The sequence below is a fragment of the Tenrec ecaudatus genome, chromosome 12, assembly GCF_050624435.1.
Source record: "Tenrec ecaudatus isolate mTenEca1 chromosome 12, mTenEca1.hap1, whole genome shotgun sequence".
Taxonomy (NCBI): domain Eukaryota; kingdom Metazoa; phylum Chordata; class Mammalia; order Afrosoricida; family Tenrecidae; genus Tenrec; species Tenrec ecaudatus.
Window position 1 is genome coordinate 17,401,208 of NC_134541.1, and position 140,848 is coordinate 17,542,055.

Sequence of the window (140,848 nt, forward strand, 5' to 3'; positions counted from 1 at the left end):
CAGACACCTGCCCCAGCCGCGCGGGGGGGGGGACGCTGGGGGGCAGTGGGGGGGCGGCCGCGTCCTCCGCTCCCGCCGGCGCGCCCCCTCCCCCGGCGGCGCCCATTGGCTGCGGCGCGGCTCCGAGCCCGCCCCGCGCTGCCGGGGGCGGAGGGGGTGCCGCCGGGGGCCCAGAGCGCGCTGCGCCGCCACCACCGCCACCGCCACCGCCGCTGCCCGGAGCTCCGCGCGCCTCGGGCTCCGCGCGCCGCCCGCCGCCCGCCGCCCGCCAGCCCCCAGCCCGCCGCGGACCCGGCCCGGGCCGCCGCCGCCACCACGCCGCGCGCCGTACTCCGCGTCAAGAATGGGGCGGCCAAGCTGCCCAAGCCGCCCGCCGCCGCCGCCGCCGCCGCGGCCGAGGCGCCCGGCGCGGGCGCGGGCATGGAGCGCTCGCAGAGCCGCCTCAGCCTGTCCGCCTCCTTCGAGGCGCTCGCCATCTACTTCCCGTGCATGAACTCCTTCGACGACGAGGACGCGGGTGAGCGCCGGCCCGACCCCCGTCCCCGGGGGTGGGCGGTGGGGATCCGGAGGCATCGGGAGCCCGAAGGCCCCCTCCACGCTCGGAGCGCGCCGGAGCTGGCCGCACCCCCCCATCTCCCAACTCCGCTCGGGTGCGCCCCCAGGGTCTCCTTGCCAGGCCACGGCACCCCAGGGTGTCAAGTGCGGTCTCCTGTGGCCCTCCCCCCCACCAGGGACCCCCTACCTAGCTCATTGGCATTTCTCCCTTGCCTGCAGGTGGGCTCCTAGGGTCCCTGGACCCAGGGTCTCCCCACCTGCACCGACAGGACACCCCTGCCCAGTCCTGTCTCTGGAGCCGCCTTTCCAGCGGCTTCTGTCAGTGCTCACTGCCCTCCCAAACCTTCAGGGGTCCAGCTGCTGCACCCGTGGGGCTACGACGCACCCCTCGCTATTGGGGGTGGCGTGCAAACCTCATCTCTCCATCTTTGTCTGGGCGGCATCCGAGACTCCCTGCCCAAGACTCCCATCTCCTTCGCCCAAGGCCTTGAGTGTCCCCATTAGTACCCCCTTCCTTTACCCCACGGGTTGGGGCTCCGGACTCAGGGTTTTTAATCAGACTGGGGCGGCCCATGGGGAACTGGCCTGATGAGAGTCTGGGTTCCTACCTGCTCCTCTTTCTGGAGGGAGGCACCAGCGCTGCACTTCTAGCACCCTTCAGGCTTGGCCCCTGGGTGGTCTGAACCTGCCGCTCCCAGGTTTGCACACAACCTCTGCCGGGCTGGAGGGGAGAGGGAAACCTGTTATTGGGAGCCCTGGGACCAGCTGAAAGAGGGGGCCTGAGCAGTCCCTGGTCTGATGGTGGTGTGAGGGGGCCAATCCTCTGATAGGTGGGGAAGCTAGAGGGCTCAGTGAGAGGTCTCCCAAGACTGCCAGGTTTGGAGTCTGGCCAGATGTGATTGGAGTGTGTGTCTTGTTTTTATTAGTTCCCACCTTCCTCGAGTCATGCCACACTGCCCAGCCTCAGTTTCCTCGTCTGTAAAATGGGGACGGCAGGGTTTCGCACACAACAGACTATGTAGTATGAAGTTAACATTTGGGAATCCGAGAGTGTGTGAGTTCAATAGGGACCAAACAAGAGAGAGTTGTCTAGAGGGGAGGAGCGACGTGGTGTCATGGACTTGCTTCAGAGTCTCATGAAAATTGGGATTTTTGTTCCAAACAGTTCACTACTCGCAAAATGCTGCCTATTGTCTCGGGGAGTTTACTGAGCCTGGGTTGTGACTCCCTGCCTACAGGGAGGGACACTGGTGTGATTGGCCCAGCTACCCAGATGACCCCCAGGGGAGGAGGCAGTCGGTGACAGGTGGGCAAAGAGGAAGACTCTTCAGGAGAATGTGGTGGTCAGGTGAATGACCGAGGCCAGTAGCAGTGCTGTACACTTGGAGAAGGAAGTGGCCTAAGGACGGTCACTGCAGAGCCAGTCTTGGTTCCCATTGTACAGGAAAGACAAGTGAGGCCCAGAGGCTTAACTTCCCCTGAGGTGGAGCTTAAGTTGCATTCTTCGTTTGGACAAGGCAAGATGGGGGCCGAAAGGGGGTGGCTTCCTTGGAGCACAATGTCAGAGCGGCAATGAGGCAGGCCTGCGGTCCGGGCAGAGAGCAGCTGCTGGGGGACAGGAGGGGAGAAATCCCCAGTCAGGGTGAGCTGACTCCCATTCTTCAGCTGATGGCCCGGAGAACTTCCTGAATCCCACAGGCCCCGTCCATGTCCAGAGCTTGGCTGGGCAGAGCATGGGCTTGTGGGAGTATTGGAGACAGGCACCACCTGACTCTTCCCTAAAGTTGTGCTCCCTATCAAACACGAGACTGGTGTGAGGATGGCGCAAGACCAGGTGGTGTTTCCTTCTGGGGAACATCGGGTCCCGGTGAGTCAGGACTGACTGGTTGGGCTCCAGGTCAAGGGCCAGATGTCTGTGTTATTGACCAGGCTGCAGGTGAGCTGTTCTGATTTCAGTTAGTTCAGAACAGATAGATTTATGTAATAGTGAAGGTATTTTTAACAGCCCACCTGATCCCCCACCCTCCCAAAGGATTTCTTCAAATTCTTGAGTGTGTCCCTTGGAAGAGCCTAGAAATCATCATCATCGTCTTGTGCCCCACCCCACCCCCAATGAATGGGAAATTGAGGCCCTGGTGTGTGTGTGTGTGTGTGTGTGTGTGTGTGTGTGTGTCCATCCATGTCCCAGAGCCACTCGGTGTGGCAGGCAGGCACAGGGTTGAGACTAAAATCTGGTTTCTTTCCAGCAAACCAGTGGAAAAGGGTTAAAAAAAAAAAAAAGCCCAAATCTTCCTGTGTAGAAAATGGTTCCCAGGTGAGGAGGCCTAGGGAGCTTCTGGCCACCAAGAGTTTGTTGTGGGCATCTCGTGCTGGCTGGACCTGCTCGTTTTGAGGGAGGTGTAGAGTTGGAAAAGGGGTGTTCTGGCAGAATAATGAGTGTCTGGTGAACCTCGGAAATCAGGAATGCCACCCCAGTGCTTAGCGTAATTCTCTTGCTCACCCCAAAGTCATGAATTTTCCCCTCGGCCTTTTGGATTTGTTCTTGTAGAGCTCAGTGAGTTCCTGAGACAAGTTTGAATGATCTCTCAGATCCTGGACAGGACACAGCCTCCTGAAAGGGCTGTCATATATAGCTGGGCTGGGTCTCCCTTCCTCCCCTCCAAGTCCCTCCACACTGATGGTTCCATCTCAGGAAGATGTCCCTGCTGAGGCTTGTCCAGGAGCCTCCTCTGGGCTGCTGTTCCCCACTCGGGCCCAGGCAGTGTTCTCATCACTCAGATCGAGCCCGACGCATCTTCAGGGTCTACACACCACCCTTCCATTGTTTTCCTGAGAAAGGAGGTGAGGAGGGGACCTTCCTTACCTGTAACGGGCCAGAGGACTCTTTCGCCTTGAGCCTGGCACCCTCTGAACCGTTCCTCCCATCTCTTTCCAGACACCTGGGGTTAGCCTTTCCCAGAATGCCCCTTAAAGAGCACCTTTCCTTGTCCGTGCTGAACTTCATTTCTTCCGTGCCCTTTGCCCCTTTCCACAAGGATGCTGGGACCCTAGAGAGCCGTGTAATCAGAGACAGGCTGTGTCCACGTCTTTCTTTCTCAGCCTGCCTGGGATCAAGCCGATCACTGGCACCTTGCATACGTCCCTTGTCTCATCTATACAAGAAAGAATGTAATCGCACGGACCACCTAAGGTCAACATTTAGAAGATCTTGTCTGGCACCAGACACTCGCCTAGACAGTTAAAATCCAGTAATCCATTCTTCCCAGCAACCCCATACAATGCCCATGCTGTTGGCATCTACATGTTTTCTATGGGAAATGGAGGCACGAAGTACAAGTAATTCTCTCAAGGTCACTTAGCCGGGAAGCAAGGGAGTTAGGATTTGAACTTGGGAAATCTGACGGAAGCATTTAAATTCCTAACGATGCTATTGGTGCCCTGACTGGTGCTGAGTGAGCACGTGCCTGGCACAAGGTAGGCTCTCCGTTCATGCTAGCTGTTATCCATCTTTTTACCAAGTAAGAGATGTTTCTGAACATGGCTATAAGAAGAACCTGTGGGTTTGGGGAGAGGTTGGAAGCTTGATCTCAAAATATTATAATATTTTTGTAGATGACATTGTTACATTAAGGCAGAGTGGAAGTGGTTTCATGATGGGGGCCTTGGGGAACTTGCATGCTGGACAAGAGAGAAGGAACATTCCAGGTACCCCTTCCCTGCTCTTCCTTCACAGATCTAGTCCGAGGCTTTAAAGTCCCAGCTCTGCCGCTTGACTTTCGGGGCACATCTGGGGAGGAGGGGTACCTCCAGTTTCCAACAAATGCCAAAGAGGGGTGTTTCACCGGGGTCTGGAATTAAGGGTGGTGTTCTGGTGCCTGACCGGCCGACTTTGGCATCCATTTCCCCCCCACCCAAGAGAAGGGCGGAGAAGCTGGAGCAGCCAGCTCCGATTTGCCCATAGGATGCTTGGAGCCAGAGCAGGGAGGAGGTTGCCATGGCAACACGGGCCGGCTACGGGTCCCTCTCCTAGTGGTGCGGGCCACCTCTCAGGGTTGGAAAGCCCTTCGTGGCACCGCCCCCTTCTGCTCAAACCAAGTCTGAGGGGTGAGGGTGGGGGCGCGTGGTGGATGGGGTTTGCCATTTAGTACTATCGTCCCCCATCCCCTAATTTTTGGACAGAGGGGGAATGGAGGAGGTTATCTGAGTTACTTCTAGGTTTTAGGGTGGAGATGCCCAGATCCTGCCAGACAGATCCTGGCAGGGGGGAAGAGAGCACCAGTGCCCGCAACCCCCTCCGGCTCCAGACACCCAGAATGACCACACTGGAATTTGTTCCTTTTCCCTGCCCCCCAGCCCCCCTTCACTCCTTTTGGCAAAGAGTTTTCTTTCCCAGAACAAGTGCTAACTTTTGTCCTTGAGATTTGACCTGAGCTTTTCCTGGGAAACAAAATGTCCTACTGTCCCACCCCTTCCCACAGAGTTGGTGGGAAGCCGCCCATCAGCCCAGGATGGGGACTGGGGCTCGGGGGTGGTGATGAGCTTACCTTAGAATGTCCTTCTAGATCAAAGCTACTAGAGGACCAAAGGTGGAGGGTTTGAAACCCACCCTCACGCCCAGGGCCTCCCTCCACGCCTGCTCCGCCCTGCTTCCTCACGGGAGCTGTGGTCTCCTTTCTGACTCGGGAGCTGGGCAGAGCTCTCTCTCTGGCTTTCCATGGCTGAAGCAGGAGGGGGAATGGAACCTCATTTATTCCCATCATTTAAGATTGGGGGTTGAATGCGATGGTGGACCCAAATCGCTTTGTTTTCATTAAATTATTCTGAGAGGATTTTCTCAGCAAAATCAGGGGCTGGGGGATCTGCCCCGAATTCATTAATAGCCAGAACCTTGGCCCAGCAACAGCTCTTGAAGCTGTGCACACTCCTTCCTGAAACTACCCCTCCTTCACGCATCCCTCTCCCTGACGGCGGTCTCTGATCTCCCCCGGGTGTCTGCAGCTGCCAGGGGCCCTCCCTGTTCTGTTGGGGAATTGGGAGGAGGGCGCCTTCCGATGAGGTTCCACTTCTTCACCCTAGCCACCCAGCCCCGTGGGGGAGTGAAGGGGGTGGGGTGGCCATTTGGAGGTGCGTAATAGAAAAGCCTCCGCCATCTGGCTGGCCTTCTCCAAGGGCCATTCTTTGACTGTGCTTACTCCAACGTCTTTTGGTTATGGTTGTAGCCACCGGCATATCAGCTTGCCTTTTAAAAACTTTTAGAAAGACTGTACTTTGGGAAAGCATGCTTGGAAAGGTACCACATCTCCACCCACTGGTATCGTAACCCCATCTACCCTCCCTCCGCCCCCACCCCCTCCCCCGCCATTTCCGCTGCTGCCCCCCCTGCCAGGCCTACACCTCAGCCCCGCTGCTTTGGGGGAGTGGAAAGGTCACTGGCTTTGGATTTGACCCCACTTGAACTCTTCCTGGTGAACCGCAGTGTACCCGGGAGCCTCTCTCAGGGTGCTACAAACACATGAAAGACTCGGTGACCTCCGTGCACAGTGAGATCCTGATCTGTGGCAGATGCACCCACTGTGCAGATGAGGGCAGCCGAGCAACACAGAGTGGTGTGTGGCGTTCTCAGCTTGCCTGGCTGTGACTCTGAAGCAGGCGCATGGGACTCCAGAGGCCCCCTCGGCTTCCAGGCACTTGATGAGGTCCCAGGTGGGCAAGGGCTGTGGATGTGACAGGGGCTGTGTGTGTATGGTCACACCCAGCAAGGGCTAAGGGCCCCGGGGGGCTGTTCCTATTCTGATGTGCCCATTCAGGGTCCTCCGCCGCTCCTCCCAGCCCCTTGAGTCCCCTCTCCTGGCCATCAGTTCCTGGATGGCCCCCATCTAGCTCCCTAGTGGCTGCAGCTGCCTGGCCTCCTTGAGGAAACCAGTTGTCTGCACTGGCCCCAGGGGCCAAGCCATCACCTGCCTCTCCAGTCCGATGTAGGCCAGGCCTGGATTATATTTAACGCTGTGCTATTTCCACTTGACAGCTCCGGAGCACCACCGCCCCTCCTTTCGTCTTCCTCACCCCTCCCCTTCTGATTCACTCGGAAACTGACGAGGCTGATGTCAGCGCCTTATTCTTAGCCCCCGTCATTGTAACTGCATTTAGCAGTGCGCACTTCATTAACAGTTTCTGCGTCGGGGGAGTGAGATGGCTGGGTGGCTGGGCAGGGACCCGGGTGGGGGTGTGGCGAGGGCAGGTGCTTCAGAACCTTGGCCAGCTCCCTCCTCAGCCACCAGCTGGGTGGGTTCCAGGCGTGGCTTTCCAAGACTGTCCATTTGGGAAGGACCCTTGGAGAGCCTGCTCGTCCATTCGTCTCATGAGGCAGGGAGGGAAACAGGCTCAGAGAGGCAGAGCATCTTGCCAAAGTCACACAGGGCTCCGGCCTCTGAGTTCACGGTTTCTTCTTGTGTATTTATTTACTCATTAAATGACGTCTTGGCTGCCCCGTGCTAAACAGCATTCTAGGGGCTGGGAGTCTATCAGGGACCAGACACACAGTGTCTGCCCTCTTGGAATGGTTGTGTTCTGGGGTGGAGGAGCTGGGCAATAAATAGGGAGACAATTAAGCGTTCAGTAGTGTAAGGTTGTGTTGAAATAAAACAGGGTGATGAGTTAAGCAGGCTCACTGAGGAGGTGACAAGGAGCCAGGAACCCGAGGGGCAGAGTGTTCCAGGCAGAGAACGCAGCTAGTGCAAAGGCCCCGAGGTGAGTGTGAGCTTGGGTATTTAGGGAGCAGAATTGAGAAGAGTGTGGTTAGCAAGAATGTATGGGTGAGGGGAAATCAGGTCAAAGGATTAAGCAGGGGAAGATGCAGTGTCAGGCTGGGAAACTGAGGCCCAGAGAGGGAAAAACCAAAGCTTTCCGTAGAATCCAGGCTGGACTCTGCCCGGCGCCCCTCCCTGCATCTCACTTGTCCTTGCTTTGAAGCTTCTCAGGCAGTTGTTGCCAGGAGGCATTCTGGGAACCCAGAAAGACCATACAGCTCTGGAATCAGACAAACCCACATTTCGCCTCTGCCACTGCTGAATTGTGTGACCTTAGACAAGGGGTCTCTCTTTTCTGATGCTCCAAGAACTCACCTGTAAGATGGGGATCTAAAACCAAGAGTACTAGTGAGGGATGAATGACACGACTCTCACCTAGCTCATAGGGCTGGGCACCGAGCAGGTATGGAGTTAAGGTGTCCTCAGCTATGAGGACTAATGAGGTTGTGTATGTGGAGCTTGACTCCCGTTGTTGTTGTTGCTGTCAACATGGTTCTAACTCATGGTGACCGTGAACAACAGAAGGAAACACTGCCCTGTCCTGGACCCTCCTCACGTCTGTTACTATGCCTGAGTTCACTGATACAGCCCTTGTGTTCATCCGTCTCTCTCAGAGTCTTCCTCTTTGGGGCTGACCTTGTACGTTACCAAGCATGATATCCTTCTCCTGCGACTGGTTCTTCCCCGTGACAGACCCAAAGTATATGAGACCAAGTCTTGCCGCTCTTGCTTCTAAGGAGCATGCTGGCTGTCCTTCTTCAGGGCAGAGTTTCTCATGCCTCTGGCAATCCACGGTAGAGTTGGTATTCATTGCCAGCACCCTAATTCAAGGGCATCAGTTCTCATTGGGTCTTCCTAGTTCATCATCCAGCTCTCACACATGTAACAGGCGATTGGAGATACAATGACTCGGGGCAGGTGCACCTTAGTCTTCACAGAGACATCTTTGCTTTTTTGACTCTTTAAAGAGCTCTTACATAGCATATTTGCTCAATGAAACATGTTTGATTTCTTGACTGCAGCGCCCATGGGCATATGAATCCAAGTGAAATTATCTTTGATGAATTCAATATTTCCTTCACTTTATCATGATGTTGCTTATTGGCTCAGTTGTGAGCACTTTTGTTTCCTATATTTTGAGGTACTCCATGCGGAAGGTGATAGTCTTTGATCTTCGTCAGTTAGTGCCTCAAGTCCTCTTCACTTGCAGTAAGCAAAGTGCATTCAGTAAACAAAGTAAGTTGTGTACCTGCACATCACGGGTTGTTAATGAGTCTCCCTCTAATCTTGGTGCCATGTTCTTCATATAGTGCATCTTTTCAGATTACTTTCTCAGTAGAAAAGGAGCCCTGCTGGCGCTCTTGGGTGAGCCATGGACTGTTAACCGCAAGGTGGGTGGTTTAAGCCCACCAGCCACTCTGCAGGAGGAAGATGAGGCTGTCAGCTCCTATAAAATACTATAGCCTCACAAATCCTATTGAGGGTCACTGTGAGCTGAAAGCAGCTCAATGTCAATGGATTTTTGAGTTTTCACTGATTGATAAATATGGGGAATGGTACAACCTGGTTACATGCCTTTCCTGTGGGATCCTGTGGTTACATACCTTTCCTGTGGGATCCTCTTGTCCTGCGTGAACAACTGCCTCTTGGTCTAGGTACGGTTTCCATGTGACCACAGGTGTTGTGAAGTTTCCGTTTTCATAAGATCATTCGTAATTTGCCATGATTCTCACAGGTGGATGCCTTTGCATAGTCAAAGCACAGGTAAGTATCTTTCTTTCTTTCTTTTTTTGCATTCCCTACTTTTTGTCAAAATCTGGCTTCTGAGTCTGGCTTTCTGGCAGTTCCCTGTTGATGTACTGATGCGACCTTTTTTTCTTCCTCTGAATCTTCAGCAAAAGTTTGCCTGCGTGTGATGTTCACGATATTGCTCAGGAAGTTTTGCATTCTCTTGGATTGCTTTCTTTGGAATGGACACAAATCTGGGTCTCTTTGGGTCGGTTGGCCACAGGGCTGTCTCCTAAACTTCTTGGCACAGATGAGTGAGTGCCCCAGTGCATCACCAGCTTGTTGCACATTTCAGTTGGTGTCTGTCAACTCCTGGGGCCTGGTTTGTGGCGAATGTCTTCAGTGTAGCTTGGACTTCTTCCTTCAGTACCAGTGGTCCTACCTCGTATCGCACCTGTTGAAGTGGTTGAATGTCCACGAATTCTTTCTGGTTCAGTACTGTGTCCTTTCCATCTTCTCTTGCTGCTCTCTGCATCGTTCGGCAGGTTGCCCATAGAATCAGTATCACAACTCGAGACTTGTTTTTGTTTTGTTTTTTTCCCCGTCAGTTCTCCTCAGCTCGAGAAATGTCAAGTGTGGCTTCCCTTTTGGTTTTCTACCACCCGAGTCTTTGCATATTTCATTATAATGCTTTGCTTAGTCTTCTCAACGTGCCCTTTAAAATCTTCTGTTCAAGTCTTTTCTAATCCCTTCCATTTGCTTCAGCTGGTCTACGTTCAAGAGCAAGTTTCAGAGTCTCTTCTGACACTAGTTTTTCTCTTTCTTTATTTTCCTGTCTTTCTAATGACCTTTTGATTTCTCGATGATGCTCTTGATGGCACCCCACAACTTATCCGGTCTCTGTCATCCGGTTCTCTGTGTGAAACCTATGCTTGAGATGGTCTCTGAATTCACGCGGGATACATGCGAGGTCATACTTTGGCTTTTGTGGACTTGTTTTAATTTTCATCAGCTTCCACTTGATCTTGCAGATGACCAATTGATGGTACGTTCCAGTCAGCCCTGGGCCTTGTCTGAATGATGATATTGAGCTTCTCAAGTGTCTCTTTCCCTGGAGGCATTTGATTTTATTTCTGTGTGTTTCATCTGACGAAGCCCATGGGTATAGTTGCTGTTTATGTTGTTGGAAATATATAATTGCAATGAAGAACTCATCGGTTTTACAGAATTCTATCACGTGATCTCAGGTGTAGTTTCTATCACCAAGGCCATATCTTGTCAGTGCACCCTGACTACATGTCTGATCAATTTCAGCCTGAAGACGTTAGTAAAGATCTTCAGTTTCCTCATCTTTGGCACTCGGGGTTGGTGTGTAAATTTGAATAACATTTGTATGACTTGGTCTTGTGGGTGTTTGGATATTAACTGATCACGGACAGCTTGATGCTTCAGGATAGATTTTGAAATGTTCTTCATGTCCATGAAGGTGACGCCATTCCCCTTTGATGTGCCTTTCCTGGCAAGGACACGTGTGGGTCTCCTGATTCAAGATGGCCAGCACCAGTCCATTCTGCTCTCCAAGGTGAAGGATACCAGTCATGATGCACTCCCTTTCATCGTGGCTGACGCCCAATTTTCTTCGCGTCATCCTGTATCCATTCCGTTTTGATTATTATTAGCGTTGAGATAAATACGTTTTGATTATTGGTAGGTGTTTATAGCTGTGTTTAGTCCTGCCACATCAGCAGGGAAGGTCCCCAAAGCTTTCTTCCATCCCAGTCATAAAGGCTGAGTGTTCTTTGAAGAGGCAACCTTTCCCAGTTGTATTGCAAGATCTTCCGACTTGGGCGTCATCTGTGGGCGCTCTACCAGACAGCATTCCTCTGCTAGTAATGTGGTTTTCACAGGCCTCGTTTTCTAGAAGGTTCTTCTTCCTAGTCTGTCTTTGTCTGGAAGTGCTGCTGAAATCTGCTCCCAAGGCTGATCCTGCTGGTATTTGAAATACCAATGGCATAGCTTCCCGCATCCTTGCAACCTGCAAGCCACCACAGGATGACATGCTGTTAGGTAAGTAGTGGGCTTAGCACACCGGAAAACTCTCTGCCATTGAGTTGATTCTGACTCATAGTGACCCTACAGGACAGAGCAAAACGTCCCTGGTGGGCTTCCGAGGCTAGATATCTTTATGGGAGCAGAAAGCCCAATTTTCCTCAGGCAGAGCGGCTAGTGTATTCAAACCTCTGATCTTGTGGTAAGCAGCTCAACCCCCAACCCTCTTCCCCACCAGAGCTCCTTGCTTGGCACACAGTGGGTGCTAATTCAGCAGTAGCTGCTGCAACAGCGGTTGTGGCTGTTGTGATGGTCAGACTTACTGGACTAGAGCCACACTCCTCAAACCGGAAGAGCATCAGAATCCTCTGGGGGGCTTCGTAAACACAATTGGTGCCCCCCAACCAGTGCTCCTCCCTGAGTATGTGTGGGGTGGGACCTGAGAAGTTCATCTTACCAGGATCTCAGGTGATGCTGATGCTGCAGGTTCAGGGACTCTTGTCTTAGAACCACTGGAATTGAGGAGAGGAAAAAAAAAGCGGAGGGTAACCAGGTGCTTCTCATACTACCTGTATACCTGTGTCATAGGTGCTGGGACAGCGGGTATCACAATCAGTACCTGGAAAGAGGCTTCAGGTGCTCTTGCTTCTATCACATGGCATCTGATCCAGACCCTGCTTTGCACAGAGGTGAACACGGAGGGCCCCATCAATCCTTTTGGAAGTCGTCTGTACAGATGACAAATGAGTTGATATGAATAACCCACTAGGTCATAATATCCTTTCTTATTTTTAATATCCTTTCTTCGGACACTGGACTCAGATGACTCAGGATTCAGAGGGGCCCAGGAGTCCAGGTCCAGCACCTTCTCCTAAAGGGAACGGGACGCCACTCTATTCCTGACTGGGGAAAGGCAGGGCTTTGCGTTAAAACCAGGACGCTCCTTTGAGGACAATCCTGGACTGAGAGGTAAATCCAAAGAGCCATCCATGTGTCGGAGCGACATTTTGGGAATGCCACGAGGGAGCTTCCTCCTACAGGTCCTCTAGATGTTTCTAAGACAGTGCGCCCCTGGGAATTTTCAAGGGAAGGGTTGAGCTCTGGCTCTGGAGGGAGGCAGGGAGCCAAACCTTATCATTGGATGAGACGTCCATCCAGCCTTATAAAACAAAACCGTTTAAAGACAGAAGCATTTAAAAATCCCTCTTACGTGGAGCTGGTCTTAACAGAGGGGAAATGGACTGCCCGCCAGGGAGAGAGGGAACAAAGTGTGGAAGCTTGGCTCCGGGTCTGGCTGCTGCTGCTTCCCAGAGGTGTGTCTTGACCAGATGTCAGTCTGTCTGTGCCTCAGCATCAGCCTTTGCAAAGTGGGGTGAATGATGCCCACCCTGGGAAATTCGAGGGGTTGCAGGGACAGCCCATAGACAGCCTCCGAGAAGCGGTAGCTGTTGCTTTTACTATCAGCCCCGGAAACCCCTATGAAGTGCAGCTCAGTTCTGATGTGCACGGGGTGCCAGGAGGCTGTGTGCTGGAGGTCGCCAGTGACTGGTGCCTTTGTTGTCCTCTTGGTGAAAATGATGCGATGTGCACCCCTGGGAGGAGGCCTGGTCTGGATGCCCCGTGGTCCCTGTGTCCATGGTGGGGCTGTAGGGGAAGCTGTCCTGGGAGTCAAGAAAGCAACCTTCAGCCCCGGAGCCCAGTGTGCCTCGTCCCTTCTGTGTGTAGAGTATGTAAATGTGACAGCCTAGAAGACCCTAGGGGACAGTTTTACTTTGTCACCTGGGGTTGCTATAAGTTGACAGTCTGCTGGACAGCACACAGCACCAACAACATCACCATCTGCAGAGGGGAGGGTGTGTGTGTGTGTCTAGTGGGCTTGGTTTAAGAACAACCTGAATCTCCCAGAAAAGGGGAGATGTCAGCCCTGTACCCATCAAAGGATTTCTGCTCTGCTAGAGCCCCCACTGGGTTACTTTTCAGCCTCAGAGCCCCCCTCTTCCTCAGTTTCCTCTCTATCCAGTTTTTGGCCAACTGGCCACTGATAATTGTTTTCCTAAGCATTTTGGGGGGTTAGGTAATGTCTGCGGATGGTACTCAATTTTAAAGGCACCAGTGAAAGTATACGGGGCACCCCTGTCTTCTGACCCCCCTGGCCCTTCGAGGCGCAAGCGTTGCCAGTAGCTCCTGCAGCCTTCCATAGTGATGGGGTCGTCAGTCATGCGTTGGGCTACTAGCCATGAGATCAGCAATTCAAACCCACCAGCTGTTCTGGGGGAAAGAGATTCCGCTTTCTACTCCCCTGAGGATTTATGGTCTTTATAACCTTTGGGGCAGTTTTCTGTCTTCTAAGGTTGCTGTGCATCGGAATTCATAGTCTATAGCAGTTTGGTGTTTGGTTTGGTTTTAGTTTGGGGGCTTATGGCACTCCTGGACACACGTGTCGCAAAGCTAAACTGTCCCCAAGGACGTCCAAGTAAAGCCAGTCTGCGCCCCACCTCAGTCCCCACTCCCAGGCCCACGCGGCACACACTTCACCGCCGCAGTCTGTTAGGCCATGGTGCGTTCTGACTTTTCAGTTCTCTCTCTCTCTCACTCTCTGTATCTCTCTCTCTCTCTCTCTCTCTCTCTCTCTCTCTCTCTCTCTCTCTGTCTCTGTCTCTGTCTCTGTCTCTCGCTCTCTCCATTGTGAATTGGGTGAACGTTCACGGAGAGGATCATCTGTTTTGCATTCAACGCCCGACACAGATTCTGTGTCATCGCGGTCAGCGCAGTCTCCTGGGGACACCGCCGCTAACCGCGCCTCCTCCTGCGTGGCCTTCCTCCTGGCTCCTTCCTCAGACTGCCCTATCACACTCCTGTCATTGTCCCTCTGATAGGTCCGTCTACTGTTTGGTTGAAATTGGATCCCCAGGGGTGAGCTCAGATCCAGATCTGAAGGGTGACAAGTCATTGTTTGTGGGGGGTGGGGTGGTCTATTTTATGATTTTAAGTTTTCCTCCCACTCTGTGCATCAGGTATTACATTTGGATTGAGCACTGTGAGGGTTGACAAGAAGTCCAGTTGTGCTAGGGCAGCAGTTCTCAACCTTCCTCAGGCCGCGACCCATCCATACAGTTCCGCATGTGGTGGTGACCCCCCGAACCATAAAATTATTTCCGTTGCTACTTCATCACTGTCATTTTGCTACTGTGATGAATCGGGCAACCCCTGTGAAAGGGTCGTTCAACCCCCAAAGGGGTCACGGCCCACAGGTTGAGAACCGTTGTTCTAGGCCATAAGGGAGGGGGCTTCACACAGTTCATGGGAAAAAATGAAGAGGTAAAGCCCCCCCTCCTGGCATGGTGGTTTGCAGACGAAGTCAGACAGCCTGAGTTTGAATCCCAACTCTGCTACTTCCGAGCTGTGTGTTCTTGAACAAGTTACTCAACCTTTCTGAGCCTCAGCTTCCTCATCTGTCAGACAGCTACTAAGGGGAAGCTAATAATAGGCCCTCCTGGTCTCCAAAGGGTATCAAGAGGATGAGCTGAGTAAATATTTGTCAGGCCCTTCGGGAGAGCCTGGTGAAAGAGAGAAGTGTTAGCTGTTATTACTGTAGAACCTTCCAGCTGGGAATTGCTCTGAGGTTGTCACTGACTACCTCCATGGAGTTGTGGTGAAACGATGGTGACTCACGGCAACCGTAGGTGGGACAGCCGGAGGTCGCCTGGTCCTGCGCCAGGTTCACGGTCTTCGCTGTGTTGCAGCCCCAGTGACAATCCAGCCCACGGGGGGCCCCCTCTGCTTCACGGACCCTGCGCTTTACCAAAGGTGGCGTCTTTCTCCAGCCACCGGTCTCCTCTGACGGCACACCGAGGGAAGCAAGACAGAGCCTCTCCATCCTTGCTTTAAGGAGCAGTCTGGCGGTACTCCTGCCCCCCCCCCAACAGATTGGTTGGTTCTTTTGGCAGTCAGTCCTCAGCATATTTCACTCCTCGCCAGCACCACGATCTGAGCACATCCGTTGCTCTTCGAAGATCCAGAGCGGGCTGGTGATGTGTCCACGGCATCACGGCAGGTCTGTGGCAAAGCCAGGAATGGCACTGCCCATTCTGGACTCCCAGCCCCGGGCCCTTTCTCTCCCCCAAGACCCCGGGCCTGGACCTGTCGGCCCCTCAGGCTCCAGGCACGCCGTGTACCTGGTAAACGCTGCCTGGAGTCACCCTGGGAGTGGGTGGGAGGATGTGTCACTAATTGGGACCGGTACTGCAAATTAATTAGTTCCTTAGCAAATGTCTTCTTTTTTGTTTCCTACGAAGGAGAGGGATTTCTTTATTCATTAGAAAAATACTATGAACAACTTTGGCCACTTCGTTTTTATAACACGAGCAAAGGGAAATTGCTTAGGGAAACTGTCTAAAAAAATGGAAAAGTCGGTATTTAGGTCTTGATGTCGAGTCCCCTTGGCCTCCTGGTGACCCTCTGTGTGTCAGAGAAGATGGTGCTCCCCGCTCTAGGGGGGCCTGATCCCACCCGCCGCATTTCATGATCCTTTCAGTGAAAGTTTACAGAGCGCATTGGGCTTCCACCCCACCGTTCACACTCGTGTTGTTCCGCAGCATTGGTTGTATCTGCCTGTGCATTATTGGCACGCTTCTGCTTCCCCCCTGCGTCCCCACTCTCCGCTGGGCCTTCTTCCCTCCCCCGCCTGCCTTCTGAAGGTGGTTTTGGGATGCATGCTGCCCCCGGTCTCTGCCCGCCTGGTGTTCTTAGTCACGTTTTAGCTGCGTCTCCCGTGTGGATGAACATTGATCTCTGGGGCTGGGCTCATCTCCAGACTTGAAGGGTCCAAGGACCGCTGTCTTGGGTCTTCCACTAGTCTCTGTGAAACCACAAAGTCTGGTCTTGTGTATGATTTTGAAATTCATTGTTGTTTGTTTGCTCTTGCTCTGTCCAGGACCTTCTGGTGCATCCTGACCAGAGTGGTTGGGAGGGCAGCGGGTCACCCTCTAGTTCTTCTGGTCTCAGGGTAGTGGAGGCTGCGGCTCGTGTGGTCCTGGTGCTTCGCACTAAGGATTTCATGAGTGAGTCTGTTTTCCTTTGCTCTTGTTGGCTCCAGATGGAGAGAGACCAATCGTTGCATCTCAGATGACGGCTCACGAGGTTTCTAAAGAGCCCAGTTGCTATTCACTAAAGGAGGGAGCGGAACCTTGTCTTTGTGGACGGTGTTATTCCACTTGACCTATATGTCCCCCGAGCTGTGGCCCTCCATCTCCGCGGCCAGGGGCTCCTTCCCTCTAGGTGTTAGGCTATGGCCAGAAGTTTTCATAACTCAGCTCCTTGTGATTCGCCATATCCTCGAATGTGTTCGCAGCACATGAAATACATATGTAGAAACATCCCCTGCCAAACCCACATATCCTCGTGGGCGTACTTACATGCCAATTCACCACCATAGCTTCTCGTGTTGGGCGATGTCCACCCCATATTTCAGGTCCCCGGCCCTATCGTCTCACAAGACAGAAGAAAGTCTTCTTCTTAGGCAGGATGGAGAAGTCCCGGAACAGGACTGCTGATGACCAAGGTCACACAGCTTGGGAGGGATGGAAGGGCGGGGTGTCGGCCGCCAGCACTGCATTCCACTTTTCTCCTGGGTGTGTTTTTCATGCTTCCTAAGCGCCTTCCTCCTAAGCAGCTCTTTGAAGTGTACCTGGCTTGGATTCCTGCTTTGCACCTGGCCAGCCCCAAACTGTTGGCATTCTTGTGTACCTGTTGGATCCCACCTGACCCTCATGAAAAATTGGCCTGGTATCTGGAGAGGTAGGTAGGCCGTGGCCCACAGGCTCTTAAAGTGAAAGGTGAAGAGACAGCTGATGTGCCCTGGAATGAGCCCTCAGTTTAGTAGCAGGAAACTTGGATTGGAGAGCTCGTCTACCCATTTCACAGCCTGGTGACCTTGGGCAAGTCTTTGTCCTTGAGCCTTGCTTTCTTCTTCAGCTGGCCAAGCCCATGGCCAAGAGTAGCAGAAATGGTTTTGCCTGGCTGACGCCCTAACCACACCATGCATGGCAAGGGCTTGGTAGCCTCTGGTTGGGAGAAAAGTGTCCCAAACCAGAGCTGGCCGGGTTTGGACTGAGGCGGTGATGTGGGTGCAGGAGCCAGCCCCACCTTCGGGCTTGCCTGTAAAATGGGATCGGTGACAGCTGTGCTGCTGCCTGAAGCGACCCTATAGGACAAGGTCCAGCTGCTCCCTGGGGTTTTTGAGCTGGTCCGTCTTTATGGATGCAGCTGGCCTCATCCTTCTCCGCCGGGAACAGCGGGTGCACAACCCACTGACGCTCAAGCTGGAAGCCCACGGGGGTCCCCGCCCCCCACCACTTGCCCAAAGCAGACCCCGAATCAAGGATTTGAGTATAAGGGTCAGTGGCGCCGTGGTGAAACTCTTGGCTGCTAGTGGAAAGGTCGGTGGTTTGGACGCACCAGGGGCTCCACCGGAGAAAGACGTGGCGTCTGCTTCCATCAACATGTCCATCCCCGGAACCCCCACGGGGCAGGTCTGCTCCGTCCTATAGGCTGCTGGGACTTGGGATCAAGTGGGTGACCGTGGGGTTATTTGGTTGTACTATGTGACAGTGTTGTCATTTTTCTAAGTCGGAACCAGTCAAATCGTTGTTCTGGGGGGGTTCCCTGGGTCCAGTGGTCCGGGAAGCCCCAGAGGGAGAGGGAGAAAGTGAGCCAGGGAAAGAAGCCAGTGAACAGCTGCTTATCAGGCAAGTGACTCCCGAGGGCAATTGGTTTATTCTTGCTAAGGAATGCTGGGAAATCGTGTGGAACTAAAACCAAAACACCTGCTTGCTGCCATTGGGCTGATTCCTACTCGTCGTGCGTGACCCAATAGGACAGGGAAGAACTGCCCTATGGGTTTCTGAGCCCATAGCTCGTTATGGGAGCCTAAAGTCCCCTCTTTCTCCTTGGAGCGGCTTCTGGTTTCGAACTGCTGACCCTATAGGCTAGCAGCCCAATGCATAACCACTATGCCACCAGGTCTCTCTAGTGTAGAGCAGACGTCTGTCAAGGGCCAGCCAGGCAGTGCTTGAGCCTTTGTGGTCCATACAGTCTCTCTGCAAGGGCTCAGTGACGCTGTTATGCAGGTGTACCTCAGAGATGCTGGGGGTTCCGGAGCACTGCAGCAAAGCCAGGATCGAGTCATGCACACTGTTCTGTTTCTAATTGTATCTAAAGGGCGTGTTTACACTAGACTGTAGCCTTCTAGTGAGCATGGCATTGTGGGAGAGTTTGAAATGGGACACAGAGACACAGAGTGAGCACATGTTCCTGAGGAAACAGCACCAACAGACCGGTGGTGTGACGCAGGGTTGCTGCAAACCCCCAGTCTGTGAGCAAGCAGACAAATGCAGAGCGTGCCCGTCCTTGGAAAGCCGCTGCAGACACTGTGTGACTGAAGCAGCGAACCCGGGTTCTGGTGAAACTTTGCAAGGCAGGGCTGATCCTGTGGGAGGGAGTCCGTGCCCCCCCACAATGACCCCACCCTGAGGAGCCCTTGGTGGAGGCTGCTGGGAGGCAGGGAGAGGGTGCTGCCGGCCACAGGTGCAGCTTTCGGGCAAAGATTCCCAGGTGCCGGCAGAGGTAGGTTGGTCAGGCGGTGCAGCAGTGGAAACTCGGACCTCCTGTGGAGAGGGCGAGGTCTAGAGGGTGGTGGGAAGAACATGGAAGACAAGGTTTGGGCAGGGCCAGATGGTTGACTGTGTTTCCAGACTTCCCAGCAAAAGCTGACTTCTCCATGCGCAGTGGCCTTTCTGCCTCTGCTCTGCTTGGGCAACGTCCAAGCACAGATATACCCCTGTCTTCCTCTGGGAAGGGGAAGGCCACCTTTCTTCCCTTGGGTGGAGTTGATGCTTCCTCCTGATGGGCCTACAGGTGCTTAGCTTTTCTCTCCAGCACCTCACCATCTGGCTTCTACCTGTTTATTCTGCCACCCTGAGCCCCTCCCTGCAGTCAGGAACTGTGTGATTTCCGTCTGCACCCTCCACAGAGGGTGCTGGCTCAACAAAGATGGAGCTAAATCGGAAGCTGCTTCTTCCCCTCCTCCTTTCCTTCCCCTAGGGAGCCTTGCTGCCAGCCAGGCCTCACCCTCAGGAGGGGGGGGGGGAGTGTGTGTGTGTGTGTGTGTGTGTGTGTGTGTGTGTGTGATCACCCAAAAGAATAGTGAACACCTTGATTATGACTGTGATATGTGGAAGGGGCCCTGGTGGCATAGTGGTTACAAGCTGGCTGCAAACCATAAGGCCAGCAGTTCAAAACCACCAGCTGCTCCAAGGGAGAAAGATGAGGCTTTGCACTCCTATAAAGAGTTAGGCAGCGATTCCCAACCTTCCTAATGCTGTGACCCTTTCAAAAAGCTCCTCATGTGGTGGTGACCCCCAACCATGAAATTATTTTCATTGCTACTTCATCACTGTCATTTTGCTACTGTTATGAATCAGGAGGCCCCTGTGAAAGGGCTGTTCCACCCTTGAGAACCGCTGAATTATAGTCTTGGAAACCCACAGGGGCAGCTCTACCCTGCCCTTTCGGGCCACCATGAGGCAGACTTGATAGCTATGAGTTGGGTTGGGTTGGGTTTGGTGATAACATGATATCAGGATAAGTCAGTATGGGGTACCAGGAAAGCCCACAGCAGGGCGCGTGGACCTGTGGCAGGGAGTAGGGGCATCGAGGGCAGGAGAAGAGCAGAGGCAGTGTGTTAGAATGCTGAGAGCAGGACTTGGGAATCAGTTGCTGGGGCAGCGAGCCAACGCCTGGATTCTCCATCTCTGTCTGGCTCTCATGCACACATGGGTGGACACCTTCTCATACTTTCTTCTGCCTGGCAGAGCTGTGGGGAGTCTTTGCTTGCTGGTGGCACTTTATTTCAAAATTGTCCACGATGACTGGGCCGCTGGAAAAGCCTGGGCCTCGGACCGCACTCGCGCTGTGTGGTGTGACTTCGACCAACCTATTTCATCACTTGGTGCTTCTGTTTCTGCAAAACGAGGCGGGGTGGCAGGGACCTGACAAATGCTTCCCGGGTACCTGTCCTGTGCTGACACCTCACACCTGCCCTGAAAGGTTGGTACAGTTTTACAGGTGAAGAAATGGAGGGGTAGGGAAGCGAAGAAAGGTACCCAAGATGCCACAGCTAGGAAGGGGCTCAGACAGGATGCAAAGCCAGCTTCCGGAGCCTGCACTTACCACTGGATGGTCCTGCCTGCTTTCCAGGGTGGGGGTGAGAATTATGGAAGGTCATCGGTATGACCCCAAACCCCCTGCTGTGGAGCTCATTCAGGCTCCTGGCAGTGAGCTCAGCGGTCGGTCGGAGTTGGCCTGCCCCAGAGGGTTCCCAAAGTTAAAGACCTTCACAGCCACAGACGGCCCCATCTTCCCGCGAGACTCCCAGCCCTTCCCACGGCAGCCCCTCGGCTCTCTGAGTGTTGTTGGTCGCTGCCCGGTATGTGCAGCGTAGAGCCAGCTGCTCCATCCAGGCTTTCAAGGCAATGACCTTTTGGAACGGGGTCCTGAGGGTGGGACAGGCTGAGCCTAGGGCCGTTCCCCTCAAGGTTGCCGCCAGACCCGGTGGTCACTGCTGGCGAGAGAAAGAGAGGTGGCCTCTGCTCTCGCTAAGGTGACAGCCTCTGAGACCCTCCGTGGGGTTGATGCGTTAGAACTGCGTGATGGCCACGGACCAGCCTCTCAGGAACACATGGTGGGATCTTCTGGTGCTTCTGGGGCATTCAGAGCATCACCGTTCGGCCACCTCCTGGAGCCTTTGACTGCTGGCACTGCCCGGTGGCCCTTCTAGAAACAGTGCTGCGGCTGCCAGGTGCTTTCAAGACCCCCTGACTGAAGAACGGTCCCATGGGGGTTTCTCAGCTGGGCTCTTTGGGAGCAGCATGCCAGACCTTCATCCCATGGTGGGCTCTGGTCGCCACCTGTTCAGCTGGTAGTCACATGCTGAGTGTTGCCTCCCCCTCCCTCAGAGAGAGCGTCCTCGGTCACTATTCACTCTGGTTATTCCAGGCAGCTGTGCAAAGGCCCTGAGGCAGGGCAGGGCACGGCCCGTGGAAAGCCCAGGGAGAAGGCCACGGCAGCCGAGGGAGCAGATGAGGTCCGAGGGGTTCACACCTCAAGGATCTTGGACTGGATCTTAGAGACAGTTGGTACCCCGCGTGGGTTAGTAGCTGGGAAGTGACAGATTGGGACTTAGGATTTGGGAAGACCTCTCTGGCTGCCAGGGAGAGCGACGCCAAGAGGCCCAGCCCACTGGCTGCAACACGGACACCACCCGTGGCTAGCTTTGAGAGAAACACAGGGCTATCGTGGTGACACGGCGGGCTGCTTTCTGCAGGGTCAGCAGCTCGAAACCACGAGCCGCTCCTCCTTGGTGGTGTTGAGGGCATCCCTCCTCATCTTTTGTGAGCTCAAAGGAGAAGGGGACCACACCCCAGGGAAGCTGGCCTTCATGGGATGGGGGTTGTGACCCCAGTGTGAGGGGGTTGCATCCGCCTACATCCCCTTAACAGCGGATTGGCTGACCACACAACAGGGGTGATCGCATTGCTGCATGATCTCCAAATGGCATCACTGCCCCACCAGGAATGCCATGGCCCAGCCATGTTAGCACCTATTCTGGGGGTGGGGTGGGGGGACAGGAGTCAATCTTTGCACTGACCATCCCAGTATGAGACCCTCAGGCCAGGGTGGTGACGCGCTACAGATGTCGGAGCCCAGCGCTGGAGAGGCGGGGAAGCGGGTCGGGTGTCACCGGGCTGGTCTGGTGATGCGAGGAGGCTGGAAGTGCCGGGTGGAAGGCAGGAACAAATTATTCTCCTGGAGACAAGGCCGGGCCAATTCCTGCCGCGTTACATTATTAAATTTGTAATCTTCATTCTAATGCTTTCCAGCGGTGAATAAGAACCAAATTTAAAACGCCGGCTTTACATTTCTGGAACGGAGCTCTTTGTCAAGAACTCTTGAAACCCGTAATTTCTCTCCGGAGGTGAATGTCTTAAGTCTTTACGAGGAATTAAAAATTAAAATAATAATAATACAGGGAAAGCCATCGTTTAGTTCAAGCCTGGGTCTGACGGGTTGCCTGCGACCCCGGCCCTGGTCTGTTAGGTCCCCTGTCCCCTGAAATGACTGGGAATAGAGCAGCGTCTCTAGGTGCCCGGAGGCTGCCCAGGAAACGGAGTCCCTCAGTATGGCCTTTCCAGGGCTTGGGGCAGATTGAGAAGATGGGCGGACCCTCATACCCACCTCACCTCCAAGGGTGGGCAGACCTGTTGGTTTGTCAAAGAGTTGGAGCCAACTTGGGCCCCAGCCCCCAACGAGTCAGTGGTGCCAGCCTCTCTGAGCTTCCTCGTTGGCTGCTTGGGGAGCTGCACCCTTTGCCCCATTATCCCCTTTATGAGAAGGACCCCAGTCTGGGGACGCAAGCTCGACTGGGCCCAGTGGAGGAGGAGGAGGCGAGGAGACCATGAAAGGGGACATGACCTCTGGAGTGCAGCCTCCAGTCCCTGTCCAGGCGGGCTGAAGTACGCTTCCTGGCTCTGCCCAGACCTGTTTGCCTGACACGACCTCCCTCCATCTGTGTGTGGAGTTCAGGGCAGAACTCGGCTGCGGTGCAGGCGTGGGCTGTGAAGAGGACGCCTCTCTCCTTACTGCCGCCTTCATCCACGGGACACTTGAGGGCTCTCAGTTTGGACCTGGCCTGGGCTTCAAGGTCATTGCAAAGGGCAGGGTAGAAGTGGCCCTGTGGGTTTCCCAGACTTGAACTCTTGTCGGGAGTAGAAAGCCCTGTCTTTCTCCTGAGGAGCGGCTGGTGGCTTAAAACTACTGCCAGAGTGGAACGATAGGGCGTGTTGTATATCACACCCTGGTTTGTAACTTCTCATACTTAGGGCATCCATGTGTCCTCTTTCCCTGCTCCCCACAAATATGAGGGCCCTCATGGGGCAGGCTTGGGTGAGATGAGAATGCGCTCAGCCCTGGCTGGCCCGTCCCCTTGGTTGTCCCCTGCCCTGGGCTGGCACATAGCCCCTGGCATCTGTGGCGTTGCCTCCCTGCCCCAGGTGGTCAGGGTGGAGAGAACCCTTGTCTTTGTGGTTGTGGTTGTTTGACAGTGAGTCTATGTCAATGCAGACCGACCCTGTGTGACCAGGAAGAACTGCCCTCTGAGGTTTCTCTAGGTCACGGCACAGTGAATCCCAAGGTCAGCCATCTGGAACCACCAGCCCCTCCGAGGAATAAAGATGAGATGCTCTACTCCCATAAAGAGATAACAGTCTTACCACAGGGGCAGACCGACTCTGTCTTATAGGGTCTCGATGGGTCAAATTCAGCTCCATGGTGGTGAGTTTGGTGTTTCAGAGATTGTGTGTGGTCAGCAGCTGGGGGGTTGTGGGGTCAGGGCTGAATAGGATGGGCAAAAGCCGAGCAGAGTAAAGCCCTGGGTGGGGGGCACAGGGAGCCGGGGGTCAGGCCAGTCTTAGGGGGTAAGGTGTTGTTCACCAACCTGGACGGGGGCAGGTGCTCCCAGGCATGGGCAATCTGAGTGGACACCAGGCGGAGCTTCCTCCAGTCTGTTTGCCCACGGGGGCAGCCTCAGTGTGTCGAAGAGGGGGTGCAGGTTGACAGTGGGGCCTGGAAGGAGGTTGGAGAGATGGAGAAAGCCCTAATGCTGTGCCCAAGGTGAGGGAAGACCAGAGCTGTCTGACCACCATGCCCCGGAGTACCAGAGTTTCCGCCCGGCACCGTGCTTCCTACGGTCACAGTGTGCGCACACCCACGGAGTCCTGGTGGCACAAAGGATTAAGCGCTTTGCTGAAAACCTAAGGACTGGGGGCTCAACCCCACCCCAAGAAGAAAGGGCTGCCTGCCAGCTTGCCAGACCTATGGCACACGGAGAGGGCTGGGGCCACCTGGCTATGTTGCTCCCGGGAGTGGCCAAGGGAAGAGACACTGGGCTGTGCCCAGGTGGGCGGGTGGGCAGGCCCTGTGTGGAGGTGCCACCGGGTGGGGCACCTCCTGCCACCAGCCACGGCGCTTTACGGAGACTCGATGGCCTGCTACCTCACCTGCGCTCCGGCCTGTGGCTGTTCCTGTGTCACAGATGAGGACATCAAGTGATTCCCTCAAGGTCACAGGGGATGGATGTCAGAGCCCAGTCCCTGAGTCTGTGCCGGGGCACCCATGGTGCAGGCCTGGGGAAAGGCAGAGAAAGCACCCTGAAAGAAGCACCCCTCAGCCCAGCACCTGGAAGTGGAGTGCCTGTGGCCATTGCGGCAGTTTCTTTCCCTGGCGGGGGGGGGGGGGGGGGGTGAGGATGGTGTGTGTGCCTGTCTCTCTGTCCGTCCCAGCCAGAGTCATGCGTGAGGAGCTTTAGTAAACCGAAGCCACCATTTAAAAATCACCTTGCAAAGACCCTTCACAGGCCGGGCTCAGGCTGGGCTCCCGAGGTCCCTGGTTTCTAGGATTAGGTCTGGATCTGTGTAGGCCACAGCCCACAGCCCCCGGGGCCTTGTCACCCACAGCCCCCGGGGCCTCCCAAACAGCTCCCTGCTAATTGTCCCACCCGTGCTTTTCTGGTCCTGTTCTACACGTGTGTGCGTGTGTGTGTTTAAAGAAAAAGAACGATCAATCTTAAAACGGACAGGCCTCCCTAAGTTTGATGCTTGGCCCTGCATTTAAATGCAAGGAGCAGAAGGCGTGTGAGCTGTAAATATCCCAGCTGCTTCTGAACAGCGGCGGGCGGGAGAATTTGTAGGTTCTGTCCCCTCCCAACCTGGTGACCTGGATTACTTCCTGCTTTCCTCGATGCCGCCTCTGCCCGCCCTGCGTGGAGCTGGCAGGTCCCTCTGCACAGCAGGCTGGCCCTTGGTGCTGGGGACGTTGTCCTGAGCGTCGCACCCCTCGATGCACGCGAGTGTGCGCACGCATGCACGTGTGAGAGAGAATAGACACCGACTCAGACAGGCACGGGGTGACCTTGCCTGCCATGGAAACCCAAAGGGGGCTGGCTCCCTGGCACTGGAGGAGGCTAAGAGGAGAGCTGAAAACAGGAGGAGGATGGGAAGGCAGGAGTCTGCAGAACCATGGGGCAGTGCTCGGCTCAAGGCACACCTTTGTCGCAATTAGGCTATCTCAATCTTAGGGCTCCGGTAGCATCTTGAAAAAGGCCTGGTGGTGTAACAGTTAAGCACTTGGCGACTCACCAAGAGGTTAGCAGAGGCCACGGTTGACTGCGGAAGAAAGGACTGGCCATCTGTTTCTGTGAAAGTACCGCCTAGGAAACTGTACGGGGCAGCAGGACCGTGCCACACACGGAGACTGTGAGTGGATGGCACCAAGCAACAACAAGTGGCATCTAGAAGCAGTTTCAGGTAAGGTGGGGTGGCCAGTGCCCCCTCTCCTTGTGACAGTTGGTGATTCTCAGCCCACTGTGCTGGGCTTTTTCTGTCTGGTACCCTGAGCGCACATCTCAGGAGCAGTCTGGACATTTTAACCCCAAACTCAGCCACATCTGGGATTCACGGGGCTGATCCTGACATCGTTTGCCACCTGCATACTGTTCCCATCGCCCTGAGCAGTGTGATCTTGGCTCTCTGGGAAGCCTCCAGGGACCAGGAAGGGAGCCCATGCCAGGACCCATCCTCCCTCGACCAGCGTCTGTCCCTGGGGCCCAGACGCCCTTCCCCAGCAGCATCACTGGTGGCCCTCAGGTGTGCGGCCCTGTGTCGCTCACACAGTGCTCAGTACCACAGAAACTAGGAAATAGCCAAGAGCTACTGCCGGCAGGGCAATGCCGACTCCGGGTGACCCTGTCCGACAGAGGAGAATTGCCCCTTCGGGGTTCCAAAACGATAAATCTATGCAGGAGCAGCCAGCCTCATCGTTCTCCCCGGCAGCCGCTGCTGAGTTGGAATCGACAATCTTGTGTTTGGGAGCCCAATGCTTAGCCCCCCGTGCCACCAGGTAGGCGAGGCAAAACCTGCGCAGGTTTAAAGGGAAGAATGATGAATATTCCGATCTGCACCTGGGAGATTAAAAACAAGACACAGCTGTCATCAAAGACGTCGCAGCACGGGCAGATAGGAACTGTGTCGTATTTCCAGGGAAGAAGCTCAATACGTTCTACAAGGAACACAGGATTGAGTGAGGGCGTAAGGACGGACAAATGAAGCCAGTCGCGTACAGGAGGCTCTGATGCCCATGAGGGCCCACCAGCTGGAGAGGAGGGGGAGCCCAATGGGAGCTGTGGTTGTTTGTCCGCTTGTCTGTCCAACATGGCGATGGCCAAGTGTGTAAGGTAAATATTTGTGGGGAGTGCTTAGAAACCACTAGAAAGAACAGACGAGGGAAGAAATCAAAATGGCTCATCACCCAAACACCACGAGACACAAAAAAGAGCCGAGAGACGACCCAAGAAGATCCAAGACTCTCAAAAAGCAATTAGCAAGTGGATAAAAGACGGCACCTCATATTCAATACGTTAAGTGTTAGTGATCTAAACCCTCCAGGCAAAAGACCGTGTCACAGAATGGACTGATTAAAGAAAACAGCAGCAGCAAAACAATAAATAAAACAAAGCACAGTCCATCCTTCGGCTGCTTATAAGAAACCTGCTTAGTCATAAGGACACAAGTGGACTGAAAATAACGGGGGGAGAAAGACATTGGTTTTAAGTTCACCCAGGAGGAGGCTTAAATCCCTGTCCATTCCCTACCCTACTAGCTGTGCCCGTGAATAAATGCCAGCCTACCTCGTCAGTGAAGTGTCAGGGGCCCAGTCCAGTGGTGATGCCCTTACTGCCTAACCTGCTGCTGTTATCGCCATCGGGGAAAGCCTCTGTGTGGAACTCAGCATCTCCCTGGCCCCGTGCTGTAGATGGAGATGCTCTTCGGGAATGACTGTTGTTATTGTTAGTACTCTGGCTTCGATTTGATTCTTACAGTACAGGTGGGGCAGGTAGTGAACTCGCCCACATTTTACTGATAGCAAGACGACGCTCAGAGAGGCGGCAACGGTGGGTGCTGTCCAGTGGATTCTGACTCAGTGGCCCCCTGGGACAGGGTCGAACTTCCCAGGGAGCACACTGCCAGGTCTTTTCCCCCAGAGAGCCCCCCTAGTGGGCTCGAACCTCCGACCTTTGGGTTAGCAGCCAGGTGACTAACCACTGTGTAACCCATCTGTTGGAGGTGGGAAAGGACTGTCGTGGGTTCCCCATGTTCTGCTCCTCTCTGCACGTCCCCTTCACAGCAGTCCACGTATCCAAGAAGTGAGGGTGCGGTGGGGGGAGGAACCAACCGTTATCCGCAGTGAAGGGGCTTCCCCAGCCCACCATGGTTCCCTCTGTGCCAGGCAGTTAAGGGACAGCAGTGTGGCTCTCTGCCCTTTCCGCTCTCGCCCTGCTCCCTCTCTTGTCCAGTTCCAGCCACCTGGTGTTCTCAATCATCGACTAGCCTGGTCACAATCCTGCTCCACGTGTGCCCCTCCCTGTCCTGGGAGTGCTTTACCCCAGGCTGCCCCATCGCTTGTTCCTTGGCCCTTTTGCCGTGGGTGCCCTATCTGGGCTGCCCTGACCATTCTCCTCAAAGAGAAGCCCCCTTCCTTCTCTGGTCACCTCCCTGTCTGCTGATTGCAATGTCTGCCTCTCCTGCCCAGAATGGAGCTCCAGGGGGGCGGTTTGTCTCTCCTTAGTTTGCCCTCTGTTCTACATCCAGAGCCTAGACTGGCACCTGGCACGTCGAACTCAACTCCCTGCCAGAGTCTTAACCTGTAGGACAGGGCAGAGCTGCCTCTGTGGCTTTCCAAGACTAACTCTTTACAGGAGGAGAAAAGCTGCATCTTTCTCCCAAGGAGTGGAGGGTCCTGGGAAAGTGCTCACATGGGAGACAGGTCAGGCTAGGGCCTCCAGATGTGCCCGCGGCTTGTTTCCAACCAGCACAGAGTCTGGGCCAGGCTCAGCCCTCAGCTCTGGGCTCTAGGATTCACAAGATGAAGAACCTCCCAGCTCCTGAGGAACTCCCAGGCCGGCGTGAGGAACAGCCGGACTAGATCTTGCTGGGCTGCCCCCTGGTCTTCTGCCCTCAGGTGCAAGGGCTCCAAGAGCACAGGCTCCCACTGCGTTTGCTCACTCCTGTGCCCCCAGCCCCAGTGCACCCCTGACTCATAGACATGCATGGGGTGAATGTGAACACACCTAGGATACCAAAAGACTGGGGGTGGGCAGAGGGGTCTGCATTCTACTCAGGAGCAAGGACCCTGCCTGGGGAAGAACAGGAAGGAGCAATGGAAGAGACCAACAGGCTAGAGCAACCTCCTGCCCTTGGCAGCCAGCCTCGACTCTCACTTGGCCAACATTTGAGCCACGTGAGACCCGTGGGAGGGTGGTGGCTTCCTCTCCCCCCCCCCCCGACCACCACCCCCAATCAGGAATCTGCATGGCCCACAGCCCTTCTATATCTCAGCTTCAGCCCGAGTCTCTGTCCTTGGAGATAAAAATAACCAAGGATGGAAGCACAAGGACACGCTGTCCTTCTCTGCCACGGAACAGGAATTTTGCTCCTTCGTCTTAAAGGGGGCTGTAGGTTTGAGAAGACAGCAGCCTAAAGAATGATCCCTTCCTGCCCCCTTGAGGACAAGCGCGGGCTTCTGTCTCCCTGGTCTGGCACGGTTCAAAATGAGCTGTAGCGTGTCACAGCTGGAAGGGCTCTCCAGGGTAGGCTGCTATCTGGCAGCAAGCTCATGGCCCTCCAAGCCTGGGACCTTGGCAGACATCTCTAATCAATCAAGGCCCTATTTCCTAGGACCACGAATCCTTCACAGCAGGCATCACTAATCCATCACAGCACCCATCTCTGCCGAGTCCAGACACAGTCTAAAAATTCTTAACTTGGGGATATTTTGAGCCACAGCTACCAGATTTGGCCCAAAAAGAGAAATCTAATTTATCATCCCTAATTTAGCCCAGTCCACTCATGTGGGGGCGGGGGTGGGGGTGGTTGATGCTCAGAGAGGGCAGAGACTTGTTTGGTATCACCCAGGAAGTTGGCAGCAGGGCTGAGAGCAGACTGAGCAGTCTGAACGCATAACTAGGAGCCTCATCTCCTTTTCTGCTGGAACTAAGATTTGTAGCTCCAAAAGAAGAGTCCAACCCATGAACTACAGGTCCCAGCATTTTATACAACATACTGTGTTGGAAACATGTTAGCAGGCATTTCTCTAGGGAAAGAGCTTTCAACGGCTTCCCAAAGTGGCTCCCTGTATGGCCATGCCAGGCAAGGAACAGAGCAAGTGAGGTGACCCATGTCCTTGCTGCTCAAAGTGTGGTCCGGAGACCAGAAGCGGCAGCCCCACCTGGGAGTGGTTGAAATGTGTGCGCGCAGACCCAGGCCCGGACCATCAGCTCCAGCTTAAGATCCCCAGGTGATAGCTGTCACGTTAGAAGTTGAGATGCTCAGGGCTGCAACTCATCCAGCCTTTGCTCCCACATATGCATGGAGCACCCGCTGAGTGCCCGGCCCCTCTGCTAGTCAACCGGGTAGACACGGCCCCTGCCCTCATCCGAGGGAATGGGGGCAGGGTGCCACAGGCAAGGTGGAGGCCCTGTAGCCCTGCTAAGGCCAAAGCCAGCGAAGTACTTGTTTTGGAAGAAACAGCTGGATTAGATGAAGGGCAGAGCTTCCTGTCCAAAGACTGGGACCCCGGCATGCACCCAAGGATGTGTGGATCAGCCCGTGTCTGGAACTGCCCCTCAGGGATGGGGAGAGGGATGGTGGTGGTCAGAGGAGCAGGGATTGGGATGACCTGAGTGGGAGCAGTGAGACCTGCTGCTTGTGGTGGGTTTTCTCGGCAGCCTCAGGAGCAGCTCTTCTCCAGCAGGATTTGCTCTGGTGCATTGACTGCGACCAGATGGCCCCAGGTGACTGGTCCCAGCTGGAATGGAGGGACCTGCCCTGGGTCCATTGAGGAAGGAGGTGGTGGGGGCCCGAGGCCCAGACAGCTTGGTGGAGACCCGGACAGAAGGCTTGTCCGGTCCCCTGCGAGTGAGAAGTTCCCTGTGCCCATTGCCCATTTCATCCATGTGCTTTTACGCACGTGTAGTTCCATGGCCTAGTCGCCGTGTTGTACAACCATTCCCAGAACCCTTTAGAACATTTTCATCCTCAGAAGGAAACCTGCTTCCCACCCTCCCCACCTCCAGCCCCTTGGCAACCTCGAATCCTCTTTCTGTCTAGATCTGCCTGTTCTGGACATGCCATACAAACGGCTTCTTTCACTCAGCATTGTGTTCTCGGAGTCCGTCCATATTGGGGCGTAGATCAGCCATTCATTCTTTGTGATCGCTGAGTACCGTTCGATTGCACGGCCCTCCCACCTCTGTTCATCTGCCCACCAGTCGGTCCACCTCGGGGGCTGTTTGGGGTAACAAGCAAACACCAAACTCACTGACATCAAGTAGATGCCAACTCCTAACGACCCGCTAGGACAGGGTAGAACTTTCCCTGTGGGTTTCCAGACTGTAACTCTAGGGGAATAGAAATCCCCATCTTTCTCCTAAGGAGCGGCTGGTGGTTTCAAACTGCAGACCTTGCAACCAGTAGCCCAACGCCTGAGCACTCTCCCACCAGGGCTGCTCACAACCCCTGGCCACACTTCTTGTGTGGAGGAGAGGGCTCTTTTGGATTCTGCCTCACGACCACCTCCTTGCTGGGTGGGCTTGGCAGACTGCTTCCGTCCTCACCACCTCTGGTTCCCAAGGGTTTCTGGGGATAAGGGACACGACTGTCAGTCTGAGGCATGACTGGTAACTGTGGCTATAAGTTACTGGGTGCCTTCATTTTTTGACAGTCTGTGTTTATGGCCCTGAATTCCAACCCACAAGGCACTTGGAGAGAATATATTTCCCATCGTGGACAGGGGCTGCCTTGTCATATCCAGTCACTTGGTGGCTTGATGAGCTCATTACGGCGGCATGTGTGCAGCGAGGTGGGGAGGGGGCATGGGAGGACCCCCCTTGCCTCCCCTACGTTTGGGGCCTCTTCCCATTTTTAACCAGTTGTTGCCAAGTTAGCTCTGTGTCATTGCGATCCCACATGGTCAGAGGAGAACCACACTACACAGGGCTTTCAGGGCTGATGTTTGGGTACAGCTCAGTCCACTCAGGCCTCACGGCCTCCCAGGAAGCGGCCAGCATGGTAACTGCTGGCTGGCTCATGGACTTCTTTCTCACAATGAAGGAGTATTTCCTTTGTCTTCTGTGGTTGGTTTGTTGTTATTGTTGGGGTTTTTTTTGGGGGGGGGAGCAGTGTTGAACTATGACAGGCATGGAGGGAAGAGCAGGGGCTGGAAGGCTTTGGGGGCTCCACATCCCTTTTTCTCGCACCCCAAAAGCAGCCTGTCCCAGGTGGGCTTGCTGCTGTCTTGGGGTGAAGGCATGAAGGCGCCGTCCCCTCACTGAGAAGCAAGAAGTGAGCCCCACACCAAACCCCAGTGCCAGCCTCTGGACGGGGTGGGGGGGGGTTGTGACCCCAGCGAGGACGGACTGACTCCCCCTCACACGGCATGGGCCGTGGGGTCTTCTCCCATTCCCACTTCTCAAGGGCAAGCTTTGCACCTAGTGCATTTCTGAGGGGCCTGGTGCCTTTTCCAAGTTCGCTCAGAGTGGCTGCTTCGATCCCACTCCTCTGGCTGCAGCGCCTGCGAGGTTCGGGCCGGAAACGGAAGTGCGTGGGCTGTGTTTGGTGAGTGATGAGTAATTCCGAGTGGATGGAGCACCTGGAATGAGCGTGACATCAGACTGGTAGTAGAGGGCTGGGCCGCATCCCGGCACCGGGAGCGCGGTGTGGCTTGTGGAGCTTCCCGGGGCCTGTGGGCCCAGCACGCTGTCCAGTGCCCAGCTTGTCCCGGGAAAAGGCAGCCACCTGGCAGGGCTCTATGTGCCTTCCTTCCACGAGTTCTTAAATATCCCCTCTCTGGAAAGTCATCCCCACCTGGCTGGCACAGAATGCAAGGCTTTCCTCTGACCACCCCTGTCGTTGAACTGCTGATCACAAGGTCAGCAGTACAAACCCACCCACTACTCTATGGGTCAAAGACGAGGCTTTCTGCCCCGGTAAAGATGTATGGCTTCAAAAACCCACCGGCACAGTTGTGTTCTATCCCACAGGGTCACTAGGGGTCGGAATCCTCTCGGTGGCAGTGAGTCTTTGTGACCCCTCCCCAGGTACATGGACTCCAGACCCAGGAGCCACCTTCCAGTTACACTTGGGTCTCACCTTGTGCCATCGCCCGATAGGTTTTCGGTTTCACACCTGCAGTTGTAAGTTCATTGAACGTTGCTGAGCCCTGCCTTGAAATCTAACCTTTCATTTGCAACCACATAATATAAGGGGACTTCCAAAGTTCATGGACAAAAAGTCTATTGTAGTTTTCATTCCACCTCCCCCACGACCCTTCTGCAGCTCCTTTGTCATTCAGGGAGTCCACTGCATTCTTACAAGCCAGACCCTGCCGCTATCTCCGGTGCATTTCTAACAACTCTTTCCAGGCACCTAGAATACCCTGGGTGCCTCTCTGCCTTCAGCTGGGCGATGCTGTAACCATAACCCCCAGCATTACAATTGCACCCTTCCCTCCTTGGAGTTTGGGCAAGATCTGGAGCTCATTCACCGCCATGTCCTGAGTCCTGGCACTGAGTGAGTGGTTAGGCATGTTGGATGAATGGTGATTACTTACCTGGGTCCTCTCCCCTGCCCACGACTCTTGAGTTCCTGGAGGCTAAGGACAGTGTCTTTGCGTCCCCGAGTCCAAGGAGAGCAGGGCACATGAAGTGAGCTCAGGATCGATACGTTTTTATTTCCTTCTCTTAAATGTGAACATAGCATTCCTGGAACACATTTATGCACATTGCCCAGCCGGTCCAAATCTCCACGGCCCCTGTCTGCTCCGCTCTCGGCCTTCGCATACCCCTCCCCTGCCTCCATTTGTCTCTGTGCTCTTGCTCTCTCCCACTGCTCTTTCCAATCTTTTGGCAGAATTCAGACCCCTTGGAACAAAGTAGTTGCAAGGGACAAGTGTGTTCTAGTTTGCCTTTGAACTAAGATCAGGCCCCCGCTTAACATCTGGGCCACTTACGGCAGATTACTTCACCTCCCTGAGCTTCAGCTCGCTCGTGGAAGGGGAGAGGATCCTGCCTTCGGGTGCTTGGGAGGAGTCAGGGAGGTCATGTACAGGGAGTATCTGCCTCGGCTCAGTACCTGCAAGGCTGGTTCTCTAAAGATGGAATTTCAGGCAGCAGCAAGCTGGCGGGAAGTGTGTGTGTGTGTGTGTGTGTGTGTGTGTGTGTGTGTGTTCACATGGGGTGCAGTTGCCTGGGTTATCTGAGAGCAACCCCTCCCACCTCTGCCCAACTCAGGACCAGTAAGAGGACCCGGTCAGCACCACGGACAATTCCTGCTGCACCAGGTAGCTCCCCTCCAAAAAAACACCCCAAATTCACATCAATTCTACCTCAGAGCAACACTGTAGTCTTCATGGGGGAAGAAAACCTTATCTTTCTGCCGTGCAGGGGTAGTGGTTTTGAACAGCTGACTTGGCAGTTTAACCACCTGACTCATAACTGCCGTGTCCCCTGGGCTTCCTCCCAGGCAGCGGGCTGCTGTCAATAATGGCTTGGGACCTTGGTAGTCCAACTTGTAAGCACTTGGCTATGAACCAAAAAGCCGGTGATTCAAACCCACCGGCCGCCACTCTGTGCGAGAAAGACGCAGCAGCCCGCTCTTATAAAGACTGCACCTTTTGAAACCCGGCAGAGCAGTTCCACGGTGTCCCGTGGGATCCCTGCAAGTCGGAAGATACTCGATGGCAGTGGGGTTTCAGAGACTTTCGACTGTGAGTCGCCACGTAGCTATACGTGGCTCCAAGAGGGATCAAAGGCACCCTCCATGACCATTCACATCGTCATTTCAGAGGTGCTGAAATGGAGGGGGTATCTCAGCATTGACGGGACACTGGCAGGTGATGAGATGCAGTCTTGATGGATAGCTGGTTGCTGACTCTGGAAGATCTTACAGACAATCACCAGCCTTTATTGAATGCCAACTGTATGCCGGGTCTTTTTCAGCCCCTTCCTGTTCTGAGTACTGTCTGCCCTGATAGGCTCATTCAGCAGACGTGTGGTTTGGAGAAAATGGAAGTGAGCCAGACAGACATTGAATCAAGTCTTCCTGGCGTCCCTTCCCCCCTCCATATTCCCGTAGGGAGCCCATTTCTTCCGAGCACACCTTCCAAAGGCCATACACTTCACCCAGTCTAAACGGCATCTCAAAAGCGTTATCTTCTGATCCCGCACATTCACTCGTAATGATATGCTCAACAGACGCACACACAAATGGTCACAGAAAGACACAACCAGACATGTGTTTCGCAGAACTATTTGTAATAGCTCCAAACTGGAAACTGCCCACAGATTCTTTAACAATAGAATGGTTGAAAATAAGTCGGATGCGTGCACACGATACAATAAAGCAACACGAATGAATGAGCTGCCGTGGAACTCTCAACGTAGGTGAACCTCCTGGGCAGAGTGGTGTGTGAAATGGGCCGGGCCTGAAGGCCCACGTGGACACTGGCTGGTTCTGTGTCTACAGAAATACAAAAGCCGGTGGCACAACGGTGGAGCGTCCGGCTGCAGACTGTACATGGGAGGCTGGCACATGCCCAGCGGCTTCACTGGAGAAAGACTGCGGGTCTGCTTCCATAAAGATAGCCCCACTGAGAGCCCACTCGAGCAATTCTGCTCCGTCCAGTGGGATTGCTGTGGATCAGAACTGGCGTGATGGCCCCAGAGACAATAGCAGCAAATATGCAGAATAAGCCACGGGAAACCATGTGGCCAGCAGTCTGGGAGATGCTTCCTCATGGAGGGGGCAGGAGGGGCCGTTGGTGGATGCTGGTTCTGTAGCTGAGGGGTCCCTGCCATCTCTGTGGATGGAGCTGTGGACTGTGATGTCACCACTCTTCCTGTCTGGAAGCTACTTCAACTAACAGGTGTTGTTGAAGGACCTTTTTCCAAAAGGCTGAGAAAGGCCTGTACAGGGTGATAGGTAAGCCCTTGAGGGAGTAGCTGATCACATGGAGTATTTGAAACTGCCGGAGTGATTCAGCGTGAATAGAGTTTTAGAGCCCCACGGGGGACCTTTTTTTTTTTTGGTTGTTGTTAAAGGCATTGTGTGCTCGGCTTAGTCTTTGTGTTGATTCATGAGTAGCGGGGTGCCAGTGAAGGCTTTTCGTCAGAGAGATGACATGTTCAAGATTGAGGTTCAGAAAGCCCATGCTGGCCGTGGGATGGAAGCTGGTAGGCGAGAATGCTCTGGTGGTGGGTACACCAGTGGGAGGGTCGGCTTCCATCTAACCAAACAGCCAAACCACCTGGGGATCTTTGAGAACTTCCGATTCCCCAGATTCTGAAGCAACATCCCTGGGCAAGGAGCCCAAGGGAGCCATGGCTTACCCAATCTGTGTTCAGGGCATCCCGAGCTGCCACCCAGCATGGACCTCTGAGTAGCTTGCCTGTCTTGAGCCAGGCAAAGCAAGATGGGTGTGAGCTGAGATTGCCGCTGTGGTGAAGGGTAGCAAGTCCAGCGTTGAGTCACCACAAGGAGACAGGGAGACTCATTTGGTTTCATTACTCAACGAGCACATGTCACGTCTCAGAGAGTGATTGTTGTGTGCCAGACCCTGTTCTAAACGCTGTTGATAAAGATGTGCTCACTTAATCTTCATGGCAAAAGTAAGAAGTAAGTTCTATTACTCCGCCCCCCCGCCCCCCCCCCCCCCCCGTCTCAAGGAGGCAGAATCTGAGAGGCTGCTGTGTAACTTCCTGAGTTCACACAGCTAATAAAGTGACTTTGGGGCAGGTTTCCAATCCAGGCCATCAAGTGTAAAGTCCATCCTTTTAAACCCCCAGTCATGGAAATAGAGGTGCATGGTGGCCGATGGTGAGCAGAAACAAAGATGGCGATGATTGATCAGGAGACCTGGGTTTTTGCACACAAGGTTAGTGTCCCTCTTTGGACCCATTGGCCTCTCTGCACAGTGATGGCTTTGTTCCGGATGACCCTTGGCATTCTCTCAGAATGGGGTGTTCTTGGCTGTTAAGAGGAAGCAGATTCTGACAGCTCCAGTGGGGAGAAGGGATCCTCAATCCAGTAATCAGAGCTTGTGTTTCCTGGATCTGCCCTTAGAGACCCAGCCAGAAGCAAGGTCAGGGTTACAGAGGTCTGGGTGCCTATAGATCAGCTCAGCCCTCCACATGAAGATGGGCCTCTGAGACCTTGGGCAGTGGAGGCATATGAGGCTGAAGGCACAAGGAGAGGTTGGTCATGGGGGAAGATGAGGCCACAGCTTCCAGAGAGTTTGTTTATCCCAGAGACACAAGAAGGAGAATGGCTGTAGGAAGCAGGGAGCTGTGTCTTTAACATAACCCATGTACCCAGAGCTCTTGTTTCAGAGGGAACGCCACAGGCTGAAAAGTGGACCCCTGTGGAGCACTCCCAGAAGTGGGATTAGCACGGGCCAGGGACAGGCTTAGCGACTCTAGAGCCCAAGGTTCTGGATCAAGCCAGTTAGTCCTTCAGCCGTGGGCTCCTCATCCACATCCGGAAATCATGGAGATGTCTGAGTTGGAGGAGGCGGAGTTATCCCCCCTCCTCTCCCTCCCACCACCACGTTCCTGGGACCATGAGTGGTTTCTAGTAGGAAACCTGGGCTCACAACCTAACTGTCGTGCAAGTGTGAATCTTGGTCAGGACTCCACACAGCTTTGGACCTGTTTCCTTTTATGCTAAAACCAAGATAAAATAGCTGTCCCTTAGGGTTCTATGGTGAGGTTGAATTAGAATGAATGAAGAATGTAAATGCTAAAAACGATGGTACTGGTCATATTTCATCATCATTTTATTATTGCCTTATTCTTCATGCACCCTGGCTTTGGGGAGAAGGTCCATTAGACACGTTATTCATATTCATGTATAAACAACGGAGTAAGGCTTAGCTGTTTTCTTTGCCGGAGAATTTGTATTTTCCTTGGGGACACATCATAAAACCGATTCAATGAAGCACAAGTTCAGCAGAAAGGCGTGGAGCTGTCCTCGGTGCTGAAGGAAGCCGATGCTTCCACTGTACGCATAGACCTCAAACAGGTGTGCTGAGAACGTGTTCCAAGAGGCGGTGGGACACATAAATGCTTAGTGGGGTGGAGGTAAGGTGCCTGTGACTTAAGGAAAGCACAGATCCTACTGAGGATGCTGATGAGGGAAGGCCAGGTCCCTAGGTGGCAACAGTTTGGTCTCAGCTCTTCAAGGCCTGTGGTTTGAATCCACCCAGCAGAACCACCTAAGAAAAGCCTGCTGATCTGTTCCTTTGACGACTGCAGCCAAGAAAACCCTGTGGAGCTCAGGCGCGTAATTCGTGGGGCCACCCTGAGTCAGAATGGATTCTATGGGAGCGGATTTGGGGGTTCTTTTGGAGAGACTGTGTTTGGGTTCAGTCTATCACAGGATTCACCCACTGACCTTTTAGCTAACACCACCTTAGGACAGTTATTCAACTTTCCTGACCCCATTCTCCCTGCTCTGTGTATTACCCTCGCTTAGTTCAGCACGAGAGTGAGTCATGATGATGCCTATGTAAGACATTTGGTACAGTATCTGGCCCCGTGTTAATGATACCCATCATCACTACATGCCTTGAGTGCTGACTAGGCCACAACCCATCCGTGATGCATGTCCTACCCGGGATTCAATGTTGTTCTATCATTTCTGGTCCCTCAGGTTACAGTTACCCTCACAACAACTCGAGGAGTTTGGTGTATTCGCCCCATGACACAGCTAAGCACACAGAGGGCTAGAGTGCCTGGTCAGTGATGTGGTCGCCCGGTGCCCTGGTGTCAGTCCAGCTAATAGTGGCCCCATGTGCAAAAGAAAGAAGCACTGCCAGGTCCTGCTTCAACCACACACTGATTGTGTGGGTTGTCGCCACTGTGGCCATCCATCTCCTGGAGGGCATTCCTCCTTTTTGCTGACCGTTTGGCTTACCAAGTATGAAAACTTTCTCTAGGGACTGGTCCCAAGTAGGTGAGCCAGAGTCTCACCACCCTCACTTCTACGGAGAGTTCTGGTTGGATTGCAAACACAATTCCAAGGCATTGATTCTTCTTCAGTCTTCCTTATTGATTGTCTAGATTTTGTATTTTTGTAGGAAGTGATTGAAAATGCTGTGACTTAGGTTAGACTTGTGTGTGTTCATTTGTACATGCAGGATCCCTCAGTACATGGCAGTCAAGAGAGATGACCCCCTCAGAGACAGTAACAGGAGTAAAGGTTGCCTGAGGGTACGGGAAGGAGAGGGGGAAAGAAGTGGGGGAGAGGAGCTGATAGCATTGATGATGGTTGTATAACCCCACCCAGTGGGGCTGAAGAACAGAACTGTATGGGAAAGGAAGGGATATATTGGAATGAATACGATCTGTCAATAAAAATATTATTCAGGAAGGAAAAAAAAGAAAATACTGTGACTTAGGTCAGAGGCATGTGACCCTTCAAACTCCCACCTTTTCTCTTTAATATATCAAAGAAGACTTTCACAGAAGAGTAGCTTAATGCAATGCCTCATTTGATTTCTTGACCACTGCTTCCATGGGCATTTGATTGTGGAGCTCAGTGAAATCAGTCCATGGCAACTTCAGCATTTTCTCCATCGAACATGCTGGTACTTATTGGCCGAGTTGGGAGGGTTTGTTAAGTTGAGGTGTAATCCATCCTGGAGGCTGTGGTCTTTGATCTTCATTAGGAAGCGTGTGGAGTCATCTTTGCATTTGTGTCACCTGCATATTGCAGATAACGGAAGGCTCCGCTCTTCATGCCATCTTCTCCTACATGGAGCCGAGCTTCTTGGCTCATACGGTCAGCATCCTGAAAGAACAGCTGTGGGGAAAGGCTGCAATCTTGATATATACCTTCTGATAAATTCTAGGTACAATGATCTCAAAGTTCAGCTCTGGACAATGGTTAGACTTTTGGATAGGACAGGCGCATAGAGGGGAGGGGACTGGGATGAGGATGCTACTGAGGATGCACTGGGAGCCATGAGCCACCCAGCCAGGCTAGAGTGTCAAGACGACAATGAGGGAGGCGAGCAGGACATGGGAAGGGAATCATATCATGAAGAGTCTTGAGGGTTCGGGTACAAAGTTTGTACTTCATTTGACAGGGAATAGAGAACTATTCCAAGGATTGTAATAGGAGGATAGCATGAGTGCTGGGGCTTGCTTATTACTTTACTTGTATCTTATTATATAGAACGAATACATTTAACTGTAAAACTGCAAGGAACAGGGAAGCATACACAACAGAACTAGAACCCTGTTGTCCCTGCCGTGTGCTGGTTAAAGCAGAACCCGGTGCAACCACTTTGGAAGACCGTTTGCCTGTACAGATGTCTACCCTACCATGCAGCAGCCTTTCTGTTCCTAGGTAGAAGCCCAAGAGCCGGGAGTGCAGGTGTTTCCAGAGGCCATGCACGGAGAGAATCGTTTCCAAACTGGAAATAACAAGCAAAGCCCCACAAATAGATTGCAGTATATTTGCACAGTGGGCTGTCACAGAGCAGTGATGAGAAACAGTCTACAGCTGCACCCGACAGTGTGGGTGTGTCTCAGACAATCAGCACAAGACGGAGCAGACCGATCCAGGGCTACAACGTGCATGCAGTACAATCCCATTTGTATGAAGTTCAACACCAGGCCAGACCACTGTCTGTGTTGGAATTCAGGAGGGTGGGCATCCTTTTGGAGAGACACTGGGGGGAGGTACAGAGGGGACTTTGGGGCCTTGTGTCTTCATCCTGGCACTGGCTAGGTGAATGTATTCTGTTTGTGGAAACCCACCAAGCTACACACTTAAGATTTGGATACTTTTCTGTCTATATGTTGACCTGAGGTTAAATGTTTTAAAAATGACCACCACCACCCCCAACCCCCTGGCTCAACTCAGTCTCACTCCTGACAATGGCTCACCATGTAATACTCTGGTTTACAACATTCCTGTTTTCTCTGTGCAGATGCATACATATCAGGCTACATTTCTGTGTATACACACACTCACACACAGCTGTGGGCAGGTTTACAAAGATGCATGATGGTTTATAGCCTGCTCGGCACCATGCATCTTAAACTGCACAGTGTGGTGGAGCAGACTTCCCGTGTACTTTGCATGGGGAGCTGTGCCCAGAGGGGCTTCCCAGGGCAGAGGGTCCTCCAGCCTTGGAAGAACCCTGTGATTATCCTGGTTTTCGTTGAGGAAATGGTGGTGGCACAGAGAGATGGAGACATTTGCCCAGAGAACCACAGCCAGTGAGCAAAGGAACCCGGATTTGAACTTGGGCAACCTGGCATTAGGGCCAGTGGTTAAAATCAGGGGTCCTCAATTAGGGTGATATTTAGCTCCCCAGGGGACTTTGACCCTGTGTGGAGACAGCTTGGGTTGCCCCAATCTGAGGTGGAGAATGACTACTGTCTCCCTGCCCCCCTGCACTCCTCCCAGAAGAGACCAGGGAGGTGTACCATTCCCCCCGCCCCCAGTCCCACCACCCAAGTGTCATTGTGCCCAGGCAGGGACACCTGGTCTAAACTCCTTAAAGTACTCGGTGGGGAGTGTGACACACAGTCACTCACCAGTGGTCCTGGAGTCACCTCTGGCGGCTGGTGACCCCAGGAGGGTCTGAGGAAGGTGTTCTGTTAGGTTTGTCGCCCTTCAGAAGGAGGGTGCCCACCTGCCTGCCCAGGCCTCTCAGAGTGGATCACACCACCAGCCTTTCAGGGAGGAGCTGAGTTTTAACTGGTGCCATCAGGGACACCTGATACCTAGTGGGTGTTCATGAAGTGCTAGCTACAGAGGAGTAGGGAACGAATCCAACGGAAGAAAGTAAGCACGTATGTAGATGGATTCAGGTGTTTACAAAGCTCAGGTCATGACCAGTGGATGGGTACAGAAGCAGGGCAGAGGCCTGCGAAGGGATGCCCTGGGCTGGGGTGGGGGGAGGCAGAGGGGGTAGGTAGGGGGAGGGGGAGGTTGAAGGGCTGAGCATGGGAGCTGGAGCTGGGTGTCCACTAGCCACTGAGATACTAACCAGAATTTGGCCTCTCTGCCCTCACCCACCCCGTCTCTCCCACTCCCTCCTGCCCCTTGGTCCAGAAGCAGATAGTCGGAGGCTGAAGGGGGCCATCCAGAGGAGCACAGAGACAGGCCTGGCGGTGGAGATGCCCAGCCGGACACTGCGCCAGGCCAGCCATGAGTCCATCGAGGACAGCATGAACAGCTATGGCTCGGAGAGCAAGTGAGTACAGGGCCTGTCACTAGTGTGAGGCGGGTGGATCTGAGCAGTGCCTGCCGGAGTTCAGGACTTGGGCTCAGTGTCCCTGCCCCCCACCCCATCCTGTCAGGAAAGTGAGGGAAGAGCAAGGGAAGCCCATGCTCAGGAGCCTCTGGATTGGAGCCCTGATTCACCATTGCTGAGCTCCGCACCTTCACTTTCCCCATCTGTAAAATGGGCTCAGCAGTCCCCCCGCCCACCTAGAAGTGAGCCTACAGGCCAGAGTAGAACTGCCCCTGTGGGAGCAGAAAGCCTCCTTTTTCTCCCGAGGAACGGCTGGTGGTTTCAAACTGCTGACCTTGTGGTTAGCAGCCCAATGAGTAACCCCTTAGGCCACCAGAGCCCCTGGGCCCCCTGCTCTGTAGGTGTTCTGGGGGTGCTGTGAGCCGGAATCAACTCGATTACAGTGAGAGTGAGTGAGTGTGAGAGTGAGTGAGAGTGAGTGTGAGAATGATAGTGTTAGAGCAAGAGCGAGTAAGAGTGAGAATAAGTGAGCAAGAGTGAGGGTGTGAGTCGGTGGGAGTGAGTGTGAGAGCAAAAGTGAGTGAGAGTGTGAGAGTGAGTGAGAGTGAGAGTATGAGAGTGTGAGAGACTGAGAGTGAGAGAGAGTGAGCGAGTGTGAGAGCAAGAGTGAGAGATTGAGATTGAGAGAGAGTGAGCGAGTGTGAGAGCAAGAGTGAGAGATTGAGAGTGTGAGAGCAAGAGTGAATGAGCGAGAGTGAGTGAGAGTGAGAGTGAGATCCCACTTTACAGGAGGATGAATTGGGTTCATGTTTACAAAGAGCCTAGGACGAGGCCTGGCCTCACAGAATTGCTGCCCACAGTGCTGACCAGGAGGGGCACTTGCCCAGAGCCACAGCCAAGGACAGGGGTCTTATCACCCAAACTGCTTTCTCTTTCCTCTATGATTGTGTCAGTCCTTAGTCACACACACACACACACACACACACACACACACACACACACACACACACAGTGTGGGCAGCAGTAGCTTCGAGCACAATTCATCACCGAGCCCCATGCTGACCGGCTCCCCGCAGCCTCTCTCTTTGGGCCACAGGGATTTCAGTGGGGTTATTCTGGTCCGCCCCCTTGCTGAGAATGTGCCGTCCATTGGAAACCGACTGAATCTGAAGCTGCATTTTAGCAGCCACCCCCCGCCCCCAGTCAGGGGTCTCTTCTTTAGCCCCTTTCTGTTTCTCGATCTATAGTAATCACCTGGAGAGTGCGATGCTGACCCAGAATCCCTGGGAGCAGGGACCCTGTTAGTACAAAGCTCCCTGGTGGGGGCGTCACCTGCACTGGGGGTTCACACTGCAGCAACGCTGGACCCTCTTGAGAATGTTTTGGGCCTCCTCCCTCCCCCAAAGCACACACGCTTTCTCACGCAGTCATACAAACACACACTCTTCTCACCTAATGCGTACATAGTCCCCAAACCCCTCTAAACCTGACCGTGGGTCCTTGGCAAAGACACCTTGATTCAAAACAACTCCTTATTGCATGGGTCCCCGGGGCCATCTGAGAGGTTAAGGCCCTGGCCTCAGGCCACACGGCAGCGAAGTCTAGAACCCAGGGTCCTGACTCCCAGCTGGGCATGTGCCACGTCCCGAGCACAGGCATCTCCGAGGCAGACGTGGGGCGTCGTCACCTCCATTGGGTACAGGAGGAGCCGAGGCCCTTCAGTAAAGCAGCCACATGTGGCTTGTAAAATGAGAATTAAAACGTAAATAGAGTTGTAAATTCCATTCCTGAGTCACACTGGCCACATTCTAGTGCCCAGCATAAGCGGCACTAGGAAGGACAGTCCTGCCATTGCAGAAAGTTCTGCTGGGGTCCTGGGTGGCGAAGCTGTCAGGGGACTCAGCTGCTGACCCAAAGGTTGGAAATGCACCTCTGAAGAAAAGCCTGGCAATCTACTCCCAAGGTAGCAGCCGTTGCGAACCTTACCCCTGTGCTCTCACCTACGTGGGGGGTTGTGAGTCGGACCGACCTGACCGTGCTGTTGCATTGGGGCTGGGCACAGTGTTGGTGAAGGGGCTGCTGAAGGACCACGGGGGCAGTAGGAGTGGTGGGGAACGCTGGGCGGGGACCACACTTCTCAGTCCAGTCCTCTGCTAGTTGCGTCTGGCAGAAAGCCTCCCCCACCCAGACAGGTGTCTTCATTTCTTTGGCCTCCGGGAACGGCCTGGCCTTGGCAACAGCTGCTGCTCCGACCTCCCAGGGAGGCTTTCTGGTGGGCGACGGGAGGAGGTGGACAGGCGGGAGGGAGAGGAGGAGCAAGTGAACTAAAATGAAAGGTTTTCTTTAACCTGGTTCCTGGCAAAGGCAGCAAACTGTGGGGAGCTATTCTGGGCACCCTGAGGGGCAGGGGTCCATGGGTGTGTCAGCCCAGGTGGAATAGAGAAACAAATCCAGGGAGACTCATGTGTATAAGAAAGAGCTTTATATACAAGGGCAGCTGATTATTGGGAAAACATCCCAGCCCAGTCCAGATCAAATCCCTAAGTCTGATATTAGCCCATATGTCTGATAACAATCTATAAAGCCCTCTTCAGACTCACGAAATACATGTGATGACGCTGAATGCAGGAAGATCACAGGCCAGTGGGTGGGAAGTTTTGTGGATCCAGTGACGTTGTAAGCATCTCAGCACTGGCACGGGTCTCCACATGGCTTCTCCGCCTCCAGAGATCTGGCTCCATCAGCCTCTCTCCATGTGCTTTCTCCACACATGGAGGGATGTCTCACAGGGAGTGAGCTGAGAGAATATCTCCCGCCTCAAGGAAGAAGACAGGAGTTCCCAGAATCCTCAGGAGAAGGCCATACCCACACAGAGGTCTCATTGGCTGTATCCTGATTGACAGGCTAGACTCCACCCTACACTCTTAATCCTCAAATTGACACCAAATTATGTAACTACCACAATGCAGACAGGGTGAGGTGCCAGGGACACATTCTGCTCCAGGGGCCCAAACTAGAGGGTCCGAGGCCTGCATCTGCCGCTGGCCTCTTGGTGGTTGGCCTTGGCCCAGGCCCCTCTAAACTTCAGGGAGGCTGGTAGTAAACATCTCACAGGAAGGCTGAGGGCCAGGTTATGGGAAGCCAACGTGACTCAGTGGAGGCAAAACCCCAAACCCACCACCACCAACGAGTTGATTCTGACTGGAAGCGGCCCTGGATGGGGTTCTGAGGCTTTGCAAATCCCTACTGGAGCAGCCAGCCTCATTGGCTGATGGGTACAAACTGCCACCTTATGGTTAGAGTTCAGCATTCCCTGACATCACCATCGGGATTCCCAGAGGACAGCAGGAAGGGCGTCACCCCACCCTCCCCACTGACAGAAGAGCAGAGGGGACCTGAGAGATGCAAGGCTTGTTCAGGGCCTTCCCAACCAGGAGGGAACGAGACCGTGCCTGCCGGCATCAGCTGTTAGGAAGTGGGTCCCGATGGCTCTTGCTGTCACGAGCTTCCGTCACAGAGAAATGCAAATCCAGGACTCAGACTCGGGAGTCCGGCAGTTCCTGTTTGTGCCTCATTCCTGCTGCTGAGGGGCTGTGAGACCTTGGGGGGGTTCCTTCACCTCTCTGAGCCCCGCTCTTCATCCGTAGGAAGGCGGCACCCATAGGACAGAGCACAAACAGAGGTGTTGTGAGAACAGAGTGAGCTCACATCCATGAGAGCGCTTGGAGCGGTGTCTGCCCATCGCTAACTGCTATTTGCTGCTTTGCGTTAATGGAGCCCCTGGCTCACTGGCTGCCTCTTTGGGCTGCTTGGGGCCCATGTACCTTCTGATGGAGCCAACAAGTCACGCCCCCATGAAATTGTGTCTGTGTGGAGTTTAGCTCTGCATGTGTGGCCTGTTGGCTGTGCTGCGTGCAATCACCAGAAGGCCTGGAGGAGGGAATTGTGAGCGTCATGGGAAGGGACAGGTGAGCCCAGGGAGGCTAGCCAGCAGGAAGGAGGGTCTTGGTGGAGTCTAGCCAGATGCCAACACTCCACTCAACACCTGGGCGAGGAAGGGACAGGTGTGGGCCATTGACTGGTGGCCAGTCAGTCTCCCCTTTCTGTTCTGGAGGTATTTTGGGCACTGGGTGGGCCCAGCTGCCAGGCTCTAAAGCAGGAAGGGGTGTGACCCTCCTCCTCTCGCCCTTCCTCCTGGGCTTCTGCCAGCCCAGCTGAGGCTGCAGGGAGCCAGCCTCACTGAGCAGCCCGGGCTGCAGGCCGAGGAGCTGCCTGACCCGGCAGTGAGTCACCAGGCGCGTGGGCGCCTGCAGGTGCATTCGCAAGTCAGCTGATGTGATGTCCCACTGGACCAGGCACCCCGAGGTCCTGCCCTGCTGGCTCCAGCTTCAACTCTTAGGCAGACAATTGACATTCCAGTCCTCCGCCCTCTCCGACTCCTACCTCACACGGACCGGGCCTTGAGGGGCCTCCTTGTCATCCCGCAGGCTCCCACAGCCGGCTCAGCACCCTGCCCACCGCCCTCCTTGTTCTCCTAAGGTGTCTTGGCATCCGAGTGTGTCTGGGTCACTGTGATCCCATCCCCGGAGGCAGAGTGTGAGTGCAGGGCGGTGTCTCTGTCCCCCAGAGACTTAGGAGGTGGGTCAAAGACGGGACCTGGGCAGGTGTGGCCAGGCAACGGCAGACTTTGATGGTCTGTCCCAGAATCGCTGGTGTTTGGTGGGGGTTTTCACCTGACTCGATTCTGAGAAATGTGTGTCATTTAACCCAACAGCACTGAGGGTTACCCTAATGTCATTCATCCCCAGTTTTCCTAAAGGCCACTGAGGCTCCGAGGAGTGCCGAATGCATCTCCTATCACAACTTGGGGTGGGGGTGGCCAGGGGAGTCAGATACATATCCAGGCCTGTCGGACCCGAAATCAGGATGCACAGCCCTGCGCTCTGCTCCGGGCCGGGCTGAAAGACCCTCAGGAACACATCACAGCCTTGTGGTTAAGCACTTTCTCTGTAGAGCCACACTCCGAGAGGTCGAATCCTGGGTCTACAATCTGCGAGCAGAATGATCTTGGTTGGATTATTTCACACTCCTCGGCCTCAGCTTCCACTACTGTGAAATGGATTTCATAGAAATGCCTGGACGGTGCGAACAGTTTGGCACTAGACTGCTAACCGCAAGGTTGGTGGTTCAAATCCCTTCAGAGGTGCCTGGGAGGTCACAGCCCTGAGCAGCCTGGGTTTGCACTCGGCACCTCCACCCTGCACATAGGGGTGGAGACGAGGGAGAGCGGACTCAGCAGGAGAAACAAGTACGGCCTGATCTCGGGGTCAATCAGAGGATGAAATGTGTTCGTAGTAATCAAGTAACTAGCTCATGGCAAAGCCCACCCCAAAATCTCCTGCCACCTGGTCCTACTAACTCCCAGCGACCCTGCAGGACAGTGCCAGCGGCCATTGGGCCTTCCCTGGCTGTCATCTGGCAGGAAGCCGACGCCCTCCCCTTTCTCCCGTGGGGAGGTTGGTGACCTTGCATAGGTAGGGAGTGCTTTCACCCGCATGCCACCAGGGGTCTGACTCAGTGGTCTGAGAAATCAGTGAAATCCTGGACGAGGCTCTCGGAGAAAGGGAAGCCCCTGACTTCTCCTGAATGCTGGAGAATGGAGAGTCGGGGTGGCTGCAGCCAGTTCTTGGAGGGCACAAGTTCAGAAGACCACAGTCTGAAGGGTTAGTGTGAAGACAACACGAATCGTGTCTTTGCATGCGCTCGTGTGTGTGTGTGTGTGTGCATGTGTGTGGTTTCCCCCACGAGAAACCCACAGTGAACGGAGCAGACTGTCCTCACACAGGGACTCGAAGGGGCTTCCCAGAGTTCACGGCACCACGAGATGAAAGACAACGGGAGTTTCCCACAAACGGTGTGAAGTCCCTGGTACGGAAAGCACGCAGCCCACACTCAAATGTCCACCTGCGCCCTCAGCCCACCTGTGGAACCGGCCACCACCCCCCCCCCGGAGTTCCAGCTTTCACCACCACCCCTTTCAGCGTCAGACTCGCCTGCTTCTACCGCTGCCCAGAAACTCACAGTCTGCCACTCTGCCGAGACCCGCTCCTGCAGTCGACTGTGGGTCTCTCTCAAGGTCAAGTGCCAGCTGGAATGTTGATGCACTTGTTAACCACTGACCACGTGTCAAAACGAGCTGCCGTTATTACTAGGTCCCTATCTTTTCTTTTTCAAATGGATCGCTGACCACATTTTAGAATCTTGTGCCCCTGAGCCCCGTTTTCCCAATATGTTCTGGGATTTTTACCGGGAGTTGATGCCTCGCATGCTGACCATTTGGAAGGCACATCTTTTGGGATAGCTGACTCTAGTGTAGGCTCGGCAGACCATGGGGCGGGCCTGGCAGGGTGGGCTTGCAATGCCGGGAGGGACAAGTGGAGAGCCTTTCAGAGCCGCACCGTCCGCGTCACCCAGAAGACGGTGCGACCTTTACATTTCCAGCTGCAATGGAGACGGGCAATCCATCTGGAAACTAAAATGAGTCCAACCCCCAAATAACCCAATTACGTCTGTAACCACCGAGAACACACAGAATCCGGGGGCAAACCAAGCTCAAAGGTTAATAGAAGATAAATGGGTTTCAGCTCCACAAACAAAACTAACAGGATTTTCCAGGCAGGAAATCTCATTTCACCATGGACACAAAGTAAAAGGCCTGCAGAACACAGTGTATCATCCTGTTTCGGGTCCCTGCCCCCACCTGGGAGGAACAGGCTGCTGTGGCCCCCACCCCACAGCCCTGGTGGCCTGGGCTCCGTCTCAGGCATACACTTACTGCATATCCTACCGGGTCTAACATCAGAAATGTCGCGACAAGAACCAAGAGCAGGGGAAGGAGGCTCTCCCGAGCCAGGAAGTAGGCCCAGTAGGCCAAGGCATTTAATCCATTTACCCGCTCACCCACCCACCCTCTTACCATCCACTCATCCACCCATCCGTCCACTCTTCTACCCACCGATCATCCATCCATCTGGCTGCCCAACTATCACGTACTCATAAAACATCCATTCATCCATCTGCCCATCCTTCCATCCACCTATCATCCTTCTAGCCACCCACCTTCCTTTTCAGCAACTACCTGCCCATCACTCCACCTACCCGTCCATTCATCTACCCACCCATCATCTATCTATCCATAATCATCTACTTATTCATCCATCCATCTACATATCCATCCATCCACCTACCCCTCTACCCATCCATCCACTCATCCATCCATCCATCCATCCACCCTCATCCATCCATCCACTCATCCATCATCCATCCATCCATCTATCCATCCATCCACCTACCCCTCTACCCATCCATCCATACATCCATCCATCCACCTACCCCTCTACCCATCCATCCATACATCCATCCATATCCATCCACTCATCTATCCATCCACCCACTCATCCATCCATCCACATACCCCTCTGTCCATCCATCCATCCATCCACTCATCCATCATCCATCCATCCATCCATCCATCCACTTACCCCTCTACCCATCCATCCATCTACCCACTCATCCATCGTCCACTCACCATCACCTACTCTTCCACCCATCCATCTGACAGATACTTGCATGCCAGACTCTGTGTTCGGCACTTGGCTTGTGTTATCTCACTGGGTGTTATCCAACCACTTGGCAAAAGTCATGGCTGTCTCCCCATTCTACACACGAGGAAAGCAGCAGCTTGGAGAGCTGACACAATTTGCCTCAGGCTGCACCGCACTGGACTCGGGGCCTGTGTGGTGCAGGCTCCAGGCCTCACCACTGTGCATTGCTGCCTCCGGGGAACAGCCGAAAACGAAGGGCACACGGCATCCCAGGGATGCCACTGGGCCGATTCTGAGCAGTGTCCTGAATGGGTGTTTAATAATCCTGCAAGCTCCTTCTTACCCTTTCCTAAGGGGTCTTGTGAGCAGAGGAGGTTTGCACAATATTTTAAACTGGCTCGGCCAGTGAAAGGGTGTGAGGTAGGCGTGAGCTCGTTTGCAGAGCAGAAACGGATTGAGTGCAGAGCAGCTGAGCAGGAAGATTAGGCCCAGTCCCACTTTGCAGCCCTTGCCTGTTTTCCCACCACAGGGACCACCCCAGGTGGGGAGGGGTCTCTGCCAGGTTAGACCTACCTCCCGCCCCACCATGGGGCTTCCATAACCGAGTTCAGCAGCCTGGTTTCTTGGCAGCCTGGGAGGCACCCTGGGATGGGGAATCCGCCAGCCACCCAGAGATTATAAACAATTACTGCTAATTACCAGGCCTGCCGGTTACCCCATTGTCTCCTGCAATCCCACCAGGAAGCAGGGAGAGACAGTCACATCGTTGTTGGAGGAAACTTTCCATTTCAGACTGCAGAGGCCTTGGCAGGCCTAACCTCTCAGACACTACTATTTTTTGAGCTACTGAATCCCAGCCCCGCAGGTAGCCAGGGCTGTGGGGAGCAGACAGAAGTGGGCAGTGTGGAGGACCGGCTCTCATCACCAGCAGGGAAGGAGCCTTGGGACTGCGTTTGCCTTGATGCTGTGAATGAAACATCTTGGCAAAAAAAAATCAAAAGAAACATCTTGGCGTTTGCAGGAAGAGTGGACACACATCTCAGGCCCAGATATGCCCCTTTGTCTGTGGCTTTCACAGTTGGTGATTTGGGAGCCATGGCTCAGATTGTGGTTCCGAAACCCTGCTACTTGGACTCAGACGGCCCTGCCGCGCTCTCCAGAGACTGCTTTGGACACTCGGCTGAGTTCCTCCCAGTGAGCCCAACACGGGACAGTCATGGCTGGGCTCCTTTGGGGCCACAACCCCTTGGGGTGCTTGTGCTCAGAGCGAGATTACAGGCCCTAGGCTATCAGGGGTAGGAGGAGCTAGAGTGGCAGCCTCCACAGGTGCCAGGGGATGGGTACCAGGAGCACTTGCTTCAGTGGGTAGAGTGGCAAGGAGGGGGCTGGAGCCACCTGCTCCTTGTAGGCTTGGGCAGGGTGCTTAACCTCGGAGCTGTCCGTTACCTAGCGCTGCTCTAATGGGCACACACAAGTAGCGGGCTTGGACCAACAAGTTTCTTCACTCACTGCCGAGAAGGCTAGAAGTCCGAATTCAGGATGCAGACTCTTGGGAAGGCTTTCTCTCTGTTGGCGCTTGAGGAAATTCCTTCCCTGTGACGAGGCATCTACATTCCTCGGTTTCTGCTTGAGGAGCCACGGTTTGTAGTGGGTCCCACGCCAGGCTGATAACCACAAGGTCGGAGTTCTAAACCACCAGCCGCTCCGCGGGAGAAAGGCGAGGCTTTCCAATCCCTCCCCCCCGCCCCCCGTAAGCGTTACCATCTCGGAAACTCACCGATGCCATTTTACCCTGCCCGACAGGGTCCCTACGAGAGTCCATGGCAGTGATTTAAAAAATAATAGTTATTAATGCTGGCTTCACCTCCTATTACCAATCCTGCCCCACGAACGTAACAAAGACTCATTTCCAATGCGATTGTGCCCACAGGTGTAGGCATTTGGATTTGTAAATGAGGATTTGCAACTTGTGCTTGTTGAGGGGAAGGAGCCTTGGGGGCGGGGGTGGGGGGGGGAGTTGCGCATTGGGCTGCAATCCACAAGGTCAGCAGTTTGAAACCACTAGCCCCACCTTGGAAGAGACACAGGGCTTTCTACTCCCCCCAAAGAGTTACTCTCTCGGGAACTCACAGGGGACCCTGCCTTATAGGGTCAACCTGAGTTGGGGTCGACTCGATGGCAGTGCATTTGGTTTGGGTTTACTTTAAGGGTGGGGGAGGGGTGGCACAGCCAACCCATAGCTATCAAACTGCCCAACTCGCTGCTACCGAGGAGGCAGTGCCAACTCAGAAGAACCCTGTTGGACAGGGCAGAACTGCCCCTGTGGGTTTCCGAGGCTGCAGATCTAAATGGGAGCAATCAGTCTCATCCTTCCCTCCTGGAGTGACTGGTGGGTTCAAACCGCCGACCTTGGGATTCACAGCTCAGTGAGTAGCCCACGACATCCCCAGGACTCCTTCCATCCATAACTGGGAGGGAAGATAGTGTCAGCCACCTCAGGTGATTGTGAGGACCGGGGAGTGTGCCTATGTGGACCGCTCACTGGAGCCCCCATATTCCAAAAACACAACAAACTCTGTCATCGAGTCGATGCTGACTCCTGGTGAGTGGCCCTATAGGACAGGGCCTATAGAAATGCCCCTGTGAGTTTCCGAGATTGTAACTGTTGATGGGAGTAGAAAGTCCCATCTTTCCCCTATGGAGCAGCTGGTGGTTTCAAACTGCTGACCTTGTGGTTAGCACCCCAACGTGTAACCATGGTGCCGCTACTTGAATAGCAAGTCCTCGTTCTCTCTCTCTCTCTCTCTCTCTCTCTCTCTCTCTCTCTCTCTCTCTCTCTCTCTCTCTCTCTCTCTCATTTTCTCTCTCTGTTGGTTATCCCACACGTCTTAAGTTTCCTGTTTCCATCCCCCCTCTCTCAACCCCGTGAACATTGACCTAGTGTAAACGCTGCCCCTTGCCTCTGCAGTGGCTGATTATTCTAGCACAGGGGTGAGTTGAGTTTGAGACCTGAGGGTGACTAAGGGCCTTCATCTTGGGGGTCCCTCCAGTCTCCATCTGATGGGTAAGCCTAGCTTTTGTAGGCAGTTCTTTAGGAACACATTTACCGAGAAAAGGGGAAGTGCTTTCTACAGAGGGTCTCTGTGAGTCTCCCCTGGCGGCTTGCTGGGGCTCATGCACCATCTTGGTCTTTTGGCTAAGCTCAAGTACATGCAGCCTTCAATTGGCAGTAGCCTGGTATGGCGCCTGATGCCCAAGGGGGCGCTTCAGAAATCCATGGAAAAATTCCATGATCTTTGAAGTCTAGTCCCCGTCTATGTTGGAGTAGAACTGTAGTCAGGGGCATTTTTATTGAATCTTTCTGGTAGTTTGGGTGGAAACAGACACAGCAAGGCCCACTCCCGTCAGCCCGGTGTCCGATCACAGTGCTCTGTGACACGGGTGAATCTCCGTTCCCATGGTCTCCCTCTGCTCTCTCATTTCCATGGACTTACTCTCCCTGCCCCCGAACTTCTCATCCATGATTTCAAATAGCTGTGGACTCTCTGGCCTTTCATGTGGATGGGGGTCTCCAGTCCACTCCTCAAAGTGACCCTGAAGGGCAGAGCAGAACGGTCCCACAGGTGTTCCAAGGCTGTAACCTCTCCGGGGCAGAGTGCTTGTCTTTCTTGCACTGAGTGGCTGGTGGATTCACATCCCCAATCTTTAGCTCAGCACTAGACCAGTGCTCACCAGGACCCCTTGGGGGTTCTCTGGGGGTGTATTTTTTTACACCCGCATACTCAAGGGTAACCATTTGTATTCTTTGGACTAAATTGCTTAATTGAAAGATGACTTGCAGGGGCAGTTTCAGTTCAAGGTTTGAGGAGCAGCTCACGGACCATGGGTTTCCAGAGGTGAATGTGTTTAAAGTAGACCAGCAGGCCTTTCTCCCAAGGTGCCCTTGGGTGACACAGAACCTCCCACTTTTCAGTTTGCAGCCAGGAGCCCTGCGTTATGATGGACATGCGTGAAATTACAATGACATGCAAATGAGACAGCACATGGTCTTGCTCTTGACATGTTGCTAGGGAGGTGTCATCAAATCTGTCCCAACTCCCAGCCGCCCTGTGTGTAACGGAACCGAACACCGCATGATCCTGAGCCAGCCTCTCAATTGGTGTCATGTTTGAGCCCATCGCTGCAGCCACTGAATCAATCTGTGGTGGTCAAGGGCATTCCTCTCCATCACTGACCCTCCACTCTACCATGCAAGCTGTCTCCTTTCCCAGGGGCTGACCTCCCGCCAGAACATGTCCAAGGTACACCAGATGAGGCCTCCCTATCCTCACATCTAAGGAGAATCCTGCCTCTGCTACTTTGGACTCCGACTCACAGGGAATATCCTCCAGGGCTTCGGAGACTGGCAAGGACGCTGAGCAACCCTCGTATCCGTCTTGGGGGATCGAAGGCTTATTGAGGGCAGCACACAAAAATGAAGCCTCCGAGTTTGGGAATGGGAGCTGAGATGTTAAGGTGCTTCCGACCAGGGGAAGTTCAGACAGCAGTCCCCTGGGGCTCAGTGGTCACTGTGAGCTGGAATCCCACCCAGCAGGGCTCTTCTGGAGCCCCCCGTCCCCCAGGAACACGAGCTTTATCTCCTCATTTCTTACAGCCTCAACTATGGGGGAGTCTGCCTGGCATCGGACGCCCAGTTCAGTGACTTCCTGGGCAGCATGGGGCCAGCACAGTTCGTGGGCCGCCAGACGCTGGCCACCACGCCAATGGGTGAGTGTTGAAAGGCCTATTCCCAGCCAGGGGGCCTGGCCTACACCTGCCAAGTCCCCCGCAGGGTCCAGGTGCTTCCAGTTTTGTTTGGGTCCAGGAACAGGGGGAGAGGGTTCCTTCTCCAAGCAGAAGAGGGGCTGAGACCTCCCTGAGCAGCTAGGTCACCTCCCAGTCTCACCTCTTATAGGGGACGTGGAGATCGGCCTGCAGGAACGGAATGGCCAGCTCGAAGTGGACATCATCCAGGCTCGAGGCCTGACAGCCAAGCCGGGCTCGAAGACACTGCCAGGTGTGGGAGTTCCCCGCCCCTCTGGAAAGCTGGGGGTGGGAGTCTGGATGGGAGACCCAGAGGGGACCCTGGGTGCTAGAAGGGAGAAAATGGGCCTGGTGAGGTAGGACCCTTCTGTCCCTACCCGCATGACTGGTGTGGTGGTTTAGGACTCACTCTGGGAGCCTCTTGAGATTGTTGACCTGGTCAGCCTCCCCTCACCAGGACATCTCTGCTTATACCCCAGTGCCCAGTAGGGTTCTTGGCACACAGTAGGAGTGGATCAGCAGGTGACAGGGCAGTCAGGAAGGGCATGGGTGTCAGGGCCTACCAGGTGGATGTAGGAATAATGGGTGGGGGAGTGGGGACTACCAGGGAGAGTGGAGTAGGTCCTCTCCAGGCCCCATGGGGGCTCTTCAGTCCCCTGAAGTGAGTGGGTGGGTGGCCTATCCTTACTGCACCCTCCACCCTCCCTATGCAAGGCCAGAACTAATCCTGACACTACCACCCCCGGTCTCTGTCCCCAGCGGCCTACATCAAGGCCTACCTGCTAGAGAATGGCATCTGCATTGCCAAGAAGAAGACCAAAGTGGCTCGAAAGTCGCTGGACCCACTGTATAACCAGGTGCTGCTGTTTCCCGAGAGCCCCCAGGGCAAAGTCCTGCAGGTGAGGGGCTTTCTACTCCTGTAGACGGTTAGAGTCTTGAAAACCCACAGGGGCGGTTCTACCCCATCCTGTAGGGTCGCTCTGAGTCCAAATCAACTCAATGCAGTGAGGTTGGTTGGTTTTGTTTGTTTTTGGGTATCACAGCTCTTATTGGCAGCCCTTCCCCCTGCACATGGGGTGAGATGATGGAGTGGGGGGGAGGCAGTGAAGGAAGGTCCAGATCCACAGAGCCTGCCCAGGCTGATGCAAGAAAGGAAGGAAGCCGGCAGTGGACCATCCACTAGGGGCTCTCAGAGGCTCATGGGAGAAGCAGTCAGGGGGCCCCTGAGACAGGGGCAGCCCTCCAGGCCTGGACTCAGAAATGAGCAGTGGGGGCCATCCTGGAGTAGGAAGTCTGTCATCCTGGCCAGCAGAAATGGGGACAATGGGAAAACATAGACAGACTTGAGCAGTTTGGGGGGTACGCCCCATTCTAGTCATTTATTTTAATTGTTGAGAAGTGCCCAGCAGAATGTACCCCCAAGTAAACACATGCACGCTGATTCTAGGCTTCAAGTTGGGCAACCCATTCTCACCTGTTTTTCCAGGTGGTTCCTCCTCAATTCATATAAACTCCTCCCAAACCCTTCACTGTCCGGGTGACTCTTCTGAGTTGCTGGGGTCACCGGCATCTCCTGCACCTAGTTTTTCAAAGCCCTCCGCGCCCATGGCAGGCAGTCTTCACTCCTGAAGGGAAATGATTGTTTGGTTTCCAGAAGACATCCGGGGATGATTTGGGCTTACGGTTGAAAGGTGAACTTGAGGTTCATCCAGCCTCCATGGCTCCGGAAAGTCTGGATTCCAGGAGACTTTGCAAGTCAGCTAAGCATTTCCCCACTCTTGATCAGGATTATTCTGTAGAGCCTTCTATTCAAATGTTCAGGAAAGGTAGCCAGGGCTGGACAGGAGCAATCGTGAGGAGGTGGACTTTGCAGGACTTGGAGATGAATGGGGTGCGGTGGTGGTGTGTTGTGGGCTCGGGCTTGGGAGGCAGAACGTGAACCCCTGTGTCTCTTGCCCTGCAGGTGATCGTGTGGGGGAACTACGGGCGGATGGAGCGGAAGCAGTTCATGGGCGTGGCCCGTGTGCTGCTGGAGGAGCTGGACTTGAGCACCCTGGCCGTGGGCTGGTACAAGCTCTTCCCCACCTCCTCCATGGTGGACCCAGCCACGGGCCCCCTGCTCCGGCAGGCATCCCAGTTGTCCCTTGAGAGCACCGTGGGGCCCTGCGGGGAGCGATCTTAGTTTTGGGCGTGGGGAGGGGCTCCCCAAAGATGGCCTGGAGACCTCCTGGCCCTGACCTGGAACCCCAGGCCCTGGGGCACACTGAACAGAGGGTGCCAGGGCTCTCGCCCACAGGGGGGAATAGAAAGGAGAGAACTGCCCCATCGGGCCCCTCCTCATCCCTCTTGGCCTCCTACTCCCTGAGATCTTCCCTCTCCCAACGGGATTGGCTGCACTTTTGACTGGGCCGGTTCTTGAACTGGTGGATGTGGCTGAAGGTGGAGCAAGGAAAGACCGAGGTGGCAGAGCAAACCACTCTTCTGTCCCCAGCACTGTCCCCTTCCCTCTGCCCCTCCTCCTTTCCCCTCCTTGGGAGCTCGCTGCCCGGAGCCGTGTCCAGAATCCAGCCGGCTATCTCCATGGTGCCAATTACCAGCAAGTGTCTTTCCTGCGGCACAGGGTTCAGGCAGCTACTCCTGCCCCTGAGCCGATGGGGCAGCTTTGCAAGGATCCGGAGCCAGCTCCCAGGGGCCCAGGCCCCACCTTGAAGAGGAGTTCAGGCCTTCCTCCGCCTGCCTGTGGAAGGAGCTTTGCCGCAGCCTGTCTGAGTCCATCTGTCCGTCCCCTCCTGCCTGCCTCTCTACGAGGGACTCTGGGAACTGGAAGCCAGCCGAGATCCAGGGAAAGGAGGTGTCTGGGGCCTGGCAGCGACTGCAGCCCCCCAGGGCGCCTTGCTCCATGGGACTGCCACAGCCAGCTCCGAACAGAAGGCGGGTGGACCGGAGAGAACTTGGGCATCTCGATCTGGGTGGACGAGCGGTGGGATGCTGCTTGCTCAGAACCCGAGCCCTGGGAGCTCACCGGCTCTGCATTTTCGGGGGACTTGAGTTGGAGGGAAGACGAGGGAAGCTGGTTGGGAATTGGGAGTCAGGGGTGGCGGTGGGAGATGCCAAGGCGGGGGTTCCGAAATAGAATCCCTCTTTGTTGGGTGAGGTCCCGGGTCCTCTCAGTTCACCCTCTGCCTCTAGACTGGAGTCCCTGGCCCAGGGGAGGGAAGGAGTACCCTTTTCCAACAAACCATCATGAGGACCCGTGGCCCCAGCCTCCGTGGCTGAAGGAAAGATGGTGGGGGAGAGAGAGAGAGAGAGAGACACCACCAGGAGGTGGGAGTGCAGAGAGCGGGGGCTGGCTCTCCGGCAGAGTCTCTCGGGAGCTGCCTCCCCTGCCTGGCCCTCCCTAGGGTCTGGGGGAGCCCTTTTGCATGCTGGGGAGGATGTGTCTGGCCCCTCTTTTAGAAGCACACTCCTGCCACCCCCCTGGGCGGCCCCCAGCAGCCCATCCCCCTGCGCACCCAGTCCCTGCTGTGTAGGGCTTAGTCCAGATTAGCTGGGTAGTTAGTGTCCCAAGCTCAACATAGGCCTCAAGTCGTCCCAGGGCAAGTGGGCAGGGAGGAGACCCTGAAGACATTCTAGATTATGGCCTCCTTGCTGGCTGGCCCCTTGGGCCCCAGGGGCTGCCTGGCTCTGGGAGACCAGCCCCCTCCTCCCTCTCCCCACTCCCAATCCCTCTGTAGGGTCGTAGCTGGGCTGCCCATTATACTCAACCATTCTGATGTATTCTCTTTGATACTGATTTTATTTATGAAGCATTCCTAGGGATGGCTGGGCCTTGGTGGAAGGCAGAGTTTCTGTGGGGACCCGGGCTGTGTTTGGTTCCCACTGAGGGCTATGGACCGGCTGTCTCTTCCACTTGGATCCTATCGGTTCCCCTTGGCCAGGGCCTGGATGCCCCGGGAATTCGTGTGGAGCTTGAAAGCCCCTCAGAGCTTCTCACAGGCAGGCCTGGTTACGGAGATGGGTGTCCCATGAGCCCCGGAGCTTGAATCCCAAGGCTGGGCCTTGAATCTGTCCGGAGGTTGGGACAAGGGGGACAGACCACAGGAGAGAGTCGCCCCTGTGGCCCAGGGCTGCCTCGCCCCCACTTTGTAAACCAGTGTGACTTCTCTGCTGTTTGTGTATTACTCAACGTTTAGAATACGTGAGCCAGGAGCGCCCCTCTCTCTCTCTGGCCCAGGCTACTCCACTCGTTAGGGGCAGACTGTCAAAGATGGCCAGAGCTAGGCTGTCCCTACTGGGGGAGAGGGCTTGGCACTGACCTGGCCCCTGTTCCAGCCTCCCCCACTCCCACCTCCACCTCATGTCCACATCGCCTTTACAGAGAGAGAGAGAGAGAGAGAGAGTGAGAGAGAGAGAGAGAGATTGCCAAAGCAATAACAACCCTTGGGGGTCTCCAGGGCCCCCTCAGTGGTTTTCTTGTTTGTTCTGTGCTATCTCCATCCACCTCCGGGCGTGGGGGGCTGGAGTGGGGACTGCAGCCCCATTTCTTTGTGTCATCGTTGTGAGCACGTGCCCCGTGGAAGGAGCTCTGACCATTGAGCATGGGAACCCCTGTCTGCTCTCCCCAAGGGAGGGGTCTCCGGGGCCTGGCAGTGACTCTTTATTATTAGCCTCGGGGATGCTTCAAACCCCGCCTGTCCCTTCTGTTGCCCACATACCACCATGGAGGAAGAGCAGAGTATGAGGCCTTTGGGGGCAGCGGGGAGGGCTGGGGGCATCTAGGGGGTGGTGGAGGTGGTTTTCAGGCTCGGCAGGAGATCACAGGCAAGGGGCCCTCAGGAGGGAGCCATCTCTACTTTCAGTCCCCAGGAATTTCTTCCTCCTAAAGCAGAAGGGCTTTGGGGACGATTTAGTGACATCCACTTTCATTCTGCACATAGGCAGGGGCCCAGTGCCTGGGTGCCCTTCAGGGTCACCTGTGAGCGCAGTGTCAGCCTCACTTGGGTGTCTCCTGGGTTTCTTCCCAATGGCAGCCTGGCGGTACTTCCTCTACTTTTAGGAGCCTCCTGGTGGCCAAAGATGGGCAGGACAACGTGGGGCAATCTGAGAACTTGGCTCAGAACCAGGAAGTGACCTGTCCAGGAGCCATTGGCCCGTTAGGGCTGCGTAGGGCCTCTGCTGGGTTGTACGTCCCCTCTTCCCTGGAGACAAGTCTTTCTTTCAGGTGGTCACAGCAGACCAGTGAGCGCCGGCCACACCACAGCGTGGTTCCATCCCTTCTGGCCTGGCCTTGGGGGAGAGGGTTGCCAGAAAGACAGCTCACCTGGGAGTCTCATCTCACTGCTGGAGGGGCCGCAGGGGCTGGTCTAGGCCTTGCTGTCCGGGTTGGGGCATGGGGTAGAGGTTTCTGGAGGGACCATAGCCCCTCCAGAGCCAATAGTGTTCACCAGACTTTGAGGGAGCAGGGTGGCTGGGGAACCTCTCATCTGAAGGAGATCCTAGCAGAAACCTTCAGAGGTAGGAAGGCCTGGCTTTCCTATAGTGCTTCCCAGGTGTTTTATTTTCAACGCGCTTCGAGCACCAGTGGACCCTTTTGACATCCCCACCCACCCCCCAAGGGCCCCTAGGCTACAGGAGGGGCCTGCGACACCACCTCCATGGTGGAGTCCAAGGGAGTGACTAAGTAGGCTCTTTTATTGGGGCGGATAGTTTGTAGGCGGGTGCTGTGGAAGCCACCCTGACTCACAGGGACCCCCGGGGACAGCGTAGATCAGGCCCAGGATTGTATTCTCGGCTCTCACCTGGATGGGAGCAGATGGCCACTGGGTGAGCCCCACCTCCTGGCCTTTCTGTAACAACCGAGCAAGCACTTAGCTGTTGCTCCACCAGGGATCCTAAGGGGGATGGTGTAGGGCAGCGGTTCTCAACCTGTGGGTCTCGACCCCTTTGGGGATGGAACGACCCTTTCACAGGGGTCATACAGTAGCAAAATGACAGAACATAGCAATGAAAATAATTTCATAGTTGGAGGTCACCAGAACACGAGGAACTGTATGAAAGGGTCACGACATGAGGAAGGTTGAGAACCACTGGTGTAGGATTGGTTATGCACGTCACAAATGGATTCACCCAGTTCCTTCGCCCTGGGCGCTCCTGGGCCCATCCCAGTGTTCCCAAACACCAGAGGCCCGTGCCTGATGGAGACACAGCTGCTGCGTCAGGCAAAGTCACCTGCATTTATTTATTGAGCAGCAGCTCTGGGCCAGGCCCAGGAGACCCAGCCCGCCGCCCTGTCCAGAGGGGCTCCTCTGGGAGGGCCCTGTCTGCAGAGCAGTACCTCGGGGTGTGGGACCGCATCTGAGGCAGGCAGACGGTGCCGCCCTGTTGTACTCATCGTTTCTGTGAAGGAAGCGGGGAGCTGAGCCCAGGGCCGTAGGCATCACATCTGGCACCATTTCAGGAAGACTGGCTCCCGGGGTGGGCCGGAGGGCGGGCCAGGGTCTGGTCCCTCTCCAACTCTCCATCCTTCCACGGTCCCCTCATTCCCTCTCTGGGAGCAGGGGAGCCTGGGCCTTTGGGGAGGGCGGGTTTCTGGGCCCCAGGGTGGGATTGGGGCACGTACCATTATGTTCATGACCACGTAGCTCATGTTGATAATTAAAGTTTTTGGCTTTTCTAAGTGGGTTTGCCCTGGCTTTGTGTTGACCTGGCTTTGCGAGGGGCGGTTGGTGTCTCGGGAATGGAGTGCTAGAACGCCAGGGGCTGGTCTGAGTCCTGGTGGCACAGAGGTTCCCCATGGGAACTGAAGTGGACCTGTGCTTCCTTGTGGCCAGCACCAATGTCCCCAAGCACAGGGCCCCCCTAAAGCACCAGCCTGCCCTGCCTGGGGACGCCAGAGAGCTGAGACCCCTCCCTGGCCTGAAGGTCTGAAGTCTATACCAGCTGATCCGAGCGCAGAGGAACCAGGTTTTCTACTCCTATAGGAGTTAGTCTTGGAAACTCACAGAGGCAGTTTTTCTGTCCTGTAGAATCATGAGTCAGAGTGGACTCAGTGGCAGTGAGTGAGCCTGAGTTGAGTCCTTGGGGGACAGAGCTGTGCCAGGCAGCAAGCCTCTGGATGAACCCACAGACCCTGTCATTACACAGACATGGGCACTGTCGCCCCGGGGGACTTGGGGTGATTCGCATTGGGAATAGACTCCTGATCTCACAGCTGTCAGTAGAAGGCTTGTCCCATAAACTTAGGCTGTGCCCAGCTGGCGCCGGTCCCCTGAAGGTGGGCGTCAGCAAGACACCCCACCTCCTCACCCCCAGTCGGGCTGAGATGAACTTTAAAGAGGTGGGGGTGGGGCCGGGTTGTACATTACGGTGACAAGCAAGGGGACCTTTTTCGACAGTGGGGAGACTCGTCCACCTGGACTGTAGTCGGCCCCCTGCCATCTCCTGCCCCTGAGCAGCTGGCCTCATTGAGAGGACTCCGGTTGAGTAAAGTTGTACATTTTCCCTGCAACGTGGAAACCAGCAATCCTCCCACAACAAAACAACCATCTGCTTCCGGGGAGGGCCAGCGCCAGCGCCGCGCGGGGGCGGCCTCTCAATGCAGCTCATACGCAATCACCACCCCCCACCCCCCATCGGGACTACTGGGACTGGTACCTACAGGGTGACTTTCGAATCCTGTGTGTGATGATGCGACTTTAATAGCTCTTTGGAGAGGAGGGAGGGGCTCGCCACAGAAGGGAACTTGCTCTGGCGGCTGTGGCCCCGCGCCCCGCGCCCAGCTGAGAGGGGCGCCCAGATCTCCCTTTCTGGGTTGGAGCCCCACCGTCAGATAGACTTCCGCCTGACTAGGGGCCTGCCTACCCTGCCGCCCACGGCGCAGGGGCTCGAGGGAGGCGAGAAGCCCAGATTGTCGCGGGCCCACATCTCCAGCTGGTGGATGCCACGCGAGATGGAGGTGGGGACCCTGGGGCGGGCTGGGCGGCGGGCCAGGGAGGGGCCGTGGCTCCCGGGCGTCCCCAGGCGGGGTGGGCTGGCGCTGCGGGGGGCCGCGCGCTCGGGGGCGTCGGTGCTGGCCGCGAGGAAGCGCAGGACCACGAGGTTGAGGAAGGCGCCGATGACCGTGAGCCCCAGGAGGATGTAGAGGAAGCTGAAGACCACGTAGGGCGGCTTCCTCTGCAGCGCCTCGTTGCTCTGCAGCGCCACGAAGTCGCCGAAGCCGATGGTGGTGAGCGTGATGAAGCAGTAGTAGTAGGCGTGGAAGAAGGTCCAGCCCTCGAAGTGCGCAAAGGTGGCGGCCCCGAGGGCCAGCGTGGCCGCGCACACCAGCAGCCCGGCCACCACCATGTTCTCGGTGGACACGCGCGGACGCCGCAGGCCCAGGCAGCGCTTGGCGGCCAGCAGGAGACGCCGCACCAGCGCGTTCAGCCGCTCGCCCAGACTCTGGAAGGTGACCAGCGTCAGCGGGATGCCCAGCAGCGCATAGAACATGCAGAAGACCTTGCCCGAGTCGGTGCCCGGCGCGGCGTGGCCATAACCTGTGCAGAAAGGGTGGGGGTGGGATGGGGTGGGAGAGGGAAGGTTGGCAAGAACCCAGTTCCATCCAGTCTCCCTCTCCCTTCGGCAGAACCCTGGAGGCAGGCTGCCCAGTCGAGCTTTAGCAAGGCCATCCCTTACCTGGTCACCCCAAACAACTGGGGGAAGAATAAGCAACCGGTGGCATATCCACACGTGGCTGCCAGCCAAAGGATGGGGTCGAAAGGGCATTAGACCCAGTGAAGAAAGCCCACTCACAAATCCACATTCCACATTGCCTGGCTCCCTTTAGCTGGTCTTCAGGAAGATGCGATACGAAACAGGTCTGTGCGTGCCACTTCTTGGGGTTGGCCCTACCAGGGGCCAGAATTTGGACAAGGGTAGAAACATTCTCAGTCTGGATGGAGGAGTTGGTCACCCAAAGGCAATGGGAGGAGGACATGTGTTAAAACTGGCACGGGTCCCTCCTGATAAGGAAGAGCCCTGGTGTTGGCGTGGTGATGCAGTGGTTGCCGACAAAGTCAGCGGTCAGAAACCACCAGCTGCTCCTTGGGAGACAAGCGAGGCTCTCTACTCCTGTAAGGCGTTACAGTATCAGCAACTCACAGGGGCAGTCCTACCCTGTCCTATAGGGTCACTATGAGTCGGCATCGAGTTTGGTTTGGGTTTTGGATTTTAATTTTCTGTAAAGTATATCTGGAGTCCTGGGTGGTGCACACGGTTCGTGCCTGTACTGCTAGCTGAGAGGCTGGCAGGTTCAAGTCCACATTGAGGCACTGTAGAAGAAAGGCCTGTCCATCGAATTCTCCAAAATCAGACTTAGAAAATTCCATCGAGCGCAGTCAGCCTCTGACATACAGAGTCTCTATAAGTCAGAATCCACTTGACGCCAGCTCCCTATTGCCCCACAGGGCCACTCGCAGCCACGCAAAGTTCAAGCTCTCCGGTTCTGGCCCCTGGTTCTGGGCAAGGCAGCTTCAGTCCGCTGAGAAGAGTAAGAAAAGGCTCCCTCAGGTGGCCAGAAAGGGCACAACTCCTCTTGCATCCACTTTTCCTCTCTTTCCCATGGCTCCCAGAAGCAGGTCCCAAGGGAACAGCAGGCCAAAGGCAGCACAGGAAGTCTCCACAGAATGTAGGGCGTGTCAGATGGGTGGGCGGGGTCTTACACCCCTAGGTACAGCCCCAGGGAGGAGCTCAGGCTTGAGGGAGCAGCTGAGTTCTGCTGAGCCAAGATAGGGAAACAGGGGTGCTCCCATGGAAGTCAGATGGAGGGGAGAACTGCATAGAAGCTGGGGCCCCAATGGCAAATAATGAATCCTCATCAGTATTAGTTAATCATAATAGCTCCTGTTCAGCCTGGGACACTGTGTCCAACCTTTCCATGCAGGACCCCTTTAAACCTGGCAACCCCCATTAAGGTAGGCATTTTAAAGCACTGTGCTCAGAAAGGTGCCCTCAGGGACCTGGGGAGGGAGGGATGGAGAGAGGGAGGAGGGGGTAGAAGGGAAGACAGAAGTCAAATCTGTAATGACTGAACAGACCTACAGGCTCCACCACTAAACCTGAAGTTCACAGCCACTCCAAGAAACTTTCTTTGAGGCACCAACCCCTGGGGTGGAGATGCTGACCAAGGCCCACCCTGTGCACCTGGGCATCAGGAGAGGCTGGCACCCAGGCTGGCACCCTTCCTGCGTCCCAGGTTTAGGTTCCCAGGTACTAGCCAGATGGTAGTTACAGCAATGGTGGTGGTCCAGATATGGCAGAGGAATGCCTGGCTTCCAGAAGGCGAGGTCCAGAGTGGGTAAGAGTCAGCCATTACCCCAGCCGATACACATGGAGCATCAACTGTGCACTGGGTGTGGGCCCAGCAGCAGTGGCTGAGACAGGCTGCTTGCACAGAGTTTACCACAACCATGATTCCATTGATTTTCAAGAAAGGCTTTCTACATGTCAAGCCCAAAACAAACTCACTGCCCTGAACGGCTTCCAACTCAGCGGCCGGTACTAAACCTGCGACATGCTTTACCTTCCTGCTCCTCACCATCACCCTGGGAGAGGGCCTATTTAAAAAACCCACTGCCAGCGAGTTGATTCCGACTTCTCCCGACCCCACTGGCCAAAGCAGAACTTCTCCATGGAGCTCCAGGGACTAAACCTGTAATAGAACTGAGAACTTCATCTTTCTCCCACTGTGAGGCTAGTGGGTTCAAACCTCGGACCTTGAGGTTAGCAGCCCAACGCTTAACCCCACTGCACTGCCAGGATGCGTTGGTCCCTGTGAGGTCCCCCTATTTTACAGAGGGAAGAACAAGACTCCCCGGAGGGGAGAAGCTGCGTGTCTAAGATGACACAGAGAGGGGAATGCAACGGGACAGAAAGTCACTTCAGCCACTTGGGCCCCCCCAGCCTCACCCCCTGTCTCCCAGCCCCTGGGGGTGTTTTCTGAGCCCCTGCCCAGAGCCAACCTTTTCACAAGCAGGCTGACTGCGCTCTCTGCCGGCGTGGAATGAGCTGCCCGGTGGGCAGAGGGAGACCAGAGGCGCAGTACGCTGAAACGACTTGTCCAAGGTCACTCAACTGGCCGGGAGGGTGGGGAGAGGGGAGGGTGACCCCGCGGCACGCGGCCAGCTCGGCTGGGCGCGGCAGCGCGGGGCGGGGCGGGGAGCAGGGCAGGGGCCACTCACCGATGGTGGTGATGACGGTGATGGCGAAGTAGAAGGAGCCGGCGAACTTCCACTGGCGGCCGGCGCGGTGCGGCTCGGCCTGGCGCGCCAGGCGCTCGAGCTCGCGGTAGTCCTCGGCCGAGAAGCCGTACTTCTTGCGGAACTCGGCCCGCTTCTGGGCCAGCAGCCGCTGGCGGCCGCTCTCCGCCTCGGACTCGAGCGCGTCGAAGACTGCGGCGCCCACCAGCAGGTAGGACAGGATGCACGCGATCAGCGCGGCCGTGCGCACGCTCTGCTTCCGCATGACGCCGCCGCCCTCCACGCTCCCCGGCTCCCGGCCGCGGGGGTCCCCCGGCCGCCAGCCCCGTCCATGCGCCCCGACGGCCGGACGGCGGCTGCCGAGAGCCGCCCGCGCCCTCTGCACTCCTCCGGTCGGCTCCCGAGCCCGCCAAGGGGGGAGGGCGGCGTCGGGGACCCAGAGGCGGGGCCTCGGGGGGGCGGGGACCAGCTCTGGGTGGCTGGAGGAGAGTGGAGGGGGCTCCCCAGGGCTGTTGCCCTGCTCCCCCTCCGCCCCCCACACAGCTTCTCCCACATCTGTCTGTGTGTACCCAGTGGCGCTGTGGGGCTAAGGTGTCTGCAAACAGCGACATCTGGGGCGCACACCGCCCAAGCCCAAGTCGGCAGGAGTCCTGTCTCCGCCACTAGCCAGGGCTGGTGACATTGGATAAGTCATTCTTTCATTCACTCATTCATTCATTTGATCCATCGGTTTCTCAGTCAGTCAGTCATCCAGCAAACCCTGGGGTTTGGCCAGCATCTGTTGGGGTGGTTGCCCATGGCATCACTGTGTTGCTAGCCTGCTAAAGGAGACTGGCTGGGGACTGCGGAGCAAACGAAGCCCACACCATCTAAAGCCAGTGTGGAGAAGAAGGAGAAGAAACTCTTTAGGGGGGAAGGCAGTCCTTGCTAAAAGGACCAGGAAACCTAAGGAGTGACTTTTCGGAGAGAGCAGACATCCAGGCATGCAGGTGCAAAACCCTGGAAGCAGAAGAATTGGAGCGGGGAGGAAGGAGGCAGCGTTAGGCAGTGTCTTCTAGCCCAGGGGAGTTTGTAAACAAAACAAATAGACAAACCAACCCCAAACACAGGCCTGGTTCACCTTTTTCAAAACCTCATGTGGAAAAAGGCTCGGAGTGGAGGGGGGAGGTCAGCTCAGAGCACCGTCCTCTGAGTGGATTCTGGGGGTGGTCTTGGAGAGCAGTGGGTGGACCTGAGATGCCCTGGGGAGGGAAGCTAGGCACACCGCAGGACCACACATCCCAGCGTCCTCTGCACGCAGGATGCCCATATGAGGCGCTCGAGCCAATGGGATATGGACAGAAAGGGTCCATGCCCCCTCCAGGTCTGGTCCAGAAACACTTGTGAAAACCCTCCCCCACATCTCTACCCTCCACCTCCAGGCTGAAGGCCTTCAAGAGCCGAGTCAAGGTTACCTGGGGCATGAGGGATGCATGCAAGACCACCCCTGGAGTTTCTGTTGACTCAAGCCACTGAGATCCAGCCAACCCTGAGCTATGGAGGGACCAGCCCAGTGGGGGCATTGGATGTGGGGGCTGAGGAGGAGACTTGTGGCTGACTCCTGGCTTAGGAGTGTCTTTCCTGAGCTCACTCCCAGGGGAGTCTACTCCTGCTCCTGGGCATGATGGTCTTTCCAGTGTCTACATGGGTCTGCATGGAGCAGAGCAACAAGCAGCCTCCCTTTAGGGTCACCCCTCCGTCTGCAGCTGCTGGAGCCCCCAACCTCCTACGTCTGTGCTGTACCGTCGAGTTCTCATCCCCCAGGGACTCTTCCAGCCTCATGCCCCATTGATTTTTTGGTTTTGTTTGCTTCAGGGACACAAAACATTCAGTTCCTGGCATGCATTCTTGCTTCGTTGAGCATTCCTTTACCACCACCCCCTCAATGCCACTGCTTGCTAGTCACTGTCCAATTGACACCGGCTCGAGGGTAGACCCCGGGTGTGCCAGAGAAGAATGGTGCTGCAGAGGGTTTTCCATGGCTGATTTATTGGGAAAGGTATCGCCAGGCCTTTCTTCCGAGGCTCCTCTGGGCAGACTCAAAACTCTGATCTTTTAGTTAGCAGCTGAGCTCACTAATGGTCCCTTCTCGGAAAATTAGCAACCGTATTGCCCCTGAGTGGTACACATGGTTAAGTTCTTGACTACTGAGGAGAAGGTTGATGGTTCAACCCCAACTAGAAATGCCTCAGAAGACAAGCCTGGCCAATTGTTCCCTAAAGGCCACAGCTTGCAAACCCCTCGGAGTAGCTCTCTGCACACAGAGGAGGGGGATCAGGGATGGAGGGGCGGGGCTGAGTCCAGGAAAGTGAATGGCCGGCCTGCCCGGAATCTGGGAAAGGAGAGAGCGCAGAGCCTCCACAGGGCCTTTAGAGGCAGGCTCTCATTCTGCTGGTCCGTGATTCCAGCCTGTGAAGTCGGGTCAGACTTCTACCCCACCGAGCCAGAACTGGTCCATGTGGGGTCTCCATCTGCGAGCATGTGTTACAGCTGCGGGCCCAGGGGGTGTGATGAAAGCGGAATCGACCAGAAGGGTTGTAGGATGAAATGTGTCAAGAGATGTGTTACAGGTGAGCAATGCCTGGCCCTGGGGACTTGGTCTCGAAGTGGTGGCCACTATTCTAGAAGTCACGTGGAGTGAGTGCCCAGGTCTGTAGGGGCCTGCCCTGGCGGTGGAGTCAGTGGCAGGGGCTCTCCTGGCTGGAGAGCCAGAGGCAGCTCTGTGGCCCAGAAGCAGGCGGGGGACCAGGGTGCACATTCTAGCAACTGCATCAGCAAGTTTGACCTTCTGATTCCTGCTCAGACGTGTGGGGAGCAGAGCCTGGGATAAAGCTTCAGAGCTGGTCCTTCCAGGGGACACTCCCAGGCTGTAGAAGGGACAGATTGGTGGGACAGAGGGAGGAGTGGAGGTGTGTGGGGGGGAAGTTTGTCCTCAGGGGAGGGGTGAGGCCTTACTGGGAACAAGAATGAGGTCCTTGTTTTAAAGGGCAAGCGTCTGATAGCTCCGGAGTGAGATCTGGCTTCAAATCCCTGCTCCCCTACTCTGTAGCTGTGTGACCTAGGACAGACTTCTGTACTGCTGCATCTGTGTCTGTTTTTCCATCTGAGAAACGGGGATGACAGCGGTGCCTACCCCCTTGGGACCCTGGTAAGGATCACAGAAGATGTAACGTTGCCTAGGAGTCCGTGTCTCCCCCCACCTTTTTTTTTTTTTTTTTTTTTGCAGGTGGTCTCCGGCCTGCCCGTGTCAAGACTTCTTGTTCAGGAGCAGTGGGACAGTTGGAGAGACTGGGCGGCCGGCCGGCTGTGCTGGGCGCTCCTCCCCTGCTAGTTCAGGAAACAGGCTCAGGGAAGCCCAGTCACTTCAGCCCAGGGGAGCTGGAAAGAGCTTGTTAGGGCAGTGAGAGGACGAGGGCCTTGTTCTCAGGGAAGGGGGACACTCAAGGAAACCGTGTATTCCCAGCCAGGAAGTGGCTGAGGCAGGACCCAAACTAGGAGCTGCCTGCTCCTCAGGTCATGCTCCTAGTTCACCAGGGGAGGGGCTGCCATGCCAAGCTCCCCGGCTCCCCGGTTCTCACTTGGATCTCTAGGATGGCCCCAGAGCCCTGGCCGGCTGCATCCAGCACGCCCTGCAGATCCTGGGGCACGCAGCTGAGAGCGGCTTTGTCAGATGTGTCCAGTGGGGCTGGGAGTTATTTGGGCCACAGGGGAGTTGTCTGGCCCTGCCAGCAGGTGACTCTGCCCCGTGCCTGGCATTGTTGGTTCTGCAGCTCTATTTTAAGCCCGAGGAGGTTAGAGTTTGTGTATGTGTGCTTCTCAGTTTGCAAAGCTGTCAGCTGAGCAGTCGCCGAAAACAGCAACACCCCATGGCACCCCAGCAGCTCCCCCTCCCTCCCCTCCTCTTTCCTTTGAGGGCATGAAGGGAGGGACCTGGTGATTTTCCTAGGTCCCGCTGTTTCCTGAGTGACCTGGGACACCTTTGGTGCGACCAGGGGTTTGCTTCTTTCAGGGATCCAAGGAGGCGACTTTGAGGACAAGGAATGCTGTCACCAGCGGGACCCTGGCTGCCTTACTGACTGCTTCCCGGCCTCAAAGACTCCAAGGTCTTTTGCAAACTGTCAGCCAGGCCAGCCTTGCCAGCATGCCCGGGCAAGGAAACAGGCCGAGGAGGAGAGAGCTATCTATCTATCTATCTATCTATCTATCTATCTATCTATCTATCTATCTATCTATCCATCCATCTATCCATCTATCTATATATCTACCTACCTATCTCTATCTATCTATCTATCTATCTATCTATCTATCTATCTATCTATCTATTTGCCTACCTAACTCTATCTACCTACCTACCTAACTCCATTTACCTACCTACCTACCTACCTACCTACCTACCTACCTACCTACCTCTATTTATCTATCTACCTACCTACCTACCTACCTGCCTACTGCTATCTATCTATCTATCTATCTAGCTAGCTATCTATCTATCTAGCTAGCTAGCTAGCTAGCTAGCTAGCTAGCTATAGCTATCTATAGATCTAATGGGAAAGAGAGAGAGAACTTACTCCTAAGACTGCCTGTGTTAGGGGGTGTTGTTGTGCGAGGTTGGTTGAGTAGTTGACTCTGGCTCGCAGTGACCCAGGTGGAGAGTAGAACTTCCCTGTGGGCTTCCTGCACTGTCAGCTGGCTCTTGCCTGGCAGGCCCAAGGAAGGACAGCCAGAATGCTCCTTAGACGGATGCTGAGACGTCATCTCCCATACTTCGGGGCATGTGAACAGAAGGTGAAGTTTAGGGGCAGCGAAGGAAGAAGACCCTCAGTGAGAAGCCTGGAGCAGTGGCTGCAGCCATGGATTGGGAGGGCAGTGGAGGACCAGGCCAAGCTTTGCTCTGACACAGAGTCTTCCACGGGGGCCCTGTGAGTCGGTCAGGACTGGGCAGCCGTTATCAACAACAAGCTTGGGACAGAAGCCTGACCACCAGGGCTTGTTTCTATGGAGCCGGGGGGTGGGTTCGAACCGCCAGCGTTGGGGTTAGCAGCCCCATGTTTGACGGTGGCACCTGTGTGTCGGCAGAAAGACGAGGAAAGAAAACGAGGGCCAAGCGGCCCGTTTCCATCCTGGGGGAGTGGCCTCCCCTGGCAGAGCCTCCGTTTCCTTCTGTAAGGTGGCTCTGCCCTCATGAAGACTGGCCAACAGTGTGTGGGGAAGCTCTCAGGACTGACTTACTGGCTGCTGTCAAGTTCACTCCCACTCCCGGTGCCCGGTGTGTGTCGGGGGAGAACCACTCCCCTGGGTCTGCAAGGCTGTGACCTCAGAAGCAGAGCCCCACACCCCATCTTTGGAGGCACCGCCAACCTTCCAGCTGAACTGTTGGCTCCCAGGGCTCCTCCAGCACAGAGTCCAAGCGGGTTCCTCCCTCCCCGTTTCCACGCTGCTTGGTCTCCAGGCCTCGTGGGATCTTAAGGGATTGGTTGTTATAGTTAGACTATAGCTCAGTAATTTTCCAAAAGGCCAGAGGACCAGGCATTTTTCCCTGATAAGATCTCCCTCCTGTCTCTCTCCTGAAGGAATGGATTAGTTCAACCTCTGGGGACAGCAAGTCCCGGCAGCTGTGGTCTTTTGGCAGGCTGAGCTATCACGGAGGGACCGGGGTTGTAAGACAGTAAAACAGTGGTTCTCAATCTCTCACAGGGCTCGCCCGACTCATCACAGCGGCAAAATGACAGTGATGAAGTAGCAACGAAAGTAATGTTATGGTCGGAGGGTCACCACCACCTGAGGAACTGCATGAGGAAGGTTGAGAACCGCGGCATTAAAAGCTGCCTCTGGCTCCTGTAAGGTTATGGGTCATCCAGGCTGCACTGTGGTTCTCGGGGCTTGACAGGAATTGACGCCGCTGCCGCCGCCCATGGTAGGCTCTGATGCGGTCACCCTCCATTTTTAATAACTGGATGTTGTTCAGCAGGGCCAGACCATGTTGAGCAGCTCAGAGTAGGTTCTTCAAAGGGTTCTTGTGAGACCCAAATGAGTCTGTTTGTGTAAGGCGCTTAGCACTGAGCCTGGCATGTGACAACCATGCAGGGTGACAGGAGACCACGAGAAGGCTCCCTAAAAGCGGAGGGGTCAAGACTTTGTCTCACGTACTCTGGACAGGTGATCAGGGGAGACTGGTCCCTGCAGGAGGACGCCGTGGTGGTAAGGGGGAGGGGCAGCAGAATAAGAAGGAAGGCCCTCGACCAGATGGATGGACACAGTGGCCGCCATGATGGGTGCAGCCAGAAGCACCCCTGTGAGGACGGTGCAGGACCGGGCAGTGGATCCTTCGGCTGTGCATTGCGTCACCATGAGTTGGCACCCACTGGGCAGGGCCTAACAACAGCAGGATCCTGCAGAAGACATGCCCTCCATGTAACTATCCAGCGTGCCTTCTAATGCCTTGGTGGCTGGATCCTGATAGAAATACTGGTTTTATTTTTCAATGAATGCAGGGAGGCTGTGGAGGAGGACACAGTGCTTCTTCTATTTAAAAGAATAGTAATAACGATCCCCTTGGAAGCCACAGTCCTCATTGGCCCTTGGTTTTGAAGAGACCTAAAGAAACCAAGACTACTCACTGCCATCAAGTCGATGCCAACTCAGCAGGCATCGACTCGCCTTTCAGGAGAGGGTCCCGTGACCCCTTGTGGGTTTCTGAGGCTGTAACACTTCACAGGAGTATCAAGCCTCGTCTTTCTCCTAAGGAGCGGCTGGCGGTTTCAAACTACTGACCTTGCAGTTAGCAGCCCAGGGCATAACCACCATGCCACCAGGGAGATGGAGACAGGTGTTCTACTGAGAGAGCTTGTCTGAAGAGGCCAGCTGACCCCCGAGATGAGCTTGAACGCGTGTTTGGAAGAAGCCGTGTGTGCGTGGACCAGAGCCCTAGTGGGAAGAGTTTGGTGCTTACTCTGGTACAAGGTGGCTTACTCAGCACCTGGCCCAGGGGAGGTGCTCAAGGAAGGCTCATTCCTCTTATGACAAAGTGTGTTTAATGGTTTCTTGAAGCCCTGTGTTTTAGACTTTCTTTAAGACGGCATGCTTTCATCTCACGGTTGTCACAGAGAACTTCGTCCCCGATGAGAGGGGCTTTCTCTGTTGAAAACAAGCCTGATGTACACGTTCTGGTAGGGGCTGGTATTCAGGGACTTTAATTCTAGAAGAGGAAGCAGGGGATTCGGGGTGTCGGGAAAATGGCCAACCCAGCCCCCACCCCTGCCTAATTAGTGACGGCTCTTGTACCCTCGCCTCCCAGGGGAAAATGGAGAGGCATGCCAGCCACGGGCATGAAGGATGAGAGGGGTCAAGGGGTGGACCAGAAAGCCCTGGAAGTCGTGGCAAGCCACCCAGTCAGGCACTAGGGTAGACCCTCCTCTCCCCCAGCCAGCTGGCTCGTAAATATTCTTGTCCTCCAGGGCCTGTTGGGTAGATCCAAGCCAGATTGTTACCTGCGGTCCAGGGCATGGGGCGGGGTCGTCTGCCAGCTGCTTGAGCCCGGGTGCTGCCCGCTGAGGACCGCGGGCACCGTGTCTCTAAACGGCTCGGTTCCACAGGCCGCGCTCCCTGGTGGCAGGGCAGGGCCCAGGAAAGCACAGGCGGCGCTGGGGCTCCAGTCGACAGAAGCGGTTCTGATTGGACACCCTCGTGGCCACGCCCAGCCCGCAGGTGGTCGAGCAGGGGCCCCAGGCTGTGCTCCATTCTGTACAGGGCATGCCGGGGGCCAGGGGAAGCTCAGGGCCGGACAACTGGGCTTCTGTAGGGGAAGAAGGAAGATCAGGGCTGGGCAGCCAAATCAGCCCACCTGCTTGGTCCCCAGATAACCGTTTGAGATGCACCTGGGTGCTGTATGGAAGCACGTGTTTCTTATACCTCTGTACTTCCCTCTACTTCTCTACAGGTGCATGCACACACATCATGCAGAGCCTATTGACATACTGGTTGTTTTTACACTTATCGCAGGCGTGCACGTGTGCACATCCACCTCCACACACTCACTCCCCCTCCACACCCCCCACTGCCATGGATTGGATTCCGACTCATAGTGACCCTGCAGGACGAGGGAGAACTGCCCTAGAAAGTTTTGGAAACTGACTCTTTATAGAGATAGAGCCTCTCCTCAAGTCCTTTGTCACTGTGAATTGACAGCCCAAGGCTTTCTCCTCCCATGAAGAGTTACAGTCTGGGAAACCCTGGCGGGGGTGGGGTGGGGGGGCAGTTGGATCCTGAGCCAATGGCAGTGAGGACTACAACAAGATGGAAAATGACCCCCAGACTTCAGCTGCTTATTCCATCAGTTCCAGGGGCCTGGTTGGTATCACTCCATCTCCCCCCCACCCTTACCTTCATCTTCCCTCCTGTCCTGGTCCTGCTGGACCCTTGCTGTCCCAAGGTCCCACCCCAGAGCTGAGCCCAGCCAGCACTCACCTCGGGCTGGCAGGGGCTGGACCCCCAGGGCCTGGGTGCAGACCCACTCAGGGCAGCATTTGCCTGGGACCTCCACCCTGCGGGGCTGGGGGCAGTCCCAGCTGGGCAGCTGGACGTCCTCACTGCATAGTGGCACGCAGGTGACCCCGCCATCCTCACAGAGGCAGTGGGTCCGGCAATGGGGCTGGAAGGCCTCCCCGTCCTGGTACCGGTGGCCATTCACCTCACAGCCTCCGCTATCATCCTCTTCCACTGCAGGGGAGAAGGGGCGCCCATCAGTCTCCCACCCCAACGCTGCCCTGGACTGGGCAGGCTGAGGCCAGGCCGGCCGCCTGGAGCACCTGCCCCCCTGGCACAGGGGGCTCAGGACCACCAGGTGAGGTTGTGCCTTCCAATTTCCAAGCAGGTGTTCCCAGCCAACCCCCAGCCAGCCTGCCCCTGCCCTGCCGGAAGATGGCCAGGCATCCTAGGCCCTGGCACTGTGTGTACAGGCCGCTGCCCAGTTCGGTTCCCAGCTGTGCCCTTTATTAACTACGATTTCACCTCTTCTTTCCCGTTTCCTCATCTGAAAAATGCAGATATACAGGTACTTATTTCAAAAGGTTTGGGGGACATAAAGAACATTTCCCACGTATAAACCTACCCACAGAGCCTACCTGCGGTGTCCCTGTTGGTCTTACCCTGACTGGCGTAACCCTAATGGCTGCATGTTCGTCATATGCACGTGGACCATCCACGCTGAGCTTTCAGGCAGCGAAGTCCCCGCCCACCTGCTGGCTTGGAGTAAGTTATGTAATGTCTGAGTCACCTCAACTTCAGTGGTTGCGTTAGGTGCCGTCACCGCGGTCGGTGCTGACTCACCACAAGCCTGCACACCACAGAACAGAGCCCTGCCTGGCCCTACGCTGTGCACATGGTTGTCACATTGGCGCCAATTGTTATAGTCGCCCTGTCCCTCCATCCCCTTGAGGCTCGTTCGCTTTTTCAAACCTCCTACCAGACAATAATGTCCTTCTCCCGGGACTGGGCTCTCCTGATACCAGGTTCAAGTCCGTGAGACTGCCTCACCAGCCTCACTTCTGACGAGCACTCTGGCTGCCCGTCTTACAAGACAGACAGACAGACAGATGTGTTTGTTTTTCTGGACACCCGTGGTACTTCCAGTACTCTGCCCCCGAGAAGGACGTCGAGTTTGGGACAGGAGAGAGGAGGACCTCGAGGAGATGGACCAGTGCAGCAGCTATACCCTTGGGCACGAAGGAACGTACCCCAAGCCACACAGCCAGCACATTAAGCCCTGGCTTAACAGCGATGACTGGCAGCCAGCAGGTGGACAAGGAGACTTCGCTGCATGAAAAATGTATAGACGGGATTTTGTCCCGGGCCAGTTCTTGCTCCAGGCTTTATTTGCTTGGGGGGTGTGACATGGTGCAAAGGGGAAGGCTGATTGCTCATAGAAAACTATCTAGAGAAGATGAATGCTCCCGCCTCCACCAGGAAGCCCTCTGCCCTTGTTCCTTTCAGAAGGTGCCTTCACATCCATCTCCCTGCTGGCCCATGAGTGCCCATGCTAGGGGGTATGGGCATATCGCCCCCACCACTTCTAAGGAGTGTTCTGGCTATATTTCTTCCAAGCACTTGTGTGTGTGTGTGCGTATGTGTGTGTAATATGCTCACAGCCCCTAGCACAGTGCCAGGCTGTAGTAGATGCTCAAGACATGCTCTCAGAGAGAAAGCCCCCGCAGAAGGAGACGTCCTTGGTGGGGGCAGTGTCATCGTGGCCCCCTCACACCCTGGGGAGCACACTGGACCTTGGGAGTTTCCCCTGGCCCGAGGTTCAGCACATGGACACTGGGTGAACTAGCCCTATCGCCTTACAAATCGAGAGCTAGTTATGGTGCAGCTGCTGTGTTCCTGAACAAGAGGAGCTGCGGTTCTCGGCTCCAAGCACCATGAGACCGGTGTGAGAGTCGCCTTCTTCCCGTTCCGAGGAAGGAACAAGGACAGAGGGCTTCCTGGAGGTGGCGGCGGCAGTGTCGTCTCTAGATTCTTCCCCGAGAGCAATCATCATCTCTGCGTTGCTGTGACCAGTCTCCCCCTTCACACGCGTTCACACCCCCAGGCAAGCAAAGCCTTTGCAAGAACTGGATCGTGAGAACGTTGTGGCTGTACAACTTTTGAAGACATATTCTTTGTTGTGAGCAGCCGTTTAAAGTTTTGTGTCTTGGTTTTGTTTCCTATAGAGGGACTCTTTCACATTGATTCATGAGCCTCTCTCTCTAGTTGCTATTTTTACGAAACGGATGTGCACGTGGAGAAAGGTCATCATCGAGGCTCATTCTTCTTCAAGCGTTTGCCTGGGTTTGCTCTGTCTCCTCAACCAGTGCTTCCGAGAGGGATGACTGTGCCCGAGGGGACAGGAAGCACCGTCTGCAGACAGTTGGGGTGTCACAACTGGAAGGGTTGGTACTGGATGCTACTAAACAACCTGAATGCCCAGAACCAAGGAGGCGGGGTGGTGTAGTGGGACAGCAAGGTCAGCAGTTTGAAACCACCAGCTGCTCTGTGGGGAGAAGATGAGGCTGTCTACTCATGTCAAGAGTTACAGTCTTGGAAATGAACAGGGCCAGTTCTACTCTTCCCGACAGGCTCACTGTGGGGCGGAATTGACTCAATGGCAGTGACTGAGTGACTGAGTGACTGAGTGAGTGAGTGCATGAGTGAGTGAGTGAGTACATGACTGAGTGTGTGAGTGAGTGCATGAGTGACTGAGTGTGTGAGTGCATGAGAGAGTGAGTGCATGAGTGAGTGTGTGAGTGTATGAGTGAGTGTGTGAGTGCATGAGTGACTGAGTGTGTGAGTGAGTGAGTGAGTGTGTGAGTGAGTGCATGAGTGATGGGTGTGTGAGTGCATGAGTGACTGAGTGTGTGAGTGCATGAGTGACTGAGTGTGTGAGTGAGTGCATGAGTGACTGAGTGTGTGAGTGCATGAGAGAGTGAGTGCATGAGTGAGTGTGTGAGTGTATGAGTGAGTGTGTGAGTGCATGAGTGAGTGAGTGTGTGAGTGAGTGAGTGAGTGTGTGAGTGAGTGCATGAGTGATGGGTGTGTGAGTGCATGAGTGACTGAGTGTGTGAGTGCATGAGTGACTGAGTGTGTGAGTGAGTGCATGAGTGAGTGAGTGACTGCATGATTGAGTGTGTGAGTGAGTGTCTGAGTGACTGAGTGTGTGAGTGTGTGAGTGCATGAGTGACTGAGTGTGTGAGTGCATGAGTGAGTGAGTGTGTGAGTGCATGAGTGAGTGACTGAGTGTGTGAGTGAGTGACTGAGTGCATGAGTGAGTGTGTGAGTGCATGAGTGACTGAGTGTGTGAGTGACTGAGTGTGTGAGTGAGTGAGTGCATGAGTGACTGAGTGTGTGAGTAAGTGAGTGCATGAGTGAGTGAGTGTGTGAGTGCATGACTGAGTGTGTGAGTGCATGAGTGAGTGTGTGAGTGCATGAGTGAGTGACTGAGTGTGCGAGTGTATGAGTGACTGAGTGTGTGAGTGAGTGCATGAGTGAGTGAGTGAGTGTGTGAGTGCATGAGTGACTGAGTGTGTGAGTGTGTAAGTGACTGAGTGTGTGAGTGAGTGACTGAGTGTGTGAGTGAGTGAGTGCATGAGTGACTGAGTGAGTGAATGCATGAGTGAGTGTGTGAGTGCATGAGTGAGTGAGTGTGTGAGTGCATGAGTGAGTGTGTGTGTGAGTGCATGAATGAGTGTGTGAGTGCATGAGTGAGTGTGTGAGTGCATGAGTGAGTGCGTGAGTGTGTGAGTGCATGAGTGAGTGAGTGCGTGTGTGAGTGCATGAGTGAGTGTGTGAGTGCATGAGTGAGTGAGTGTGTGAGTGCATGACTGAGTGTGTGAGTGCATGAGTGAGTGAGTTCATGAGTGAGTGAGTGCGTGTGTGAGTGCATGAGTGAGTGTGTGAGTGCATGAGTGAGTGTGTGAGTGCATGAGTGACTGAGTGAGTGAGTGCATGACTGTGTGAGTGCATGAGTGAGTGTGTGAGTGCATGAGTGACTGAGTGAGTGTGTGAGTGCATGAGTGAGTGAGTGAGTGAGTGTGTGAGTGCATGAGTGAGTGTGTGAGTGAATGAATGCATGGGTGAGTGACTGAGTGAGTGCATGAGTGAGTGAGTGTGTGAGTCCATGAGTGCATGAGTGAGTGAGTGACTGAGTGACTGAGTGACTGAGTGTGTGAGTGAGTGTGTGAGTGCATGAGTGAGTGTGTGAGTGCATGAGTGAGTGACTGAGTGAATGAATGCATGGGTGAGTGACTGAGTGAGTGAGTGACTGAGTGAGTGAGTGCATGAGTGAGTGAGTGAGTGAATGACTGAGTGTGTGAGTGCATGAGTGAGTGACTGAGTGTGTGAGTGAGTGAGTGACTGTGTGTGTGAGTGAGTGAGTGTGAGTGCATGAGTGAGGTCACTGCAGGGAAGGCCCGCCCAACGGGCCGAGAAGAGTAGTGAGCGATGGACCAGACTCAGTCACAGAGATTCTGACCCATAGCAAACCTGGAGAGGTTTCTGAGGCTGTAAATCTTCCCGGGAGCAGCCAGCCTCATCTTTCACCAGCGGAGTACCTGGTGGGTTTGAACCACCAACCTTGCCATGAGCAGTCCAACACTGAACCAATAGCACCTCCAGGGTTCCTGAACTTGCTCCAGGGCACTAACCAAAACACCAAACTCACTACCATTGAGTTGATACTGACTCAGAGCGACCCTGTAGGACAGGGTGGAACTGCCCCTGTGGGTGTCCGAGACGGGAACTCTCTAAGGGAGTAGAAGGTCCCTTCTTTTCCCATGGAGTGGCTGCTGGTTTCGAACTGCTGACCTTGTGTTTTAGCAGCCTATTCCTCTGGGTTCCTTAGCTTGCTCAAGGGCACTAGTAGATCACAACCCCAGGACTCAGACTGGGCCCAGGGCTCCCAAGCCAGGAGGAGAGCTGCCTGACTGCTGCCTGTAAAGTGCCAGACCAGGGCCACAGCTGCGTGGCCTCGATGGGATGGAAACCCAGAGGTGGTGTCCTCATCTATCCAATGGTCTCACAGGGTGAGAGTGGGGTCCGTGGGGAAGGGCTTAGCACGGGAAGTGCCTGGGGTACTTCATTCCCTGGCTGACCCCAAAGTGTGTGAGGGTCCTGAGAAGGGGCTGGTGAGCCCCCAGGTGAAGGCTGTGCAGTGGTCGCTCAGGGAAGGGGGTGTTTGAGGCGGGTTTGGGCCATGATTTGAATAAGCAGGGGTGAGGGAGGCTATCAGGTGGCGGATGTGCACCCAGCAAAAGTCACAAGGACCGACGTTGGGGGAGAGTCTAAGGAGCAGTGGTCCCCACGTCTCGATGGTGTAGACAGTGGACCTGAAGGGAGGGTGGGAGGGGGTGGCGAGAAGAGGCTGTGCATGGACTGGGGACCTGTCGCTGTGTCCTTGCCCCTCACCAGTCCCCAAACCTGCTCACAGAGGCACAGGGCCCCCCGGCCGCCGGGGCCCTCCCCGAGCTGGCAGACCAGGCCCTGACTGGAGTCGCAGACGTGGCGGTGGTCGCAGGGCTCCCCCAGGCGCCGTGCACATACCCGGCAGCAGTTGCAGCCGTCCGGCACCAGAGGCACCCCCAGTGGGCACCGGGGAGGTGGCCAGGGGCAGGTGCATGGTGTTGGGCACAGCTGGGCACACACCTGCAGAGACAGAAACCTTCCTTAGCCATAAACCTGGCCCGTGACCCTCCCTGCATTTGGGGCCCTGAGCAAGACTGTTGGACTAGAGTCCCAGCCCTGACTTGGCTCACCCCTCACTAGCTGTGTGACCCGGGGCAAGTTTTGTACCCTCTCTGAGCCTCTGTTTCCTCATCAGTGAGCCGGGGGTGGGTGGGGGGACAAGAATAGTGAGATGGTGCCAAGGAGCGCAAGAAACGGGGCAATGTGAAGTCTTGGGGACCCTGCCTGCCGCTTCGTAGATGCCCAATGAGTTCAGCTGCACCACTCAGCACCCTAATGACCCGAAAGGGCTCAGGCCCTGCCAGGCAGGAGCTTAGGGAAGACCCACACCACGACATGTTGGCTCCCGGCAGCATCTCCAGCCCGTGGGCTGTAGATCCTCACGGGGAGGGCTGAGCAAGTTGAACAGCATTGTGGGTGGTTTCAGGCTTGGGAGCCACTGAGATGGCATTTCCCAGCCCTGGCTTGGGCTTTCCCATCAGCCAGGAAGCTTGACCAAACACCAACCTCAGGGCCCCTCAGAGACTCGCCAGGCCCCAGCTCCCAGAGGAGGGGCCCTGCAACCTGGATTTTTAGCCAGCTCTCCAGAAGGTTTGGGTGCACAGCTAGGTTTTCAGCCCCTCTGATCCAGTCCAACACTCTCTCACCTCCCTCCATCTGTGTCCAGATGGGGAACACAGAGGTCCAGAGGGGGAAGGGGCTTGCCAAAAGCCACCGTGTGTTAGCTGCCGTCCCAAGTCCCTGCTTCCTTCTTGAGGACTCAGGGACAGATTGCTCCTGAATGGGCACCTGAGCCAGGTACCCAGCCCTCGGTGGAAGAGCCACGGTATTGACTTGGGGTCCTGAGTGCCCACCCAGGACAAAGAAACCACCACACTGCGATCCAGATGTCTGAGGTGAAGGGCTCCCCAACATAGCACACTGGTGAAGAACACATGCCCACTTGAAGAAGGTATGATCCAAAGTCTGCCCCATGGCCCTGGATGGCAAGAGCCATTAAATGACCCGCTACTCACCAACGGTGTCTTGGAAGAAAAGTCTGCCTATTGACTTTAGACCAAGTACAGTCACTAACCACCACCACCACCACCCCACCCCACCCCTGCCCAGAGCTGGAGCCAGAAGGCATGATGTGGAATGAAATAAGCCAATCACCGAGGGAGCTATGTTTTATGTCCCGCCTCTATAAAAAGACAAGCAGAGGCAAATGTGTGGAGGTCCGAGTTTATGAGTGGTCACCAGGGGTGGGAGGGATGGGCCTGAGGGGGTATCATAGGTAGGTTTACTGTGCCAACCTGGCCAATAGGAACATGTGGGATTAATAAGGGTCAGTTCGATTGGAGGGCAAGGAGAAAAACAGCTCGGCAAGCCCCGCCCCTTTCTCTCTTGCTGTGATTGGACCAGCATGTGGGTGCTTTAGCTAGTTCTCTGCCTCAACTTGTGAGCTGTACTATCTTGGGGGACAGCCAACCCGTGGATCATGTCACTAGAGCTTGAGGCTCCTTTGAGACCTGCTTTACGCTGCTGGTGTGCACATTGCTCGAGCTTGAGACTGTCGGATCCTGTCGTCTTGCATTGCTTGAGTTTGATATCCTATCTGGGCCTACTTCTCTAAGCTCTGAGCTGCTGACTGTTGGTGGCCCACCCTGTTGTTTGCTGCCTGTGGCCGGACAGCCTACATTGCTCTAGGGAAGATTTGGCTGTCTGCTTCCTTGACCTTGGACCCAGTAGCCCTCGTGAGTTGCAGGGTTTACAATATGCTAACTATTCCACAGAAATGAGTTGAACGGAGCCATCTATTTATCTGTCTATCTATCTATCTATCTATCTATCTATCTATCTATATATCTATCTAAAATCATAAGTGTCCTGGCTTTGTTTCTCCAGATAACCCTGTCTACCACAGGGGGTTAACAGTGATGGGAAAAGTCACATTGATTAAGGACAGGGTTGCACGGCTGATGTTGTAATCGCTGTCAATAAGTTGTACATCTGTAACATTGACACTCTGTAATAGATGTTGGCATAGTTACCACCACCAACAAAATAGCTACCGAGTCTGCTCCAATACAGCCAATCACTCTATGGGATGTTGTTCCTGGATTCTGGAGTTTTCCTGGGACATCCTCATGCATGGGTCTAACAACCTAGTTAGGGCTTCTGTTCTACCTCCTAGATTGTAGGTCTTTAAAGCTTGCAGGCAGCCACCCAAGGCACCCCAATTGGGCTTTATCCACGTGGAGCAAGAGAGGAAGGAGAGCAGTCAGGATTGGCAGGAGCCCTTGGAGTGAGCGGCTGATTGTTTCCTTCTTAGCCATGAGATCAGAAGAACTCGTTGGTGTGCAGCCACCAGTACTGAGAATTTCGATCAAAGATCTCATCCTAAAATCCTGATCGAAGGTGGGGAAATGCAGACTCTGGGCTCTCTGGAACAGTGGGAGCTGAACGAACTCCTGAAACCATTGCCCTGCGATCATCTGCATTGATTTGTTTTTCTGAGATAATCCTTAAATGTGAAACCCCAAATATCTTTGCACCAAACAATCATTTGCTTAACTGTTGAAAAGCTCGCCTTGAGCACCGTGCTCTTTAGAGAACAATCCATACTGGATGAATCGTCAAGAGCAACCTGAGAGCTCAGAGCAGGAAACAGGTTCCTGCCCTCTGTAGGGTTGTTGTGGGTCCAAGTCAACTTGAGGGCAGTGTGCGGTCCTCAAACAGGGAATGATGCCTTTGCCTTCATCCTGCCCTCCCTGGAAGACCCTCCCACTCTGCAAACGGCTGGAGGGGTGGTTAGGCTGCCGTGCCTAAACTGGCCACCAGGCGCCACCCCAGACCGGCAAGCCAGCTCTGCAGCCCAAACACTTCCTAGCTGGCCACCCAAGGTGGGTGTCTTGAATGGCCCCCTAAGGGAGGGATGCAGGGATTTCTGAGAGGGGACTGAATAATCCCGAAGCGATTCTGGAGATGCGATTCTGAGCCTAACCTCACCTTCAGAGTGCGGCCCATGCCAGAGAGCTTAATCACCTGAGCTTATTGGCAACATAGCATCTTAGAACTCAGCACCTGATCTTAGAACTCGGCACCATGGTGGGATTTACCGACTTTCCACACCAGAGACTCAGTTCCCTTAGCTAGGGGGAAGGTGTGGGTGGAGGGACCCTCCTGTCACCTGGCTGCTCAGTTTGGCTCCCTCTCCCTGGCAGGCTTGGCAGGGCTGAATCCTGACACCCTGATGAGGCTGTTGGTGTGTGATTGACAGGGGCGCCCCAAGATCATAGGCACACCCCTCATGACCCTCCGCTGACCACCATCCTGATCATCCCCATGCCAGAGACGAAGGAACTAGGCTCAAGCAGGGTAGTGACAATTTAAAGTTGTCCTACATGCCCTCACAGAAGGGTCACAAGGAAGGGCTGAGTCAGCCAGGTGCAGTATAGCACCAGTGAGACACACACTAGTCCTCTGGTTCTTTGAGGCTTCCTCACCCCCAACTACCATGACCCCAGTCCTGCCTTTCAGTTCTGACTAGACCGAAGCATGCACACTGGTACAGATAAGAACACACAGAAGCCAGGTCAGATAAACCCCTCAGGATCAATAATGAGAGTAGCGATATCATGAGGGTGAGGAGAAAGTGGGAGGTGTAGGGGGAGAAAGGGAAAACTGATCGCATTGATTGACATACAATATCCCCCAGGGGGATGAACAACAGAAACGTGGGTTAAGGGATATGGCGGGCAGTGTAAGATATGAAAATAAAAATAATTTATAAATTATCAAGGGTTCGCGAGGGAGGTAAAGCAGGGGAGGGAGGGGGGAAAAGAAGGAGCTGATAGCAAAGGTTCAAGTAGAAAGAAAATATTTCAGAAATGATGATGGCAACATATGTACAAATGTGCTTGATACAATCGACGTGGGGATTGTTCTAAGAGCCCCAATGAAACGATTTATTTAAAAAAATAAATTAATACAATAAAGTAGTCCTAGTTTTTAATGTTTTTCTACTTTCTTTCCGATGGAGTTTTTTCTCCATTATATGTTATTATTGCTGTTGGTGTTTTGTTTTTGTATGCTTTTCTGCATATGAAATCCAGGTAGGTAAATCTGTAGAGACTTTCACTGGACTAGTGGTTGCTTGGGAGTAGGCTCGGGACGATGGGGAGTTAATATCAATGAGCACAGATAGAAGAAAATGTTCTGAAATTGATCATGGGGATGATCGTCCCACCCTTCTTGAGAGGACTGACCTGTTGAATTGTTTGTGCTAATAAACCTGTTTGGCATGTATGTATATGTATGGATGGTGATAAGAGTTGTATGAGTCCCTAATAAAATGTAAAAAAAGAAGAGGAGAAAAAAATGATTAAGGCAAAGACTGTACAGATGTGCTTTATACAATTGATGTATGTATATGTATGAACTGTGATAAGAATTGTATGAGCCCCTAATAAATTGTTAAAATTAAAAAAAAAAAAACCTGTTTGGCTTTGAAAGCAGGGCAGGGACATCCAGCAAGACATAAAGAGTCCAGACGGAATCCAAGTTCAGGTGAATGCAGGCCTGAGCGTGGAATCACCGCCCCTACCTCTCATCCTGGGGGCGGCGGGGAGGGGGGGGCTCTGACCCCAACGTAGCTACTGCCTCAATGTGCCTATTTTCTCAACAGGAAGAATGAGAAGTCACAGGTGGCGTTTCTGCTCCGCCAACCAGCCCAGCCCTAAAGTCAAGCAGGGCCCTCAGTGCCTGGCTGTCCTGGCCCCGCTGTGGTCACCAGGTGAGGCGACTGTTGGGAGCACTAGCCGGGCTGTCCTCTGGGCAGGGGCTGAGAGCACTCCGGAACAGTTGCATGACTCTGACCCTTCACTCACAAAGTCCCTGAAGCTGAGTGGGATGGTGGGATTCTGTGGGGCCGTGAGCCCCATGGCTCTGTTCTTGCTCAGCTCTGCTCCTGCCTCTCCCGGCAGCCCGCCTGGGAGCCCGGCGCCTCTGTCCAAGGCTGCTGGGGGCTCCTGCATTTGTAGGAATGGTCCTCAGTTTCCCAGCGCTGGGGGCAGTGGACAGGAGGCAACGGGGAGTGGAGGACAGCTTGATTTGGATCTTGCATTCGATCTCAGGCCCTGGCTTCTTTCCAGAAGCCCCAGTGCCCCTGCTCTCCCTGCCCTGGTTGTTCCTCCAGTCATCATGTCCTGTCTGTCCCATCTGAGCTTATAGACGGCCTTCCCTGGGCCCCCCACATCAGAACCCTCTTGCCCTGGCTCCTCACAAAACCCAGCCCACTGCCTGGGGTCAATTCTGACTCACCACGTGTGACCCCGTGGATGTGGGCACAGCGTGATCAGGGCTCGTGATGAGGATGGTCTCCTTGGTGCCCAAACCCGAACAAACAAAAACACATCCCCCACCCACTGCCATCGAGTCCACATCGACTTGCCCGACCCTGTGGACAGGCTAGAACTGCCTCTGTGGGTCCCTGAGACCGTTTCTGTTTACAGCCGTAGAGAGCCTGTCTCTCCCCTGTGGAGCTGGCTGCTGGTTTTGTGGGTCATAGCCCGATGGGGAACCACCAAGCCCCGGGGCTCCTCCCTTGGTGCCAGAGCCCCAGTATTTCCCTAGGAGAGGACAGGGCTCTGCAGTCACAGTGCTGACCCGGGTTACGCCCCAACAGCCCCGTGCCCATCCACCTCCCCCCGGCCCTCTCCTATGGCTGTGACGGTTCTTGGCAGTGGGACTTTGGGCAAGTGCTCACCCCTCTGTGCCTCGCTGGACTGAAACTGAAGGCGAGACGTTCCTTATGGGGCGGTTGTGTCAGGTGAAGCGGACGTACCACTAGCCTCGTGACAATTGTCCCATGTAGCTCACGAGTCCTCTGGTGTGTGCCCCACCCTCCGGGGACCAGGCCACCTGAGGGTCCGTGTAGGGTGGCCTTTCCAGTGGGGGTGCCTGCTCCTGCTTTCAGGGGGGCCATGGGGGTCGGTAATCACCCTCAAGCCCTCTTCTGAGCAGGCCCTGAGACGTCCACCTCGAGTACCTACTATCCACAAGCTGCACACAGGGGGGCTAAGGGACAGAGCGCAGGGGGCGGGGCTGGGGGGGCTTGGCTGTGATCACACACCTTGCCAGTCCCCCTCCCTCACACCAAAGAAGTCAGGGGTACATTTGGGGTCCTGGTTCCCCTTACCTTTGAGAAGAGGCACAGGAGGACCACGGTGAGGAGATGGGTCTGTGGTGAGCCTCTCATGTCACGGTGTCCCCTGCAGAGCCAGTCGTGAGCCTAGGAGGCAGGAGGAGGCAGGAGTCTTTATGTTCTAGCAGCCGTGAGGTCACCCCAGGAAGCATTCACACCCACCCACATGCACTCACTCACACTCACTTACTCACACTCACACTCACAGACACACACAGACTCATACACTCACACATAGTCACTTACACACACAGACTCACATGCACACAGACACACATTCACACACAGACACACACAGACTCATACACACACTCATACCCACAGACTCACAAACACACACTCAAATACACATGCTTACACATGTACAGACTCACACACTGACACACACAGATTCACTCACACAGACTTACACATGTACAGTCTTAGCACACAGACGCACACACACACACAGTCACAGACACACTCACACGCACACAGACACACACATAGACCGGCCTTTCTTCCGTCACTTCTGTTCCTCTCCATCTTCTTGTTTCTCTGAAGAACCCATTTACCTGAGGTGAGATTGTGGAGGCCACCAGCAGGCAGGAACCTGACAGTGAGAGAGAGAGAGAGAGAGAGAGAGAGAGAGAGAGAGAGAGAGAGAGAGAGAGAGAGAGAGAGAGAGAGAGAGAGAGAGAGAGAGAGAAGAGAGAACCTACGTGTAGAAGCCCGAGTCCGCCCGGAGCCTGTGACAGACAGGCTGGCAGCAGCCCCTGGAGCTCCAGCTCTTTCCAGCCCTGGGGGGGGGTCTTGGCACCAGCCACTGCCGTGGCCCCAGGAAGGGGCTGTGGATCCAGCAGCGCTGACGGGCCCGCCTTCTCGGATCAGACACAAACCCTCCGAGGCCCACGGCTGGACTCTGGGCAGCCTTGGCCCAGCCTGCGGTTTTTGGCAGGGAGCTTGGCGGCTGCCCAGAGGCGGGTGTGACCCAGAGCCAGACTCGCCTGGACCGCTCCTTGGCCCTCAATAGGCGGCAGCCACCCCTTAGCCTCTGCCCCGGGGGCTCTGGTGGGTGAACCAGGCAGGTTGGGCCTACTGTGTGCCCAGGGATTGATGGGCACCAGGAGGTGGATCAGCTGGTAGAGCCAAACCCATTCTTCTTCATTGTGCAGACCCGGGAAGCCTTGGGCGTGGGCTGGAGATGGAACACTGATTGAGGAGCCCCGGCTCTCGGAGGTGGAGGGGGGGGGGCTGTGTTCCTTACCCCAAAACTTTCACTATCACAAGAGGGCTCTCAGACCTCTTGAGCTGGGTGCCTCAACAAGATCTGTTTCTGTGGGGCACACAGGGTTTGCAATGGGGTTGGTGGTTTGAATCCACCCAGTGGCTCTGCAGGAGCAAGCCCTGCCATCTGCTTCAGTGACATGACAGCCAGGAGCTCCCAATGAGCAGTGCTTCTCTGAGATACATGTGGTCCCCATGGATGGGCGATGGCACCATCAGGAGGGTTAGCGGGGAAGGTTTTAGCCCCTGTAATCTCCACCAGCAGCACCCAGACCTCAAACAACAGTGAGCCTGGACGCACTTCTTGCTATTACATCACTACGCATCGATGCACTCTTGCTAGCGGAGTGGAGCTGCAGCGGCTGAATTAGGAGCCCCAGTGGTGTCGTGAGCTGCGCACAGAGCCACTAAGCGCAGCAGAGTCAGCAGTTCGAGCCCCCCAGTGGCTCCCTGGGAGAACGCTGAGGCAGTCTGCTCCCATCAAGATATAAAAGTCTCAGAGACCTTGGACGGTAGTGGTCCTCTGCCCTATTGGGTCGCTATCAACTCGATGGCAGTGGGTTTGGCTTTGGGTGGTAGCCGATGGCCGGGCGGGGTGGCTGGCACTTGGCCCGTGACACTTTGTGCACGGCCACCTTGAGTCCATCGGTGGAGGCTTTCGAGTGACCATGGCATTTGTTCCCGTGGACCGTCCAGTACTCAGACAGGCTAGGAAGAAAGGCCTGGTGATCTACTTTCCCCAAAAAACGGCCAATGAAAACTCTCCGAATCACAATGGCCCCAACTGCAAGCGGTCGTGCGGAGATGCAGGACCAGACCCGCTTCGTCCCATTGAGCATGAGGGCACCCTGAGCTGGGGCTGGGGTCACAGCATCTAAAACCAGTCACCTAGGGGAGCTGTGGGCTGAGTCAGACGGAGCTGCTCTGCTGAGACAGGTGCCCCACCGGCTTCCCACCAGACAGTGGCCGGAAGCCCCTTCTCCGTGGAGCCTGGGGGCAGTGACAGCAGTCCTCGGTTGGGCCTGCCCTCGGACCATTTTGCATACAGTACGGCGGTGAATGGGCTCCTGGATTGCCGATGACTTCCTACTGTAGCTAGAGCAAACGGCCCCAACCCCCGTGGATCCAACCACTCCCATTAATACCTTACAATTAAAGGACTGAGAACCAGGGCTTGGCAGGGCTGGTTCTGCCCAGAGAGGCTCCAGGAGGTACCTGATTGCTCACCTGCCCCAGTTCTAGAGGCCGTCATCACTCCTTGGCTTGGGGCCCCTTCCTCCAGCTTCAGAGCACATCACCCCAACCTCTGCTTCTGGCCCCAAATTGCCTTTTTCTGACTGGCCCTCCTGCTCCCTTCCCATAAAACCCATGTGACTCTATGGGGGTCTACCTAGGTAGTCCAGGGCCATCTCTCCTTCTTGAGAGCCTTTACTTAACCAGAGTCCCCTTTGCCAGCTCGGGTCCCCTGGTCACAGGTCCTCGGGACTAAGAGCACCAATTTTAGCTACAAAGAGAGTGCTGGTATAGTGCACACCCAGCAGGTGCCGGTCATCATGCCACGTGCCCTTTATAAACAGTGGGCATGTAAGCCTCACCATCCAACCCAACCCACTCCCATGGAGTCGGTGCTCATAGTGACCCCTCAGGGCCCCCAAGGGATATCAAGACTGTCACTCTTCATGGGAGAAGAAAGCCCCGTCTTTCTCCTGCAGAGCGGCTGGTGGGTTCAAACTGCTGACCTTTAGGATCGCAGCCCAACTCGTGACCATGACGCCACCAGGGCTCCTTCCTCAACATCAGACGTTGGTACTTTCGCTTTCTCAGTAGGATGGTCCCCTAAGTTGCCTAAGCTCACACCGCTTGGGAACAGCCAGGATTTCAGCACAGATTCCTTTGACCGCAAAACCTGTGTGCCATGGATTTATTCTTTGCTGTTGCCCCAGGACTCCTCGGTGACACACATACCGGGGCTCCAAAGAGTTTTAGGGGCAATGGAACTCAGAATTGATGGAACTTTACACAAACTTTTTTTTTTATTATGTAGGATCTCACACATATAGCATTCCAAATTTCAATCATGTTAAGTGGAATATACAATTGCTATGACAATCGGTTTCCTACCATTCTTTTTCGACATAGTCTCCTTGAAATTGTCTCCCTTTTACCCCACCTCTACCGCTGTGCCCCGCGCCCCCGAACCCCTCATTCTACTTGCTGTCCCTTTAGGTTCATTGTTCCTGGGTTTCATACACCGAAAAACAGGAAAGCAAATGACACAGCTTCAAGAGGGTGACCTCCATCGACACAACACCTCTGAGATACACTCTACTAACCAAACCATACAAGCAAAAAATATTTAAAAAGCAAACTTTTTGAAGTCATGTGTGCACTACGAATATTAAAGGTACCGCTTGCTGACTCTTCGCCTTCGTAATGCACCGTGTAACCACCACCCAGGTGGAGAAACAGTTCCAGAAGGTTCCTTCAAGTGCCCGCCTAGGCCATCCCCACCGCCCCTCAGGTAACTGCTCTTCACCGGCGACTCGTTTCTGGAGATGAAGACGTTGTTGAAACCACTTGTTTCTCTGAGGCGAGAAAGAAGGCAGGCGGAGCCCGGGCAGTCTGAGAGGGGACGGTCACCGGCAAGCAAGGCCCTGTGCTGGCCAGAGGAGATAAGGCACATGGGGAACAGGGGAGAAAGCAAAAGGCCCAGGCTTGCCGGTCAGACTGAGTCTGGTGGAACCCCCAGACTATGGCCTTGGACACCCTTCCCGCCTGGAAAGGAAGCCCCCAAGCCGCCCACCCCACCCTGCTCCCCTTTCAGTGGGAACGACAGACAAGCCTATAAAGTGCCAGCACCGTCTGGGGGGTGCACCCCTCAGAGCAGCCAGCCACCCCGGATCCAAAGGGCAGCATCTGCCCAGGGGTAAGGCTCGCCTGGATGGTGGGAAGGGACAGGGTAGAAGGACAAAGGGAAACGGACACACATGGGGGTGGGGGTTGGGGGGGAGGGGGATGGGACCTTGTGAGGACTGCCGTCAGCATCACAGTGGTAGGAACTGCTGAATGGAAAACCAATTTGCTCTGCCAACTTCCCCCCCAGATCACAGCAAAACAAAAGAACAGAAGTAAAACACAAGGGTGGGGGGTGGGGGAGGAAGTGGGGGGGAGGGGCAAATGGAAGTGTTAGCCTGTGAGGCCCCTCAGTCGGAATGCGGGTCTTTCTCTGGATCTTTGGTCTTACTAAGTGAGGTCAGTAGAGTGTGGGTGTAGGGGGCCATGGGCCCCGCACCAGGGGTGCTTGCTGCTTGTGGTGCTGAGTCCTCCAGCAGCAGCTCCAAGTGTGGTGAGACAGTGACAGGAAATGCCACACCGCTGATTAAGGTTACTTGTGGTTATTTATGGTTCAGGCCCCCAAACCGCCAGTGCCAAGCCTGGCACTGGCCGCCTGTGAGTCCCCGCTATTGAGGCGGTGCGGACTTAGGGAGGTACCCCGTGGTCAGGGGGGACCTGGGGCTGTTGGGGGGGCTGGGCTGGGCTGGCTTTTTGGGGTGGATCAATGGCCTGTCCTCTCTTCGGGGTGCCTCTGGGTGGACTCAAACAACCCAGTTTCACTTAGCAGCTGAGCACTGATCACACACATCTGTATGGGAGAAGGCTGGGTGGGGCTGGGGTCATGTGTGGGGTTGCTAGCCACAGGTCAGCAGTTTGAAGCCACTAGCTACTGTGAGGGAGAAAGAGGAGGCTCTTTACTCCCATAAAGAGTGACAGTCTCAGAAACCCACAGGGACAGTTCTACCCTGTCCTGGAGGGTTGTTATGAGTCAGACTCGATGGCAGTGAATGTGCAGACAGGAGCCTGGTGGGTAAGAGAGGGTGAAGCGCTCCGGGTTAGCCGAAACCCAGCCCTCTAACTTCACGGTGAGAATAAGGCCCGGCTTCACAGAGGTTACAGGCAAGAAAACCCTGTACAGGGAGCCCTCCAGGCTGGGGGACCCTCAACACTATTGCCCCAAACCATCTTTGAACCTTTAACCCAAAAAGATCCCTTAAACCCAACATGGTAGTGTAACTGTCACAGGACGCTGCCTGGGGCAGTCCACTCTCTGAAGAACTATATCTGAGGTGAAATCAACAATGGCAACTCGACAGATTCGATAGGAAATGAGTTTGCCTTGTGGGGAGAGGAACAGCACAAGCAGGGACGGGGAGCAGAGCAGGGTGGCGGCAGAGCTCGTGGAATGCCACCGGGGCCACTGATGTCCGTGGAGAAAAGGCTGGATTGGCACATATTCTGGATTTGTCTTCGTGTATTCTTAGCCGCAACAATGAAAATAAGAGGCATTTCTTTTTTAAAAACAAACAAATCAAAAACACACCTACGGGGCAATTCTACTCTGCCCATGTGGTTGCTATGAGTCGAAATCCATCGGCAGCTCCCAGCAGCGGCGGCGGCAGTCATCTGTATGTGCGTCTTACCTCCACCTAGCTCTATGCTTTGGCCTGCCGCCTCGATGCTCTGCTACCTGGTTGGCCACTGCTGGTGTAGAAGTCTGCTTGGTTTGGGTTGCTGGCGGTGGACGTTCGACCTTGTTGAGCTCTCTTACTTGTGCGAACGCGTTGTCAACTAGTTGCGTTGGGTTTTCAGGGAGGCGCTCATGCTTGTTGTGGCGGCTTTCTCTCTTCCCTCCCAGTCCTTATGCCCCCTCTTCTCATTCCTGACAGTGGGGCTGGGCTCTCCAGCCTCGCGCATCACGCGTTAAACAGCCCCAGGGTCACAGACATGCCTGCCTGGTTCTCGATCCCCTTTCGCCACGAGGAAGAGTCGTTCAGATAGGTTTCCGTACCAAAAATAACAAGGCAAGGGACGCTTTAGGTCCCTAGTATTCTAAAAATGACTTTTCATAGTCCTAAAGAGTTAAGGACCTGACCCGGAGCTCATTGCCTCAATGGGCATAAGCCTTGGACTTCCCCCTTGATCTAACGACACCCTGCCTCACGCAGGTGGGTGTGCTGAGGCTGACTGGTGTGCTCCTGCTCCGGGGGTCGTGCTGCCCGGAGCCCGGGGCTACGGTGGCCTGCAGCTCGGCTCCATTATTATAAGAAAAACGGTGAGGGGGTGGGGCGAGAAACATGGTTTTCACACCAAAAAATAAGACTTTGAAGACGTAAGAGGAGGCCCGAAATGGGGCTGAGGGGCAGGAAATGCTGGAGGGAAGAGTGGGGGTGGGGAGAGAACCCCACGGCTGAGGGGTTACCGGGCACCCGGACTGATCTCATTGGATGCCATGAACCGTGCAGCTACACAGAAGATGTTCTCCTTTAAAAAACAAACAAATAAATAAATAGAGTAAGAAAGCTGGAACCCCGAAGAGAGTGAAGCTCACAGCCTTACCAAATCCCACCAATTCCTGACCCCTCGGGTCTCAACATGGGTCTGAGTGGCTGAACACGGAGGAAAAGTAAACCTGAAGTGGCCCTGGACCTAGAGTTCATTTCAAACACATGGAAAAATACAGAGGCGCTTGGCTGCTCAGTGAAAGGTTGGCAGTTCAAATCCACCAGCGGCTCGCAGGAGAAAGACATGGTCCCCTGATCAGGACAGACGGCTGCTGCTGTTGTCACCAAAACATCCCCAAACTCACTTCCATCGAGCCGATTCTGACCCGTTGTGACCCTATAACAGCGGCTCTCAATCTGTGTGTCACGACCCCTTCTGGGGGTCGAATGACCCTTTCACAGGGGTCACCTGATTCATAACAGTAGCAAAATGACAGTGATGAAATAGCAACAAAATAATGTTATGGTTGGGGGTCATCACAATATGAGGAACTGTATGAAAGGGTTGCGGCATCAGGAAGGTCGAGAACCCCTGGTCTAGAAGGACAGAGTAGAACTGCCCCCCACTGGATTTCTGAGACTGTAAACCTTTTACGGGAGTAGACAGCTCATCTTTCTCCTGGGGAGTAGCTGGTGGGTGTGAACTGGCGACCTTGTGGGCAGCAGCCCAATATGTAATCCACCAGCCACCAGGGATGCTTTGTGTCTTCTCATCAGCTGGGATGCACAGTGACCCAGTGTGGGACAGAAGGAAACACTGCCCAGTCCTGGGCCAGTATCACAACCACACTGGATCCCCCGGTTGTAGCCCCGTGGCAATCCTCTTCTTCACGGACCTTCTAAGTCACCAGGCAGGATGTTCTTGTCCAGGGACTGGTCCTTCCCGATGCCAGGCCCAAAGTCCGTGAGATGAAGTCTCACCATCCTTGCTTGGTGGGAGCAGCATTTCCATTGGACTGACTCCAGCACAGAGCTGTCCTGGCGTCTGTCAGTCTGCTGCAGGGTGGGCAACAGGAGTGTCCCCACTGCCCGGTCAGTGTTGCCAGAGGACACAAACAAGGGGGGTTTGAAAGATTCTAACTTTTATTTTCACATGCATGGGAAAGGAGAACGAGGAGAATCCGTTTTCCAAATGCCGGTCTCTCCTCCATCTCTTTGTTCGCATAGGATATATATACACCCGGGCTGAGTGAGAAGGTTTTGCAGACAGACACACGTCTTGGAATGACGGGCACAAGCTGGGAAAACAAAGTTTTGTTTTAACAAAGATCTCATGTTACAGAGCTTCAGGACTTAGGGCCCCTGAGTCCCTGAGGAGACAGGCCTGGTATGCGGGTCCTGGCCCTAATGAGGGGAAGAGGAAGATGGAGGGAGCCATTACACTCCAATCAGAAATGGCCATCGGCTTAGCTAGTACCAGGGAGAATTTGTGCCTGGACACGGTCATGGGACACTCTGTGACACAAGATAGGGGGCTTAGCTCAGGGTCACAGCGTGGAGGATTTCTAGCTAAGTTACATCTAATGGAAGAATATAATTCCCCTAACTACCTTCCATTTCCATCATAAAAGAATTGTGGATTGACTGTTCAGGCTGCCCCCTGTTGAGTCTGTGCTGTATGTGATATTCTCCACCGACACTCTCATTCCAACGCATCTGGTCTTCTCTGCTCTTCCTTAGTCACGATCTGGTGTGTTTGCTACCATATTGTGGTCATTCTCATCTGTGTACCTACTTCACTCACTCTCTTTTCTTGCGAAGGAGGCAAACTGAGAGGAAAAGAAGAAACGGCTTCTGCTCAGCTACTCAAAGTAGAAAGATTTTCCAGAACCCTTTGGTTGTTGGGATTCATGTCATCTAGGAACTAGTAAGTGTAAACCATTGATCACATATTCTGTCATTAAAATAGATCGTCCCCATTCCTGAAGGTTCCATACGGTCTGGTCGGGGAAGAGGACGTGGGGAGTGACACCAGGGATGACCACGCTGGGTGACACGGACCCTTGTGGGGTCGTCTGGGAAATGAAGATGACATTTGGGTCATAAAATATGCCTGCTCCCTCTTTTTGAATTTTTGGATCAACCTGTGTCAGGTAGGCGAGCTGGTACAAGCCAAACGTCAACGGGCCTAGGTCGTGAGTCTCGGGTTTTGCATTTATATGTATCAAGGTGGGGTTAGGCAGCCCAACCCGTCTGTCATGTGAACCTTAGAAGGTCTCAGTAGATGGTCATATCATTGAGTTCGGGCTCCGACCTGGAAATGCGGGACTCCATCTACAGACTGGCTGTCCCCTCTGTGGTGGTTACATAATCTCAAGTCAATTTGAGCGTATTAAGAGGGAAGGGGTGGAGTCTAGCCTGCCAATCAGGTCACAGCCTGATGATGCCTCCTTGTGGGCGTGGCCTTCTCATGAGGATTCTGGGAACTTCCTCGCTTCCTCCCTGGTGATCAGAACAGCGTGCTGCTGCTGTGGGTAGAGCCAACCTGTGGCTCCTGTCACTAGAGCTTGAGGCTCCTTTGAAATTTGCTTCTCTGGGCTGCTGCTGTGTACATCGCTAGAGTCTGAGATCCCACCAGGACCTGCTTCAATAAGCTCCCAGCACCACTTACTGTCGCTGCCTCATCCTGCTGTCTGTCTGAGAGCAGACTCTGATTTCTGCTTCCTTGACCTGGGGCCAGCAGCCTGCTTGAGTTAAAGGACCTGCAGTGTACTCACTAGTCCATGAAAGTGAGTTGAACTTAGCCTTCTGTACTGCTGTGTGGACTAATAAGCCATTTTATTCCTTCTCAAACAAGGGGCTCCGTCTCTTCAGACTGGCTGCCTCCACTCTGGCCCTGCCCTTAGAGGTGCTAGGAGGTTGTCATGGGCACTGTGGTTAGTGGTCGGCAAATGCAGACCCAGGCACCCTCGTTGGCTTCTTCCTGCCACACATTGTCTGGGCAAGGCAGGAGTTCAGAGGTTGGCTCCCAGCCCTGAGGGACCAGGAGCCATGATGGATGCCCCTGGGATCTCGGTGGGGTTCCCACAGCTTAACAGCTGGCTTCAGTCTGAGCTGACAAAGATGAGTGTGCAGAGAGTGACATGGCCCCTACCAACGAGTTGGGTCTGGTGGGCCCAGCACACGTGTGTGACTGCTGTGCACATGGCTGCCCAGCCGGCGTGAGCTGGGGCTCCGGGCAGTGGCGTGGTCCTTGCTTGCTGGGTGTAGGCACACATGTTAAGAAGGCAGCTGATGAGCCTCAGATAAGCTTACATAGGAGCCGGGGCAGGTCGTGAGGGGCCGTGGAAAGGGCTCTGGAAATTGGTGTGAGGCCTTATTTATAGGCCTGGCTGGCCAGGAAGGAGCACAGACACTGGCACCTATTAGACACTAAGTTCATGTTTGTTGAGGGAGCCAGTGAATCGGGGCACTCACACGCGAATCCCAGCCAGTAGCTATGCACCCTGGGCAAGCGACGAGGCCTCCGTTTTCTTATCTGCAACATGGACGGGCAGGAGGGGTGGGAGATGGTCCTGGGGCTTCCTAGTGCTAGGGAATCTATGTTTCTATGGCAGAAAGCATTTCTGGGGCGGCAGCCCTGATCCAGAGGGAAACTTGAAGGGAGGGGCTCGGGAATGCAGAGCATAGAGCCCCAGACCTCAGGGGCTGCGGTGCTCTCTGAGGTCTGATGAATTGCTGCAGTTCCTGAGATCCCATGAAGCCAGTCCAGGACCAGTCAGCCAGCAGGCACCGGGTACCGGTGCCAGAAGTCCAGTGGAGGAAGTAGGTCTCAGGGCTTCCCTCTCATGAGCCCCTCCACTAGCCAGAGTGCCTAGTGCCCAAGGCCCTCCCTCTCACTGTTGAGCTCCTAAAGGCTCCGTTACTGGCTCCTCCATCCATCCATCCTGTTGTCCATCCATTTGCTTGTTGGTCTGTCCACTCCTCCCATAAACATCTCTTGATCCACTCAGCTGGCCTTCTACCCACCATCCATCTATCTTTCATCTGTCTATCCATCCATCCTTATACCCATTCAACAGACCCTGGAGAGAGTGGTTAAGCCATTATCCTGAAATATGCCGGGCGGTTAAATAGAGCACTAGAAACCAAGCTCTCTGCTCCTGATAAGCTCACAGACTAGAAGGGAGGAGACAGGCCAAGAGATGACGACAAACCAGCGTCATAAGTACATCAGTATCGGGTGCAAGAACTACCCTGGGTGGTGGGGAGGGGGCACTGGAAGGCTTCCAGGAGGCAGTGACATGTGAACTGAGTCCTGAAGCAGGCATAGGAGTTGCCCAGAAAAGAGGCAGTACAAACAGAGGGACCAGCAAGCACAAAGGCTGGGGCATAAGACCTGAGCATCGGGGGCTGAGCAGCTGAGTCTGGAAGAAGCCTTGAGATGGGAGGTGGTGCAAGATGATGCTGGAGCCACCTGGTCTCAGAGCGTGCTGTGAGAGTGGGGGATGGGGGATAGAGATGGGGAGCTCAGGGAGTCTCAGGCGAGGAGACAAGCTCTGGGTCACGGCCAGAACCCTATCTTCCTTTCTCACCTCTTCCCCTGAATGACTGAGTCACATATCCTCTCGGGGCCTCAGTTTCCCTGGCTACAACTTGGCCAGGTTGCCCTCTGTGGTTTCTTGGGATCCTTTTAGCCCCCTGAGGGAGCCCCTGAGTCACACGTGGTCAGCAAGACCAATGCCCACATAGATATCTGGCCTGGCCTATGGAGGGAGCTCATTGTTCCCAGCATCCCCTGTGTGTTAAGGACAAGTGGAGGCAGGGCAGGGAGGCCTTGGGGAAGGGCTGCCCCCTCAGGGCTCCCAGTCATGGGATGTGCTGAGAAGGGATGAGTCACCGGCCCCTCATCAGTTTGGTCCCCAGATGGGAAGGAAGGGAGTCCCGTCCCCTGAGTCCCCATCACAGGACCTCAGGCCCAGTATCCTTAAAGGTCCGACACCAGTGACCTCCAACCATTTCATTAGCAGCGGACCTTTGCTTGGAACAGCCTCCCAGCAATCTCTAGTATTTCAAATGGGGCCGATGGGAACTGCTTGGGACGGTGCGGGGAGTGGGTCTGGACACTCTCTCGCCCTGCAGCCCCTCCCCGTCCGAAGTCCACCAAGTCCAGTTGAAAAGCCTTTGACCAACCCCCCTTGTCCGTCAGGCACAAGACAGTCCATCTGCTTATCTCCTCCCGAGGCCCTGACACTGCCATCCCCACCCCCACCCCTGCTCTCCCAGGCCCAGAAAACACAGATAAGACCACCCCCTTCACTCTACCCTCACCTCGTCCTGAAGGAAGCCAAGTGTCCAGGGCCAAGGACTGTGCCCAGCCGGGGCCCATCTCTCAGGGCCTCTAAAAGGCTGCATGCTGGTCCTTGTCTCCGGAGCGGTCCCCCCACCTGTACAGTGGGAATGGTGGGAGCAGCGTGGGAGGCTGGAAACAGCTGGCGCTGGTGGAAGTGGCCTTGGAAGGCTTCCTGGAGGAGGCGAGTCTTAAAACACGAGTCGGAACTGTCCCGGGGAGGGAGCGATTCAAAGAGAGGGACAGGCAAGGACAAAGGTCTGGCGGGGACATGACGACATCACACAATCCACACTGTGACCCTCTGAGCAGTGTTTCCAAAGTAGGTGATGCTGCCCCTTGGGGAACATCGAAACCGTCCTTGAAACGCCCTTGGGGAACATCGAAACCGCCCTTGAAACGCCCTTGATCGAAACACACACGTGCGCACAGCTGTAAAAGCAATACCCCCACTAAGTCCTGGATTACGGGCTAGAGTACAAACGTTTTTCATTTCCAGGGGCACTGAGTCCTTTATTTTCTGAAGAAGGATTACTATGGCTAGGACATGCCACATTACCACCCTCGCCTTAAGGTGGGGAAACTGAGGCACAAAGACGTTAAATAAGGTGCCAAGGGCACGCAGCCAGTCAGTGGCAGAGCTGGGATTTGAACCCGGATGGCTGGTCCCTGAGGCCCCGCTCTCGGCTATCTAGAAGTGCCTCCAGATTCCCCAGCTGGGACTTGGGCAGCTAGCTGGCGGTGCTCAGGGGAAGGGAGAGATGCAACTCAAGTCTTGGCTCTGGCTGCCAACCACCTGCTGCTGTGTGGCTTTGGACAAGCTGCTTCCCCTCTCTGGGCCTCAGTTTCCAGGCAGTCTTGGGAGACTCAGGCAGCAGGTCGGGGTGGAACCAGGGATGGCAGTACTCATCACCATCATTCTTCTGCCAGTCTCCACCTGGCCCCAGCCCCTGCTGACACCCTCTTAGAGTGGGGAGCAGGCAGGGGGGACGGCGGCTTCTCTCCCTTCTCCGAGCCACCTGGATCTGTCTCCAGGAGAAGCCATTTCCCTTACAGCCACCCTCACACAAGACCAAAGAGGTGGGGTTCCTTGAGGTGGGGGCAATCCCTGCCCGGCCCTCAGAGCCCACTCCGTGCCCCACTGACACCAAGCATCCTCCCAGAGACTCAGAGGGCATAAGAGGGTGTGGTGTGGACCAGCTCCCAGGCCCAGAGGAGGCAAATTAGACCATGGGGCCTCATGCCCCATCCCCCCCCCCCTCCCGAGCAAATGCTTCATGACTGGAAGGGCAGCCAGGCAGGGGGAGGAAGTGGTTGTGTTAGAAGAAACCATGCCAGGTCAGTCAACCACGCTGCTCTCAGCCAGCGGGCCAAGGACTGACCACTCGGGGCTGGCTCGCTGGGTGTTTACGGAAACGCTGGCTCCGAGGCCAGCCCAGCTGCTGGTCTGGGATCCCCTGGGCACCCTTGGGCCTCAAGAGTATCAGCCAGGCCCGGACATCCTACGACACAGCTGGGCTCTGTTTTTCTCCACAGCCCACCTGGGAGCAAAGGTCTAGCAGCTGAGTGAGGGGCAAAGGAGGGTCAAGGGCCTCAAGCCCGTCCAGGCCTCCTAGTCCAGGCGCCCCAATGGAGATGGGGTTGGGGTGGGCAGGACCTTCCCACGTGCTCCCCAGCACACCTGCATCTGGGGGGAGGCTGCCAGGGGCCCTTCAGTCACCTCCGATTCATGTGGGCCAGAGGAGAAGATACTCCAGGAGTTGCCCAGCATCTTGGAAGTTGATCACCAGGCCTTCCTTCCAGATGCCTCTGGGGCGACTTGGACATGCAGCCTTTCAGTTAGCAGCTGAGTGTATTGGCCTTCTGTGCCACCAGGGAGCTCGGGCAGAGCCCTGCTCTGACTGCATAACTCTGGACAGTTTTGCTTAACCTTTCTGTGCTTTGGTTCCCCCTCGCAATATGGGGCAGTGGTAACAGAGCAGACTGTATAGGGTTGTCGAGATACATGATTTCATGTCTGTAAGTGTTCAGAACAGCCCCTGTCACGTCGAGTTGCCTTAAGAGTAGGGCGGAGAAGTCTTTTTGCTGATGGTGCGTTGGTCAGAGTGATCAGCTACTAATCCCGGAGGTCGATGGTTCAGACCCAGCAGCTGCTTTGTGGGAGAACGCCGTGGCCTTCTGCTTCCGTAAAGACTGCCAACAAAAAGTCAAATTCACTGCCATCCAGTGGACTCTGATGCAAAACGACCCTACAGAACAGCGGTTCTCAACCTGTGGGTCGCGACCCCTTTCACAGGGGTCACCTAAGACCTTCGGAAAACAAATATTTCACAATATATAATTACATATTGCTTGTGATTAATCACTATAATTATGTTCCACTTGTAACAATGAAAATGCATCCTGCATATCAGAGATTTACATTACAATTCATAACAGGAGCAAAATGATAGTTATGATGTAGCAACAAAAATAATGTTATGGTTGGGGGTCACCACCACATGAGGAAGTGTATGAAAGGGTTGCAGCATTCGGAAGGTTGAGGACCACTGCCCTAGAGACAGAAAGCAGGGCAGTGGAAACCAAGGGCTGAGGGTCAGCAGGGCCAGGGAACATGGTGAGGTGTGTTGTCATTAGGTGTCCTCTGGTCAGTTCCGACTCACAGGGACCCGATGTACAACAGAGCAAAACACTGCCCGGTCCGTCCGCCGTTCTCAGGTTGGAGCCCCTTGTAGCAGCTCCTGAGTCCATCCCTCTCGGGGAGTGTTTTTCCGGAGAGAGGAAAAGATTTGGAAACTAGAGCGAAGTGGTGGTGGAACCACAGAGTAAATACACCCAAAGCCGCTGACTTGGAAACTCAGAAATGGTTGGATTTACAGTGTGGGGACTTCGGCCCAGTGGTTTAGGATATAAAGAGAAGGTCACAGTGGCTCAGTTAGCGCTCAACAATTACCCTAAAGATTGGCGGTTCAAACCTGTGCAGAGATGCTGCTGAAGAACCAGCCTCGTGGATCTGTTAAGCAGACAGGCAGGAAAACACTCTGGGGCAGATCTACCCCGCAACATGGGGGGACCCGGAGTCTGCACCCACTCCATGGCAACCAACACTGGCAATCTCAGGGGGGTCTGCTGTGAAGATACCAAGGAAAGAGGCAACACAGGCTTGGCACAAAGTATCTCACCTCCTCCATCCAACTCCACGGGTGGCCTCTGGGGGAGAGCCTGACCAGTGAGGTGGCTAGGGTGCCAATTTAAGGAGGCTCTCCTTCTCAGGGCGGTGCAACATCTGGTTCAGCCCCGGAGAGCAAGTACCACCTTAACTATCGAGCCCTGAGCAGTTGGCTGGCCTTACCCAAGCCCTGCTGTGTATTGATAGAATGATTCTCCCCCATTTGACAGATGGGAAATCTAAGGCCCAGGCGCCTCCCCAACATCACATGTCTGAGAAGGAAACGAATGTTGATGCTGGAAATCCTTTCACTCTGTGCAGATGCCTCCCAGCCTGGGGCAGAGGTCCCTGCCCACCCTTACCCTCTCAAGAAAGGCTAGCAACTGGGAGAACTGGAAGCTGCTGTTTTCCTCTGGCTGACCCCCAGGGCAGAGGCCTGAGATGGCCGTTCACATTCCTGGGGGTTAAGTCTGGGGACCCTGGCTCCCAGCGCCAGTCATCACGTTCCCCAAAAGGAATCTCCTCTCATAACAAAGGTCACCCCAAAGGTCATTTGTCTGGAAGTTGTGTCTCCACCCTCGGGCAGCACAGAGGGCCCAGCCTTTTACGAGACCACCCCGTGCCCAGATAAGGATGACCTGCTTCCAGCCATCCCCTGGGCTCCTCATCCTCCTCCAGGATGTCTCTGGGTGGGGCAGGTGGACAGAGGAAGAACCAGCAGCCAGCTGAAGTTGCCGCGTCCCTAGAGGGTGCTTGTGTAGCCCGTGAGTGGGGCACACAGCAGATGCTCAGTCTGTATTTGAGCTGACGCCCCCCGCCCCGCCCCCCCAAACAATGTCCAGAGGAGTCTGGCCTCTTGGCTGTTTCTAGCATTCCCACTTGACTGTCCATCCACGAGGAAGTCTTGGGCTGCATGCAACAGAGTCCCCTACTAAGAAGTATGTAAACAATAAGAACCTTTGTGGTCTCTGAGGGCAAGAAATCTGGAGGCTGGGTGAGGACAGGATTAGTGGGTTCAGAGGGTCAGGAGCGTCCCCCAGGGTCCTCGTTCCAGCTCCACCACCCTTGGCCTGTGGTCTTTAGTCCTCCAGCAGCCTTACTCTGGGCTCAAAATGGGTGCCCAAGCTTCAGGTTATGGCGCCTTACACCTCCGAAAGGGGAAAAGAGAGGGCAACTTCTCTCCATACCCCTTTTTGGAATTTTTAGAATACTATTTTCTTGTGATTTCAGTCATGGTTTTACACCACAAACTAGGTTCCTGCTTGATCATTCCATGCAATGTGTTCTGTGATTTAAGCCGTGTTTTTCATGATTTCTCAACATTCTCTCTCCCTGTGGCCGGCTTGTTCCATTTCCAGGACTCTGGTGTCCCTGTCCCTTATCTCCCCATCTTTGCTTTAGAATCAGTGTTGTCCTTTGACCTCCCCACTCATTCACTCCCTCCCTCACTCACACCATCCCCATTAAGTCGGTGCTGACTCATAGCAACCTTACAGGGCAGGGTAGCCCTGCCCCTGTGAGCTTCCGAGACTAACTCTCCTGGAGTAGAAAGCCCCGTCTCTCTCCTGAGGAGTGACTCCTGGTTTCAAACTGTGGACCCATCGCTCAACCACCACACCACCACGTCTCCTTTGGGCCTCATGTAGTTGGGTTTTTTTTTTCAAGTTTTATTTATTAGCATATAATTCACATATCATATAATTCAATAGTTCGATCATATTAAATAAAGAGTTGTGCAATCCTCTCCACAATCAGTTTTAGAACAGTGTCTTCATTCTTACACTCATTGTTATGAGTACATAACAATGTACTCCCCATGCTCTCCCCTCTCCACCCCAACCTCCCCTGCCATGCGTACCCCCAAGACACCATGAATGCAGTCACTGTCTCTATAGCTTTCGCCATCCTAAATTTCAGATGCAGGAGAACTGAACATAAATAAATCAACAAAAAGGCTCTGCGTGAGAGGAAGTCTATTCACACCCCTGGTCTCTGGGGAGAGGGTATCCCGGGGCTTCGTTCACATGGAGACCCTGCAAGTGGACTCTAGGTTCCCACTGTGGTTCATAGCCTTCTGCAGACCAGGTGTCCGCAGTGCGAGCGCCGATACCATTCCCACCTACAGAACTGCATTTATTAGGTATAATCCCTGGATCACATGTATTAGTTATACTCCTTGCTTCTTCCATGTTGGCTTAGTTGATGCCCCCCTTAGACGGCTGCTTGTCTGAAGACAAGCCTTTAAGACCCCCGTGCCTTCTAAAAGCTGGGCACCACTTAGTTTCTTCAGCCCACTTTTCTACAGCACCCATATCTCCAATGGTCTGTTCAGGAGGGTGAGCCACAGACAGATGTTTCTTGAATGGAGCATCATACTTGGGGCAGGGTCCTTTCTTTTGTATGCCAGTCCGTATTTTCACTAACGGGTGACCTCAGCAATCGTTTCAGTTGGAGGTTGAAAGAGTCTCTCGGGGCGATAGTCCAAAGTGATCACACGTGGAGCAGAAGAGCCTTCCTGCCCAGCCTCGAGGCACTAGGAAGGGAGAGAGAAACCACCTGGATGGTCTAGAACCATGGACACTGTGGAGTTGTTTCAGCAGCCAGCATCACGTGAACCAGCTGATACACAGGTCGTTGTGGTTAGGTGCTGCCGAGCCGGTTCTGATGCAGCGACCCATATTGTGCTCCTAGTGTACAGCAGAGACCCTGCTCAGTCCTGCACCCCCCTTGCCATCGTCCTATGCTTAGCCCATTGCTGCAGCCACTAGGTCCAGCCATTCAGTCAAAGACTGCCTTCTCTCTCACCGCCCCTCCACTTTACCAAGCATGATGTCCTTCTCCAGGGACTGCCTCTCCTGATCCCATGCCCGACTGAGTTAGTCTGGGTAGGCTAGAGAAACAAATCCACAGACATCCATATGTAAATAAAAGAGAGTTGTATATCAAGGGTAAGTGTACATTAAGAAAGCATCCCAACCCAGTCCATTCCAAGCCTTTAAGTCCAACATTAGCCCTATCTACAGAATCCTCCTCCATCTCAAAAAACATACCAATGAAGCCGACTGCAGGAGGGAAGCTGAATCAGTGAACATGTCAGCATCTCAGTGCTGGCAGGGGTCTCCATGTGGTTTCTCTAGCACCCAGCGCTGCATCGGGGTAGGTCCATGAGGCTTCTCCTCGGGGATGTCTTGCAGGAAGTGAGCCTTGCCAGCTGAGGCAGAGAACTAGCTAAGGCAGCTGCACCCTGGTCTGACCATCAGAGAACAAAAGACCAGAGAACAAGAAAGGCGAGGCTCACTAAGCCATTTATCTCTCTGCCCTTCAATTAATCCCACATGTGTTTATCAGCCAGGTTGCCACAATAAACCTTAACTATCTCACCAACAAAGGGGACTGGAGTGACTTACATGACTTTGTTTCTTCCGGGTCTAGGGGAGGATTTCCTGCCCTGAGCGTCCCGTTTTCCAGACTAGACCAAGACTTTATAGGCAAGGATGAAGCAGGAGGGGGAGTGAGTGAGGCGTTCTCGACTAGAGCTGGCTGGAAGGTCAGAGGAGATGCAGCTTAGGGAGACAGATGCTAGGGAAGACTGTCATCTCAGGTGGAAGAGACTGTTCTGACATCCATCCCTAGGCTTGACCCTGTACTTGAAGGCCAGCCCCACACAGATCCCATTTGCAGACCACCACGCCAACCCTGCAAGGGGACAGGGAGATGGGGTAGGGGTAGAGGTGCCTGTGGGGACATAGCAGAGAGGTTGGCAGGGCCGTCAGGACACTGCATTCTCCTGCCAAGTTCAGGAAGGACTGCTGGGGATGAGGGCAGCCCCAGCAGGGAGGAGAGGGCTTCTGCGGATGCCAGATTTGGCCCAGCCAGACTTGCTGTCTGTGGGGTCAGCAGCCCCTCGGGGCACTCGGGCCCCCTGTTGGCTCAGCCCTCTGGGCTCCATTCCACGGGTACCCAGTGGGTGACAGAGATTCAGGAAACCGTTGAATCATCTAATGGCATGTCCTTGGGCGAGGACTGGTTCTTAGCACCACATGCCGTGAAGTCTTAGCCTCATGGGAACCCAGGGGCCCGGAACCCTGGGGGCTGGGGGACCAGGAAGTAGGGCGTTCAGGCCACGTCCCCGCTCTTCTCCTGGAGAGGTGAGTTTACATGGTGGTCTGAAGACTAACTGGCTCACCTCGCTGAGCCCCTTTCTCATTTGCAAAAATGGGTGGGGTAAAGGAGCCCTGTGTTAGTTCGGGCAGACTAGAGATCCAAATTCATAGAGCCACATATGTGTGTAACAGACAGTTTTATATAAAGCGTAGTTGTAGATGCTTTCTTCGTTAAGAAAGCATCAGTCCAGTCCAAGCTCATAGGTCCGATATTAGCCAATAGGTCTGATACCAATCTATAAAGTCCTCTTCAGACTCATGAAACTCACACAATGATGCCGAATGCAGGACGATCACAGGCCAGTGGGTAGAAAGTCTTTGGATCCAGTGGCGTTGTAAGCATCTCAGCACTGGCAGGGGGCTCTACGTGGCTCCTCCGGCTCCAGAGGTCTATCAGCGTACTGCCATGTGTCTTGTCAGTAGAGAGTCTCCAAGGGAGTGAGTAGAGAGAGATTGTGTCTCCCACCTTCTAGAAGGAATACCAGATTTCCCAGAATTCTCAGGAGAAGGCCTCAGTGGTCATGATTCAATTAATAGACTAGACTCCGCCCTTCACGTGTAATCCTTTCAAAATGACACCAGATCATGAAACTACCACAAGTCCCTTCAACCCCTGGCCAAGATGCACATAAAGACAAAGGGTGGGGCCCAAGACACGGTCCCTATAAAGTGCTCTTCAAGCATTGGCTGTCCTTGTTACTGGGGACGGAGTCCACCTTCAGATGCCACCCCATTCCCATCTGCATGAGAGGGGCCAGGGCACTCCTCATCTTCCAAGGATGCCCAGCTGTGCCAAGCCTCAGTTTTCCCACCTGGATCCTGGGCACCATCAGCTCCACCTGCACCTCTACTCACAGAGCAGAAGCGCTCGAGTGTCCGGTTTCAGTGGGGACAGGCTCCCAGCACCTGGGCCTGGGTTTGCATCCGGATCTGGGATTCGCTCACAGGACCCCTGGAAGGTTTGGGGGCCTTCGAATGGGAGAACGAGGCTCCTGTCTTCCAGAAGCAATGAGGCCAGGCCAGACCAGGCGTGCACTGTGCTCAGCTCCAAGCCTAGGACTCAGGAAGGGCCCCGGAATGCAGCAGGGTGCGCTGGGCACCCATGAACTCCAGACTTTGGGGCAGCACAGAGGGGACTCAAAGTGGGAGTGGCCATACGTCAGCCTCTAGGAGTTTATAGAAAAGGAACATTCTGCCTTCGCCTGGAAGCCATGACGTGGGTGCCCCACCGATATCCCCCCCACCCCCACCCAGTTACTGCCCTAGAGTTTACGGTAAGCACAGGCCTGCTGTCCTCTGCCTAGAATTGAGCTATGGGGCAGCAGAGTGGTGGCTGCCTGGGACCTGAGGGTTTCATGTTCGAGTCTGACTTCAGCTGCTCTCTGGCTGGGTGTCTGGGGGGTAAGCATCCTGGTCCCCCTGACAGTCCTGGGGAGCAATGGGACTGCTGGCTCTGCCCCTAAGGGCCTGGTGACTTTGCCATTTGCTGACTGGATCCTCACACAGCTGCAGCCCGGGAGAGAGGTGTGGGGTCAGGGTCACTGCACTGTGTGGGATCTGTCTTTGCTGCCCAGAACCAGCCCTCCTGATGCCTGGAATTCCACCATCGGTGACTCACATCTTTGGGAAATCACCGTCTGCGCCCGCTGAGTAATAACAGCCACAGTCCCCCGGGCTTCTCTTGGCTGGAGTGCTCTGCTCGGCTCTGCCCGTCTCACTGGGCCCTCAGCTGACCACTGCACAGCAGGCAGGGAAGGTAAGGGTAGCGAGGACCAGGGGTGGGAAGTGACTTGCCCAAAGCTACACAGCCAGTTAGTGGCCGAGTGTAGAGTCCTGGCCTCCCGGCTACGTGGGCAAAAGCCTTCCACGACTTTGTCTAAAGGGCTGTCTCTGAGGGGCGGGGCCAGTCCTGAGCATCTTTAAGGATGCATCCCTCAGTTTTCCATGCTTTGTGTCTGTCAGGAAATTCAAGGTCATGATGGCGTAACAAAAACCCCCCCAAAATCTGACTCCGGAATCAGGCACCTAACCATAATGCCTCCCACACTAACCTATATCTCCTAGTATCTTTTCCCCTGCTGCCCTAAACACCCCTCTGCTCGGGCGCACCTCAGGCCCAGAGTCAGACAGAAGAATCAACCCTTAGGTGACGGTGAGACTATGGGCCCATCAGTTAACCTCCCTAGGCCTCAGTTGACTCATCTGAGAAATGGGGGCAGTCATCACCCAGTGTTCCTGGAGGAGAGAATTCCTTCCAGCTGCCTGCTCGATGCTGTGTGGTCAAGCTGTGGGTATATGTGAGCCCCTGCAGGGAGGGTGTGGTGGTCGGGACAGAGAGTCCCAGGAGAAACACCTTCTGTCGGCCAGGCTTGCATCAGGGCTGGGGAATGGGTGGACGAGACGGCTGTCTCGCGCCTGGAATACTTTCCCCCGAATAATCTGTTTCCAATATCTCATTCTTCCTTTCGTACCCTCCTGCCAAGGAACAAGCACGCACGCGTGCGTCAGTGCCCTGCCCAGCCAGCGTCCCACCCTTGCGGAATGTGCTTTAAATAGTGGGGTCAGGGAGCCTTTCCTACACCCTGGGTGCCCCCGCCCCACACAGCTGCGCACGTGCCAAGTCCCCTCCTGGGCAGGCCATGCTCAGTGTCCTGTGACACCCCACCCCCGGCCAAACTCACCATCTTCAGGCTTGGCCACCACATCCGCTCCTCTCCTCTTCTGGGACAGTCCCTCTGCCTCCCCCTCCACTGGTCGCCGTCACCCCTCTCCAAGCCCACCAAGCTGTCTGGGGACAGCTCTGAATTCTGATAGCCCCTCGGGACAGGCTGGGGAAGTGGTAGCTATTAAGAACCCTCTGCCAGGGGCTTAAGTGGAGAGCAAATGTTTTGAAAAGGATGAGGGCAATGAATGTACAAATGCGCTTCATACAATTGATGTATGTATGGATTGTGGTAAGAGTTGCATGAGCCCCTAATAAAATGATTAAAAAAAAAACAAATGTGCTTGACACGATGGATGGATGGATGGAAGGATTGTGATAAGAGTTGTACAAGCCCCCAATGAAATGATTAGAAAAATAAAATAAACACACACACACACAAGAAACTTCTGAAGGGCTCAAGTAGAAAGGAAATGTTTTGGAAACGATGACAGCAACATATGTACAAATGTGCGTTATACAATGGATGGATGGTGTGTTATTAGAGCTGCTCCTCTCCCAGGCTGGGGGTGGCTGGTCGAGTGGCCGCTCCTCTGTGTCTCCCCTACCCCCCCCCCACAGATGCCACCAAGGGGGTGGGGGTAAAGGGCAGGGGGGTCTCACTTGAGCTGAACCACCTGAGTTGGCCTGGAACTTTCGGGCCCCAGCAGGCATTTGAAATTGTCCCCGTGTGTTGAGGGACACTGTTGTGGACTCCACGGAGGTGACCACTGCTGCTGGGCCCCTTGACTTCGGTGGATGCCCTTTCCTGCTGTGATAGGTGACAAAGGAGACCCCCCAAATCTGGAATAGAATTCAGCGAGAACACACAGTGGGTCTTAAACAGGACAGAGACAAGACAATTCATTGGATGAGCGAGACCATCGGCATGTGCCCATCATGGTGTCCATGACATTGGGACCCTTAAATGGGGCACAGAGAACCCAGACAGCCACTGGAGCATGATGGGTGGTCGAGCAGTAAACGAGATCAGGTTACCTCTTTTGGCATCTGGGTCAATGGGGTCAGATGGCAGGCTAGTCTGTGTGTCTGCAAGCTTGCGTGTGGTATTTGTGAGTCTCATCTACACCGTCACAAGGAGTGGTCGCTCAGGGCTTCTCCTGTATCCGCCATATGGTTATAGCACAACCCCGTTCCCAGGGGACGGGCACTTAGTGCCTCCTTTGGGAACCTCTCACCCATGATGGAGACCACGAGGGCGGTACTCTCCATGCAATGTCATGGTAGCCACCACTGTAAGCACACAGGTCATTCAGCCTGGCCGGCAGCCATGTTTTTAAAAAGTCAAAAGAAACTGGAGGGGTTCAGGATTATCTTACATTTTAAAATGCTAACCAAGGCCACCGTGTGTTTTACAGTTAGTCAAGAACCATGCCCATTGCCATCGAGTGGCTCCTGGCTCATAGCGACCCTGTAGGGCAGAGGGGGCCGGCCCAAGGGTTCCCAAGGTTACAGTCTTTACAGGAGCAGGCTGCTTCCTCTCTCTTCTTCAGGGCAGCTGGTGGGTTTGAACAGCTGCCCTTCCAATGAGCAGTGCAATGAATAACTCACCACGCTATCACACAAACAACAAACTCACTGCCATTGAGTCAATGCTGGCTCATAGCGACCCCCGGTGGGTTTCTGAGACTGTAACTGTTTACTAGAGGAAAAAGCCCAGTCTTTCTCCCCAGGAGCTGCTGCTGGTTCCGAACCTCGGCCAATGCGGGTCACAGCCCGATGCGTAAACTCTCTACCACCAGGGCCCCTTATTTGACTTTTAGAACCCACCACAATTTGGGCCAGTCACATGTCTGTGGCCTGAGGCTACCATATTAGACAGCTCAGGTCAAGGACGAGTCTTTGGGTGAGTATATTTTCTATTTCTATGTATACACATGTTGTGTATTTTGTTGTATATTTCTATATATACACATGTTGAATTGTGATAGCTATCACCAGATTGGCTTCCACAGGTGTCAAAACAAATTTCTTTTGTTATTTTCAACAGCTTATTGACATATAATTCATGTACCATACAATTCCATGGTTTAAATATATTTTTTAAAGTTATACCAAGTAGTCATCGTAGTGAGGTTCTCCCAGTCCACGTGAAAAAAGCACACCAGCCTGTGTGATCCAAGGATTGTAAATAATAAAACTCAAATCCAAAGGAGGGAACTGTATATCTGAGCTTAAATTCTGAACACCCAGTTTTCAGAGAGCTAGAACCACAGAGGAAGCCAAAAATCCATTTGCAGCGTTTCCACATTGAGTTAGTTTATTGTGCCAACCTGGCCAATAAACACATGTGGGATTAATTGAAGAGTGGAGGGATAAATGGCTCAGTGAGCCTCGCCTTTCTAGTTCTCAGGTCTCTTGTTTTCTGATGGTCGCACCAGGGTGCAGCTGCCTTAGCAGTTCCCTGCTTCGGCTGGCAAGGCTCACTTCCTGCAAGACATCCCCCAGGAGAAGCCACATGGACCTACCTCGATGCAGACCTGGCTGCTGGAGCAGCCGTGTGGAGACCCCTGCAAGCGCTGAGATGTTTACACGTTCACTGATTCAGCTTTCCTCCTACAGTCGGCATCATAGTGTCTGTTTTGTGAGCTGGAGAAGGACTTTGTGGATTGTTGTTGGACATATGGGTTAAATAGTTAATGTTGGACTTGTGGGCTTGAGCAGCACTGGATTGAGATGTTTTCTTGATGCGCACTTAACCTTTATATAAAACTCTCTTATACATATGGGTTTCTGTGGATTTGTTTCCCTAATTTACCCTGACTCACACACACATGGGTTAAGTCTCCAGTGAATCCCTCTGGCCACAGTGCAGGGATGTGAAGAGTCCTTAGTATCAGACAGAGAACATTATAGGATTGATGATTGATGATGTCGTTAGGGGAAAATGGACCTCCTTTCTCATTTGATCTCGTTTTTGACCCATGTAGAATTTGTTTCAGTTTTTATCATTTTCTTTCTTTTTGATTGAAGTTTATCTCTGCTTTGTTTTGTCGTTGTTGTTGAGGGTTTTATTATTATTTGTGTCCTGGCTTCATATATGAAATCTAGGACAGGTCAATCTGTAGAGATCATCACTGGGTTAATAATTACCGATGGGTACAGCAGGGGATGTTTTGGGGAGGTGGGAAGCTAGCAACAATGAGGATGAGGAAGAAGACAATGTTCTGAAATTGATTGGTATGATGATTGTACCACTCTTCTTAATACGGCTGGGCTTTTAAACTTCAAGATTTGTGAATTATATGCCAATAAAATTATTTTTTAAAAGGAAAAAGAGAGCCGGGAAATCATCACCACAATGAGTTTTAGAACATTTTCTTCATTAAAAAAATCATTTTATTGGTGCCTTTCACACCTCTTATCACAATCCATCCATCCATCCATTGTATCAAGCATATTTGTACGTATGTTGCTATCATCATTCTCAGAACATTTTCTTTCTACATGAGCCTTTGACATCAGCTCATTTCCCTCGCTCATGAACCCTTGATAATTTTTAATGTTTTTTCATGTCTTGCACTGACCACTGTCTCCCTTCACTCACTTTTCTGTTGTCCATCCCCCTGGAAGGGGATTATATGTAGATCATTGTGATCTGTTCCCCCATTCTCCCCCCACCTTCCCCTTATCCTCCTGGTACCTCTACTCTCATGACTGGTCCTTAAGGGTTTATCTGTCCTGGATCCCCTGTGTTCAGAGCTCTTATCTGTACCTGTGTACATCTCTGGTCTAGCTGGACTTGTAAGGTAGAATTGGGGTCATGACAGAGGGCAGGAGGAAGCATTAAAGAGCTAGAGGAAAGTTGTATGATTCGTCGGTGCTATACTACACCCTGACTGACTCATCTCTTCCTTGTGACCCTTTTTTTCTTTAATATGGAATGCTTCACAAATTTTCGTGTCATCCTTGCGCAGGGGGCATGCGAATCTTATCTGTATCGTTCCAATTTTCGTATCTGTGCTGCCGAAGCTAGCACCCTTGTGACTCTACTGTAAGGGAATGTCTAATAGTTTACAGATGGGTTTTGGGTCTCCACTTCGCCCCCTCCTCTCCCCATTCACATCAATATGATCTTTTGTTCTGGGTCTTTGATACCTGATATCTGATCCCATCAATACCTCATGATTACACAGGCTGGTATGCTTCTTCCATATGGGCTTTGTTGCTTCTCAGCTAGATTGCTGATTGTTTATCTTCAAGCCTTTAAGACCCTAGATGCTATATTTTTTGATAGCTGGGCACCATCAGCTTTCTTCACCACATTTGCTTATGCACACATTTGTCTTCGGCGATCATGTCAGGAAGGTAAGCAACACAGAATGCCAAGTTATTAGAACAAGATGTTCTTGCATTGAGAGAGTACTTGAATAGAAGCCCAATGTCCATCTGCTACCTTAATATTTAACATATAAATATGTGCACATAGATCTATTTCCCTATCATTATGTATAAATATATTTACATATGTACATGCCTGTATTTAGAGCTCTATAAATGTCCCTTGCTTCCTTATTCTTTCCTCTATTTCCTTTTACTTTCCCCTTGTCCCTCTATCCTGTTTGGCCTTCCATTGGGTTTCAGTAATTCCTCTTGGCTACATTGCACGTAATCAAGCCCCATCAGGCATCCTACACCCTCCTCATCATTGATTTTAGGTCACTAGTTGTTCCCTTGTCCCTGGGTTTGTTGGCACCCTGCTTCCTTTCCCTGCCTCCCCTTCTTCTGTAACATCCACCACCACCACCCAGAACCATTGGTCCCGTTGTTTTCTCCACTCGATTGTTTATCCTGTCTATCTTATCTAGATAGATATCATTTTCTTCATTCTTGTATCCATTATTAGTATCTCCCCATTACCCCCCAGTCTCCCCAGCCATAACCTTAAGGAATTATTAATCTAGTTACCGTCTCTATAGATTTATGGGTCCTGGACTTCATATAAAGAAAGCCATACAAAATACTCCAATAACTACAGAGAAATCAAACCCCCCGATACAGAGAAAATAGAAGTTAATAGGAACGAGAACAAATGAAAGATGGGTCAAAGAGAAAACAAATCATAATAGGTTAATATTGAACCTAACTATATCTGCAGGAATCCCTTCCCAATGCACTCTATCTGCTGGCAAGACTGTTCACATCCCTGCCCAACAGTCCGAGGGTGTTCAAAGGAGGCTCAGTCCTCATGGCGCTCTGAGTGGATTTGGGGGCACACTGGATTTAAACCTCACCTGCAGCAATCAGATAGACAAAAGGTGGCCTCTCGTAACTGACCACACACTCCTATCTGGAGCCAAGCTCCGGATCTTGTCAGGTGTTACAGGCCTCTTCATTTCCTTGTGTGCCCTGGGCTTCACCTCATCTGGGGCTGCATTTTGCTCCTCTCTGCACATCTCTCACCAGAGCCTGGGACCGTGGACACTCAAGGACAATATTCCCGAATCCTGCTGTCCTGGGGTTGTTCCCAGTCGGGAGTGTTCCCTCCCTTGGTTCCAGTTCTGGGAAGCAGGGCTTATTTTTGAGGGCGTGCTACCCTCTGCTGGCCATGCTGAATTTTCATCCCTCTCCTCCTCCAGACCAGCGGAGGAAGCCTGGCAGCAAGGACCAAGCCGGCTTGGAGTCTGTGCTCTGCCACGCACTGCTAGGGGACCGTGGGCAAGCAACTGCACCTCTTTGGACCCACCACCTATGTGTCTCTGAAGTGAATGACCGTCTGTCTCAGGGACATTCTTAGACATTGGGACTTGAAGAAACTGGCATCTAGTGGTATTCTTGACATCCATAAAAACCCTGGGGGAAGGGCAGGGTGGGGGTAGGGGGACAGAAGGATGATTGACAAAGGAGGCAGTGGTGGAGCTAGAACTGTCTGGACAGTTGTGGACCTCACTTCCTCTTTTGTGGAATGACCAGCTCACTCTACAGTACAGGGGCTCAGGCTGCTACTATGTCTGGGCATTGCACTTAACTCAGTGCCTACACATGGTAAGTGCTCATTGAACGGTAACCACTACTATCATCACCTCTATCTCTATCACCATCACCACCACCACCCATCATCATCATCATCATCATCATCACTATCACCACCATCACCATCACCATTACCCACATGACCCCCACCATCATCATCATCATCACCATCACCACCATCACCATCACCATTACCCACACCACCACCATCATCATTACCCATCACCACCACCACCATCATCACCATCACCATTACCCATTACCACCATCACCATTAATCACCATCACCATTACCCACACCACCACCATCACCATCATAATTACCCATCACCATCACCACCACCATCATCATCATCACCACCATCATCATTACCCATCACCATCATCATTACCCATCACCACCACCACCACCACCATTATCACCATTACCCACACCACCACCACCACCATCATCATCATCACCATTACCCACACCACCACCATCATCATCACCATCACCACCATCACCATCACCATTACCCACACCACCACCACCACCATCATCATCATCACCATTACCCACACCACCACCATCATCATCACCATCACCACCATCACCATCACCATTACCCATCACCACCACCATCACCATCATCATTACCCATCACCACCACCACCACCACCACCACTATCATCATCATCACCATCACCACCATCATTACCATCATCACCACCATCATCACCATCACCACCAGCACCATCATGACCCATCATACCACCATCACTGCCATCACCATCATCATTACCCAGCAGCAGCATCACCATCATCACCCTCACCACCCCCACCGTCATCATCTTTACCATCACCACAGTCTCATTATCCATCACCACCACCATCATTATTGTCATTGGTAGCTAACTTTGGCTCCCAGCTCTCTGAGGAATCCAGAGGTCTGGTCTCTTTGGCCACTAGCGTGCAAGGGAGATCTCGAACTCGATGTCCGGAGCTCAGCACCCTGCCTAAACAAGCCTCCCAATCTACCAGAATTGGGGGGAGGGGGCATCTTCCTATTCAGAAGCGCCCCACCCCCACCCTGGCCCACCAAGAGCCTGGAAGTTTTCCCGTGTCCTGAAGCTGGCTTCCAGGATGGAGGCAGGCTGCAGCTGACCCGCAGGAGAATCATAAACTAATCCTTGAGCAGCCGTGTCTGGAAAGGCAGCGGCTCCTCCATGATGCTCCCTCTCTGTGCCCCAGAGTCCAGAACATCATTGGCTCTGGAATCAGCTTTTTGCATTTCTGTGTGTGTGACCTTGGAAAAATCCTGCGAAATCCCTGTGCCCATCTCCTTTTCCATAACACGGAAACTTCTGTGGTCCCAAAGAAAGGCAAAACCAGACGCACAAAGGGGTGGCAAAGTGCGCACTGCAAACTTCAAATCAGAGAGATTCATTGAAAGTCCCCAGATGGCTCAGGGGAAACCCCCAAAGTCACCGTGAAGACGGCTGCTGTGCTGGACATTAGAGAAGCCAGCGCTGAAGCAGGACCTGAAGCTACAGAACCTGTTTGACTGAAGGGCAGTCAGAGAGGTCGAAGGCAGGGATGTCTGAGACTGGGGACTTTCAGTGGGATTACAAGATTGGTGAGAGCATAATTATAAGTTTGTGTGCTTTCCCCCCAGTTAATTATAGCACTGTTAAAGGAATTCTGGGAGTGAAGGGGGTGACAGGTTGGACCGCTCACCCAGTTCCAAGCCGCCCCCTCAGAGGGAGAAAGCGGGAGCTTTCTACTCCTACAGAGACGTGCAATTTCAGAAACCCACTAAGGCTGCGCAATTCTGTTCTACAGAGTCACCATCAGCCAGAAAGGTGACAACGAATGTGTCTGTCTGTCTGTCTGTCTGCTTGTTTGTTTTTAATAGCATAGTCACAGGACCATGACAGGACATATTCTTCTGGGCACATGTTATTCAAACTGCTCACCCAAGCCTGTCTTTATTGACCGTCTCAGAAACCCACGGGGGCAGCTCTACCCTGTTCCATGTCATCATGAGTCAGCGTTGACTTGATGGCAATGCGTATGTTTGTTTGTTTGTTTTGAATAGCACAGTAACAAGAAAACGACAGAACCTCTTTTTCTGGGAACATGTTATTCAAACCACTCACTCAAGCCTGTCTTTTCCTGGGGGTCCATTGTGAAGGCCAGGTTGGGAGGCACGGCATTTGGGGGGCAGGGTCTGTGTCTTCCTGCTTTGCCATAAAGGAAAGACACTCTGCGGCCAGGCTGTGACCCCCTGCACCTGCCTGACCAGGGAAGAAATGCTTCTGTTAGGGAATATGGTTAGGCTAATAGAAAGGTATGTGCGTGACCTTGGGTAAGTGTCTCAATCTCCATGTCTCTGTTTCCATGATATGGACACCGTAGTGGTCCCAAAGAAGGAAAACCCTTCTACACAACAGGGTAGCCAGGAACAGCAGCCTTAGAGAAGTAGCTGCCAGGAAAGGCAACTTTACAACTCAACACGGGTTCTTGTCTCACTCCAAGTCAAGCCATTAAGATGAAGAAGTCGAGGCCGTCCTCGGGATGCCCTATTTGCAGATACCACGTGCCTTCGATTTTAAACTCTCTGTGGCAGTTACATAATGCCCTGTCAACTTGAGCAAGGGGATGGAGTGTAGCCTGTCAATTAGGTCATAACCAATGAGGCCTCTGTGTGGGCCTGACATTCTGGGAATTCTCTTGAGCATTCTGGGAATTCCTGTCTTCCTCCCTGGAGGCAGGACACACAGTCTCTCTGCTGGACACTCAAGCTACCTAGAGACACACTGATGGAGCCAGACCCTGGAGCTGGAGGAGCCACGCAGAGACCCATGCCAGCACTGAGATGCTTCCACCGCCACTGGATCCACAAGACTCTCCACCCACTGGCCTGTGATCTTCCTGTATTCGGCATCATTGCATGTGCTGCGTGAGTCTGAAGAAGAATTTATAGATGGGTATTGGGCATATGGGCTAATATCAGACTTTTGAACTTGATCTGGAAAGGGCTGGGGTGTTTTCTCAATGTACATTTTTATGTAAAGCTCCTTCATACACCTATATAAGTCTCCCTGCATTTGTTTCTCTAGTCCACCTGGACTGACACAGGTGGTCTCTAAATTCCGTTGGCATCTATTCAAAGTCTCATTTTGGCTCGTATGGACTTGTTTTAGTTCCCTCCAGCTTCAACCTGAACCGGTGGATGAGCAATTGATGGTCTGCTCCACAGTCCGTCTGTGGCAACCCACCACAATTCACCCCAGTGCAACAACAACGTAGCAGTCCATTGACATGTAGCCATCTTTACAATGTAACCGTATTGTATTATTTAGCCTGAGTTATAGGCATTTGTATTGACCCACGTAGGGCCAATTTGCAAATCCTTTAATTCCTCTCATAAGTGTTCTTGTCTGTAACCTCCAAGCGGTGTCAGTTATTTTTGAAACTGCTGGTAAGTGTCTACACCCCTGTTCCACGTCCCCCTTTTCCCATACGTGGAGCTGCCACCTGTGCCCTGCATCTCTGTCTCGAAGTTCCCCTTTTCTCCACACATTGTAACACCGCCCTGCCCTCTGTGGCTCGTTTTCTCCCTGGTATTAAAACCTCCCATTTTGAGCACTCTGGGTCTTGGGGGAATTAGGCTTTAGCCGCCCTAAGACTGCCGGCTAATAAAGGCTTACTAACTTTGATTAAAGTAGCGTGTGGGTGAATTGATGTCGTTCCAGCCACTACACGTCCCTAGACTTGTTTTTGGCTGATGATATTGAGCTTCTCTATCTGTTCTTGACACAGAGCTAGCCCATTTGGTTCCCGTGTATTTCACCTGCCTGATGGGCAAGTGAAGGTACTGGAAACTTTACCTCACCCACGTCATTACTGTCCACTCTTTGAGAAGGCAGCTCCTGCTCGGTCGTATTTTTAGTGCTTTCCGACCTGAGGGGCTGGTCCACTTGTACTAGATCAGACGATGCTCTGCTGCTGTCCATCAGGGTTTTAGTGTCTGAATAATGCTGCTCTTCACAGGGTGATCAATGGTGAATTCCTTGAAAGTGGACAGCCCATTCCTTCTCCGTAGTCTGTCCTTAGTCTGGAAGCTCTGCTGAAACCTGTTCACCTTGTTAAACCTGTCAATGTTTGTAACACCAGTGACATAGCTTACACCACAGAACAACAAACTGATGGGCACATGACGGGAAGAAGTCGCTGGTTTTGCAAAATTTTATTATGCAATCTCCAGCTTCATTTTAAAAATTTTATCTTACTGGAGGCTCTTACAGCTCTTATCACAATCCATGCAGATATCCATTTTGTCAAACACTTCTGTACATATGTTGTCCTCATCTTTTAAAAAACATTTTCTTTCTACTTGAGCCCCTGACATCAGTTCCTCATTTCTCACCCTCCCTCCACCATGCCCCTTGATAATTTATAAATTTCTTTTCCATGTCTTACATCAACTGCTGTCTCATTTCACCCAAATTTCTGCTCTCCGTCCCCCTGGGATGGGGCCATACATCGATCATTGTGATTAGTTCCACTTTACTCCCCACTCTCTTACCCTCCTAGTATCACTGCTCCCCTTATTGTTCCTGAGGGATCATTTTTATCATCAAAGGCATATTTTTCCAACTATTGTTCCTTCCTTGTAGTTTTACAACCTTCCCATTCCAATCACTAGTCATTATCAACACATCCTGGTCATATGTTTGATCAACTTCAGACAGAAGAAATTGGTAGAATGTTTCCATTTCTTTACGTCTAGATCTAGTCATTTTGTGTAAATGTGAGTGAGAGTTGTCTTAACCGGACTGCCTTTTCAGCTTACAAACCCGATCCTGCCATGGATGCCATTCTACTGCAAGGTCCGTCATGAAATGCACTTTTGGGTGATGCCTGTGATGCTATTTCTCTTGAATTTTTCATTCCCAGCATCATCAACTACACGATCATCCGATTCAAAATGGTCAATACCAGTCATTAACACCTATGATATTGGTCTCTATGCGTTCCATTTATTTTCAAACTTCCATTTTTCGTAGATTCATGCTTTGTACGCTCAATGTGCTGGGTATCAATGGATGTCAGTTTTTCTCATGTGGAGGTAAGCCCCTCAGTAAACGAAGGTTCCCCACAGCTTGGCTTCAGAGTAAAGGGGTGGAGTCTAACCTGCCAATCAGGTCATAGTCAATGAGGCCTCTGTGTAGGCGTTGCCTTCACCTAAGGATTCTGGGAACTCTGGTATTCCTCCCTGGAGGCAGGAGACACTCTCTCTGGGCTCACTCCCTGCAAGGCGTCCCTGTCCAGAAGACACATGGAATCACTCTAGTGCTCTGAGCTGGAGGAGTCACGTAAAGACCCCTGCCAGTGCTGAGATGCTTCTACCACTACTGGGTCCACAAGACTTTCTACCCACTGGCCTGTGATCATCCTGCATTTAGCGTCATTGCATGTGTTTCATGGATCTGAAGAGGAAATTATAGATTGGTCTCGGACATATGGGTTAATATCGGATTTGTGGACTTGATCTGGACTGGGCTGGGATGTTTTCTCAATATCCAATTGCTCTTGTATATAAAGCTCTTTCTTATACACATATGAGTGTCAGTGAATTTGTTTCTCTAGTCTATCCAGACTCACACAAGTGGCATAGTTTCGGGTAACCCACAAGCACCTACAGTATGAGAAACTGGCATATTACAGTTGGGCTGATAAATAGTTAAGTTTTAAAATAAAGGAAATGTGACTCGAATAACTATCAGAGTCTGATCACACGTGATTACCCCCCACAAAAGCAAGAGCCTTCAAGTTCACTTCAACTCAAGGAGACGCCTTATGTTTGAGCTAAAACTGCCCTCCACAGGGTTTCCTGTCACACGCTTTCAGAAGCACATCATCAGACCCCTTCTTCTGAGAGGCCTCTGTAATCTAGTGACTGATATGAGGGTTTGCTTGTGCCTTTCACCACGTGCCAGTCTTGGCAGCTGTCTGTGAGATGGGCAGAAATGAAGTGCGTAGCTTTGTAAGGGTTGATGGGATTCTGGAGGACAGAGTTCCCTGTATCTCAGCACACGCACGCACACACCCCTCTAAGCTTTCTTAATGTTGTTGCTATGTTTTATCAAAGACAGAAAAACACGGGGAAAAGGGACACTGATTGAGCCCCTAGTAGGCCAGATATTCTGCCTGTCTGTGGGGCTCCACACAGGCTCGTTCCCACCGTATTCTCGTGCTTGGCATGTATTAGTAGGTCCTCAATAGATATGCGCTTAAGAAGGAATCTTACAAATGGCTGAGATTCTCTCAAGGTCACGTAGTTAATGGATGAAAGTCCAGTCTCTTGGGACCTTCTGCCTACTCCAAGGCCTGCCCTTCCACCTCAACTCTCCATTCCTCCTTTGTCTCATTTTGTTTGACATGCTTCCCGTATGGTAGGAGCCCTCATGGAGTAGTGGTTATGCCTTGGGCTGCCAACCACATGGTTGGCAGTTTGAAGCTACCAGCGGCTCCAAGGGAGAAAGATGAGGCTTTCTACTCCCATAAAGAGTTACAATCTATGAGTGGGTTGGAAAGGGGGAACTGATTACAAGGATCCACATGTGACCTCTTCCCTGGGAGAGGGACAGCAGAGAAGGGGGGGAAGGGAGACTCCGGATAGGGCAAGATATGACAAAATAACGATGTACAAATTACCAAGGGCACATAAGGGAGGGGGGAAAGGGGAAGGAGGGGGAAAAAAAGAGTTACAATCTCAGAATCCCAGGGGCAGAGTTATCCTGTCCTATAGGGTCACTCTGAGTCAGCATCGACTTTATGGCAATGAGGGGTGATGATGATGATGATGATGATGATGATGGTTGGCAGAATATCTGTTAAGCAACAACCCCAGGAGGTAGTCTTCACATTTCCTCCATTGGCCACGTGGGGAAACTTAGGCACGGGTCAGTTAACTAGCTTGCCCAGGTCACGGGGTCGGTAAGTGGTTTAAACAGGATTCCACCGAAGGCAGTCTGCTGCTAAAGAACTTATATTGCTACATCATGCTGCCGGGGCTGGGCATGGATCTTGCCTTCTTGACTACCTGCCTGCTTCCAAGAGCCCCTTGAGAGTCTAGAACAGGTGCAACTCACACCACCGCGGCCACCTGGAAGTCTGGCAGGAAGGTCTGGAGTTTCAGAGCAAGCTCATTGCTGCCTTCTGGGACTGTACCTGCCCGCCTGTGCCACGCCCAGTCCGCTTACACCTGCCCGCAGCAGGAGGGGCCCTATGGGTGGAGAGCAGAGGGAAAGGCTGGACTCTGTCCCTTTATCTGCACCCTGCACCCCACTCTTAGGCAAAGCCTGCAGAAGTGCACCCTCTGTATGTGAGGTAGTTTATTGTGCCAACCTGGCCGATAAACACATGTAGGGTTAATTGAAGGGCGGAGAGATAAATGGCTCAGTGAGCCTCGCCTTTCTAGTTCTCAGGTCTCTTGTTTTCTGATGGTCAGACTAGGGTGCAGCTGCCTTAGCCAGTTCCCTGCTTTGGCTGGCAAAACTCACTTCCTGCAAGACATCCCCGAGGAGAAGCCACATGAACCTATCCCAAATGCAGCCCTGGATGCTGGAGCAGCTGTGTGGAGATACCCCCCACCCCAGCACTGAGATGTTTACACATTCACTGACTCGGCTTTCCTCCTGTAGTCGGCATCATTGTGTCTGTTTTGTGAGATGAAGTTGGACTTTGTGGATTGGTGTCTGGCATAAGGGCTAATGTTGGACTTGTGAACTTGGGCAACATTGGGTTGGGATGTTTTCTTGATGTGAACTTAACCTTTATATAAATCTCTCTCTTATACATGAGTTTCTGTGGATTTGTTTCTCTAAAGTACCCAGACTGACACAGTATGTTTCTGTGCAGATACTTCAGTGTGCCTGTCTGTGTATACGAGGAGTCTACACAAGTGTGTCAGGGTATGCTGTCCGTGGGCCATTGTGTGCCCCTGGGTATGAGTGTGAATCTGTGTGAGTGTGTGTGTGTGAGCTTATAGGCAGCTGTGCCTTTGTGTGAATAACATCAAGAACAGACCGCCGACATGAAAGGATGTTTTCCCCAGCCTCAGTTTCCAGTCTCTAACCCACGGGGAGGGGCCAGGCACACAGCAAGGGCCGTAGTGTTGTGACTTATTGTGATGATCATCTCCCAAGGGGCTCAGTGAAATCATGGCCACGAAAGAATCTGACATAAAAAATGCTTTTCCTCTGACGTCCGTCCCCAGGTTATGGGATTGGCCGTGCTGGACTTCGCTCATGACAGATCTCGTGCTTTGTGGGTGCCCAGAGTAAAGTGGCTACCGTATGCACACTGTTCTAGTGCCCTCCTTGCTTTCTTACGACATGTATTAATCGGGTAGATGTATGTCTGCCTTTGGGAAGGAGTGTTAGTGAATGTTCCGCCCTATCACCAACTCCCATTGTTTGTGTCAATAGTTCCAGTCACTTAGGAATTTAATCTGTACAAATCAACAATTCATGTATTGTGGTTCATACTTGCACAATCTCTTGTTTTCAACAGGCTTTTAAAATCTATACCATTGGTTAAATCAACGACATTATCAACCGAATGACCTTATGCCCCAGCGGGATGATTGATAATGTTATGGATCCTAAAATGACAATGATGTCTCTAAAGTGACTCAGAGACAGATACAAACCATAGAGAGGCAAATGGATTGGGGGATAGCACTTCATTCTAGCCTCAATCTAAGAACAATTAGTTCTTCTGATCTGGCCCTGCTTGATGCCTGCCCTCATGAGGGGTCCCTAAGATACGTGTGGGGAAGAAACCAGATGGGTCCCAGCTATCGGCAACAATAGCATCTGAGATCTGGGATCATCTTAAAACATACTTGATGCCATCTACGTGAGGCATTAGCTAAATCCACATGGAAGTAGCACAGCAGCCAGTGTGATGCAAGGAATATAAATAATAAAGTCAAAATCCAAAAGAGGGAATCATGGCAGAGCTTAAATTGTGAACACCCAGTTTGCAGGAGGCTATGGATGACGGTGGAAGCCCAAAGTCCCTTTGCAGGGCCAACACATGCATTAAGCCTCCGGTGAATCCCTCTGATCATGATGGAGGGATGTGCACAGCCGTGCTATCAGACAGAGCACATTGTAAAGTCAGTTGTGGCAGATATAGTTAGGATAAAATGTGACACTTTATCACTGATCTCCCTTTTTAAAGTCGTTTCCGTTTTCAATGTTTGTTGTTTTGTTTTTGATTGAGGTTTTGTCTAGTCATTGTTGTTTATTTTTGGTGTTATTGTTTGCTTGCTTCCTGTTTGTGCTTTGCGTGATTCTCTGTATATAAAAGCCAGAATAGACTAATCTAGAGAGGCAGTAGCTGGATTGGTAATTCTTAGGGGCATGGTAGGGGAAGATGGGGAGAAATCCGGAGCTCACAATGAGTAGGAGAAGAAATATTCTAAAATTCTAAAACTCCTCTTCATAGATGAATGACTAAATTGTGTGATACGTGAAGCATAGGCCGATACAACTATTAAACTATTTTTAAAGTGTTATTCCTTTTATTCTTCAGCCAATATACTGTCTCCATTAGCCAGCGCAGGACTGGACACCTGGAGTAGTTAGTGATCTACACCTGGCTGCACAAACATATGTAGCTTTTCAACGATCATCAGACTCCATCCTGATGCTGCACGCCTCTTCAGATTGCCCAGCTTCGTGGACTACTTGCTTAGCAGGCAGGTAGAACAAGGATAGGGAAAGGATACAACCTTGAAGCACCCTTTTGCTGACTTTAAAGCAAGCGACATTCCCTTGGTCTATTCAAATGGCAGCCCGTTGGTGCACACACAGGCTCCACAAGCACAATCGAGTGTTGTGGAATTGTTCCGTTTGTTAGGATCCACGCAATTGAATGTTTTTGCATAATTAATAAGACACATTATTTTGGTATCCTCTGCCTTCGCCGAGGAGCCGTGTGACATCAGCAATACTATCCCTCGTGCCGCTTCTTCTGAATCCAGCTTGAATTTCTAGTAGCTCCCTGTTGATGTCTGGCTGCAGTTGGTTTCGAAGTGATAGTAATGATATGGTTCTAAAGTCTGCGTTCTGCTGGGTCATCCTTCATTAGAATGGGACCAAATATGGTTGTCTTCTAGTCGGGTGGCCAGGTAGCTGCCTTCTACATTTCCCAGAGTGGATGAGTGAGTGCTTCCAGGGCTTCATTGGGTTTTGATTGGCACTCTGTCAATTCCTGGAGCCTTACTTTTTGCCCACGCCTTCAATGAAGCGTGAAATTCTTCCTTCAGTTCTTCATCACATGCTACTTCTTGAAATGCCAGCATGTCAACCAGTTCTTTTTGGTCTAGGGACTCTGTGTTCCTTCCATCTGTGTCTGATGCGTCCGCATCACTCAGGAACCCTGCCCATAGAATCCTGCCATTTTCAACTTGAGGTTTGAATTTTTTTCCCCATGTCTTTCAGCTTGAGATATTCTGAGCATGTTATTCCTATTTGGGTTTCTAACTCCAGGTCTTTGCACATCTCATCATAATACTTTACTTTGTCTTCTTGAGCTGACCCGTTCTTTTACTTCACCATGTCTGTCTTTTGCTTTAGCTACCTTCCACTCAAATGCACACTTCAGAATCTCTCCTGGCATTCACTCCCCCCACCTTTATTTCCTAGCTCATTAATGACCTGTGCTTTCTTTTTTTGTTTTGTTTTTATTTTATTTATTTATTTATTTATTTATTTATTTATTTATTTATTTATTTATTTTAACCTGTGCTTTCTTCAAGTACAATTCATCAGTTCTTCTGTCATTAGTATGAATTGGGTCACATCTGTTCTTGATATGCTCTCTAAATCTAGTCATGATAGACTGACAGGTCGAGTTTGGGGCTCTTATGGACCTGTTTTAACTTCCTTCAGCTTCAACTTGAACTTGCACATGATCATCAATGGTCTGTTCCGCGGTCAGCCTTGGCCTCCTGTGTTTCTGATATGGAGCTTCTCCTGGGGCTCTGCCCACAGATGTAGTCCACTGGATTCCTGGGTCTTCCATCGCACGGGGGAGGCCTGGATGGTCAGTCACTGTTTATGCTCTTGCAAAAGAAGTCACTGGTCTTTCCAAGTTCTATCATGTCATCTCCGTCTTCATTTCTACCACCAAGGCTATGCTTCCCAACCAGTGATCCTTCCATTCATTTCCAGCTTTCCTACTCAATCCCCAGTCATTAGCAGTACATCTGGATTGCATGCTTGATCCATTTCAGACTGAAGAAGTTGGTAGGATTCTTCAATTTCTTCATCACTACCCTTAAAGGTTGGTGCTTCAATTTGAATGATAATCGTCTTAAGTGGATTTCCTTCTAGGTATGTAGATCCCCTAGCAGATCGCATTGTGCTTCAAGAGAGATTTCCAAAGGATCTATTTGATGATGAATGAGATGCCATCCCTCTGGATCTTGCCATTCCCCACATCGCAAACCAGATGGCTGGTTCCAAATGGGCAATGCCAGTCCATTTCAGCCCACCAATGCCTGGAAGATCAATCTTTATGTCTTCCAGTTCACTTTTTACCACTTCGATTTCCCTAGATTTGTATGTAGGTCCTACGCATTCCACGTTATGAATGGAGATTTGCGATGGTCTCTTTTCATGTGGAGGGAGTTTCAGCCTATTGAAACACTGTTCTTAGTAGCTACAAAGTGTCAGCAGCTCAAATGCCCACCAGCGGGTGGATGGATACATACTAGCTGGTCTATCTACAGCAGGCAATAAAAAGGAGTGATGTATCTACACAAGTTCCAGCACACACTGTTGTGTATGGGTGCTGTCCAGTCCACTGGAACCGATTGTGACCCCGTGTCCCGGAGCAGAACTGCTGCACGGGGGTTTCTGGGCTGTCATCTTTGCCGAAGCAGATTCAATCACCAGATCTTTCTTTTGCGGAACCACTGGGTAGATCCAAACCACCAGTCTTTCACTTAGCAGCCAGGCGCTTGACCATTGCTTCCAGGGCTCCTCACTGTCACATACAAGAACCTTGGAAACATGATGCTAGGTCAGCAGTTCACAACCCCCCAACACCACGACCCTTTCCTACAAGTTCTCATGTTGTGGTGACCCCTAACCATAAAATTATGTTTGTTCTACTTCATCACTGTCATTTTGCTACTGTTATGAATCATTATGTAAATATCTGATAGGCCGGATATATTTTCATAGTTATAAATAGGTCATTATTAAAGCATAGTAATTCATCATAAAAACAACATGTAACTATATAGTGTGAAATATTTATTTCTTATGACAAATAAATTAAATTTTATCTGGAAGCATGGTGTAGCTTGGCTAACAGTCTTCACACCGGGTACTCGTATGTGGGCATATCTGCATGTGTGTGGACCCGCTTGGAAACGGATAGAGGAGAGGTGTTTCGGTTCCCAAGACCATCAGAAATCTGTTTTTCAATGGTCTTAGGAGACTCCTGTGAAAGGGTCATTCAACCCCCAAAGGGGGTTGAGAACCGCTGAGCTAGGTGATGGACGCCAGTCATGCAACAGTATGATTCTATTTATGTGAAATTCCCAGGACGGGTGCATCGACAGAGACAGAAAATTGATTCATGCTTGCTTAGTAGGAAGGGTTGGAGAAAAATGGGGAATTGTTCATGAGCATAGGGTTTCTTCTTGGGGTGATGGAAAAGTTATCAAATTTAATATAGAGATGGTCACACAATTTTGTGACTATAGGGTTTTTAGAACACTGAATTGTCAACTTTGTCTGGTGTACGTGAATATTATCTCTCAGTAAATTTTCAGGAAAGAAAAGGATTGAGACCAAAGATAACAATGAGAACACACTTATTGGGAATATAGACCAAGCACTTGTTCATCTCATTGAACTTCCACAATAATTCAATTAGGCTATTTTCTCCTTTTGACAGATGCAGACACCGAGATTCTTAGGCAGAGTAATAGCTCAAGTCACTCAGAATTTTAGTGTCAAGCTGTGATTGGCTGGGGCTCAATTTAAAGATCTTATGTTGACTCCTGGGGAAGAGGCCAGTCGCTGGGACTGACTGGACAGACTTCATAACCACTAGGAATACTGTCCGCTGCTTGAAAATTAGTCACTGAAAGCTTTATCAATAGCAGCACAACATTATCTGGTTTAGTTCTAGAAAATAAACCCTTCAGGTTGGAAGACATTCAAAATACAACTGGGGGAGAGCTGTCTCCTCAACGTGCAGGGTCTTGGGCTTGATGAAGCAGAGGGTCAGTGAGAGAGAGGGAGGCCTCCAGGTGACAGGGTGAGACAGAGGCTATGATGGGCTCAAACCAGGCAGCAGTTCTGCAGGGACCGACCGTGTTTTGCTCTGGGTTGGAACTGACTCACCCACATCTAACAACAGCAGGAGGGTGGTGATTGTTGACTGGACGTTCTGGGACCCAGAATCCGGGGCTCCTCCCTCCTCTGTCCTTTATCTTGACTGGGCAGCCAGCCATGGACAGGGGTCTTTATCTCCCTCAAGTTTTCTCCCAGCGTCTCCCTGTTCAGGGCCCCTCAAGGGTAAACTCAAAAGAAGGCCCAAGAGAACCTGGGACTAATTTGTCTCAAGCTTTTTATGGTGAATCAGGTGAAGGTTTAGAGAGGAAATCATTGGTTTCGCGCTCAAGAGTTTATCCACATTTTGCTTCAACTCAACCATTGCAATCCTCGTCACCCCCACCCCCACCCAAGTGCACCATCCCTTATCCCACGGCCTCCCACCGGATCGGAGTCTCCTATTTCCATCCCTCCTTCTTGCCTATCACCTGACAATGGTCTTGGGGCAAATGCTGTCCTTTTGGTCTTAAATGTTTGATGATCCTAACACAGGGCTGAGATCTGTTCCAGACACGGAAGGTCACAAACAGCCACAGTTTGGGGCATCTTACCAGTGTCTGCCCAACCAGTAAGCCTTTTGGGGTCTTCTCTCACATTTTTCTCCCATTCTAACCAGGGTTTGCCAATGTGATCCTTTTCCGAGTGGTTGGTTGTGGCAGCCAGGCACGGCCTAGGGACCAATTTGACAAAAGGTCTGGCTCAGCTTGTGTCAGGGTAAACTAGGGAAACAAATCCACAGAAACGCATATGTATAAGAGAGAATTTTATATAAACGGCAAGTGTGCATTAGGAAAGCATCCCAACCCAGTCCAGTCCAAACCTGTAAGTCCAACATTAGCCCATATGTCTGACAGCGATCTACAAAGTCCTCCTCAATCTCACAAAACACATACTATGATGCCAACTGCTGGAGGAAAGCCAAATCAGTGAGCATGTAAGCATCTCAGCGCTGGCAGGGGTCTCCACGCAGCTGCTCCAGCACCCAGGGCTGCATCTGGGTAAGTCCATGTGGCTTCTCCTGAGGGATGTCTTGCAGGAAGTGAGCTTTGCCAGCTGAAGCAGGAACTAGCTAAGGCAGCTGCACCCTGGTCCGACCATCAGAAAGCAAGAGACCCGAGAACTAGAAAGGTGAGGCTCACCAAACCATTTATCGCTCCGCCCTTCAGTTAATCCCACATGTGTTTGTCGGCCAGGTTGGCACAATAAACCTTAAGTATCTCATAGCTCAAGCCTGTCCAGTCAGGCCTCCCCCAAGACCTCCCATCTTTACTGGAGGGAAATGAGAATACATGTCATTGTACTTAAGGCTCCATGTACAAAGGTCTTCATCCCCACGTTGTGATACTGAGGAAGAACTGGCAGTGTCAGGCATGTCCGGCACTGGGGGCTGGTTACTGGCAGTGAGAGGTACAATGGGCACATAGAAAGCCCTTGAAAACACAAGAGTTGAAGAATGTGTGTCCTCGAAACCACACTCACTGCCATCGAGTCGATACTGACTCCTAGCGACCCTCTAGGACTGAGCAGAATGGCCCCCGGGAGTTTCTGAGGCTGTCTTTGTGGGAGTAGAAAGCCTCCTCTTTCTCCTGAAGAACAGCTGGTAGTTTTGAACTGTTGACCTTGCTAGCAGCCCCACGTGTAACCCACTATGCCACCCAGATTCCTACGAAAGAGTGTGTTTGGTAATGCAGGAAATGCTCCTAACACGCGAGTGAGAAAAGTAGATTCCTCCTCACTCGGCTCCTCCTGCGCGCCGGCCAGCTCACCATCCTACAGGTGACGTCGTGCCACCTCTGCTTGCACCCTGGAATCTAGTCATCTTACATTTCCTAAGGAATCCTGGCGGTGGAGAGACAGTGGTCAGCTACTAACCCCAAGGTGGGTGGTTCGAACCCACCAGAACTCCATGTGAGCAGACAGCCTGCTCGGGCCGATCTTGCAACCTTGGGAACCCTGTGAGGGTGTTCTACTCTGTCTTTTTTTTTTTTTTTCAAGATTAAATTGTTTATTGATTACACATGATAATGGATGATCCATAAATTCCAACTCCATCTGTAATTTTATCTGCTACCATTATTCAATTTAGATATATTGCACAGGGTGTGCCAACAACCATTTTTTATAACCAAATAAACTTTTAATGAATTTGCTTGGGTGCCCATTTGTAAAGGTGAACTCCAGGTTACAAAACAGCAACTGTCAGTTCAACTAACAACCAAGGTCTCGGACAACAGCGGCTCCTCTGCCCAGCAGTCTTCAAGTTATTTGTAATTATGTTTCAAATCAACCTGACACCGCCCTCAACGGAGCCTACACTTCACACTGTCGGGGCAGTTTACACCAAGATGGCTTAAGAGCAGTAGACTAACTTTACACAGCACCTTTTAAAAGGACATTTATTTAGCGTCGTGATCAGACTATTACATTTAGCAATCAACAGCATGGGTGCAAAAGAGGGAAAAAAAAAGAAAAACTACATTAAAACCCCTTGTTGGGAAGCTTTACACTCTCCACAGAACAGAAACCAAAATAACTTGTTATACAATTAGTCACAAATCCAGCGCTCAAGTTCTTTTGCCCATACACATGAGTATTGTCTAAAACATGTCTGCTTTGTAGCAGCTGGGCCCTGCCACCGCTGCGCTTGGCTGAGTTCACAAATCTGTTGTAACCTGTAGCTTCCCTGTCACTTCTCTGGCTCTCCTCTCCTGCTGAGCTTTGTTTCCTGGTAGTCATTTAACATCTTCTGCCACTGCCGTAACTCCTGCTACGGTTTGAACCACCATAGCCACCTTGGTTTCGTGGTTTGGCAAAGTATTTGACCTCCACCACTGTAAGGGCCAGAGCTCCTGCCTCCAAAGTTGCCTCCCTTCATTGGTCCAAAATTGGAAGATTGATTGTTGTAGTTGCCAAAATCATCGTAGCTTCCGCCACCTCCAAAGTTGCTTCCATCATGACCAAATCCATTGTAACCATCCCCACTGTCACCATATCCACCACCGCCACTGCCGCTGCCACCAAAGCCGCACGTCCGCTGAAGTTTCCACCACGACCCAAGTTGTCATTCCCACCAAAGCCACCGACCACCTCGGCCACCACCGAAGTGTCCAGAACCGCTTCGACCTCTGTGGCTGGAGGAGCCACTGGACATCTCTCGCTTCGACAGGGCTTTCCGTACTTCACAGTTGTGACATTCACAGTGTGGTGTTTCTGAATGACAGTCTGATCTCCGGAGTCATGGTCATCAAAAGTCACGAAAGCAAAGCCTCTCTTCTTGCCACTGCCTCGATCCGTCATGATTTCAATCACTTCAATTTTCCCATCCTGCTCAAAATAATCTCGTAGGGGTGCTCTTCAGGGTCTTCCTTGATGCCACCGACAAAGATCTTTTTCACCATGAAATGGGCGCCTGGTCTTGGTGAGTCTGCTCGTGAGACAGCCCTCATTGGTCCCACGACTCTGCCATCTACCCTGTGTGGCGGTGCCTTCATGGCTGCGTCCACCTGCTCCGCAGCGGAGGAGGTGACAAACCCAAAGCCCCTGGAGCACTTGGTGTTTCACCTCTCATTACCACACAGTCCGTAAGGGTCCCCCATTTCTCAACAACTCCGCAGACTCAGCTGTCGCTTCAAAGCTCAATCCTCCGATGAACAGTTTCCGCCGCTGTTCGGGCTCTTGAGGAGACTCTGACTTGGACATGAAAGAGCCCCTGCCGTGCTTCCTCTGCGGCGTCCCCAGGCAGAAATGAGTAGACATGCCACTGTGTCCTCTACTCTGTCTTAAGGTTGCGATGGGTAGGAAGCCAGTCTGTGGGCCCAACAGAGCATGCTCCCCCAACGCCCAGGCTTTCTCTTGCTCTTTGCTACTCCTTCCGCCGGAAATGCTGCTTTCTGTTCCTCCCTAGTACTTCTTTTCAACCCGGCTCAATCTGCTCGGCCCTCGGGGCTCGGTTGAGATAGCTCTTCCTCCGGGCGTGGGGAGACCCTCCACCATGACATTGGCTAGTCAATTGGCTCTTCCCCATTGGGAAGGGAAGGAGCCCTGGGGGCGGAGTGGTTACACATTGGGCCGCAAACCACAAGCTCTGCGGTTCAAAACCACCAGCTGCTCCTTGGGAGAAAGATGGGCTTTCTACTCCTGTCAAGAGTGACAATCTGGGTAATGCCCAGGGGCCGTTTGACCCTGTCCTGTAGGGTCACTGTGAGTGGGGCATCCACTCGATGGCAGTGAGTGTTTTGCTTTTGATCCTGTGTTTGAGTTACACGCCGGAGAACCAGGACCGACCCATCGCGCTGTGTCTGCTGGAATCAAAGCCAGGCTCCTAATCAGGCTAGGGCCCCCTTCCCAGGCCTCCACTCCTCTACGTCGCCTCTCTCTCTGCTCCACTGGACTTGCACGTCATTGAACATGTCACCGCATGCCTGCCTTGATCTTTGCCTTTACTTTGCCTTTGTGGCTTCTCCCCGAAACGAAGGATCCAGAACCCCTCCTTCCTCTCAAGTTCATAGTCTCCGAACAGAGGCAGACACACCGCTAGCCCTTCTCTGAAGCCAGCTCTCGATACCTACAAAATGGACATAGTCGACTGCCAAGTTTCTCTCCCTTCCTCCCTCCCTCCCTCTCCCTCGCAACTGTTCGTGAGCTCCCAGGGGCCTGGGTGAGGCCTGTCTCCTGAACCGCATCGGGCAAAGCAGATGTGAGTGGGGTGCGATGATGGCTTGGAGCTGGAGGCCCAGCCTCCTGCTGGAGTAGAGCTATGAAGGGGCCTGAAGAGGGGAGACAGAGGCAGGCTGTTGACCACTTTGGCCCACGCTGGCCGAGCTAGATCCAGCAGACACTGTTCTGAGACCCCTGTTCCCGGGGGCAGCCTGGTCTTTTGCAGAGATGAGCAGAGCCCGAAGGCATCCACAATTGAGTGAGTGGCTGCTCCCCTTAAGGCTGGCTGTTCAAGCCCACCCAGAGGCACCTTGGATCCACTCCTGAAAGATCATGCAGCCTTGGAAACCCCGTGGAGCATACCTGACTCGGTCTGTTTGGTCAGCTGCGGCTGGGCAGGGCCTCCATGGGGTCAGGCAGTGGTGACAGCTTGCACCTGACTTTCCTGAGCCATAAGGTACTGGGAAAACTCTGGGCACCATCGGCCCTGGGACCATCCCATTCCAAGTCTCTATCCAAGTACCTTCTCAGTCCAAGTCTCTCCTCGCCTTACACATGACTTCCTCCCCTGCCACAGCAGCCACGGGAAGCAGCAGGGTAGCAGAGGTCCCAAAGCACCAGGTCCTGGACACTCACTCTCCTCTGCTCCCCTCTGCTGCCTCCCCAGGCCCCTGGATGCTGGGGGAGTGGGATGTGCCCTCCACACAGCCGCATCTGCATTCCCTGGCTTACATAGGCTCTTGATCCCCCTGGGGAAGATGTTAATAACCCTCTGTTTGTCTAGCAGGCGTGGTAAGGAGCCCTGGTGGCAGAGTGGTTTACAAGTTGGGTTGTGATCGACAAGGTCAGCGGTTTGAAACCACCAGCCACTGGCTTTCTACTCCTGTAAAGAGCTGCAGTCTCAGACTCTCACAGAGGGTCTTCTTGACCCTACAGGGACACTATCAGTCAGTATCAACCCAGTGACAGTGAGCTATCAGGAGCTGTCATTGAATCAAAGCAGATCTGAAGTTACTGAGTGGACACAGTTCACGAGTCCTAGTTCATCCGGGAGAAACACGGAGCTTTGACACGTGTGACGCATAAGAGGAAAAGAAGGCCCAACGTTCCCCAGGTGCATAAGAGTCATGACCCTCATCAAACCTGAGCCTGAGAGAGGTGGGGTGAATTCCAACTCAAATCCAACCTCCCTGCCCTCGGGCTGACTCCAGACCATAGTCACCAGGGTCCGCAGTGGTGGGTTTGGGGGCTGCCCAGCAGGGCCAGCCCGCTGCTCCAGGCAGTGTCCTTGGTGCCAGTGGGTGATTTCAGCTGCACGCCTTCTCTGAGAGGCGGGTTCTTAGCGCATTCCCAGGGAAAGAAAACTGGGGGGGGGGGGGGGGTCCATAGAGCGGGCCAGCAGCCCACAACAGGCAGGAGCCAGAGGTCTGTCTGATCTCCGGTAGGCGTTCAAGATTCGAAAGAATAATCTAAATCCAAACTAACGCCATTGCTGCTAGATCAATTCTGACTCAGAGCCTTCGAGTGTTTCCAAGGCTGTCCATCTTGACGGATAGAGACTGCTCGATTGCTCCCGGGAGCAGCTTTGAGGCTAAACCACAGACCTTTGGGTCAGCAGGTAAGTAAGCATTTAGTCACTGTGCCGGCAGGGGGCCTTAGAAAGAACGACAGAGCCGGGGTGGCCTAGTCCTTACCAGTAGGGCTGCCACCACCAGCCACCCCACGAGGGAGAGACGGGGCTTTCTACTCCTGTGAAGAGTTACAGTCTTGGAAACTCCCAGGGGAAGTTCAGCCCTGTCCTAAAGGGCTGCTCTGAGTCCGTGTCAACTCATAGCAGGGAGAGTGTTTTTTAGTTTAAAAGCACCAGTGCCCCGGAGTTGATTCTGACTCATTGCTGTCCTGTGGGTGTCAGAGAACTTTGTCTCCACTGTATTTTTACTTTTTATTGCTAATTAGCATTTGGTACGCGCTCTGGCTCGAGTCGTCCGTTCCACCGTCACCCCATTTCCTGGCCACATTTCCTGTTTCCATTCCACCTTCTGTCGGAACCCTCTAATCTTTTTTTTTTTCTTTTTAAAAATTTATTTATTTATTTACATTTTATTAGGGGCTCATACAACTCTTATCACAATCCATACATATACATATACATACATCAATTGTATAAAGCACATCTGTACATTCTTTGCCCTAATCATTTTCTTTCTTTCTTTCTTTTTTTTAATCTTTTTATTGGGGCTCATAAGGCTCTTATCACAATCTGTGCATACATCAAATGAGCAAAGCACCCCCATACATTCGCTGCACTCGTCACTCTCATAATTCACCTTCCACTTGGGTTCCTGGAATCAGCTCGGTTTCCCTTTTTTTTCCCCATCCCCCTCCCTCCCCGATCCCACCCCTGGTCCCTTGATAGTTTATAAATAATTATTATATCTTATCTTACACTCCCCGGCGTCTCCCCTCACCCGCCTCCCCCTTGACAATCTCCCAGAGAGGAGGTTACACATAGATCTCCGAGATCAGTTCTCCCTTTCTACATACCCTTCCCTCCTGGTGTCGCCTCTCCCACCGCTGGTGTTGAAGGGTTCGTCTGTCCTAGATTCCCTGTGCTTCCAGATCCCCACTGCACCGCTGTACATCCTCTGGTACAACCAGGTCCGCAAGGCAAGGTAGGATTGGGGTCATGATGATTGGGAGGGGAGGAAGCGTTCAGGAACTAGAGGAAGGTTTTGAGTTTCATTGTTGTTACACTGAACCCTGTGTGGCCCATCTCCTCCTCACTAACCCTCTGGAAGGGGTGTTCAGCTCTCTACAGGTGGGCATTGGGTCCCCATCATGCACTCCCCCTCTTTCATGGTGATGTGATTCTCACCACCACCCCACCTTTGATGTTGGAGACCTGGTCTCCTCTGTCCTTCATGGTCACCTATGTTGGTGTGCTGCTTCCGTGTGGGCTCGGTTGCTTCTGGGCTAGATGGCCACTTGTTTGCTTTCAAGCCTTTAAGTCCCCAGACGCTATATCTCTCAGTAGCCGGGCACCATCCGCCTTCTTCACCACACTTGCTTATGCACACTTTCGTCTTCAGCCATTATGTGAGGAAGGTGATCACACAATGATTGTTTTTGTTCCTTTGTATCTGCTACATGGTCCATTCAACACCTTGTGTTAGCTTAGGCCGTGTGCTTCTTCTCTGTGGGCTTTGTTGCTTCTGAGCTAGATGGCCGCTTATTTGCCTTCAAGCCTTTAAGACCCCAGACGCTATATCTTTTTTTGATAGCCGGGCACCATCAGCTTTCTTCACCACATTTGCTTACACACACGGCTGTCTTCAGTGATCATGTCGGGAAGATGGGTATCCTGCAATGGCTGCTTAGCAGGGCGAGGTGCTATTGTATTGGGGGATTATGCATGAGGAGGCCCAATGTCCATCTGCTACCCTACTACTGAACCTATAAATATATGCATATAAATCTATTGCCCCCATAAACATAAATATATTTACATATGTACATGTCTGTATTTAGGCTTCTCTGTATGCACTTTGCCTCCTACTCCTTTCCTCTATTTCCTTTCGCTTTCCTCCCGACCCATTACCATGTTTGGCCTTCATTCTGGATTCAGTAGTTCCTCTCAGTTACCTTGCTCTTGGTCACTCCCTTCCAGTCCTCCCCTCCCCTCCCTCCTCTGGTTTAGAACCATTCGCTGTTCCCTTGTTTCTGTGTTGGGCGACACCTCCTCCCTTCCCCTACCTCCCACGCTCTCATGTCCCTCCAGGACCGTTGGTCCTCTTGTTTTCTTCTCTCATTATTTGTCCAGCCTATCTTATCTAGGTGGACCGGAACCCTCTAATCTTTGTCCTGGGGCAGATGCTGCCCTCTTGGTCTTAAGTGATGGATAACACTGACACGGAAGTTCAGTTCAGTTCCATATCGAAGGGGAAGGGTCATAGTCTTGAGGGTCCCACCAGTCTCTATGCCGCCACCCCCCCCCCCATAGAGTTTTGAATGATTGATTTTGTTTTTCCAGAAGTAGATTGAGTACCATTCTTCTGGGGCCCCTCCTGTTAGGCTCAAACCACTAACTTCTGTTTCCCACGTGAGCACATTAACCATGGACACCCCCCATCCAGGAAGGTCTCTAGAGGTCATCTTGAATCCCACACTCGCATTTTACAGATCAGAAAACTGAGGCCTGAGAGGGACTGTGACTGACCCAAGGTCAGAAGCTAGCAAAAGAATATCGAGGCCTTTGGATCCTCCCCTGGGGGTATTTAGCAGCTTCCCTTCACCGGATCCCCCAATCCTGTGCGGATCCTCCAGACTGCCGGCCAGCTCGCCTCCCTACAAGTGCCACGCCCTCCCACTTCAGGACTGCGAGCATGCTCACAGGGCCCAGGGACCCCTTGGCTGCCCCACAGAGACACAGGACTCAAGGACTGGAGGCAGCACCCTGAGCACGATTGTTCCTGCCATCGAGATGCTGATTGGAAAATCAATGACGCTGCTCTAGTTAAGGATCTAGTCAAGGGCATTTAGTACAGGATGCAGGTGAGAAGCTCCAGGTGTGCCTGAAAACCAGGATGGCAGTGAGTTTTGAGGCTTTGAGATGGCTCAGTGCGTTACGCATCGGGCTGCTAATGGCAGGCTTCGCAGCTCAAAACCACCAGCTGCTCCGGGGAGGAAAACGAGGCTTTCCACTCCGGTGAAGATTTTGTTCCAGGACCCTCCAGGGACAGCTCTACTCTGCCCTATATGGTGGCTGAGTTGGAATGGTCTCCATGGCTGTGAGTTTGAGATCTGTTTCTTTTGAGTTTTGTTTGTTGTTGGTTTTAGCTGGATCTGACTATGTTTTCCTTTATCAAGCAGGTGGACATCTTTTCTAAATCTCCTAAGATTTCATCTAGGATCTGTGAGTGTTTTTTAAGTGTGCAGCATCATTTTAAAATATTATTTTTAGATCTTTATTGCTCTCGATCTAGAATGTCATCCCAACGTGGTCGGAGACATGATTCGTAAGATTTCAGCACTTTCAAGCTGCAGACATGGATCCTGATGGAGGTACGCCATGCACCTGGAAAAGATCTGTCCTCTGCAGTTGTTGGGGGCCCCGACGGATCAACGTCTACTTGGTCCAGGTGGCGGCTCTCGTTATGCAGGGCATTGCTGTTGACTGGCTGGGCTTTTTGATGAGCTGATCCAGCAGTTATTGGGGAAAGAAAACAGAAACCACCCCCTGACAGGAACCAGCTCCCGTGCACGTCAACCCCAGGGCGGGTTTCCGAGACCCTAAATCTTGACGGGAGCAGACAGCCTCATTTTCCTCCCACAGAGCAGCTAGTGGCTTTGAAACTCTGACCTTGCTGTTAGCAGCCCAGTGCCTAACCCACAGCTCCATGGGTTACTGAGAAAAGTATTCACATCTCTATTGCAGCTATAGGCACACCATGTTTATCTCAACAGTATCCCCAATAGCAAACGATGGACACCAGCCACGTGCCCATCCTTGGAGGACTGGATGAGTGAACTCTGGGGCATAGAGACAATGGAGAACTCCGCATCCCTAAAGAACAATGATGAAACTGACAAAGCTTCGAGACCCGGGTGACCGTCAATCTCTTAAAGACAAACACTGTTTGAGATCGCTAAGATAAAAGAAAACAAATCCCTATTCATTTGACCTCCCTTGTAATCCATGTACATTTGTTCTTGTTTTTAATAGCTTCCACTTGCTTTTCGGTTGAGATTTTTATCTGTTACTTTGTTATTTGTGTTGGGTTTTTTTTAATGTTGTTCTGTATATGACATCCAGGCTAGGTAAATCTACAAAGACAGTAACTAAAGTAATGGTTCCTTAGGGGAGGGGCTGGGGAGATACTAACGACAAGAACAAGATTGAAGAAAATGTTCTGAAGCAGATTGTGGTGACAACTGTCTAAGTCTTCTTGGGGTCACTGAACTATTGAACTGTGTGATATGTGACTTACACGCCAATAAATAAATTGACCTGCACCAGTAGAGAATTTGGAAGGTGGTGAGTTCCCCATCCCAGGAGGTATGCAAAGCCAAGGCGCAGTGGGCTGCATCAGGGAGCAGGTTTCTGCTCCAACGAGAGGTTGAAGGAAGTAACTTATCGGCTTGTTTTCTTTGGACTCTGCGTGAAGGGCTGCAGATCCCCTCCCCTATTTGTCCACCCAGGCCGTGAGGGGTCACGTCACGGTCTTGGGTAACACCCTGTCCTCCCACCCTTCCTTCTGACCTCTCTCTGCGGGCTTGCAGTGCTTCCTCCTGCTCATCCAGCACAGCCGAGTGTCCCTGGGCCGTGCCTCCTCCGTGTCCCCTCCAGAGAGGTGTGCCTGGTATTTCCCGGGCTGAGCACTTAGAAAAACTGAAGAGCTTTGTCGGAAGGAAGGATGCAAAACCAGATGAGAGCATGAATATGGTGAATGATAAAGCTAAGTTTTAAAAAGCTGATAAACATACTACTGTGTCGCCCCAAACATGTGAGAAACCTAGCGCCGTCTTTCTACTACCATTGCACACACATTGACAGTATTTGCTTATGTCTTGGCTTATGGGGTTTATGATAATCTATTCCTATGATGCTGTTTGTCTTTGCAGTGTCATGTATTTCAGAAAGCACACGACTGGTCTTTTTCTGTAGCACAGTTGACTTGATTGGTTGATTGATGGTTTAGGCAAGGAGCCCTCGTAGCATGAGGGTTGACATGCTCAGTCATGTACCAACGTAAGGTTGAAAGGGGTGGCATTCTGCACCGATGATGATGGCGGCTGTGGTGGCCGTCAGGTGTCACGGAGTCGGTTCTGGTTCACAGTGACCTAGGGGACACGGAGCAAAGCCCTGCTGGCCCGCGCCATCCATCCTCACCACCGCCGCCGTGTTGGAGCTCACTGTTGCGATCCTTGTGTCAGTCCGTTTTGGCGAGTGTCCTTCTCTGCATCAGAGAGCCTCTGCTTCACCAAGTCCTTCTCCAGGCACTGGACCCTCCGGTGACAGGTGCAAAGCTCGGGGAAGGAAGCCTCACCACACTTGATTCCAGCTATCTCCCAGCACAGAGCTGCCCTTCATCTGGGAGGTCAGGGCATGTTTAATGGTCTTCGTCGCCCCTGCAATTCAAAGACATCTTCCCCGGCCTCCCGAATCCATTGTGCACGTTAACATGCACATAAGACGATTGAAAGTACCTGCCTTGGGTCAGGCACCCAGGAGTCCTCAAGGTGACAGCATTGCTTTTTAACTCTCGAAACCCTTTGGGGATATTCGACTCTGCCCTATGGGGTTCCTATGGCTTGGGACCAATGGCAGACACCACCAATTTAGGAACATTTCTTTTGGCTTCTCGATTCACTTATTGGTCAATGCCAAAACTGAACTCATTGCCATGGGTTGGGTCATAGAAGTTTAGGGTGATTGTCAAACTTAAGAAAACGACCCATTTCCTTTCCTATATGACTTGCCAGAATTCAGGGCATTTCCTGTTTTCTTGATTATTCATCTTAAATTGTGTCTGAGTTAGCACCACCTATGAACCCACGACCAGGAGTCCTGGTGGTGTCATGTGTATGTGTTGGCCTGATAGTCACAAGGCCAGCAGTTCAAAACCACCAGTGGCTATGCAAGAGATAGATGAGGCTTTCTACTCCTGTGAAGAGTCACCGTCTCAGAAATCCTGTACGGTAGGGTCACTATGAGTCGGAAGCAACCCAATGGCAAGGAGTGATTCTCCTCTATCTCACGGGGCGCCCTGAGCAGCCAGAATCCCTTCGATGGCAATGGGGTTGGGTGGTTGAAGTTAATTCGCCAGCTGGAGTCTTGGAGGTAAAGGATTAAGCCCAATTGCTTCTCGGCCTTTTGGCTAAGATCAAGTGTGGGGTTAAGCCCCCAGCGGCTACGGGAAGCCTCCAGCGGCTCGGTGCAGACTGATGGTCTGGGAGACCCTCTGGGGTCACCGTGAGTCAGAACCAACTCAGAGAAAAGGATTTGATCTGCCTTTTATTAACCGGTTCCTGTCTGCTATTCTTGTCGCATGAGGCAGAACCAACTCAATGGCAACTGACAACTGAATTAATTCCTCTTTGCAACGGGGGTATTTTGAGCTTTCTGTTCTTTTCAACAAGACCAGTATCCCATGACAGCTTTCCTTAATGACACCACCACCCCCAAATGCCCACAGCCACCCGGCAGCACCCTAAATGAGAGGACGTGTGGCCGAGGGCGAGCAGGAGTGGAGGGAGGTAGTGCCCTTTGTCACTTGCAGTTGACATGTCCGGCTTTTGCAAACTTGACAGGACCATGTGACCCCGAGGGCCCTCCTGGGTCGCTGGAAGGTTCCTGGCAAGCACGGGGGCCCTGGAGCTGAAGTTATTGTGGAAGTCTGACTCTCCCCAGAAGATCCCCCACCCCACCCTGAGAATCATGTTAACAGCCCCTCACCCTGTCCACCTCCCTTCTGTCACACTTCCCTGGCGGAGCAGGTCGGCTGGGCCACTACTGCCCGGGGAGGCTGGCACCATGTGTGACCAGTTGCCTTTGTACCCTCAGTACACTTGGAACAGGGCCTGGGGCCCAGTGGAAGCCTGGGCTCAGAACCAGAGGTGCCAGCCAGGCTCTCTGGGACAGCAAGTACTGACCTGACACTGGGAACCAACCTGGAATGAATGAATGAACGTGTGGGCCCCAGCTCCCTAGAGGGACTGCTAGACCTGGGAGAGATACATTTCATTTCTTGCCAGAATCCTGGGTGGCCGGCCTCCCTCCCTTCCCCTGGACCAGGGCTTCTAGAAAGAGGTCTCCTGGGTACCCTTCCTACCACCAGCACTGCTGCCAGCTGTGGGAAAGAAAGCCGTGGGCCTGGAGTCTCCAGGCCCACGATTTTCCAGCTAGGTGGCTTCTCTGAGCCTCCGTTTCCTCACCTGTAAAATGGGTATTGGCATTGTCAGGCCGATCCTGACTCCCGGCAGCCCTGTGGGCCACAGACCAGAACCCGAGCTCCATTGGTTTCCGTGACTTTGTGGAGGGGACCGCAGACTGCTGGGCCTTTCTTCTGCAGCACCCCAGGGGGTGCATTTGAACCAGCAACCTTTAGGCAAGTAGTAAAGCCCAAAGCACTGACAGCACTAGGGACCTCGGGCCCCCTGCAGACACCAGTGTCAAGTGGTAGCTTTATCTCTGTGACGAGGGA

The 140,848-nt window shown here is 53.3% G+C and overlaps 3 protein-coding genes, 1 non-coding gene and 1 pseudogene across 8 annotated transcripts; 1 reads left to right on the forward strand and 4 right to left on the reverse strand.

Annotated features, from left to right (window-relative positions):
• Window positions 1-420: 420 nt before the first annotated feature.
• RIMS4 (regulating synaptic membrane exocytosis 4) lies at window positions 421-56,159 on the forward strand. 2 transcript variants are annotated; one of them, XM_075527760.1, is made up of 6 exons: window positions 421-517; window positions 41,429-41,570; window positions 53,829-53,941; window positions 54,129-54,230; window positions 54,737-54,876; window positions 55,941-56,159. In XM_075527760.1, the coding sequence occupies exons 1-6, from the start codon at window positions 421-423 to the stop codon at window positions 56,157-56,159; spliced, it is 813 nt and encodes a 270-aa protein (XP_075383875.1). The 2 variants fall into 2 exon arrangements, with proteins under 2 accessions (XP_075383875.1, XP_075383876.1); XM_075527761.1 differs by having other exon boundaries at window positions 41,432-41,570.
• A 3,464-nt stretch (window positions 56,160-59,623) lies between these two features.
• Window positions 59,624-72,134, reverse strand: KCNK15 (potassium two pore domain channel subfamily K member 15). Its single transcript, XM_075528711.1, has 2 exons — window positions 65,194-72,134; window positions 59,624-62,511 (listed from the first exon to the last, which is right to left on the reverse strand). Exons 1-2 carry the CDS (start codon window positions 65,474-65,476, stop codon window positions 61,802-61,804), a joined length of 993 nt encoding a protein of 330 aa, XP_075384826.1. The 5' UTR covers window positions 65,477-72,134; the 3' UTR covers window positions 59,624-61,801.
• A 130-nt stretch (window positions 72,135-72,264) lies between these two features.
• On the reverse strand, window positions 72,265-86,579 carry CCN5 (cellular communication network factor 5). 4 transcript variants are annotated; one of them, XR_012779120.1, is made up of 6 exons: window positions 86,350-86,579; window positions 85,643-85,735; window positions 79,206-79,422; window positions 73,714-73,965; window positions 72,738-73,042; window positions 72,265-72,384 (listed from the first exon to the last, which is right to left on the reverse strand). XR_012779120.1 is itself a non-coding variant. In XM_075528712.1 (5 exons), the coding sequence occupies exons 2-5, from the start codon at window positions 85,700-85,702 to the stop codon at window positions 72,822-72,824; spliced, it is 750 nt and encodes a 249-aa protein (XP_075384827.1). In that variant the 5' UTR covers window positions 85,703-85,735; window positions 86,350-86,578; the 3' UTR covers window positions 72,265-72,821. The 4 variants fall into 4 exon arrangements, 1 of the variants encoding a protein (XP_075384827.1); XR_012779118.1 differs by having other exon boundaries at window positions 72,265-72,445; window positions 86,350-86,577; XR_012779119.1 differs by lacking the exon at window positions 86,350-86,579 and adding an exon at window positions 86,203-86,311 and having other exon boundaries at window positions 72,265-72,445.
• Window positions 86,580-111,469: 24,890 nt separating this feature from the next.
• Window positions 111,470-111,576, reverse strand: LOC142423549 (U6 spliceosomal RNA). The gene has a single exon (XR_012779179.1). It is a non-coding gene; the product is annotated as a U6 spliceosomal RNA (small nuclear RNA).
• A 17,982-nt stretch (window positions 111,577-129,558) lies between these two features.
• LOC142422364 (heterogeneous nuclear ribonucleoprotein A1-like) lies at window positions 129,559-130,688 on the reverse strand (annotated as a pseudogene).
• Window positions 130,689-140,848: the final 10,160 nt, after the last annotated feature.

Bases quoted from the DNA above. Each gene is read 5' to 3' on its own strand.
- CCN5 (XM_075528712.1), bottom strand. From the start codon at position 85,702: ATGAGAGGCTCACCACAGACCCATCTCCTCACCGTGGTCCTCCTGTGC. The intron at 79,423-85,642 runs GTAAGGGGAACC...CTGTCTCTGCAG, and splicing joins TCCTGTGCCTCTTCTCAAAG to GTGTGTGCCCAGCTGTGCCC. The intron at 73,966-79,205 runs GTGAGCAGGTTT...TCTCCCCTGCAG, and splicing joins CCGGGGGGCCCTGTGCCTCT to TGGAAGAGGATGATAGCGGA.
- RIMS4 (XM_075527760.1), top strand. From the start codon at position 421: ATGGAGCGCTCGCAGAGCCGCCTCAGCCTGTCCGCCTCCTTCGAGGCG. The intron at 518-41,428 runs GTGAGCGCCGGC...CCCTTGGTCCAG, and splicing joins CTTCGACGACGAGGACGCGG to AAGCAGATAGTCGGAGGCTG. The intron at 54,231-54,736 runs GTGTGGGAGTTC...CTCTGTCCCCAG, and splicing joins GGGCTCGAAGACACTGCCAG to CGGCCTACATCAAGGCCTAC.
- KCNK15 (XM_075528711.1), bottom strand. From the start codon at position 65,476: ATGCGGAAGCAGAGCGTGCGCACGGCCGCGCTGATCGCGTGCATCCTG. The intron at 62,512-65,193 runs GTGAGTGGCCCC...CTTTCTGCACAG, and splicing joins CACCGTCATCACCACCATCG to GTTATGGCCACGCCGCGCCG.